The 143,581-nt window shown below is 41.0% G+C and overlaps 14 protein-coding genes across 15 annotated transcripts; 4 read left to right on the top strand and 10 right to left on the bottom strand.

Moving 5' to 3' along the window:
* Positions 1-15,769: 15,769 nt before the first annotated feature.
* Positions 15,770-75,600, bottom strand: tyw1 (tRNA-yW synthesizing protein 1 homolog (S. cerevisiae)). The gene is made up of 16 exons (XM_023416069.2): positions 75,444-75,600; positions 75,022-75,149; positions 74,731-74,862; positions 74,387-74,488; positions 72,871-73,065; positions 72,301-72,591; positions 70,104-70,226; positions 61,404-61,536; positions 57,362-57,414; positions 57,152-57,270; positions 55,220-55,329; positions 50,818-50,995; positions 48,602-48,737; positions 42,108-42,218; positions 25,525-25,692; positions 15,770-17,446 (listed from the first exon to the last, which is right to left on the bottom strand). The coding sequence occupies exons 1-16, from the start codon at positions 75,505-75,507 to the stop codon at positions 17,225-17,227; spliced, it is 2,265 nt and encodes a 754-aa protein (XP_023271837.1). The 5' UTR covers positions 75,508-75,600; the 3' UTR covers positions 15,770-17,224.
* Positions 75,601-75,807: 207 nt separating this feature from the next.
* sbds (SBDS ribosome maturation factor) lies at positions 75,808-78,504 on the top strand. Its single transcript, XM_023416005.2, has 5 exons — positions 75,808-76,022; positions 76,239-76,368; positions 76,496-76,696; positions 77,403-77,567; positions 77,910-78,504. Exons 1-5 carry the CDS (start codon positions 75,895-75,897, stop codon positions 78,033-78,035), a joined length of 750 nt encoding a protein of 249 aa, XP_023271773.1. The 5' UTR covers positions 75,808-75,894; the 3' UTR covers positions 78,036-78,504.
* A 705-nt stretch (positions 78,505-79,209) lies between these two features.
* Positions 79,210-80,856, bottom strand: LOC111662223 (claudin-3-like). Its single transcript, XM_023416018.2, has one exon. It carries the CDS (start codon positions 80,470-80,472, stop codon positions 79,798-79,800), a length of 675 nt encoding a protein of 224 aa, XP_023271786.1. The 5' UTR covers positions 80,473-80,856; the 3' UTR covers positions 79,210-79,797.
* Positions 80,857-80,992: 136 nt separating this feature from the next.
* Positions 80,993-83,177, bottom strand: cldnj (claudin j). The gene has a single exon (XM_087176529.1). It carries the CDS (start codon positions 83,134-83,136, stop codon positions 82,501-82,503), a length of 636 nt encoding a protein of 211 aa, XP_087032655.1. The 5' UTR covers positions 83,137-83,177; the 3' UTR covers positions 80,993-82,500.
* A 2,238-nt stretch (positions 83,178-85,415) lies between these two features.
* Positions 85,416-86,841, bottom strand: LOC111662227 (claudin-4-like). Its single transcript, XM_023416021.2, has one exon. The coding sequence runs from the start codon at positions 86,766-86,768 to the stop codon at positions 86,100-86,102; it is 669 nt and encodes a 222-aa protein (XP_023271789.1). The 5' UTR covers positions 86,769-86,841; the 3' UTR covers positions 85,416-86,099.
* Positions 86,842-90,371: 3,530 nt separating this feature from the next.
* On the bottom strand, positions 90,372-91,583 carry LOC111662230 (claudin-4-like). Its single transcript, XM_023416025.2, has one exon. The coding sequence runs from the start codon at positions 91,515-91,517 to the stop codon at positions 90,885-90,887; it is 633 nt and encodes a 210-aa protein (XP_023271793.1). The 5' UTR covers positions 91,518-91,583; the 3' UTR covers positions 90,372-90,884.
* A 921-nt stretch (positions 91,584-92,504) lies between these two features.
* Positions 92,505-93,769, bottom strand: LOC111662226 (claudin-4-like). The gene has a single exon (XM_023416020.2). It carries the CDS (start codon positions 93,698-93,700, stop codon positions 92,939-92,941), a length of 762 nt encoding a protein of 253 aa, XP_023271788.1. The 5' UTR covers positions 93,701-93,769; the 3' UTR covers positions 92,505-92,938.
* A 2,273-nt stretch (positions 93,770-96,042) lies between these two features.
* Positions 96,043-97,856, bottom strand: LOC111662229 (claudin-4-like). The gene has a single exon (XM_023416024.2). It carries the CDS (start codon positions 97,447-97,449, stop codon positions 96,814-96,816), a length of 636 nt encoding a protein of 211 aa, XP_023271792.1. The 5' UTR covers positions 97,450-97,856; the 3' UTR covers positions 96,043-96,813.
* Positions 97,857-99,908: 2,052 nt separating this feature from the next.
* Positions 99,909-101,012, bottom strand: LOC111662231 (claudin-4-like). The gene has a single exon (XM_023416026.2). It carries the CDS (start codon positions 100,903-100,905, stop codon positions 100,282-100,284), a length of 624 nt encoding a protein of 207 aa, XP_023271794.1. The 5' UTR covers positions 100,906-101,012; the 3' UTR covers positions 99,909-100,281.
* A 7,353-nt stretch (positions 101,013-108,365) lies between these two features.
* Positions 108,366-109,969, top strand: LOC111662276 (claudin-4). Its single transcript, XM_023416081.2, has one exon. The coding sequence runs from the start codon at positions 108,739-108,741 to the stop codon at positions 109,405-109,407; it is 669 nt and encodes a 222-aa protein (XP_023271849.1). The 5' UTR covers positions 108,366-108,738; the 3' UTR covers positions 109,408-109,969.
* Positions 109,970-113,178: 3,209 nt separating this feature from the next.
* On the top strand, positions 113,179-114,412 carry LOC111662217 (claudin-4-like). Its single transcript, XM_023416008.2, has one exon. The coding sequence runs from the start codon at positions 113,256-113,258 to the stop codon at positions 113,910-113,912; it is 657 nt and encodes a 218-aa protein (XP_023271776.1). The 5' UTR covers positions 113,179-113,255; the 3' UTR covers positions 113,913-114,412.
* A 1,405-nt stretch (positions 114,413-115,817) lies between these two features.
* LOC111662270 (claudin-3-like) lies at positions 115,818-117,224 on the top strand. Its single transcript, XM_023416073.2, has one exon. The coding sequence runs from the start codon at positions 115,989-115,991 to the stop codon at positions 116,634-116,636; it is 648 nt and encodes a 215-aa protein (XP_023271841.1). The 5' UTR covers positions 115,818-115,988; the 3' UTR covers positions 116,637-117,224.
* Positions 117,225-122,271: 5,047 nt separating this feature from the next.
* LOC111662269 (THAP domain-containing protein 5-like) lies at positions 122,272-129,385 on the bottom strand. Of its 2 annotated transcripts, XM_023416070.2 has the most exons (6): positions 129,220-129,385; positions 127,227-127,410; positions 125,969-126,786; positions 125,634-125,820; positions 125,335-125,450; positions 122,272-124,261 (listed from the first exon to the last, which is right to left on the bottom strand). In XM_023416070.2, exons 1-6 carry the CDS (start codon positions 129,291-129,293, stop codon positions 124,114-124,116), a joined length of 1,527 nt encoding a protein of 508 aa, XP_023271838.1. In that variant the 5' UTR covers positions 129,294-129,385; the 3' UTR covers positions 122,272-124,113. The 2 variants fall into 2 exon arrangements, with proteins under 2 accessions (XP_023271838.1, XP_087032657.1); XM_087176531.1 differs by lacking the exon at positions 122,272-124,261 and having other exon boundaries at positions 124,968-125,450; positions 129,220-129,383.
* Positions 129,386-129,573: 188 nt separating this feature from the next.
* On the bottom strand, positions 129,574-136,901 carry ppp5c (protein phosphatase 5, catalytic subunit). Its single transcript, XM_023416040.2, has 13 exons — positions 136,793-136,901; positions 134,310-134,551; positions 133,416-133,563; positions 133,172-133,293; positions 133,018-133,083; positions 132,741-132,839; positions 132,477-132,582; positions 132,075-132,217; positions 131,476-131,563; positions 131,328-131,368; positions 131,023-131,201; positions 130,845-130,926; positions 129,574-130,725 (listed from the first exon to the last, which is right to left on the bottom strand). Exons 1-13 carry the CDS (start codon positions 136,887-136,889, stop codon positions 130,663-130,665), a joined length of 1,476 nt encoding a protein of 491 aa, XP_023271808.2. The 5' UTR covers positions 136,890-136,901; the 3' UTR covers positions 129,574-130,662.
* Positions 136,902-143,581: the final 6,680 nt, after the last annotated feature.

Here is a 143,581-nt window from a genome sequence, read left to right on the forward strand (position 1 = left end):
GGTTTGGGTTTATTATGTGCCTCATGCAGGGAACACTGTGAGGTATTCTGATCTCCTCCTTCTATACAGACTACTACACACATACAAACACACACACATGCAGCACACACCATGTTTCACATATCCAATCTGTGCTCGGTTCCTACACCAGTTCAGCCTCGGAAAGCTCATCGTCATGAGGTGTGTGTATGTGCATGTGTGTGAGCGTGACTGCAATTCTGGGTGTCTCTCTCTCTCTCTCTTTCTCTCTCTCTATATATATATATATATATGTGTGTGTGTGTGTGTGTGTGTGTTCTTGATGGAATGAGTCACAGTGTCCCTGTTCCTGCTGTTGCTTCATCTAGATTTTTTCAAAGGGGAATCTAATGAGTCAATACGTCTGTGTGAGATTTGCTGCAGTGAAACTAAAGTCCAGACTGATATGACCCGACAGCTGCTGACGACCACGGAGATGCTGAGGGATCTGAACCAACACCACTGTGACACGTTCTCACACAGTGAACACTAAATGTTTATTGTCAAAAGTGTGATCCTGGACAACACCGAAATAAAACAAAGCCTTAAAGGCAAAGTCAAAAAGAAACACCAGTTAACCTGCCAATAAGAAACTGGTCTAATTATTTATTTGTCTCAGTTGAGAATATGATGTTATTCTTTGCCAAGGATTACAATAATAGCATGGCAGCTATACAGAAAAAATAAGAGAAATAATGACAACATCAACAACATTACTAAAACAACAAATACAAATGCTTCACCAGTCTGTATATTTACTACCAGTTTATTCCCATTCAAGGTCATGGAGGCTAAAGCCATTTCAATGTACTGTGCAAAAGTAAAAAAAACAAACAAACAAAAAACCGAGTGCACAGGCTGTTTGTGCAGCAGGTCGTTATGACCCATAGTCATCATTTTGTTGCTAAGTGACAACCAGCAGCTGTAGTAGATAGTGGCCTATATGGAGTCCGTGTTTTGAGGATGATGGCGTGGACGGTGAGTCAACAAAACACAGGTCTGTGACACAGGAGAGGGGTGTTTTATTCCCATGTGAATGTAGCATGTTGGTTCTATCATCCATGAGCATTGGACAAAGTTAACCACGTTGCTATTATTGTAACCATGACAACAAAGAACGTCTAATGTTGAGGAAGTACTTATTTTAACCAAAATCACAAACCAAGTAGAAAAGTGTTTGTTGTTGTAACCATGACAACCCAAGATGTGGTACGCCTGCACTATTCCAGGAGACACGTAGACATTATGGGTCGTACCAGAGGGTCGGACAAAACAACATATTTGTTCAGGTTGGGGTTGGAGGAGTTGTTGGAACACCCAGGACATTTCACCGTGTCCATCACACACACATTCACACCATCACACACACATCCACACCATCCAACACATTCACACCTATGAGCAGTTTGGTGTGTTCAAAGTCAGCTTCCTCCCACAGTCCAAAGACGGACTGCTTTGTGAATGAGGACCTCTCTGCTGCGAGGAGGCGATACAAATAAATATGTAAATATAAATCAATTAGAAAAGTAGCCTACTCATTTTTATGGACAGTTAGGGGGTGAATAGGTTTCATGAGGAAGTTAGTTAGTTCATATCCTGCTGCTGTTTACCTTGTTACTGACAGGAGGAGGTTCAACCAAAACAACACAGCCAGCCTCCTCCGCTGCACGGAGGCAGGCAGCTGCTGAAAACATCACGTCTGAGTTCAGGGAGCTGGGCAGCTAACTGAATGTCCCAATGTAAATTCATGGAGCAGGTGACTGACAAGGTGGCAGCTGCCCAGCTGGGATATAGACAGGTACATTTGAGTATTGTTAAGTAGTTTTATAATATTTAACTTGTATTACACACATATTTTAGGCATTCAAATGAAATCCTTACCCAGAATAACAATAGTGGGCTCATTTGCAGTGAACAAATAATGTGACAAAATATTCCTGTTGCCCGAGAATCATGAATCATGAATTAAAGAGAATCTCCATATGATTTGAAGTGCAGAAAATGAGACTGTGCCTCGAAAATATACACAAAACAGAGTTCTGGCAAAGCATTTATTGAGCTCACAAGCCAGTTTAAACCAGATTTTCAAAAGCAAACATTCATGTAAAACTTTGCATTTTTTCACAATTGTTTCTTATGTTTGGCTTTTTTTTTAAAACTAATTTATGGATTCTCTAAAAAAACAAGAACAACAAACAATGTCAGCAACAAACTTCCAGAAGATAGTCTAATGAAGATAGTCTAATGATATTTGACTGGTGATATATTGTCTGTCATGATGACCACCATGATTCAGAGTTCCTGCCTTGTTAATGCAACTGTCCATATTAAATGAAATGAGAGATGACATCCACTGTTTGAAATAAAAACTTGAAACGAGCAGCGAAGATGGAAGAAAACTGTCAGAAACTATCTTCTATCCTTCTGATGATGAGATTCATATAATTGTGTTTACTGGACTGCGGAGACACAGTCCTCACACATTGCTCTGTGGCTGCCTTGTCATTCAAAGTAAACCCAGAAGCCAGTGGATAAGATCTACTCACCACTGCTGCAGCAAAGAAAAGGCCTCCTGTGGCAGTCAAGGACCGGTCTGTGGGCTCCCGCTGGCTCGATGGCTCACAGCAGTGACGTGAAAAGAGCGTTCTTCTTAACTTTAGTCCAAGAAATTGCAATTTTATTTCTCATGCAATTTTATGTTGTTGTTTCACCTGTCACTCATCCACAGACAAAGAACAAAAATAGGTTCAGAAATGCAAAGGTAACCAAAAGCCTTTTCATACACCTTTACATCACTTATTTCCTTTATCATGACAATATTCTTTTTTTGGGGGGGGGGGGCTTTTTTGTGCATTTAATGGACAGGACAGTGGAGAGACAGGAAATGGGGAGGCAGAGAGAGGGGGAATGACACGCAGGAAAGGGCCATCCGAAGCGGGAGTTGAACCGGGGGCCAGCTGCAGCGAGCCTCTATATATGGGGCGCCTACGTAACCCACTGCGCTACGCGACAACCGGTGACAATATTCTTTAATGATCTGCCAAAAATTAAAGTGAGAGCAGGACAAACCCCGAGGCTCAGCTGTGCAGACAGAGAGGTGCAGGTGTTCTCTACAAGATGACACAAGGTCACAACGTTCTCCTGGTTTGCAGCATTTTAAGCATGTTGGAGGCAGACGTGTTACCTAGGAGATACTGTATTCTATTATACTTATATCTTTACTTATAGAGCACTTTTCAAAATTTACTTTACAAAGTGCTTGACAAAAGCAGCAATAAAATAGAATCATCAGTAGATTTCAAAGGGAAGAAAAGAAATTACAAGATAAACAATTAAAACAATTAGGTGTATAAAAACCAATATATACTGTAGTCATTTAAGGAGCTTGCAGATTCTGCCAACCTGATTTCCTCGGGCAGATTGGAAACTGGACTTTTACCTGTGTTGAGCTCTAATTTCTATTGTTTCTACTATTGCAGTTTTTCTGTTTTTTCATTTGGTGCAGTTTTCAGCTGCAGGAGAGCGACTGCAGACTGATTTATAGAATGAATAACTTTGAGTAGAAAAAGAGTCTATTGTGCATCTTCACAAAACAAAAACATCCCTATAGAGATCTCTTACTGAACAGTCAAAACAGCTGACAGAAATATGGTGCTTACTCATGCAATCATGTCAGTCACTCACGCACAAGGGCTGTGCATTTTATTCGGTATGATAACCATCATCCTATGTTTAGCTGCTCTGCCCACAGGAGCGGTATTTCTCTGGATTGGCTGCAGCTTTTCAACGTGTTGCAAAAGCTCAGAGCGAGTTTGGCGGAAAAGGTCAGCAACCTCATCCGTATGCTGAAACAATCATGACGCAGGGTGAGGTATTGCAGGAGATGTTGGGATTGTATCTTACAAAGCTTTGCCCACTGTCACCATCAGTAGCCTCTACTACGCTGACATTTCCTTTACATTCCTCACACCTGGTCAATGGCTCATAATCACACAGTCCTCCCGCTCCTATATTTGGCCCCTCGCATTTCTGCCAAGCTGGCTGCTCACAGACTCGGTGCATACAGTACGCACAGTTTCTCCAGACAACAACTGAACGTGAGGCGTCTGTGTTCTGTGACTGCTCATGTGTTTAACACTGTGTCCATGTGCAGAGACTAGAGCTTCACAGTGTTAGAGACACAATCTCTACACACTCACAAAAGCGCTCATGATCCCTCTGGCATTTTTTTTCTTCAACAGAATCACTCTCGCTATCCCACAGCTCCATAATAAATCACAGCATGTTATATGACGTGTTGTTGGCCCAGTGGAAGATAAACTACTAAACCTGCTGTAGCAGTGTCAGAGCCACTCATTTAGGAAACAAAACGATGACATTCATCTCCCTGATCCCAGAGGAAACTTCATCACAGCAGGGACAAAGACAAGGATGCAGGTGAATTAGCGGCGGCGCTCACTGAAGATTAAAGACGTGTCAGCTTCATTATATTAACACTCTGGTCCTGCTAGAGTGAAATAAATATCCTCATATTGGCTAATGTCTGTTTGCACATTAACAAATGTTGTCTGTTTACAGATGTGCATGGTAGTGGAAGAGTATTTACATATATTACAAATTACAAATAATACATATATAATATATTCATTACTGGCTGTCAAAGCAACGTATAAGTATATATATATATATATATATATATAAAATATAATTATGAATCAAATATAAAATGCACATACAGTATCTGACCTGGACCAGGCCTGATTCTGAACCAGAGGAAGGATCTTCTGGGTGCTGGTCCAAGTTTTTCCTCACAAATAAACCTGTTTAGGCCCCAAGTGATTTTTTCCAGGTTGAATAAAACCGTCTGGGCTGTAGGGAATCTATACAGCAAAGCAAATACAGAGCTCAGCATGTTTTAGATGAGTTCGGGAAAAGGTTAGCGAGAGCACAGGTAATCCCCACGTGTAGCCTTCTCTCATCAGCTTTCCATCCGTAGCATAATGTGCACAAACATACAGTATATGATGCAGTAACTGTTATATATTGCGTAACAGTTGTTCTTCTAATGCAATAAAGCATAACAGGACTTACCGCAACATTACACAGCCAACACAATGTTGACCTTTGAGGCTTCAACAGTTGTGTCAAATTTCAGTAAATTATAAAAAGTTGGCACTCTCTCAACTGTTGCCAAGTGACTTGTGACAGGGAATATGTCTTTATTGTGTTATTTGATGAATTGATCAGGGGAGTGTGATTCAGCTCTAAGACTTGACTTTCTGCTTGGCATCCTGCCTGAAATCCATATATTCAACCATGTAACGCAGGCTGAGCGCCAAACAACAGGCAGCAGGGACAATAAATGTCAGGGACGAATAAGATTGAGCCCAAATGTCCATGGCTTTTTACAGGTGGAGTTGGGGGTATTTGGGGTATGTTCAACCGGGAGGAGACCCCAGAGCAGACAAAGAACCCACTGCAGGGACTACATATCCCATCTGGCTTGGGTGGGACCCCCAAGCTGGAGGATGTGGACAAGGACATGACTAATCTGTTGCCACTGATAGCTGGACTGTATAAATAATACAAAATGGATGGACGTCTTTATGCATGCTCATGAAGAGGTTATACAGCGGCACTTTACTGTGCTCTAATTGACAACAGCAGCAGGAACAAGGATAATCTCACTACATCTGGGCCACTGCTGCTGCTGCTGCTGCTGCTGCTGCTGCTGATGGTGATGATGCTGCTGATGGTGATGATGCTGCTGCTGCTGCTGCTGCTGCTGCTGATGGTGATGATGCTGCTGCTGATGGTGATGATGCTGCTGCTGCTGCTGCTGCTGCTGCTGATGATGATGGTGATGGTGATGATGCTGCTGCTGCTGCTGCTGCTGCTGATGGTGATGATGCTGCTGCTGTTGCTGCTGATGGTGATGATGGTGATGGTGATGATGCTGCTGCTGCTGCTGCCGGATACAGTAAACGCTGCACTGCTGACACTGCTAATGCGAGTATTTCCCTCAAATCAACCTTTAATCAATTCTTGGCTCCTCAGGGGCAGAAAAACTTCACAAAACACTGATTTACACAAAGGCCTGACAAATACACACCTTGTTAGGGTGCGTGTTCACAATTCTCATTCATGTGAAGTTATATTTATGCCCATCAGATGGATGTTAAATTCTTTAGCTCTGGTTTGGCCTCCATCAACTCCGGAGAAAAATATCTGATTCCAGCTGCTAAATGCTCCACTATGGTCACCTGCTAGCCACTTGCTTTAGTCTGTCTGCAGTTTGATGCTTGTACACTGGGTTTATAAGAGGTTTTCAAGCTGAAAACAGATTTTTACTGCTGCTGGAAAGGGGTCTAGTGAAAACCGTGGGACTCAACCGTACAGTAAATTTGCAGTATAACAAGAACAAAGAGCTAAATGTGGCTACAAGTGATGGTGATCTGTAGGGTTCATCACCTCACGTGACCCCTATAAACTAATCAAATGAAACTTTTCCCGACTCTGGACACTGTGACACTGGAACCAGAACATGTTGGATCCTGAGAGGCTAAAATGTGAAGTTTCGGTGTGTGTCATTTTATTTCCCTGTGACTGATCAACGCCAGGAAGCTGCTTTGATCACTGGTGTGTGGCTAAAAATGTGCAGAACAAACAGTTCCTGTTGGAGCGATCCTCCATCAGTGGCAGTGTGGGTCACACATGCAGACTGACTCTGGAACAAGGTGTTACAGTTTTTTTTTATACAAGAGGTTGTGGCAAAAAAATAACACACCTGTGTATTACACAACCTGTGTTATACACAAGTGGCATCAGCAGCCTTCAGTTTCAGGGTCAATAAAAAGAAATCTCTCAGTTAGAGCTGATTCAAGTGTCACAGGTCTTTATTTCAGGCCTTGTGTGTGATGGATAATAATCAGCTCGGTGTGATTCAGCTCACAGACCGAGCTGGCTTCGCGCCTGAGATCCTGCCTGTGGTTCATTCATCAATCACACTCTCTGGGCTCCACAGCATACGCCAGACCACAGGACACAGAGGTTACAAGAAAATATGCTTCACCTGATACCCGCCAATGATCTCTGTCACACATGCGCACACGTGCCCTGTCTCTGTGGGACGGTAACATCCTCAGATGTACTGTGAGTAAGTGAGGGAGACAGAGAGGAGTTTCATTTATCATCTGTCTGGATTTCATTCACCTCTCGGGGGTTGGTTGGTGTCTTCACAAGGTTCATATTTATTTTATGTCCTCCTTCATCTCATGAGTGAATGCAATAGGCCCACTTCTCCTTTCAGTGCTTTCTACACTTAAATTTAGTAGCAATCATGATCTGAAAAAGAAACAAAATTATATCACTTACAGCTCCAGGGCTATTGTAAATCAAATTTTATGATGTAACCAGGGTTTGAATTACGGAGAGGATTGGGGGGGTATGACACCCCTGCTTAAGACTTGGAATCCCCCAATAGAAGTAAAAACAACAGTTCGGGGGGTTTAAACATTTGTATATTGTTCTTACCTGTAGTTGTAATTGTAAAATTAACTTATTCATAACCAACAACTAGTATTAAAGACTCATGCTTAAAACAGGAAGCAACAACCAGTAAATTTCATTTCCAATGCAAATATGGCTGGTTGAAAATGTGTGGACATGAATAATAGTTGACAATTGGTTTTTAATGCAGATTGATTATCAACGCAATGTGTCACTCCCCTTCATTATAATGAGGGGACAGGCAGATTATGGTTTAAATGGGTCCATCATTTATTTGCTTGTTTGTTTTGTTTTTGTTTTGGCCTTTGTAAATTCTATCTCTATGCAAATGAAGCAAAAGTGAAAACACATCTCCTCTTTCAGCACATATACACATAAATGTTAATTGCCACTTTCATGTTTGTTGCCAGCAGAAATCTTGTTAATACCATACCGCAAGATTTACTGTTAATTCACAGCAAATCCTCAACAACAAACTCACTGTAAGCAAAGTTTGAAAATAAAAACATTAAAAAAAATTAGGCAGCACATAGAGAAGGCTTTCACCTTTAAAGTGATCTTTTTTATTGCTTTCAATGGTGCAAAGCTTTTGTGTGGACTGTTCCCTTTATTCGATGAGCTGTGAAACAGACCATATGACAGCTGAGCCTGAGGAAAGAAAGAATGATCCAGGACCAGGACACACAGCAGGCAATTAGCACATATCTCTCCTCATCGCTCCGCACCCCACATGCATTTCAGCACTCGTTATTGAGACAGATTTTCTATGATTCATCGCACTGCTGTGATTTACCACCAGTCAGTTGTCAGGCGAGAATTCATTACGCCATTCGAATGCAAATGCTCGTTCAAAAATAAAGCATCAATATGCAAGGCGATGCCTTCATTAGACGGTCATTTGGTTAATTGATTCACTTTGTTTAAAGAGGGGATTAGCGTAAGAGCTAATGAAGGTCACTCCCCAAAACACCTGGCTCACACAGAGGAGGGAAAACGATGCCGCAGACTCACACTTCTGGGGGCAAAGGTCAGGTTTGAGCCAGTTGCATGTTTTGAATGATGCAGACAACAACACCGGATGATAAGTGACAGAAGTGAGCGAGCAAAACTCACTGAGTGAACTACCACAACACAGGAAGTCAGGTGTGTTTGTCTGTTGACAGAACATTTATGCTGCTGGCTTGTGATCACAGCTGAGCTCCACTGATGCTTCAAGTGAGGTGAAAAATGGATTTTGGTCCAGAAAGAGAAAAGAGGCATCAACACAGCTGGAGCAGAAAAAATCTGATCACTATCACATTCTCATACAAACTGTGCTTTCCTGCTGCAGCACTCAGATCTGATCTCATTACACTGCATCAATTATTTACCACATTATGGTATAGGAAACTATTATTAAGACTGAAGTAAATGGAATTCAACTGAAATAGAAAATGCTTCAGTATATATAATATAAGCTTGTTGAGGAGATGCAGTGTAAAGCGACAACAAGGTGCTTTTAGCAACTTCCATGTACCAAGGTTATAATATAGAATTGGACGGATGAACAATATCAACAAAAGACAACTATAAAAGATATGTGTTAGTCAGTGTGCTTGTGTCATTACCATAAAAATTCACCTGGACGCAGCAACAGCAGCTACAACAACAACATGTAGCTATGAGCACAAACGTGTAAACAGTCTACACAAGAGGCAGAATGTGTGTAACTCTGTGTCTGAGGTGAGATGCAGGTCGAGTCAATGCGAGAAAAAAATTTGAAGAAAATCAAAAACCCAACAAACTCTAGAGGTTTGATTTATTTAAATGAACCGACTGGCCAGCACGAGTCGTGCGTCCTGCAGCTCTGTGGCTCATCACTAATACATGTATTAATGTGCGGTGAATGTTTTGGACGCCTAAAGTGCACATGTACTGGTCAGCTGGTAAGATACTGCTCCATTTGCACAGACAAAAAAATGGAAGATAGATTTAATATTCACCCAAAGTACTCGGCTTATCTACGAAATAAATTGACAAAGATGAGAACTAAAGACTTTTCTTCTATAATTTCAGTAAGTTTTGTAAACAGTACAGTTTCAGTTAGTGATTGTTTTTCTATGAGTGCTCATTTTTTATTATTATTTCAGTTAATGACAATGTTTTTTCACATCTATATATCGTTATTTTGTTCGTTTAAGTTAACGTTAATAACCTTGCTTTGTACAATTTTGTAGCTTTTGAGTCAAATGAAACAATGACCAATAAATCTATGTCTCCTCACTGTGGCAGGAGACATGGGTGTAAATTGTGTTCTCATTTGTTTTGGGCTGTTGATGTCATTTTCAGTAACTTCCTCTTTGGCAGAAGGCAGCCTGGTATTTGGCCTCTGCTCCCCTCAAATCTGTTGGTTTGACAGAGTGCCGACAAACTCATCCCTGCACGTCTGAGTGAATTCATGTACAGACAGAGATGCAAATCCTTAGTTCGTCCAGTTTGTAGCTCATCCTGTGTGTAGACTACAGATACAAAGTCACACATGCACCTGAACACGAGCGAGCACTGATGCATCCACACAGACGCAGACTGAACTGCATGGACATAAACCACACGCATACATTGCAAGACCTCCAGAAAAACAACTCATGTGAAGTCCCATTCAGCAAAAATGATAATGATCTCATTCACAAATCATAATATTAGATTTTTCCTGTATCGAATCATATGATATTAAAGGTGTCCTATTGTATAAAGGTAGATTTCCACGTGTTTGATTATAGATCAGGTCTAGGTTCTATATTAATACTGTGAAAGTATCAGAGCGCTCAGTCCACAGAGAAATGCACACAGCCTGTATTCAGAACCTGAACCTTAAAACCAGCTGTCAGGACTTCTGTAACTTTGTGATGTCACAACAAAGCAGTCACCGCTCTCAGTCATGCCCCAACCCCCGCCCACCTGAACCCACCATCCAACCTTGCTGGATTTGGTTTCTCTGAGTGTTTACCTGAAATCTGGCTTTTCACTCAGAAAACAGTCAGCCACTCAGATGAGAGGCTCAGAGCCTCCTCTCGTCTGATTGGCTCACCAACCTGTTGCTACTAGAGCTCCAGAGAGGTTCATACTACCACAAATATATCTTCTTATGGATCAACACTTCAAATAAAACAAAATAATAAAACTGATGTAACTGATGTAAGGAAACTTCTTCTTCTTCCAAGTAAAACCAAAATTAAAACAATAATATTTTTGTTAGTTTTCAATTAAAATTTGTACTCAGAATCATAACTTGGACGACTGAATTTTGTAAAATGACAGCACAGATCATATCGTCCCAATATGATCCCAGAGACAGTCTGTGAACAATTAAGGGTGAATTAGCAACCGGACATTTGCTGACCGTGATGCTATCAGAGGCTTGGCTTACCACGTCCAGGAGGAGGTTATGGAAACAACCCACATCAGCCAGGAGGGATGCTGGGTAACAGACGGACACAGGCAGGGTGAGACGAGGAATGGTGGACTGGTTGAAGCCCAGATTCTCTGGACATCTGGGCCAAACAAGACACACACACACACACACACACACACACACACACAAACACACAAACACATACATACAGATGCAATTGAATAGACTGTTATAACAGCACACAGATATACCAACAGCAGCTGAGGAGAGGAAGGGACATTGAGTAATGGTTTGGGCCTTTTTTTCCCACCATCTCTATCTGATGTACACAAAATCACACAGATACCATCCTACAACATGCTCATAAATATACAGATTATCCTCAGGTCTGAGTGGAAGCTGACAGGCAGAGCGACACAGAGACTGTTTACAGCAGCACCATCGCAGGCTGCCTCTGAGCTTGTACTCACCACCAGCCGCTTAAAAATGGATGAGAAAAGCCTCCGGGACAAAAAGCAGAGAAAAACATCACCACCTACAGCTATTGTTCAACCATCTCTACAGGGGCAGTGAGGGTTTTTGAGTTCTGTGGGCACCCTGCTGAAATAATGACACCCGCCCGAGCTGACCTCTGCACACCAGACGTATCGACCTGTGAGAATATGACTGAATATGGCTTACTTTGTGGGAATATGTTCAACCTTTAATGGATATCCTGTCTTACGTTGTAGGCCTCCAGAGACACATCCTGGACTACACACTTCTAAACTAAATAAATAAATTGCATTTTCTAAATGCCCCAAAAAAATAGAGAAATAAAGAAATAGAGTCCTTGCTTTCAAATGACACCTGACAGAGCAGTGAACACAGCGAAGGACCTGCAGTACAAAGCATTTTGGATGAAATGAAGCCATTTAACTCTCCATCTGTCATCGCCTGGGCACAGCCAAGTGTGTCCGTGTTTTATTTAGCGTCACATATGTTTCAGCTAAATGCTTATTTAGAGGGTTTGGGGTTCTGGGATCCAGTTCTTGTGGTGTGGGATTGTAAAAATTTGGAGAAAGAAAAGAAAAAAAAAAGAATCTGTGTGTGATACATACTTGTTTGAGAGGAATCACTAAAATATGGAAGACACCAAAATCTGTCCTCCTGTCCCTCACTGAGTCGTCCTACAAAGCAAACTCACTCTCTCTGAAACCAACGACTGCAATCTTTTCTGTTTCTGTTCGGTCTCAATTATTAATTATGTGTCTCTGGTGTTCACAGAGGAATCACTGGAGGATGATAAAACCAAATTCAAAAATGATCGCTGCATGTATTCACTTTATGAAAAGAAAAATGACCTTACACTTCTGGGACCTGCGGTCTACACACCCAGAAAAATATTTGGATGATAGAGATATATTCAGTAACAGTGTAGCGTGCTTGTAAAAGTCAAGTCAAGTCAATGTTTATCTATATAGGCGCAAATCACAACAGAAGTTATCTCCAGGCACTTTTTCAACCGTTCTCTTCTTAATATTATTTACAGACACCCAACAATGGCCACCATGAGCAAGCAGAGAAAAGTTCCTTTCAAGAGGCAGAAACCTCGAGCAGAAGCAGACTGGCCATCTGCCTCGACCGGTAGGGTTGAGAGACACAGAGAGAGTGAAGGAGAGAGAGCGAGAGAGAGAGCAGAGGCAAAGACCACCATGCAATAATAATGATAATAATAATAATGATAACAGAAAGAGTAAAAAGTCAGTAAAACTTTATTTAACATTATTATTGCCTTGTACTATGAGGATAACTGGACCATAGAGCCTCTAACTGATATACACATTTAAACACAAGCACCCAAGAGCCGTTTTGGGTTTAGAAAATTGCTCTATAAATAAAGATTATTATCATTACTATTATTTAACCATTTATTGAATGAGGGGAGTTGGTCAATGAATGGATGGAGGAAGGGGTGAACGGATGATTTTTCTGTACCAGAAACAAAAATCAACGACTTTCTCTGCTAAATGAAAACAATTGTCCTCACTTACAGTGTTGAACTGATCTCAAAGGAAATATACTAAGTAGCTGTAAACACGACATATGATCTGCTTCCACACATTTCTGCCTCAAAGTATCAAATCACTTCAAACAATACTTCAGGATCTGTCAAATACACTATAAATCAGGATTCAGAGCATGTAAACAGGATTCAAAGGAAATAAACAATAAGTGATCACAAACAACTTACTGATGTGGCGGCATGGTCTTTGTAAAGAACACACCCAGTGCTTATATAACCTCCTCTTGGTCTCTAGACTTTCTTTGACAAAGTTAAAGAGACATATTTACTGAATGCTAATGGAAGCTGTTTTAATGATTTTATCAGACATTTATAATGGCTCAGTTGCAGCAAGAAAACCTGCTCCGCAGTAACAATATCAGATAAACATCTCACAGAGATACTTCCAACTTCTATTGGTGGATAAAGCTGCACTTTCATCATTTACAGTAAATGACCATTTGCAACATCATTCACCATTCTGCATTCAGTACAGATTAATGGACTGAAAATGGTCATTTACACAATGATTGGATTCTGTGGAGCTTTTGCAGAGCAGCAAACAACAGACACCATAGTCATGAGACAATGATCATTTTGAATCCTTCACTCATTTTCATCATCCGCTGTGGACAAAATAACGTATTTAAAATAAAGGTATGTTTTCAATTAGAAAAGTGTTAGACAACAACATTTGGTATGAAATAAATATAACAAAACTGTCCTTTCCTTCCTGTTCTATAGAAGTGTGTGGTGTCTCTCTGTAGCACTGCAGATGACGTATCTGACCAGCAGACCAGCAGGACTCTGGCCCTGTGTTGAAGGTGCTACACCCGTGAGGATGAGTAAGCTCCCTGAAAATCCAATATTCTTCAGAGCTCGAGAGGGAAGGGCAGATCAAAGGTGCGATGAGTCGAGATCAAACCAGCCACGATGGTAAAACCTAAAACTGGAATCGCCTAGAACGTAATAACAACATGTTGAATTCCAGTGTCGAAGTACGTGTTTAACATCACACACATCTGTATATCTTAAGCAGTTGTGGTTTTGATACACTTGAGCGTTACACAGTTTCACACCATGTACATGTATATACACACATTATACTGTGCCATTACCCATCATCCCCTGGGGCCCTGTCACAATCTCCCCGACAGCTTTTCTGTCCTGCTCCTGTCATTTATCTCACTACGCGAGCTGGCACGTGTCTGATGAAACACTGTTCCCGTGTGTAAACTACAGCAGCACCCATTCTTTTCTTTCTTTTTTTTTTTGAACCCTTATTTATCTGAGGAAGGTTTGTTTGCTTGTTGTTTTGTTTGTGTTGTTCATTTGCCCAGCAGCTGCAGGATGAGAGCGTTTTACTCATCAACGTTATCAGACATATTAACAGGCAGCTGCTACATATTTATGGTTACACGACTTCACACTCGGCAGCTTCAATCATGGACAGTTTGCCCTCTGGGGAGTGTGTTCTCTCGTGTGAATCTGAATGTCAGACAGCTCAGTGAGGGACAGTTTATATCTGTATCTATGCTGAACTTTGACGAATGGGAACTTCTGTTTGATGGCTGTTAATTCGATCAATCAATTTTCTAAAGATTTTATGATGAGGAGATTTATGATGGGAGTTGCATAGAGGACGATGGTGCTTTCTGATTTTTGTCTTTTTTTTTTCAAAAAGCAACAGGAAGAACAAGAGCCACTGAGGGGTCCTTACAATTAGGAACGAAATAAGCATTTGGTATTATGGAGTTACGTGAGGAACATTTCATTAGCTGTAAAATAAAAACTATTCCTTTTCTGTGCAGCAGTCATCCAGCTTGTTTTTGGTTTGTGTATGGAGGTGAAGATCAAGTCCCTCTTCAACAGTCTTTTAGTTCCCCCGCACGAAATAAATCCTCAAAACTAAATAAAACTACAATCCATGACAGAATTAGATAATCCGCCTGGAACACATGCTGCATACTTGGGTGTGTTTCAAAAAGCGCTGGACATTTTCCAATGAGGGCTTGACAGAATTCGGTTGTTGGTTTTGACAGGGTTAAGTCACATGAAGCAATTAATATAATTACCCAAAATTGTGTTTAAAACCGGAACAAACCTCACCGTCCTCACGGATGCCGTGTCGGTTTGTGTCTCCACTGCTGTGCACCCGGCTGTGTGTGCCGCCTGAATTTGTGATGCAAAAAAACCTGAGAACAAGTCAAACCTTTGTCAGATTTCCAGGGCGGGCAAGATGCTGAGCTGCTGCACAGACTGAAGAAAACACTGCAGAGAGAAAGACAAGATTTTTGGAAATAATAATAGAATTTTTAACAGTGTGTGTGCCTCCCACTGTTATGATGTTATTGGTAAATTGTATTATATAAGAGAGAAATGCATGCCTTCTCTACATTAAGTTAAATTCTATTCTACGGGATTTGTAATTCTGTATTGCAAAGAAACAAAAAAGAATGTGCCTCAATCACTAAGAGGAATAACTAGAACAGCAGCAACAAACATCTGAGAAAACTTAAAAAAGGAATAAGAGGAGCCGCTGTACTGTTGTTTCACTCCTGGACTTCACCTGTGCTCTATCCCTGTTCAATTAGAGCACCTCTGCTGGCCTCAGAGTGCAGCCCAGAAAGCTTTCACCACAGTTATTATGTCTTAAAATGTCAACTTCCCACTTTGTCGCCAGAAAAAAGTGAAAAAAAAAAAGAAAAAGTGACAATACCATGTCAGCCAGAAATACAGTATGACACATGTGCCTTAATGTGCCTGTGTGTATGCTGCATGTAAAAAACAACAATCGACAGAGCAGATTATTCCAAACACATTTATTACAGTGATCTATCCACACACCTGCTGTGTGCCAGCAGGGAGGCACTGCAACAATAAAGACCTGACAAAAACAAATCTAAATTAAACGTTCACATCTGGATTTACATTCAAATACAACAAATTGAAATGGACTTCATTTTATACATCTGGATTTACTAAAACATTAGTCGAGGCTTTTTCTCTGACACGCTGGACTTGGGGGAAGAATTGTGGCGAGTTCTCAGACCAATGTGAAGCTCCGGTACATCACCAATTACAGTGCTCATGTCTTAACCTGGATGATGTGTGAGTGTGGATCAGACAGGATAAATATTGACTTTTTAAATGGTTTGTAAGTGAACAGTGTGTGTATCTTTGTGCCTAGTGTCGTGTTTATTTAACTAAGAGCCGGGAGAAATATTGACGTGTGATATGAATTTTGACTGCAACACAAAACAGGCATGTCCTTACCTACTTTACTGTATTAGACCTACTGAGACTATGTCACCTGTCCCTAGTGAAGCTCAAATGGTCAAAAATGTAATATTTTCCTAATAAAAGTAATCAAAGAAGCTTTAATTTTTTTATTTATTTTGCCCACTTTGAACTAATCTACATCAGAATAGTGGAACTATCTGTCAAACCAGCAATATGTTCTACTCTCCAGGCAAAGCTGAGACTACTCTGGCGTAAAAGTGCAACATTTGTACTGGGAAAAAAAACCCCCAAAACACCAGGAGAGCAATAAGAAGCGTGTGCTGTGAAGAGACTCTCCCAGCCTTGATGCTCTTCTCTCACTGCCAAGTAAACACAGCCACCGTCCTAGTGAGTGGGTGGAAGAGCAAAAGGTGTCTGGGAAAGATGTGTAACTCCCACGGAGGACGTGAGGAGGAGGAAAGGAGCTGTTCCTCACATGCTAATCATGTCCTGTGCTGCCTCACTGGAACCTGCGTTATAAAGAAACGTTAGAAATGAGGCTTGTGATGAAACCGCTGCCAGGTTCAACTCCAACAGTGTAAAACCTTCCCGAGTGCTGCCAGATGATTATAAAGATCAAAGCCAAAGACGTTTATAATAATGACCCTTTCAAAGACAAAATAAAGAGGGAAATATAAAAGATCTATGAATATATACGAAGCAAAAAAAAAAAGCACTTAAAGTGGATGTGAAGGGGAATGTCTAGAAAAGAAGTGTGAAAGAATTGATTCTGTCAGTTTCTGGCTGATCTCGGGGGGGTCATGCCAGTAAAATTAAAGATCCAAATTGAAGAGGAATGAAAAGAGGGAGAAAGAGTTTCAGTTCACATGAGAACGAGGGCAGTAAAAAGCTGTCTAACTGTCCTCTCGAAGTGACTGGGAATAATAACATTGAACCCTATTTATTTTTTGCTACAGATATCAGTACTCGCTCTGTCCACACTACCTCTCTCTCTCTCTTTCTCTCTCTCTCTCTCTCTTTCAGCATCCTGAGATGTCTTTGGTTTTGTTGCGCCGTTGGAAGCGTGTGTCAGCAGGGTCAAAGCCTTGCTCGCAGGCTCCGAACAGAGCCCAGCTGGGGGTCCTGGCCATGTAGTCCAACGCCGAGAAGCTCCGCTGGCCCCCGCTCTCCTCGTGAGCCTGGACCAACTCCTGGAAACGCTCGTAGTCGATCCACGTCCACCACTCACCATCCACCTTGAACTGAAAGCACACGAGGAAGAGAGAGTAGTGAGAGAGGCTGTATATACATGTCTGCTGGCTTCTTCTGGGGCTGGCTGCACAAAACACTTTAAGTTAAGATTCTCCTTTAAGTCTGAGTTACGGTTCACTTAAGTATTTAAGGTTTTCTTCTTAACTTGTTCTTATACTTAAGGAATCCCTTAAGGTCAGTTAAGCCATTGCACAAAAGACCTTAGCGACCAAAGGGAGGAAAAAAAAAAAAAACTAAAGGTACCTCTGACTCCTTCTTAATTGAGTTCATGGGGATAAATGAAGGAAATGAAGAGTGTTCTGGCACCGGGAGACACCCTTAATGCTGAGGAATTGGTTTTACATTGGTTTTACTGACCAGCAGTCAGTTTATGTCCGACTGTCTAGAGGTGGATCCCTCTACTTTCTGCTCTACGGTTTTAAGCCCTATGATCTCTCCGGTCAGGTAAAGTCCAGGTATTTCATGTCTTCCTGTAAAATCTCTTTCACTGCTGCAAATAATTCAACTTTTTTTTTTCCTTATTTAAGGAAACCTTTAAAGAGATTCTGGGTAACACCTTGAAGTAACTCCCCCAGCTAAGGAGAAATAAAACTTCAAGTGTCATACTTCAGTAGAAAACTTTAGGTGTTTTTGTGCAATGGGTCCCTGTTTCATGACTAGAATAAAGAAACCAAGCAAAATCTTATCTCACATGACTTATTTTTGATTAATTGATGAATTGTGGTCTATAAAATGTCACAAATGATGAAACACCCACCTGTTACTGTGACCCATAATGGAACAGGAAATAAACCCAAACAATCCCAGCAAGGAAACAGAAAGTAACGCACATGTGATCAAACACACCCGCAGTGATTACAGAGCGTCTCGCTCCACATTTACCACTTGCTGTTTGCTTTGCCTTTTTTTTTTTTTTTTTTTTTTAAAAACAATTGTTGTAGGTTCTCCAGCTCCACCTCCTCCCTTCTCCTCACATCTCTTCTTTTATCAATCACTGCTTCTTAGTCCTTCACCCAATTCACCATCCGTTTTATTGAAGAGAAAAAAAGAGGGAGATAAATGGACAGAAGGAGAGAAAAAGTGTGTGTGTGTGTGATTATTCGTGCGAGGCACTACCAGAGAGAGAAAGAAGAGCTTATGCGTTCGACAGTGAGGGAAAGACATCTAACATCATTCTGCCTCTCTAATCCTGCTGATTTTTCCAAACCAGCGTTTGCAGCGGGGGTTGAAGAGCATGACCTCTGCTTTTCCCAGCTCACAACAGTGCTCTCCAGCTGATACAGTACCACGTTTCCCTCCTTGTCTGCAGGTGGGAAAGAACTGAGAGAAACAGAACATGCTAAACATAGGACACAACCTTTCCTCTGAAGATTAGTGCTGTTTATGGCAGCGTGTAGCAAAGTCTGATCTTTAAAACAGCCCTTGTTGACTTGAACTCACTCGTGGGTATTGTTTGGAGGCTGTAACTGGATAAGAAATGGCACAAAGTTGTCACTGGGGACGGCTGCTGTGCTTTTAGCTTTCAGCATTTAGCATTTTAAAGCTCTTTCAGGTTCATAGCTGCTGTCGCCAGACACCCCCCCCCCCCCCCCCCCTTGTGTGCATTGGGTCTTGCTTTTTTTCTTTTTAATTCTGAGCCTTATACCAAACTGCTTCTACAAGTGTAATTCACACAACGGGAGGGAAAAAGCTAGAGTTACATCACTGACGTTCTCAGAAAAAGACAGCAGCTCAATATGGCAAAATGTACTCATGAAGGACTAACATTTATTCGACCAGTTAAAGACTTTGCTGCTGGAGATGATGGCCTGCTGAGGGAGGAACGGCATTAAGCGTTTGAGTGTTAGCCTTTAGATGCCTTGCGCCTGCTTCAGCCATTAGAGACACGCTGCCCGCTGCATTGCTAATGAGGCCTGAGAAAGGAGGGGATTAAAGCAGCGTCTATTGTTAATGTTCCTGGTAATGAGAAGGGATGATATTTATTCAGCTGGCATCTCTGCAAACAATTTCAGTCTCTGAGCAACAAAGCGAAGCGGGTGCTGTACGGGGAGAGAACGAGGCGGCCTGTTGTTTTTACTAACAGCGACTTTGCTGAGGATCACTGGGGATGCTGAGGACAGCTTCTTCACTGAGCACCACAGGAGGTGCCTTCATGTATGACCACATGCCAATGAGCTGTGCGCTACTTTCACACTGATGTCTCATTCTGTCTTTAGGGAGAAACAGTCAGTGCTCAAAAGGAAGAAAATGTTATCTTTTCTTCCAGTGATGCACGTCCTGTCTGTGTGTAATAGTCAACAAATTGCCCATGTTGTCTGCATAAATTTATTTTATTTTTGTCAACAGCCAATCAAATAGTTCCAGACTTACAGCAGTTACAGTTAAATACCCACAGATATCTACACGACCAACCAACTGAGGAGGAGTCATACACTGTATCTGGTTTCATGTGCCAACAAACCACTGTAAATACTGTCTGTAACCTGATGGAAAAATAGCAAATTTAGATTTAAAGCTAAAAAATGCAAGTTCAAAATCAAGCTATTGCTACCATGAGACTTGACAGTCTCCGCCCAATCGACGGCCACGAGCTCCCACCCCTGACTTCGGCCTCATCTGATTGGTTAGAAGGGCGAGGCTCACTCAGAAATTTTCGAAGGAAATATCTCTGCAATGCTGCAAAGCTTTTGACAGCACCTCTCCATGTTAACATATGTTTCACGTCATGTTTGACTCCCAGCCGGAGGCTAAAGGAGACATTTTTGTTCCCTATACTAATAATATGAATATGAGTAAACTCACTAAAAAAGGCGATTGACTTTTGCACTGACACACACCACTGCAAGGAGCGCGCACACACACACACACACACACACACACACACACACACACACACAGGGGAGAAACAGTGAGCTGCTAGCAGCTGTGCAGAGTGGTAAAACCAATCCATCGTGTCTCATCTCGTTGGTGCGTTGCAGCCTCCGTGTGAGACGCTTCAACTGATGATTGTGTGTTCTTAAAACTAATTTCGGGGCTGTCCTCACCTTTTCACCCCCGAGCGCAGTGTAGCTGTGGTGTTTCTGCTGTAACAGCACCCTGCTGGTCAGGTGCTCTGAATAGCTCGGAAAAGGAGTGAAGATTTGTGGGTTCACCCGGGTGTTGTGTTTACATCACTGCTGATTGGAGTCGGAGCTGATATATACATGTGTCTGCTGCAGAATCATTTGGCCTGGGTGTGAATGATGATCGAACCCTTTTCCACCACAGATAAAAGCCCCATGTTAACTTGTCTTTTGACCAGTGGAAAAGGGGCTTAAGTCAATAGGATTTTCAGGAAGATCTGGGAGGTTTGTGTCTTAACTGTGTCATATCTGTTTTCTCTTTACACTGTCCTGTGAGAGAAAGGCCAATGAGATGGATGGAAGGGGGTGGAAAATGAGAGGAAAAAAAAGATGGGGGAAGGGAAGGAGAGAAAAAAGAGGAGAGATGAAAGAGGGAAACGGCTGAGAGTGTAGAACGAAAGAGAAATGCCTATCAATGGGAGGATCCCAGGGACTGAAAAGGAACTAATGATGATGATGTGTCAGTGCATGAAGGATCTATCGCCACACACACACGCACGCACAGCTCTGATGTCTTTTAAAGGACTACATCAAACAGTGATATCATCTAAGTGGAAGTCTAAGATCTGAGGACTGTGCAGTAAGCAAGCACGCACGACTGATGTGCTTCCCTGTGATGTGTTTCAAACTCTGCTGTTATGCAAGTTAACATTAAAACCTGGAGGACTTCATATTCTGGACTCTCTTCCTGCTGAGTCTGTGCCGCACAGACATTCAGTACGCTGAAGACACTCAACAGAATAACATCAGGCTTTCTGTTCACGGGAGGAACCTAAAAATGCCTCCAGTTCCCAAACTCTGCTGGATTATTGATGACCGAACAAAGACGGCGGTGTGCCGGCGCACACGCGTGTCAACATTTACATAGGGAGGCGCACATGCTGAAGGTTCTAGTTTTTGATTAAGCTTTCATTTTCATCCCATTCTCAATTTCCTGTGTCTGTGTCCTCATTGTGGTTACATTTTAATTGTGATGCACCGACTCCTAACTTTCTCTACAGATACATAAACTCATGTATCAGCTGATACAGGGCGCCGATTTTAAACCTGTACTCCAACACATTTAGAGGAATGATTGTAATCATTTGAGGAAATATTAGGTTGTAACAACATGTGACTTGGTGATCATATATTGAGACGTTCACACACTGTTCTTTGGGGGTTTTGCACATTTTAATTAGATTGTTCTTGTGGTTTATAAAGTTATGTTGTTCCAATTCATAAAAGGCAGTGACACAGAAATAGTATTTAATGTGGATCGATCACGTGCAGAAGCAATTCAATCCAAACAAGGTTTCACAGCTAGTTTTTTTTAGTGCAGCGTCTCAAGTTGTTCCATCTGCCCTCTTGACTTCGCATGTGAAGTGAATAGATTAAATAACAGACACTTCTTAGTAATTTTTGCTCAAACATCATCATTTTGCTTTAGGCATTCAGGGCCTTCTATCTCATTATGTGCATCATTTAACTCACTGTCCTCAACAACCAAATATTTTGACTCGGACATGAATTAGTTCCACACTCTGCTCGCACGCTGTTAACAGCCGTGATGATAACCGTTCATGACAGAGTGGTCAATTGTCATCTCGAGAAGACTGAATAATTCAGCACAAGTTGTCAAATTACAAAGTAAAGTCATCAGTGTTTATGTTAAGCCACAATAGTCATGATTAATAAAATCTCGAGATGAACCCAGGCTGAATTCGACTCACTTTTCATCCTGCAGTGATTTTTCATTCTGTGAACAGAATTAGTGTAATGTTTGAAAAAATGAATTGTTTAGGCTAAAGTTTTAAGTTTATCGCTCCCATGCTATAATGGATTTAAAAAAAATTGTTGATGTTTTTCATTTCTGCTCCAGTTTCATTTAATTATGATAAACTTAATACACTTTCTCCTCGTGCATTTCTCTGTCACACTCAGTGAAAACAGAAACACCGTGACAAAGTTGTTTAAGTGTACATGAATTTCCCTATGGATGAAGAGAAACAGGCGAACACACTCCGGGAAAATAAGCATAATTAGAGGTACAGTGAAGACATTTCTCTCTTCTGTTTCTTCTTGAAAAGGCCTTTACAGAGGCTTAAAAAGCCTCACAAGACGCAGTGAGTGCAAAAACGCTGTTCATTCTTCTCACGGTGGCTCAGCCTTAGCCATTAGTTAACACACAGACAGATCCCGCTTCACAGCATCGAGCACTAATACTGCTGTATCTGTAAGACTGATGCAGGAAGTGAGCGAGTATATTAAGAAATACTGTCAGTTGTAGGCGAGAAGGTGCAAATAAATTAAGGCGTCTGTAATGTATACTGCACAAATGGCTTTTTAACACCTTCTTTGTCTCAGTGTGTGTGTGTGTGTGTCTCATCACCAGGAGGGTAATGATAGTTATGATGATGATCTGAGGTTATACCTGGGTGTGCATGCCAGTTTATCTATGATAACCTGAACTGCTGAACGTGTGTGCATCATTTCTTTAACAAGATAAGAGTCTACAGCTCTGCTAAAGCTCATGTTTAAGACCTTTAATGTTTACCGTGGTCACCATCTTAGTTTAGCATATTAGCATGCTAATATTGCTAATTAGCACAAAACACAGCTGTGGCTGATGGGAATGTAATATTATCTTCTTTTTTTTAAGAATTTTTTGGGCTTTTTGGGCCTTTAATGGACAGGACAGTAGAGAGACAGGAAATGGGGAGGCAGAGAGAGGGGGAATGACACGCAGGAAAGGACTGTCTGAAGCGGGAGTTGAACTGGGGACCAGCTGCAGCGAGGACTGTGGTCTCTATATATGGGGCGCCTGCGTAACCCACTGTGCTACGCGGCGCCCCAATATTATCTTTAGTCCATCTGCAACGCATTTCCAGTTTCTACATTTTTTAAATTTGTTTTGGACAGGAGGGAAAAGGCAAAGTCAGTAAGTCAACTTCCCCATTGGAAACATATGGCTATTTAATAAACATTAAACACCAAATATTATTGTTGGTAGGTCACAATATATGATATATATTTTCCATCTTTAGTAATTACTTTGTCACATACAGCAGCACTAAGCAAAATGAAAATTCCTACCAGATTTATTCCCTCAACTTCCCTTTGTCTCCGCCATCATGATTCTGCAACTTCATAAGATTTGTGCTGCCAACTTCCTGCTTGAACTTACAGGAACAAAATGCTACTGAACTGTGATTCCCTGTGACTTTAAAACCAGTGATTTTTTAGCAAAGTAATTTGTGCAGCATTTTACATGTAGACCTGAAATAAACATTTCACTGTGCAGGAGAAAACTTGTCTAATAAATGATAAACATGATGTCTCTCTCCTGTTATCCCTGCAGGCACTGAGGAGCCCAGAGAGCGTGCAGAGAGCGTGCAGAGACCACAGAGGTAAATCAATCTGAGAGCAATCCCATGAAAACAAAGATCCAGTAAATAAAAACAAAGGAGGATTAGGACTTTCTGTGTTTGTGTGTGTGATGAGGTGGTGTGTGTGCCTAGCTGACTGGCTTGAATTTCTATTCTGTCAGAGAGAGCCAAGACAGCAATTAATCATCATTCATTAATTATTGACGGACAGTTGCCTTGGCAGAACCCCCCACTGACTGATGCTTTCTGGGCCGGTGAGCCTCTGCCAGAGTTAACCACTCTGATGGTTGCGTATTTCCAGAGGGGGGCAGACAGGAGAATAAATTATATAAATAATACAACAAGACAAAAATCAAAACATCAATTTACAAACTATGAACGTGCAGCGAAGTTTATGAGCTGTCTGGAAACCGACTTTGAGAGAAAATGGAGATAAAGGATGTGTGTGTTTGTGTCTGAGAAGAACCGCTACAGAATCACAACAGAAGCAAAGAAGATCACCAGGTACACATTATTCGTTAGTATGTGTGAAGGGATGCTAATGCAGTATCCACTGTGCAGGTCCACTGATAACGCTGAAAACTTAGAAATGCTAATATGCAAAAACAGCAGTAGCAGGTAAGCTGCACCTGATAAATATATAAAATATATAATATTTAAAATAAAAAATATTAGGGACTAGTTCGACACTAATACTACCATTATATTTATATATATATATTTATCAGGTGTAGCTTACCTGCTTCTTCTGTTTTTGCATATATATACATATATATATATATACATACATATATATATATATATATAAAAATATATATTATATCTTTGTTTGATTTAGCAAACTTACCTGATAGCAAGTTTTAAAAACAATATAAACACAGCCAAGCAAAGAAAGACACATAATCTAGAGCAAACCATACATATTACGGGACTTGACAATCACCAACAGAAATTAATTACATCAAAACATTAATTACATCAGATGCTTTGGCCTTTTATACCATATCTGCAACAAAAGAATAATTTCAGTATCGATAAATCTGCTGATGATTTTCCCACTAAATCATTCATCAGAGACAAAAGGGAAAATGCCATCAGTATTTCCAAGATGACTTCAAATTGCTTGTTTTGTCAGACCAACAGTCTAAAGCTTAAACACATTCAGTTTACAAGCAGAGAGGCTGGAACCAATGAATTCTTGTCACTTTTGGAAGAAAAAATAAGTTTGAGCAGAAAATTCATGCTGGGAACTGTTAGTAAAACCACCAGCAACCTCCTGTCTAAGCAAGCTAACATGATGTATTGATTCTTCATCAGTTCAGTTTTCTGCATTTTGTGTTCTCCATATAAAATGTGCTGGGCTAAAAGAGTCTTACAATTTCATAAGCAGATGCCCCATGTCAATAAATCCTGTATGAAGGATTAAACACCAAATAGAAGAGAGTTTAAGTTTATGTGTTTGAACTACTTCAGTTTCAGCAGGTGCAAGATCTACAAATCTCATTATATTTAATGCCATACGCTGCAGGTGTGGTACGTGATGTAGTTATGTGTGACCCCCTGAAGCTGAGCGCTTACCTTGGTGTGTGCGATGAGCAAACAGTTGGAGTGCTCGTGTTCGCAGGCGATCTCATACTGAGGCAACATGTCAGCCAGCTGCTGGACGAAGGCCACCACTTCCTGGTGCCAGGGGACGTTAGCCATGGTCAGGCTGCTGGCAGAGCTTTCCCCACAGTATGTCACACCCTGGACACACACGAGCACACGATCAGACCCAAAGCACAGAAAGGACAGAGCTTTACAATGAACTGACCCCAGGAGAACAACAGACATCTGGAACATCAAACCGACTGTAACTGGGAAGTAAATTCATTTAGATAATAACAACAACAAAAACAAAAACAATCTTTTTTCAAAATAAGAGTCAAACATTCAAACATAAAAATGCAGGCTGTTAAACATTCGTGAAGAGCATTTTCTTTTTATATCTGCCAACTTCTATACCAACACCAATATATCTGTGAAAATCCACAGCCAACAATATGAGCATTTAAAAGTTTTTAAGTCCTCAGATAAAGGGTTGAAACTACAATTCCCAGCTGGTATCACACATGATTTCTGAACACCATCTCATTCTGAGCTGTGATTTAAAGCAGATGTTTTCAACCAGAGGTCTGCAACCACCCCGGTGGTCCATGACCATGCACTCAATGATAGTCTGAATGGTCGTCCCTGACTCACTATCAGTTGAAAACCCCTGATTTAAAAGAATAAATTGGGCTGTTTTCACAGCATCAAAGTTGTTCTGAAAAAATCTTCTGTTGTTTTCACAGTTGGGCTTCATGATTTTAAGGGAAAACATAGTCTGGAGGTCTGACAAGTGGCTTCTGACAAACAGGTTGCTGATTGATGTCACACTAAAGCTACCCAGCTACCTGTGTTTCTTTCTTTCAGCTGCATCAGGAAAATGACTGACAACCGCTCAATGACATTTCCTTTACTGCGCCTTACAACACATTTGTCCTGACAGTGGATACTCAGTTTTCTCAAATTCAGGCATGAGATAACGGCACTAAAATATTAAGATGAGATTAAAGATGATAGCATCATGACTTGCATTGGTGCAGCTGTACTGCGTGTATTGTGTTTTAAATATTGGTGTTTGTAGCATTAAGTCTTGATTGCTTGATGGAGAAATTCATTCAAAACCTTAAAGTTTCTTGGATGACTGTTATTCTGCGTGGTGGGTGGTAAATCACTAACAGTGCTTAGGAAAAACATTTCACTTGAGGCTCTGTGCATATTACAAACTAACAAACAACTCGTGGAGGTTTAAATCACTTCACTTCTCTTGAAGCCTTTGTCCTCTGAAAGACAGAATGACAAACAAATCAGCTGGAGAAATGCAGAAATGTGTTAATCCTAATCATTGGATCAGAACAACTAAAGATATCATGAACACAAATAATGAAACTAATTAGATGAAAGAGCTGCCTTTACTTTTACAAAGTGTTGTTTTTATTCTGGGGCGTCTGGATGAAAAAAAGGCTTCATACACAGAAACAACTGCTGATTATCAGCAGTAATCTTGGCAGCTGACATATAATTTCCCATTCGACTGTCGAGAGAAATGGGGTAGCAAGTAAAAAACCATCTGGCCTTGGCCACAGAAATCAATCGAAATAGCAGACTGAACGCTGGTTGTGTTCTGATCAATAGTGGCAAATCTGGGCTGTGGTTACAAGTGATGAGGAGGGAGGGGCACTGACAGAACTACACCCCCCCTTGGCAGAGACAAACTATTGATGAGTTTGACTGAGAGCTGAGAGCAGAAAGGTGTGATGGAGGCACGGAGTGTGTATCTTTGATGTACATTTTGTAAGAACTGAGGGAATCTGCTGCAGGGTCCAATGCAAGATCTGCACCAGCAATCACATTTATCAGCAGTTTTTTGAAGCTGAGCTTTAATATAGATTCAAGAGTATTTGGACTTTCAGGTTTCAGTCCCTAACCAATCATACAGACCACACAGTGGTCATTGTTTACTGTACTTCATTGTGAAGCTGCCACCATGAACTAAGGCAGTTAACTGACCTTTGAGTTAATAAATCGCTGTCATTGTTGGAGCTCCTGAATTACACAACAAAAATATTGTAGAGGTGGCAGACATGACTGATCTAGGATCTGCAGAAGTGGTATGTATTTCATTTTTCAGCCTTTCTGTGAGCGTCAACATTGAATCAGCCGCTTAGTCTCCTAAACAAATGGAAGAGAAAGCTTGGGTGGGATGACATGCAGTCAGCACATACCTTTCCAAACACAACCAGAGCCATGGGACCAGGTAAAACCAAGAATGTGCAGTATAACAATTTTGTTCTGAGGGAATCTCTCCAGAGACCAAAGTGTTGGATGGTCATATCTATCTGCTACAGACAACTCTTCCATTTATGAAATATACAGCCAAAAACTAACAGTGGGAAAATAAGTTTTAAAGAATTACACGTGCCCTTGGGAGTTGGAACAGCCATCGGGGGCAATTTGGGATTCAGTATTTTGCCCAAAGACACTTCAGCTCGCGGACTGAAGGAGCTGGGGATTGAACCACTCTGATTAGCAGATGACCTGCTCTACCTCCTGAGCCACAGCCGCCCCATATAGAATGCTTACTGCTTTTTGCAATGTGTAGCATTTAGGTGGATGATAGTAAGTGTTCTGCACAAAGCTGCCCAACATTATAGTGCCATAGTGTGCGCTTGTAGTAAAGGCAGGATTGCTTGTTTGGGATTCCTAGTGAAAGTTTGCTACAACAACTAGTTGGTGCAAACATGGTGTATTTAATCAGTAAAAGTTGGTTCACTCACTTCAGTATTTCTTACCAAGTTTTAATCTCCAACACACACACACACACACACACACACACACACACACACACACACACACACACAGAGGCCACCTGTGTGGCAGCGTGGTGTTACAGAGCCAAGGCAGCAGCTGTGCCACCTTAATTCTGTTGGCCAGGAGCACTGTCTGATCCTCACCCAGGTATCTCATCGGGGAAGTACAGGAGTTAGAGAGCATGTTAAAAATGAAGTCAAGCATCTAGCCATTTTCCCCTCTGTTTCCCTGGTAACTGTAACGGTATCTCCAAAACAGCAGTGAACAAAAACTCATTGCTGTAAATGTAAACATACTTGCAGTAGGCCATTGATCCAAGCAGCCAGACATCCAGTCAACCCCTGCTGTCCGGCTTTATACATCACATACTGTATTATTGCTGTGATGGCCAGCTACTCTCAAAAACAAAAGGAATCTGAATGGTCATGACGTTAACAATTACAGATTGCACCTTAGGATATTAGGCCCATTACCCACAATTACTTGGGTAACCTGGCTTAAATGTTCTTTGTTGTGACATCACAAAGTTACAGATGTCCTGACAGCTGGTTTTAAGGCTCAGTTTCTGAATACAGGCTGTGTGCATTTCTCTGTGGACTGAGGCTTTGATACTTTCACAGTATTAATATAGAACCTAGACCTGCTTTATAATCAAACAACACATGGACATCTACCTTTAGACTATATGGGACCTTTAAAAATAAGATAATTCTGCTTCATTACTTGTCATTGCATATCTCACATTTGCCCCGTTTCGTTCTTTAGTTAGAGGTGATCAAGAAGCCCCTCAGGACAACTGCAGATTATCTCTATGACTCTCAACTCCGGTCAGTTAAAATGTTCTGACCCCTGAAAAAGCGACATGCCCAGGGAAGATGAAAAACCAGATGTTACATGATACCAAAGGAGCCATTTCCTAAATCCAATAAGCAGAACTTATACCCATGAAAAAAGTGTTTTTTCTTGGGAAAGAGAAAACCCCCTTCTTCCTTTTGGAGTATTTACTTGCTTTCCTCTGTGGCAGACTACACAAGACATTCTTCTAACTGATCGCTGTCTCTGACTGGCCTGGCTATTTCAAGGCTGCCCTTCACATCAATTCAGGCCTGTCCACTCAAGTGCCGTAGGGGATCTCTGACTTCAGTGAACTGCAGCCATTTCTGCAGTAATTTAACCACATACGTCTTGAAGGGCTACTTGAGAATTCAACTCACCAAAGAAATCCAACACAACTTTTTTTTTCTCTTTAGGGGTTGAGTTTGGAGAGAAAGAAAGAAGGTGTTTGGGGCTAAGTCAGGGCAGAGATGCTAGACAGAATTTATGAGGGGCCTTGGTGTTATCAGCCTTGCCTGGAGGCCCACTGAATAAAGATCAACTATCCAGGACTCAGCATAAATCACCAGGAATGGGCAAAGCAGGGGGAGGGAGCAAGAGGAGGAAATGGGAAAAGATCTTTGAGATACAAACAGGGAATGAATGTACTGTATCACTGAGGATGGTATGAGAGTGTGGGAGAGATGGGGGTAATGAGGAAGAACCCTTCACCTGCTCACAGATAATCTATGTCTTTTGCCTTTAATGGAAATCATAAGTGCAGATCCTGAAGGCCCCCCTCACCATGAGCAACATACAGCTGTGTGCGTCTGACCAAATTTATCTCTACATTTACATTCTGGCCCAATCCCTTCTCCCTCGCTCTCTCTCTCTTTCAGTAATCCATTTCCTTCCTGGGCGAGAGAGGGACCAGTGGCAGGTAAGTGGTATTGATGTTGCACTGAGATGATAAATAACACCTCGGACAACAATCAGACAAGCGTATGGTAAATAGCGCAGGCAGAATGTGTTGCGCCACATAAGATGACGGACTAAAGATGAATGGGTCAATAACAATTGTGTTGCTGCTGGCGACGGTGGACATGCGAACACCTGTGCGATGTACCATTTTTACACATCCACACTTCACATATACATTTACATATATACATATAGAAGGGTGAAAAACATGAACCTGAATAAATGAGGGGAAAACATAAATTACAGATGCTCTCAATAATAATTGAGAAAGCGTTTTGCTGGCGTGGTTCGACTCGACTCTTCCCCTTGGAGGGAAGGGTCCGTGCGAGTCAATGGAAGTTATTCTGAGTGATTACCTTTATACTCCCATGAAACATTTCAAATCTGTAAAAAAAGGTCTCTTCCATGATGAGCATGGCTCTCCAGAGGGCAGGAGGGTTCACTGAATAGTTTAATGAGTGTGAAAATAATGTGAATCGTGCTGTAGCCTTCACAGTCACTAAAGCTCAACCCAATTAAACACCTATGGGAGTGTTGGAAAGAGAAGAGCTCTCTATCATCGCCGCCATCAAAACAATAAATGTGGGAATATCTTTTGGAAGAATGGTGTTTCTACCTCCTGTAGAGTCCAGAGACTCAACCAAGGAGCACTGAATCTCTTCTTCTGGCTGCCCAACATCTTGCCAAGACACTTTGTCACACATCTTACTAATTACTTTAGAAAATCAATTTGTTCCACTTCTGCATAAATTATTGAGCTGTTATGTCCTTCATCTCCTACCTGTAATCTCTCCTTAGTCCCTAGAGTTGGACTAAAGACCAGAGATGAAACTGAATTTACAGCTCAAGACCCAAATATCTGGTGTCATCTGTAATCTTAAATTACTACCTTAAATCACCAAAATTAGCAGGTATAAGCAGTTTTTTTAAACGCTGGTAAACTTGCAAAAGGTGATTGAGCCCTTTTACACTACCAGCCGAGTTTGCCAGAGAGGACGCACACAACTTCAGGCAGAAGTGTCACATGCAGTTACACGCATGCATGCACGCACGCACGCACGCACGCACGCACGCACGCACGCACGCACACACACACACACACATAGGGGAGAAAGCTGCTAGCTGCTCCTTGCGGACATCACTGGCGATCGGAGCCTGAGCCGATGAATACCTGTGTCTACTGCAGAGTCATTTGAACCAGGTGTGAACGCTGATAGTAGTCTTTTCCATTGCTGACAAAAGCCAGATGTTAGCAGGTTTTTTGAACTGTGGAAAAGGGGCTTTATATAGTATACTGAATAAAATAACTACAGAGACCATCTGACAGTGGGATTACACTGACTCTGATGTCTTTCAACATGTTGAAGCTTCAGTTTTCATTTGTAGATTATTGCTACAATATTACATGAGTATGCAGTACGCTCATTGGTTGGACCACACCCATCTTCGAACTCTTCGTTGCCTTCATTTTAATCTCAAGTACTGTAAAATGTCATGATACCTTGTACGGTTGTGACACCATCACTGTAACTAAATCATCTGTCCACAGACAGACAGATATATAAACACCTGTCAAAGTCCTACAACCACCTCAGTGGTAGTTACCGCCACAGTAGGCGTCTCCAGGATCATATTTTGCCCTGATGAGACACACACACACACACACACACACACACACACACACACACACACACACACACACACACACACACAGAGACTCACAAGGTGAAGACAATACCCGCCACCCGGTAAAAGTAAAAAGTAAAGTTACTATGAAAGCCATTTCACAGACGTGCTAATGCCTTGGTCCCCCATCAGTCAGCAGTGAGGGCTAATTTGAGAGCTGGTGTAGTGAAGGAGCAACTCGCTCCGTCATACTGTCACCAGTCCATCCTGGGTCCATTACTGGGCTCATGATGCTGAAGTCGATAGCTTGCCCAAAGCTCAGCAGCCAGAGGGGTTCATCTGTTCAGTGAAGGACGATATACTGCTCATGGGCAGGAGGAAGGGAAGTGGGGGCCAAGAGATAAGAGAGAGACAGAGGAGATAATTTATAGTGTTGAGAAAGAGATGAGAAGGCAGGGGCGCCTTCACTCTGACGGTGACCCTTTACCTGCGCCAGAGTCACGTTAAATCATTTTTTACACTGTTTTTTACACTGTCCTGAAGATCAAACTTTGAGAAATTGAAATACTTAAAGAGAAGGAGATAAATCATCACCTACTGTAGAGCAGGATATTGGACAAATGCGGGGCCAAGGATGGGTATCAAATATGAAACGTTACAACAACCACTCATTGTGTGTATGTGTTAATGAGGGAGTAAGGCAGAAACTAATGTTGTCAATGTTATCAATTATTTCTCTAATTTCTCTTTAGATAAGTTGATGACATGGCAGAAACTTGTGAACAGGGGCGTCATGTGGCGTAGTGGTCTAAGCAGGTGCCCCATGTGTAGCGGCTACAGTCCTCGCTGCAGTCGGTTCGAGTCCCGCATCGGACGGCCCTTTACTGCATGTCATTCCCCCTCTCTCTGCCTCCCCATTTCCTGTCTCTCTACTGTGTGTGCTGTTGAATAAAAGCCCAAAAAATATTCTTAAAAAAAAAGAAAATTGTGAACAATGTCCATAAGAACTAATAAATGAATGAATGTAGAATCTGCATGTGATCCAACTTCACCCCCTTAAAAAAATATTAGACATTGTGTTTTAGTTTTGTTCTTTGCTTCTTTCCTTGTGTGATAAAAGCAACACAAAGCAGTTACGCATGAACAAAGTGGAAAATGTGAGTGTAGCTTAATCATATTAACATCTCCGTTCCTGTGTCATATTTGATGGGAGTCTCTGATTACCTGTCCAGTCCAGCGCTCCCTGCTGTCTTGTTAGTGTTGCACGCTCTCTAATATAATGAAATGCCACGTAGTGGTGGATCAATATGAAATGTTTAATAGAGAAGCTATAGTCAAGTCTCAGGGGACAACCTAGATTCAGAAGTGTGTGTTTTTCACCCATTAAAAGCTGGGCTTGCTTCAAGCAAGTTTTGGATTACTTTAGTAGCAATAAAACGCAACATGTAAGTAGGTGAAAATAGCTTAATGTAGAGGGAAAAGGGGAGATAGACACGGGGATCCTTTAACTGTCACACAGCTGGTGCAATTCATTTTTGCACAGATGGCAAAAAAATTACTTTGACATTTACATCACACAGTGAAAGATCATATTCGAACACAAAGAACAGAATCAAAAGAGAGACAGAGAGAAAACAAGTGGAGATGAATTGAGCATCGGTTCATCTTTACACAACAGTGTAAAGTCATAAGAGACAGGGAACATACATTAGAAAATAAAAGAGAAAGCAGTTGGTATGCAGATATATCAGACATAATTGTTAGATTTCTATGGTCTGTGTGCTTGTATCCAGACCAATCACTCAGTGAACTGCCCTCTAGCACGTCTTTTTCTTATGTTATGGTAATGATGTTTTTAGTTACCCTTTAACTCTCTCAACAAGCCCAACCTGTGTCAGACAGTCAGTTTACTAACCAGCCAGACAATAACTCCACCATCAGTTTTTTTCCCGCTGATCACAACCTCAGAATCACAAAGAAGGGAACAGATGTTCAGTCACCAGCGTGACCACCACCACCACCACAGCAGGATTTATGCTTCTCCAGGGTGCTTGTGGGTAAACCCACCTCTGTGTAGGTTTGCAAAGTCGTTTACATCTATCTCCCTAAGGCATATCTCCAGCTTAAACTGTCCACACTGCATCCCATCCGTCAGGTGAGCCATGAATGAGTGCAAAGATATTTCAGTGGATAGACAATGGAGGGAAAGTACAAGACAAACACAGCGCATCTCTGTACACAAAGGAAGCACAGGGGGGAGGATGATTAATAAGAATGTGAGCTTGTTAGTTTAGTTAGTTTTAAAATGGGAGCACACTGCCAAAAACACTTCATTAGGGGGAAAATGAAAAACACCTTCTCACACACCCAAACACAAACACACACACACTCCTGCTGCCTGTTGCCCCTTCAGAAAGTTTTGTTTGGTCCCCCCCCCCCAACATGCTTCCACCCTCGGACTGCAGAGATCCCTCATTACAGCACTGGCTCCCTCGTCTCATTATTTTGAACCGAAAACTTGTATGCTGCTGCAGTTTTCTGACGGGGAAAGTTTAATATTGTTTTTGTAGTAAAAGTTGAGCAAATCTTTAGTACGAATGTGGCAGTCAGTCTCTGTCTGCACTGCGATGAGCTGGATGATTTGTTTGCTTTGTGTGCCTGTGGGCCAAACCTTTGTTGTGTAATTAGCCAAATGAAGGATGCATTTTTATTTTCAGTACGAACCCAGGGTGCCCAATCCACAATCCTCCCATTTGTTGTTTTAATTACGGAAAATATTTCAAAAATTTGTCATCTGCATGTGGAGCTGTTAATACACAGTGACTGGCAACCAGAATAAATGTGTCGGATTTTATGATTCAAGTAAGTGCAGAGAAACGATCAATTAAAGCAATACCTACACTCTGGTGCTTTTATTAATATTTTGGCTGGACTACAACTGTGGGGCCAGCCCTGCAAATGCAAATGTCTGCTGCTGACTGATTGACTGACTGATGTTACACCATTCATCAGCTGTGTTGGAGTTCAACCACTGGCCTTCTTTCAAAATGAATTGGTGCAAACAGTTTCTATTACGCCATCAGTGGCTGTTTACAGGCAGTGTTGCATACTTAACGCCTTTGTTACGATAGATTTACCGACTTTTAAGACTCAGCAACTTTTTTTCAATGAATCACCGAGCAATGAATCTAGAGACTTTTTGGGGAAACATTAGCTACTTTCTGTAGAAGAGTCGCCGGTCCCGCCCCGCGAGCATGAGCTCAGGCTTTCCTTCCAAAGTCACTCTCTCTCCATGCCTCTCATTCCACTGACCACACGGCAGCTGACACAGACAAGAGTGAACTTCTAACTTTCTCTCTGAGTGATCATCTTACATGTAAATACTGTATAGCTGAAATCACAGCACAGTTTTTGTCTTTAATTTATGTGTTTGGTGAGTCTTGTGTTTCAGTCACTATTTCATTCTTGTTCCGTTGTCTGAAAACAGAAACAGAAAACATGTGAATGAGAACAGCTTTATTGTGGATTCTGCTGTATTACAATACTATATATGTGAGCACAGAGAGGAGGAGAGAAGCAAACAGATTAAGATATGAAGGCTGACACCAAGGTGAACGCAAATATGACACAATAACGTTCATAAGTGATATATGATCATATGATAATTAGCATATTGTATACATCTAATGGCATTAACTGACTTTTCCAGGAGGGTTAAGCTACTTTTAAGTGACGGCAGGTGTTTTCAGTTGTTTTTCAACTACATCCTCAATTTCGCACAGACCACACACTGTCCAGCCATACACTAGTTTTGACCTAGTCTTGCATCAGTGTGAACCGTGGGCAACACTAGCTTGAGGTGAGTGTGTTTTATCTTCACTGGTCTGGCTTTCTGTTGTCAGTGCTGCAGTGTTGGCTAACTGATAACCTGCAGATAGTTCCACAGTGCCTCGTGTGCAATAAGCTGCTCAGTGCTACAACATTTTTACTTCCACTCACTGCCAGTCTTGCATTCACCTGCACATTTTCAACAGGATAAGTTGGGTCATAACCAGTTCTAGTGTGGGTGGTGTGATCGTATTTCTGCAGCATCAGCACCGTGATGCAGCACCGGAGGAAAAGAACATAGAAAGGATGAAGACAAGTTGTTACCGAACGTTGCTTAACATCATCTTTTTCTCCTTCCTTAGAGACCATGGCACTTCACCCAATGTAGATGTCAACGATGCGCACTGAGACAGCAAAACAGACACGTTTTACTGTCTTTGCTACACTATCGACACTCCTGCCCCAGCTCTGCTTAAATATGTTATCTAGAGCTACAGGATATCTGTACAGAATGTACCTTTCTAGGAAGGAAGAGGGTTGAACGTGGCATAATCTGGGGCTATCCCATCTCTACAGCCTAACAGGAGCAGAATTCTTAAGGCTGGCGTCAATATTTGAAGGTTGAAAATATCTCATTTGTTTATGTGGTTTTTGTTTTAGTTTTTTTTTACATTAATACGAACAAATATTTTTGATTAGAATCCCTTATATTTGGTTATTTAAGATTTGTGACACAGATCTGTACTGAGAGAGGGCATTTAACAGTTAAACAAAAATAAACCTGTCAGTGGAGAAGCTATGCAATGACAACACTGTTTCTGAGTTATCACAGACATATTTCGCTACTGGGATTTCTTGTATGGGCCAAAATAAAATTTCATACTACTATATGGATGAGTGATCAGGAAAACCCTGAAAAAGCCAATGAGTGGAGAAATTTAACAAATGCAAACACTTGTATAAAGTTCCCAACGACCTTCACAATCACCAAGTTTCAACCCAACTTAACTCCTAGGAAAAGTTTGGACTGATGTATCAGACAGTGCTCTCCAACACAATCATCGCCACAATTATCAACAAAGGAAGAATGTCTTCCGTGGTTCACCTTGATATTTTTTCCTTAAATCTGTCACAGATCTGTGTTTGAGATAAGATAATGCTGGGTGATAGTATGAGCCTCACCTATGTAACATCTTCTGCTCTCCCTCATTACCCACTGTTACAGTGTCCTTGAGTGAGCCACTTGACCCCCAGATGCTCCCATCTGCTGCTGGCCGACAGACACGATTGTGCTGGGCAGCTCCCAGGTGTGACTCTGTGTAACTGTGAACAGGCTGCTGATGAAAAACACCACAGAGCTCAGTAAACATAGCCTGGGTAAATGAATGTTAAAGAAAGTAATAGCTGCTATAGCTGGGAGCAGTGGGATCCCAGTGGAGACTGGCCGGTGGTGGCACTCTGTTGCCAGGTGGCACAGGAGCGAGATGTGCTCTGGATTATGAATGAGAGAACGTAGGGAGCGATTCCCATGTGGCAAGAGGTGTGTCACGTATGCTTACTTTGTCTGTGGGAAGCTTTTCACTTATTCTTTACAGCAGGACGTTTAGGAGGAGGAGCACGTGTAATGAGACACACAAGGGGATGGGTGAAGTGTGAGTATTCATGTGCAAGAGGAGTTAGGGTTAGTGAGTAGATCACCTGTTCAAACCAATTAGTTTGCACCCCTGCAGTGGAATAAAAACAGAATACAACTGAATCTCATCTTTGGTTAACTTCCAAGGTCAAACCTCTCTCTTATCTCTTCTATCTCAGGTGGAGACTAGATTAATTGTGCTGGACTCATTTTTTACAGAGTAGGCACTGATTAAAATGAAGAGGAGAAACCGCACCACACAGCACATTCCACTACAGTTTACTCTAAGGAGGCAAAATATATAATCAAAACAAAGAACTCATGTTCTTGTTTACATCCCTATGAGCACAGCATTTTATGCTCAAAGGCAACATAAACTTACTAGAATTACCATTAGGGATGTAACGGTACACTACCTCTTTTTTTTTTTTTTTTACTGCAGGAGACATTGTTAGTACCAGTAGATCTGCCCTTTCTGGGTGGCTCACCTGGCAGAGCACGGTCCATAAAGGCTTAGTCCTAACCGAAGGAAAAAGAGACTGAGAATAAGAAAGGAAAGAGTAAATTCATAGTAGACTGGAAAGCATGTAGTTTATGGATGGAAGAAGCACAAAGGAGGGAAAGAAAAACACAGGCCGGGACAGATAAAACCTCATCTGTGTCTCAGTGTGTCCAAATACAGGACTCCGACCTCGACTGTGCTCCGCCAAGAAGACGCCAAAACCCATCACAACAACAGGATGAACCAGCAGCCTCCCCTTCTCATCCCAGGTCTGGTCTGGTGTACAAAAAGTCTCTAAATCCATTCAACCCTCCATCACCAGTGAGTACTGACACAGAGGAAAACATTCACCAAGTCCTGAATTTCCCCATGGTGGAGGTAGCAGGTGTCGATGGACATCCGATGTTAGTCCACAGACCATGGACTATTGAGGACATTAAAAAGGCAACGACTCACCTCCCACCACCATCAGATGGAGGTGTGTGAAATTTGCAGCTGAACTGACTGTAGAGAGTTCCGCCCAACAACTTCTGAACTGAGACGACTCCTGATGGTAAAAATGGGTAATAATTGGGCCAAAGGCTCAGCAGGATATCCAGAGAGTGATGTGAGACCTGCCAACCCCCACTGGGCTCACAATGACAACGCAGTCTACAGAGGACACATCACAGATCTCAGTGGGTGCAGCAAAACAGCATTCCCTGTGAGAAATGGACATGTGCAAAATCTCATGTAGACAGGACGATGAAAGTGTTCATAACTATCTCACTCGTCTGACAGAAGTCCACAACACACACAGTGGGCTGACACCTCCAGCTGGACCAAATGATAATGCTGTTAGAGCATGGGAAGCTCATCTGAAAAACAGCTTCCTGAATAGATTGAAACCAGAGATTTCCAGCATGGTGAAGCGTATGTGCATCACTTGGGACTCAGGCAAGTTAAGCCTCATTGAAGCACATGCTGTGCATGCTGGGAAAGTCCTCAGAGAGGGCCAGAAGCGAAAAGGAGAAAAAAAAGATAGAAAGATCTGCAAATGGCTGCGTTGACTATGTTCCAAGCAAATGCCTTAACTTTGACGCACGATGAGAGACAACCTACACATCAGACTGGTGATTGCACCTCACACTCACATACACACACACACACTGATTGATGACGCCATAGCTCAGTTAGAGAAGAATCAGGGGACAGTGAACACACAGCCATTAAGAACATACGCTAAATACTCAGCTGATGCTTGTACAGGCATGCCCACACACACACACTCCTTGTACATGTCGAACGTGTAACATTTCTTGTAGATGCAGGTGCAACACAATCTGTTATTAAAGCTGACACTTTTCCAACACCTCCAAAGATGAGTGGAAGATACCCGAAGTCTGTAGGGACGTTAGGTGAAACAGTTCTGCAAAAATACACAACTCCATTATCATGCACTGATGATGTCACAGGCAAATTTAAGCATTCATTTTTGCTGTCAAACTGTTGCCTAATTAATTTGATGGGAAGAGATGTAATGTGTTTATTGGGTATTTGTCTGGAGGGTTATTATTACTCGAACAAGTGAACTTGTGTTCCCCGACACTCACGTATTTGTGAAATACACAACGCTGACACGCTGATTCATGTGTATGAATGGAAGCTCTGCACATCAGCTGTGACCTCCGTAACTCCTGCTCTTGTTGAAAAAGCACACACACTCAACACAGACACAGACTACATGAAACCAGAAGACCTACACTGCACTGCACAAACGCATGAAGGTAGAGATGCAGACTTTGAGAAACGATGGTTCAAAGAAGGCCGTCTGACAGAAAAGCTCATGTTAAGTTGAATGTTTTGGAATAAACACAGATGTGCAGCTTCAGCAACTTTACCCAAACTAACAAAACCAAAGCCAAGAGATGAATTTTCACCATATTTCTCTTTCAGTGATTCGGATTCTTTGACATTCCTGGTTCATATCCACACGTGTCACTTGCCAAACACAGGAAAGACAGATGGCAAGATTTGGGTCCATGGGTGAAGCTATGTGTCAATGCAGTAATATGGGAAAAAACATGTGACCCTTATGTTCAATATAATCCTGTTCAACTGGTACCAGACACACAACACACATCTGCCTATTTGCATGAAACATGTGACATCATGAACAATTCTTGGAGGCATAAAGAGGGCGACTTAAAAAGTGCACTATATGATATAATAAAGATCATCATAGTGCACAATGCTTTTTTTATTCTTTTTTTAAGTCCATACATGAACAGACTCAGCAGCTATATAGGAAAAAATGCACTGCGGAGTCCCTTAATGCTCACTGCACATTTAGACAAGCTCACTGTAATTGAAAAACCATGTTAGACCTTTCACAAACAAATTAATAATCATACTACAGCATAATGAGAGCTGTGACATAGAATAGATTGAAACAACAAAACCATAATGCAGCAGTCACACCAGACAGAGAAGCAAACGTTGTCCATTATTTTCAATATGAAGCCACCACACAACACAGCTGCTTAATGAGATTTCTGTGTTTTTAGAAAATTTATTTCATGCAACACATGAACTGACAAATAAGCTGCAGAAGCTCATGTGTGAGGCAAAAATAAAAATGAATATAGACCGCAGTGTGGTCACAGGTCCAAAGCAGTAAGCCGGAGTAAAAGCTTAAAAGTTGACAGAGATTAGAGCACAGTAATTTCACCACTAATTAAACTTAAAAATAAAGAAATTAAATGACACAACAACCAATTAGTTATTATATATAGGTTATATAATGATTTTCCACTTGTGCCACTTAGGATTAGGACAATGTTACTGTCAGACACAATTACTTAAACAGTGTTGAAAATGACTGTAGATGACTAGCTGAGCCTTTTGTTATACAGCGGCTGCCATAGATGATTTCTGTTTTGCACTTGATTCCCTTTTGATTCCCTTTTTTAATGAGCCCTGTCAGCCACGCTGTTTTCTTGCACAACTATCCCCCAAAACCTTTTCACCACTTAAAGAGAAAATGGAGAGAAAATGGCAGGTTTTGAACCCTGTAGTTGAGGTATAACCAAGATGTTGTGCTCCAAAGACTTTGCAGAGATGCAGCCCCACCCCAAAAAGTGAAGCAGCAAAGCTGCAACACACTCACTCTGCCAAAATAATCAGAGACTATTAGAACAAAATAAGTAAAGGGAGGCTGGTTGAATTTGGTGTTCTGGCTCAATCACTTCTAGGCAGGAAAAACTGTTAGCAGCTGTTACTACTACAACTACGTCTGCTGCCGTTATTACTGGGATCATATCTTGATCTGATAGACTAAATAATGAACGGTCTCAGGCAAGTTTGTCACTATGACAACCACAACCAGGTGCTCCCTCCCCATACTATTAATACCTTCTCCGCCAAATGACCGGATAAGGTCAGTGTGGTGTACAGCCCACTGTTCCAGTGAATTATCCCACTTATCTAGTGACATTTATATGGACACAGGTTACATAAAACCCACAGAGTGTTAACATAACAGCAGTGTTGGTGTTTGGCACAGAACCACTATAGATGTCAGTAAGACACCCTTGTGTAGGTAGGTTATGGAAGTGTTTGCCTTGTCCCTTAGTTGGGGTACAAACAATTAAGTTAACAATTAACAAGCTCAAAGACTCACAAACGAACTCTATCACCAATAAAGGCCCCCAGACACTTAAAGGACCCAGACGTTCTTAAATCATAAAAGCTTTAAATGAAACGAAAAAAGTTGTTTGGCTTTTGGTGAGAGGAATCATGATATGCAATATGATTTGGTGTTGCTTTTATATTTTCAAATAAAACAAAAATTACATACTGTACCTTGAAGAAAATGAGGCTTTGAGTATAAATATCAGGTTGTTTGTTCAGCTTGTTCCCTTCATGTATAAACTGGTGGAGTGCCCCAAAGACAAGCAAGGAACATGCGGATGATTTACTTTCATTTAAAATATTTAAACATGTCTGGAGCTGCCCTTATATAATATCATGACTTCAGGAATTTCAGTTGATGTGTATATCATGTGCTGGGTGATATCTTGTGCTAAGATTTTCTTTTAAAAGAATTTCTGCGGTAACAAGCAGCCTGATAGCCAGTGTTACTGGCTCATTTGCTTTTAGGGAACTCATTAACAAGGAGCAAATGTGACAGGCTTTGATTTTTAGGAGGGTTTACTCCAGACGCACATCAAAGCTCAGAACAGATAAATAATGGGAAAACAGAGACACAGACAGGGAAATAAAAACTAAACCTGGCGCAAAGACGATGAGAATTATTATACTGTGACAACTACTGAAAAATAAGACATTAACTGAGAAGGGAAGAAGAAAACACAAGCTGATAAAATGCACAAGAACACCTACCTTAACCTCAATGAAGTCCGGCTGGCCCAAAGCAATGAGCTCCGAGTAGGCCTGCATCTCCTCCACGTTCCAGGCCTTCACCAGCGTCAGTCTGTACACCGTCCTCTGTCTCTGGATGGACAGATGGGGGGTGGGGATGAAAGAGGTCAAAGTCAATGTGAAGGCATGAAAATTATGTTGCTGTATTACTTTTTCTATATTCCTGTCCTTAAAAACAACTACATTCAATTAAGACTACTAATACTTGTTCACATAAGTGTGATCATATATAACCCAATGAAAGTAGTGTTCAACAGGCTGGTATTGCTAAAAAGATCCAACAACACTTTTCTGTGACATTTCTGTATAGATATTAAGAGGAAATGTAAACCTCTAGCTGAGTAAAAAACTTCATCTTTGTACGTGAATTCACACAGTTTCTTGGCCCTTGTTATCAACCAGAATTAGATTAGGTGTTATAACACTGAGTGCTGCCATAACTGGAATGATTTCTGTTTCGGACGGGGTGTTCCAATCATCATTTCACACAACTCACACACACCACATCTGATTAAAGCTCATACTGTAGTTTTGTTACAAAATAAAAAGGTCAGTTTGACCTCTTTGTTTTTCATTCAAGTCAGGGAAGACAAGTATGTTGCTTTCCTCTGACACACATTAAATAAAATCACCAGTTGTGATGTTCATTTATTTTGAGTCAAAACTCAAATTTCTGGCAGTTTGTTGTTACCAACATCTGTCCTCCACCAGCAACACAGCGGCCGCACAGTTGTCCTGCCAACAACCTACTTTCTTTGTAATAACAGAGCAGTTAGGGGAAGGTTTGTGTGTTTACTAATGATCTGAAAACTGCTGTGCTGCAGTACAACTGAATATTTAAGGATCTCTCAAGCCGCTCTAATAGCATCTACTACATAACACCTTTTCCAATTCCATTTCCAATACTTTGTTTACTCTAGGTAGACAAGCTGTCAATAATGCTCCTTTGTGCATCCACAGAATATTTGAACTCCAGGGAGGGAACTGAGGATTTCACAAAATAAACAAAGAGAACCCATCAGCCATCATTCCAGTATGAATGTTTAAGCAAACTATGCGAGCAGAACTTGATCGAATTTTTTTTTTTTTTTTTTTAAAGCTTCAGTTTGCAGGTGCAGCATTCCTCTAAAGTTCTGCTTTTATAGCTGAAAACCTCATTTGAACTTAAGGATTTTGTTTCCAATTATACCATCCTTGCTGCCACAACAGATCCACTCCGACAAACATCATAGGACCCTAGGCCTCGTTTTCCTCAGTGTAACTGTAATCAACTGTCAGTAGGTTTCACAACTTTTCGTGTGGACAGTGTATTGGAAAATACTTTATATACAGATTTGGATCGAGATCAAAGCCAAGTCTGGACAACCCCCTTATATGTGCTCAGCTAATTTTCCCTGGGTAAAGAAAAGGACTGAAAAAAGCCCTGCTCACAGTTCAGTGGTGCAGATTCAGGCTATTGTTGTTGCTGTATAGCAGGAGAAAGAGGATTATTGCGAATGTGATGGAGAGGAAGAGGGGCAAGAAAAGACAAGTGGAGGGGACGAAAGAAGGAGAATGGCGAGGACAGAAGACGAGAAATGAATAATAGAAAGAAACCAGTAAATGACAAGGGGAGGAGAGAGCGTACTCTTTCCCTCATTTGTTCTCTCTCTCCCGCTCCCTCTCTCTCTTTGGAAGGTTATCTATAACACTAGGTCTTTTCAGCCCAGTAGGGTAGGAGATAATTGGCCAGTGGAAGCAGGGAGGTGAGGTATTTCAAGCTGCCTCTATTCCAAATCCGATGGTGAAGCACAACTCTATCAGTCCCACAGTGCACTGGCACGGAGGCCCGGTGGAGGAGAGCTGTCAAAAGGAGAACAGAAAGGGATAAGCGCTTAGGAAGGATGGAGATAGAGCCCACCATGAAATGGAGACTTAGGAATATGGAGCTGTGAAACACAGGCGGGAGGTGATGGGAACAGAGAGTTTATTTTTGGAAACTGGGAAGTTGCACACAGACAAACCATATTGTCACAGTGAGGTGTACACACGCATACACACAAGTACATGTACAACCCTCAGGGACAAGTATAATCATATTAATGTTTAATGCTCAACAACTGTGTACTTGTGTGCACTAATGTCTGTGATTTTTGGTGTTGGGTTTTAAAATGACAAAACTTCTGGTCATAAAACTTTGTTTGTTCTGCAAATGTTGCTTTAAGATACAATATTCAAAGTATTTATAAAGTATGCACAAAACACAACCAGTGCTCTCCATTTCTTTTTATCTATGCTTGAATATGCTAAGGGCCAACTATGTTCTGCTATGGATATAAGCATATCTCTGAAATAATCATGAGACAGCAAAATACTAGAGGTCACATTGTGCTGGCTGCAACAGTGAGCAACTGTCCCACTGACAGATCAAAGGCAAAAACTGCTTTGCCAACACACAACACTTAAAGTTTCCCATATTTATAAAGGTAGATTTCCATGTCTTTTTTTATCATAGATCAGGTCTAGGTTCTTTATTAATACTGTGAAAGTATCAAAGTGCTCAGTCCACAGAGAAATGCACACAGCCTGTATTCAGAAACTGAGCCTTAAAACCGGCTGTCAGGACTTCTGTAACTTTGTGATGTCACAACAAGGCAGTTGCCTCCCTCAGCCATGCCCCAAGACCAGCCCACCTGGACCCTCCACCCAACCTTGCAGAGGTGTCTCGTTTCTTTGGAAGTGTTTACTTTTAAATATATGGACATGATACTTTCATGCCAGAAATCCATTCTAGAGAAAAGAAGCTGTATAACATGTCCATATAGTTTTGAAAATGATTGTTTCTGCTAATGTTTTCATAAAACAGAGTTTTTAAATTGGGTGTCATCCTCAATATGTCTCAAATGAGAATGTGTGAAATCTTGATATCATTGGACATTTTCTGACACTAAGTTGAAAAGTAATTCAAGAGATTGATGGCTCCTCTGACTCACTGTGAAGCAGAATTCAAATTAATGAGATTCTAGGTAGTAAGTGGTAAATGTGCCGGTGGGTAAAAGTGTCATTATGTGGTCCAGCAGGACTCTTCTGTCACTCATCTGTCCTAAAATGGACTGATCCTGCAGTCACAGTAGACAGTGAGAAACCAATGATACCGACATCGCCATCATTACCAGCATCCCACTGTACGTTAGATACTTTTAATGACCACAAGTTGTGTTTAGTTGTTGTTATGTTTTCCATAAATAGTCAGACAGAGATAGAGAACTTGACCGAGTTAAAAGAATGACAACATTATGGTCATAATGTTTTATCTCAGAGAATATCACATACAGTAATTATAGTCTAGATCAGAGGTCATTAATAGGCACAGACACTGGCCTATCTGGACCTGGATGTACAACCTATACATTTTATAAAATTTTGATGCTTTTCAAGCCTTTAAGGCACTGGTCACGTGACGCTACTCAGCCAATCACTGCGACACACACGGTGAGACTCGCTGTCTCAATAAGTGGAGAAAGTGGGACGAAGAGGTAAAGAAAGAGAAAAGGACGTGTTAAATCTATTCAGTTGTTACAATGTGTTGAGATCGTTTGTTATAAAAATGCTTGAGACTGTTGGTTAACTATTGAGAGTTAACCATAAAGAAGAAAAACAGAAAGTCAAACAATTTTCATTTCATTTAGTAAAATCAAACACTTCATTATCATTTTTCAAAAGCCCTGTTATGTAGTTATTTATTACAGCCGATATTATCCTTGAAATGATAAAACATGTTAATAATATTATATTAGAGAAGGTAGAAGATTGAGGAGGCTGTTGGAAGCGGAGAGTTCATGATTTAATGTGGTGAGTGGATCCTTTACTCTAATGACCTTAAAAATGTCAGACTTGACATAGTGCTGACAGAAATTGAACATCTTAACTTCACAGTGGTTGGTGTTTATTGTAGGCTTTTCTTTAATTTAGTTCTAAGATGTTCCTATTATTTTGCCCACCCTGCAGTTACCCCACATTGATATTTGCTTGTTGGCATGTGGTGAAAATGGTGATCTGGATGCAATTAGAGTGCAATGATCCGTCGCTGGTGATTTGCCTCGAGCTGTGCAGTCACCAACACCTCAAGCTGAGTGGTAATGAATTTGTTCATTGTTTGCTAAGGCATTAAACAAGAGGAAGCCGACCCATTACACAGAGGTGTAACAGAGGCTCCTCTGAGAGACTTCACAGCCCACATCTTTCTCAAGGTCGTCTGGCGGGTTACCTAAGCACCATTCTTCTCATCACTTTAGCTTATTAGGAAACACACGAAGAGAAAAGAATTGATTTACACAAGCGGAGTAGTGGCTAGATGGAGGTAGTGATAATGGACTTTCCCTCACTCACAGATGATGAGAAGGCCTGCAAGGTTATGGAATGCACTATTTTTAACTGCTGCAGGGGTATCTGTGGACACAGATCATGCACTTAATACACAAGTACACCTTTGGATGTTTTCACTCTTGTGGTCGTGGCAGTGGCATTATCAACTCTGATGAAGCCAAGATGTTAGAAGTTTCAAGAATCAATGAAAAGCCACTCTTCCACACTCGAGTAAAGTGGTAAAGGGCTGAAGTGGTCTCTCTCATTTATTGGTATCTTGCTGTTATTACATAGGAATTTGGTAAATACAGAGGACATCTCGATCTGTGATTTCTGAGAAGACTCAATCCGTCAGAGTTGGAGATAAGAGATTACATTTGAGGTGACACAGGAGAGAGTCAAAGTGGATAGGAATACAAGTTTCTTTTCTATTCAAAGGTTTAATATTACTTCCCCCCAGATCTAGAGATGCAGATAAAAATGAAACAATAATTACAGTTTTTTTAGTACTTATCAGGACTAAGAGTACTGAGACACTGTGGTGGTGAGCAGCATCCCTCGTCTGCTTATCAACAACCATACATCAAGCTAAGCCAGTGCCCAGCACAGGCCAGAGCTTTTCTCTTAGAGCTGAAAGAACAAGAAACTGTGACAAACGCAGGCCATTAAGTGCAGAAAATCCACAAAATATCGAGGTCATGTTTCCCTTTTATGGCTGATACATACAGGCTTAACACATCCCCTCATGATGTAGCAAGATAAACAACATGCACTTGCAGTGTATCCATTCAATGAAAAGGGTTTAATTTGACATTTCATTGACAGCAATCATGAAATCAATTTCATATCAATATATTATGACGCTTTCCTTTTACAGGTACGCCAATTCTGAAAATAATTCGGCACAAACAGTGACATGATGATAACAGGAAAATACCCAGTTAGAAAATGAATGCAAGTAATGAAGCACGCAAACATTTCCAAGGGAGAATTAGTTTTACTTTTAATTATGCACTCAGAAAATATTCCAAGTATCATCATTCAGTGCAATTTGTGCATTTGTGATGCAGAATTACGAAGGCGAGATAATTAAATTGACTTGATTAAGCTTGAGGTAATAACAAGCTATGGGAACACAATAGTTAGAGCTTTATTGGCACTGAAACAATCACAGAAGTCTTATTTTCATTGATGCTGAAGTTAGGTTAATTGCATAGACGGTAAACCTGGCATAACCTCCATTACTGTTATTGTTAACACAGAGCAAAACTGCCAATTATCATCACAAGTGTGTTTAACAGTGAGATGCCTGACAAAAGAGCTCAGATCGTTCAAACTTTCAGCTCTTCTTTTCCTGTAAAGATCAAGTCCTGCTTTTTGCACATTTGGCAAATTGTCACTGCCCAGCTAGAAAAGCATAGAATGAAACAAATACTGCATGTTTACATTTTTAAAGTAAAATGGGAAAACCCTGTGGGCTGGCTGGGGCCTGAAACACATAAACAGTGTACGAACAATGTATTTCAACCAAGCAACATCCTCCAGGGCTAAAAAGTGGAGCAAACGACCACTAGAGTCTGTATCCAAAAGTGAGTCTGTCTCCATAGACTCCATGTTAAACTGCCCAACTTTACAGCAGAAATAATCATGATTACAGCCTGGTATAAAAAACTGTTTTTGGTCTATAGCTAATTTCCTCTTTCATGGCAACTATACAGGGGGTGAATTTTTATATAATTCCCCCATTTAATTTCTATAGAGGCTTAAATATATGCATAATTGAGGGTGTGCCACTTTGAGTGACAGGTGGGTGAGCGTATGCTTGCCACAACACGGCATGTACCAAAGTCTTTGCCCAGTTTTGGATTAGCTGGGAGTTAGGTGGAGTCAGGCTCTGCTAAGATGGCGACGCCAGGGCAGCTCACTCTGAGCTTCAAAACCACTCTTGAGGAACCATCTTTATTTACAGTCTATGATTTCAAAAATGTAGTTTTAACCCAGTGTGCTACTTTTTTCAGTATCTTTTTGAGTAGCACCATAGCCTCTTTTTCACAAGCTCACTTTTCTAAACTCTTGACTGGAAACTAAACCTTGCTCAGGGGACAGTTTACCTTCTCTCCCAGGGCCTTGAGGCTATCCAGGAAGCGTGGCCAGAAGTCCTTGAAAAGTGGCCGGTCAATCTTCTTCAGACTGTCTTTGGTGCTCGCATCCACACTCACATACAACTGGGTAACTGGGACCAGGCTCCTGGAAATTATAGGAGTGAAGAAATGAGAAGAAATGAGGATAAGAATGATCCAGTTTGAGAAAGAAACAAGAAATGTGGTACAAACCCTAGAGGTATCACTCTCTTTTTCTTAAATCTTGGTCTCCCTCAATGTCATTAAACCTTAACATATTTATCAGAAAACATGAGTGCATTTCTGTAAGAAGCTGAAGTTCAGTATCAGAGAAGACAGAAAACACTTGCGCTGAATATAAATCAGCTCCTCTCAGATTATTCAATAGGAACAATAACCTGCAAAAACACGTCAAACATTCACAAAGCAACAGACTAATTGTACAGACAGAAGATAGGAAGACAACAGGAAGTTGTGGTAAACTAAAAAGTGCTTCTCCTTCATAATAATTACACATTAACTTATTTGCGTGTAGCTACACTCTAACACAAGCTGTAAAAGCAGGATGCAGCAGAGTAGGAAACACAACCAGAAAACTGTAAAAGATTCACACGACTGAAACGAGAGGAGCACTTTAGATGGTAGATAAAGTATCTGCTGTACAAGAGAGACAATTATGTAAAGATGCAAAAATAAACGATTAGCTAAATGAGCAATGAGACAGAAAGTCAGGAAATTGAGTTCAAGAAGTTGCAGAAGCAGTGCTGAAATAGAGACTCAATCAACTGAAACAGCTCATCGCCAACCAGGTGGCTCTGGCAGACAGGAAGAAAAATGACTGATGCCTGCTGTTCTTGCCTTCAACCTGTTCGATGAGTGTATAATAAGTCAGCCTGTGACAGGCTAGTTAGCTGACATATCAGATATGTCACAGTATGTCTTCATGACAAGGCCTCTAGACAGAGTGGCATCTCTAGATGTGAGGGGGAAAGGGCACGGAGAGTGACAGACACCAGGGTAAACATGTGGACATGAAAACTTAATGTTTATATCAAAAAGGTGAAGAGACATAGGTGGAAACTGGCAAAGCTCTCTTTACACTGTTTTGTTCTTTGGGACTATGAACCTTCGTCCAGAAGGAAGAAGCTATCCGCCGTAGCTGTCTGGTTAAGTTGTGACTCACCAATCAGCTCACTGGACCATTTAACAATTTGATTCAGAGAATTCCTGCTCTATAAGGACAGATTTCCAAACCATGACGCCAGAGAAAAAGATAAAAATCGATTCAACAAAAGTGGAACAAGGTTATCATGGTCTTGTCAATGTGGAAACTGAACAGTTTCCTCAGACACAACAAACAAATGTTAACGCCCCTTCTTGCACACAGCTTCACAATTTGCCTCACATTTCAGTTGGTGTCAATAATTGTTCCAAGGTATTTTTAAGATTGTTCACAATCATTTTATTGAACAACTGGTTAAATAAAATGAAAAAACCTAAAATGTCAGTCTAGTAACTGATGATCTGTTGGAAATAAACAAGTTACTAGGATTATTCTACATATAATTGACTAATTCATTCCTGAATAAAACCTAAGCGCAAAGTGTGTGAGCTAACGTCATTAATAATACAGTTGATGTCTGTTTTAACATCCTGTTGGTTTGTCATGTTTGGGGAGTTAGGTGATCCATGAGTTTTATTTGATTGGTAAAGTCCTTGGTCTGAGTTTGAGAAACACTGGTTTAAAGAAACAGTTCATCCAAATTACAGAGAAGGCATCTCATTAATTCTTAGTATCATCTCATGCAAACAATTTTGGTTTGATGTGCCAAGTTTTTGATACGTCCTCCTCTGAAACTTCTGACGTCACCCAAACACAGATGAAGTTAATGGAATTTTGTTTGTGTTGCTCAAAGCACACAAACCCAACACCACTGTTCTGTACCCTCCTTGTTAAAGGACATCAAGCACTTATTCTTTGAGAAACTGAACCTTTGATCCTTCCTGCTAGGCAACAATGTAACTGCTCAGACACACTCAAGCTCCCAACTTCTAATTCATCCCCCCAGACTTCAAAGAGAAAGGTTTGTGAAGACAGTGAACGAAAATACACTACAAAAAAAATAGCCAAAATAAACTGACTGGAATACATTTTTCAGAGTAAGATAGAAATAGTGACATCCACAGAAACAAAGGTATGTCCCTACCTGATTTCCTGTGGGAACTGTGCATTGGTGACCAGGAAACTGGAGATTTGTTGAGAGTGGAGGAGGCGGATGAAGGTGTTGATTTCAGGGTACATGATTGGCTCACCCACCAGGGACAGGGCACAGTGCTTGACTGCTAAGCCCTCCTCATACCGCTCTGGCTTCACTCCAGGAACGCCTGAGGGGAGAGAGGTCAGTGGCTGAATAGATAGTTTTGAATTCAATTCCACCTTTGACTTAATCTGTGTCTCCCAACAATAAAATAGGGGAGCTCACACACAGAGGCATAAATCAAAGAACAACCAATGCAAAGTTAAAAAACTGAGGTCAAACTGAGTAATTACACACAACCAAACAGAAAAGAAGAGAGACGGTTGCTGCTCATGAAAAATAAAGAGGGGAGAGGAAGGGAGGGAGGGAGAGAAGAGACAGTATATTAAGTATGAGCTTTGGGAGTTCGGCCCAGAGCCCAGTTCATCCCTCTTCCACTCGCTCTCTCCTACTTTCCACTGGGTGGTCTTGGCCTCTCCCACTGTTCAGTGGATCCACAAACTACAGGACGCTGTAAAATTTTACTTAACATTAGTTCAAATGGGAAGGTTAAGTAGAAGGACAAAGATATGAGGGATTAATGCTATGAAGTTTAATTGACTATTGCTTTTAAGATTACTAAATAAAAAAAGACAACAACTTATTATACATAACAGGTGAATAGATAGGGATTTAATGTGATATCGCTGGAGCTACAGCAGATGCCATTGAATTTAAGAGTACATGCAGTGAATCTTAATTAAATTAAACTTTGGACTGTTGCCTTTATATGCTTTATAAAACTGTCTATGAATTATTGATAAGTTTGCAACATTCTCTATAGTTGAACAACAGCAACTGTGACTTCGCTGCCTTTCAAGGACAAATTACATCCCACAACAGATGCAAAGGCATCAAAAAGCAAGCTGTCCCCCAGGAGAAATCCCACTTAGCTCTGTTCATAAAAGGCAGCTGAGGAGGATGAAGGATGAGGTGTGTGTGTGTGTGTGTGTGTGTGTGTGTGTGTGTGTGTGTGTGTGTGTGTGAGAAGACTGAAGTGTCTGAAATCTCATTAGATGTATGTATCTTACAGTTTGGTAATGTGAAATTCCATTAAATTCTAACATGGTTCACTCTCTTGGGGGGTGAAGTGGGATCAAGTCGATCACTCAGATAAAATTGAGTCTATCAGCAAGGAAATGGGACTTACAGAATGTATAATTTAGAGTTATCAGCCGATATTGGCCTATCACAGATATATCAGTATCGTCACATATATTCTCCGATATGCGCTGACATGAATACTTTTATTATGAAGCAATAATGCAGTGGAAATGCTTGGGTCAAGTCAAGTTATATAGGCAGCATTTTATGTATATTTGATCTTTTGTTTTCATTCAAGTTATATATGTATATATATATATATATATATATATATTATATACATGCAATATTTTTTCTTATGTTTTTATTAATAGTTATTTATTTTTATAGTTATTTTATTTAATTCCCAGTGAAATTTACCGTTTCAGTGCATTGATGTCATTTTGGACAATAAAGTTTATTGTTAAACTGTAAAATATCCTGCTTTCATTACACAGCTTTATTTTTATATACATATTTATATATATATATATATATATATATCGGCCAATATATCAATATCGGAATTTTTTTTACTCCCTAATATCAGTATCGGCATCGGTCACAAAAGTCCAGTATCGGTCGAGCTCTAGTATAATTATTGTTACTGAATTAGAAGCCACAGAATTGATTCAAGAGATGACAGCTATTATCAAAGACCTTTAATTTCCTCTGGACTTGACCTGCACTGTCTTTGTTGTGACACCAACACTCATGGAAAATGGTTAACAAATCATCAATCTCTGGTTTGCAGACTACTTCTCCCTGTTAAACTTCTTAGTCTGTGTGATTTAAGAAACAAACTTAACACTTCCCGGTGGAAGTGTTTGGTGTCTACAGTGGTGTCTATGAATTCACTCGGTCAAAATTAAACAAGTGCATAGGTGCTTGGACGAAAGGGTGCAGTGCAGGCTCACAGAATGCATGACAGGAGTGAGTCATTTTAAAAATTAAAAGTGCTATGTTGTTGTTGCTCAGAAAATGACATTACAAATTTTTTTTTTTTTTTTCAAGTTATAAATCAACAGACAAGAAAATCATGGACACAGCACTCCATTGAACAACCCAAGACGATCAGCTGGTCCAGGCTGGACAGTCAGGCCGTGGGATTCAGATATTTGTTCCTAGTTCCTAGATGACTTGTCCAGTCATCAAAAAAAAGAAAAAAGAAAACACACTCAACTTTTTACAGTTAGAACCTGACAAACAAAACTTATGTGACAGCTGGCAGGGTAATAAACTGCATATTCTTTTACATTTAAAGGGTGACTAATAACTTTTCATTATAAACGGTTGCATGACATTTAAAACTGCTATTTGAAGAGACCTTTTAGACAGTAGATTATCAGGTGGTCAGAGCAGAAACCAATCTGTTTAATCAAACAGAGAGTTTTCAGAGGCAATGTCTGGAGAGTTCATTGGACCAGACCTTGTAAAATGTATCAGTCGATGGTAAATGGAGTTGAGGGCTGCCTAATTTGATTTTATAGTGCAACTGGAAAGAAAATTATGGATGATAATAACCATATAGGACTGCGTTTTGCTAAACTATGTTTCTAATTAGAATTGCAAAGATTTTCTTTGTTACAGCATTTTAAAATGTACTTTTCTTTATTTTCAGCACATAACATTATAACTGTAATCTCTTTAGCAACAAATGTGTTTTTTCAATCACTAAGTGAACTAAAAAGCAGCTTACTGTCAACATAACCTTATGTGCACTATTGTTCCATTGTTATCATGTCAGGAAATTACATTTTCAATAATGACCTGCATTATAATACATCATGAGTTGCTGCTCTGAGAATGATGTTAGCTATAAAGTGGCGCTTTGAAGAGGATATGTCTCAGAAGTTTTTAGCATTTGACATTAACATCTGTATCGTTTCCTGAGTACAATAGCTGTACTGTTTTATAATGGGATCAGCAGTGGCTTTGAGGTTAGAGAGGCAGCCATGTGACTGTTAGGTCGCAGGATCAAACAATGTGAGAGCGTATTGCTTTTCTGTTTTATACCGCTGTAAATTGAATGCGTGTTTTGTCCGACCAACAGTCCAACAGCCGAAGACAATCTACTGAGGTTCTGAGAAACTGTGCTGTCGTTACTTTTTGACATGTTATAGCTTTAATGATTAATTGCTTATTTGAAAAAGTTACCAATAAATTCATCTATGAGATAACTGCTGTTTAAGTACTAATTCTAATGAGGTAAAGATCTTGTTTTAAACATTTAAATCCATGTGGAATATAAACAATTTTCCAATCAGTTCTTGTTTGCTTTAATAAATGTCTTGTTTTTTTGTTTTTTTTTTCTATATTTTTTTGGGCTTTTATGCCTTTAATGGACAGCACAGTGAAGAGAGACAGGAAACGGGGAGGCAGAGAGAGGGGGAATGACATGCAGTGAAAGGCCGTCCGATGCGGGATTTGAACCGGGGCCGACTGCAGCGAGGATTGTAGCCTCTACACATGGGGCGCCTGCTTAAACCACTACGCTACACGACGCCCCTAAATGTCTTGTTTTGACAATATTTCTCAAAGAAAATCTGCTTAGGGAATACTCACAGGATGATCACTAAATTCTGTTTTGACTGAGCTTTGGGCGTCTGACCAGTCGTCCTCAGCCAATGCTGCTAGCAGCCAGAGAAATAAGTCCCACATGCCAGCAGTATTAGTACAAGTAGTACAAGCTGAGCCCAAAAATGTGGGTAGAGACAGGGTTAATTCTCTATTACAAACCATTACATAGTGTAATTCCAGTTTATCTGGATATCTGACAGACCCTCAGTGAGGGTACAGCACAAATAAGTTTTGGGAAGATAAAGAGAGTGAAGTTGTGACAAACGTGAACGTGCCAGATGGGGAAATTAAATTGTGTGTGTGTGGAGTGTGTGTTGGGGGGTGGGGGGTTGAGAAGTGATTGATGAGATGGGCTACTATAGCAAGGGTGTGATGAACAAACAGACAAACCATCAGCATTTTGATCTTCACTCTGCTTCATTACACAAAGGGTTACAAGGTCGTTATCAGTAAGCTGGAGCCAACAAAAGTGCGCATGGCGAAGATGGTTGTTCCGTGTCCGTGTTTATCTCTCCAGCAATAATTCAGATGTATAATGTGCACTCAAGAGGGTAACTGATTGATAGATAAACAGAGCGCAAGAGATACAGACATATACACAGAAGTGGAGAGACAGGAGTGAACACTCATGTTTGCATGTGTCACCAACCTCTGAACTGTCGAATCATGTTCTGGTGCTTCTCTACGGCGTCCTGCAGGATCTTCTCTGCAGGGTCCATCTTCCAGCGCCACTCCGTGCCCACAGGGTTGGTGTGATGTCTGTTAGTGGGGCAGACGGATAAACAGATAAGGAAGAACAGCAGAAAAACTGTTACCAGTCGGTCAGGAACGCTACTATACAACTTCTTCACTGCCTGCAGGAGGACAACATCAACTGACCGCCAGTATGGATCTAAGGCATTACTCTGATTTAGACAGATTTAGGCCATTAGATCAAGTCATTAACACAAATAACACAGTTACATATTTCACTAGATCAAGAGGAAGGTGGATCATGTGTATTCTCACCATGAAAAACATATCAAGTGAAAGAATGCATCCTCCTGTAAAAACTGTACCTCCTGTGGGCGCTGATAACACCTTCTCACCGTCTAAGTGTGATGTCTAGGTGCAACAACAAATCCGGAGGCATCGCAGTCTGTTGCATCAGACAGTCTGTTGCATGCATATGCACACACTCACACCACACATAGTGGCCTTGCCCATCAAATCTAATTCCACCTGTTGCTGCACAGAGGTGGATGGTGAGGACGGCTTCAGAAATACAGCTGTGCCCTGAAACTGCTTACTTCCCGTCATCTCACATAGCGGCCTTAAGTAGAGACTGGCATATCTGCGCTGACAGGGAAGCACTTCACCGCAGCAGCACATTGTGACAGCGACCTTTCAGTGCTCAACACAGTCGCCTTTTCAAAAGGAACTTGAGGGGGAGCAGAAAGCCCAGTCTCTCGCCAATGTCATCATGAATCAGTGTCCACCTTTTAGGCCTCGCAGTTATGCTGGCCATTAGTCTTCTGCACATAAATCATTAACTTGTTTGCCATGGAAAGATCACTGCTCAATGTCAGGGAGTGGTCTTGACTAATGAGGTAAACAAGTTAGTTTTAGACAAGGCGACAAGTAAAGATGTGGGAAATAATCCCAACATGCTATGAAAATAGATTCCCTGTGTACCTGAGATAGATTCCAGTGTTTTCTAGAAAGATAATTAAAGGTCCTGTTAACAAGATTTTTAACAATAATATAGCAGCAAACATCTATTTTCTATGTAAAGCTGTAGAGGACTAATGGCGTCCTGAGCACAGAACGTCTGTGTGTGTTGTAATCTGAGTTTGTCTGTTCTTTGTTTCTGTAGACCGTTGGCCCTCCCCACGTTTATATGCGCACATGCAACATGACATATTGCATTACAGACTTCAGGTGAAAACGACCTGCCAGAATTTCTTCCACTGAAGAAACCGCTATAAATGTCTCTGACATAGAAAGAGATGAGACCAGAGAACAGGCGGACTGGCGATGGGGACTACCGGCTGAAATCCCCGTCCGCCGGTGGACCATCAAAACATCCATAAAGTTTTTAAAGTTTCTATCAGCTCTGTCAGTGTCGTACATGCTGCGCTCAGAATGGCTCCAGCTCTCTCTTCTCCTCCATGTGTAAGTAACTTGAAGACTACATAATGTTACATGTCTGTTTTCATTAGTGACCGGCCACAGAAGGCATGATAATGTTAGCTAACTTGCTGTTACCGGCAAATGTTGCTATCACTAGCTGGCTAACTGTCAGCACTGCCATGGAGCATATCACGGCAGTGCTAGTGTGGGCTGATGGTTGTGACTAGACTGTTTATTTATTTTTGCTGGCTCTGGTGTGCACGGTAACTTAATTCAGTTCTGCTTCTTGTTGTGTTTAGTGGCTGGGCTTCTAACACCTTGCTGACTGAGAACATGAAGGGAGGCCCACGAAGCATTTGTTATGGTCTGAGACGCTGGTGGTCTGGTGTGACATCTAGAGGCGGTGACGATCGTCCACAGACGTTTTAAGACCTGTGCTACACAGTGGCTTTATTTGTCAGGTACATACCTCCAGCAGAAGACACACTTGTTGGCACAGGCGAGGCTGGGGGTAGTTTCCATGCACCGGTGGGACTCAATACCATAGAAAGTGTGCTTGTAACAGCCTCCTCTCCCACGCAACATAGACTAACCAAAGGAAACAAACTTTTTAATGTGATTCATGCATTCACTTTGACAGAGAAACTAATGCTCTACTAAGAGGCGTAAATTCGATTACCTTGGTCCATCGACAAAGCTTCACTCCTGAATGACTTCCAATTAGTTTGTACCCTGCGCAGAAAGATAAAGAACAACATGTGAGAAGAATAACGCTCTCACTCAGTATACACTTCTTCCACCCACAACCACGTAGGCCACATTCAGCAGATACTTAATACAGAGGAAAGCGGCCATTTCATTTTCTTTGAGTGGTACATCAATGAAGCGACGCTCAGCATTCACAAAGTCATATAGTCACAGTCGTCTGCTAAAGGCTGCTGAACATCTCTTATAAAGCCACTAGTGACTGCTTAAGGACACGGCAACGGCAGCAAGGATGGGAAAGTATTTCCAATTCTTTTTGCTGCACAAAAGGAGGCTAAAGTGTTTCAAATTCACTTTTCTTTACAAGTCCGCCTCTCTATAACGGCCTCATACCACTGGATACAAACTGGATAAGTCCTTGCAGGCGTTACACATCCTTCTCTGTGATGTCTGTCAAAGAGAATGCTTTTATCTGTATCATTTCATCTGCTCATGAAATGCCAGAGGATGATATTTAGGTTGCTTCTAGGGGAGTCAAGGATGGCTCACTTTTAAAGCCGCAACGTTTAAAGATACTTTCTACTTCAGCCATAGAGCAGCTGAAGAGCCTGATGTTGAAGTCAGGTAGTGACTTTTTTATTTTTGAAACCCTTTATGTGTTGTAAGTGAAATATCTAATTAAAACACAGCAGGAAATTTGTATCAGGGTGGAAATGAGCTCTCACTGCTTCAACAGATCTCAGGTTTGATGCTAGATGAGTCAAATACAAATGTTATTCATCAAGCCTATTTATGCGTATATTTGTAGAAAAGGCTGAGTGGTAAAAATACTCATTTTTGATTTACCAACTGATGGAAACAGCTTGCCATTCATCAGGTATGTTCCTTTAATAAGTAGAAAAATCTCTCTACTTCCGAACACACAAACAATTCAATTTCTTTTTGTTTTTTTGGTTAAACACCAAATGTTTGCTGTGGTTTTCTCGCTGGGCAAAAACATGTTGACATCCACCCTGAAAATACCTTTAGAGCACATGTCCTCCTCTAACCTCGCTCCTGGCAACTGCATAACACATAAAACTATATAGTCCCAGGCCTACAAGACCTGGACCTGCTGACAGTTTATTTAACTATTAATAATTTTAACGTGAGCAAAGTTTCCCCTCTTGTGTTTGTTGGGGAAATGGATTTTCAATGCCTCCATGTCCTTAAATGTGTCAGTGGAGAAGACTGAGCCAAGGTGAGGAGGAGGAGAAATGTATCTGCCGAAAAAGTACAACATGTGCTATGAATACTCATACTTAGATGTTGGAGGCATCAGTAGTTGAGACGAAGGGAAAATGTCCCAAAGCTTCGCCAGGAGGCATTTTAACAATAAGTTCATGGCCACACGCACAGATATTAATCAAAATGCATGTGTGTGTTCCTGTGCAATGTCTTAGAGGAAAAAAAGAGCGTAAGGAGACAACATCAGTCTGGATCAAAATTAAAAAATTAAACTACATTCAAATTAGAAAATAAAAAAAATTAACAGATTGAAGCCCGTTACTCAAACATCTGTTTCTATGATTATATTAGTGACCACCTGCTTCTCAACCAGCTCTTTAAAGAGGACTTAAATTTGGCACCAGAGCTAATGAACTGAAAGCTTACAGAAACTCTGCTGCTGCGAAACAGAAACTTACCCATAAGGCTTTCAATCCGTATAGCACAAAATTCAGTGATGGTCTCCCTAGTGAGAAACTGAGGGCTTAAATAACTTGAAATACAAGCTTTTTGGGTAAAACATTATTGACAACTCTGCAAACAATTTATACTTTGATCTGTGATACTCAACCCGGAGGGAAATAAAATGAGGAGGGAGGGGACTTGTTTAATCAAAGAGTTGGAAAAAAATCCATCTAATTTGTTTGGAGGCATTTGCAGCTTCTTTTTCAGGATCTTGCAGGTACAAATTTTCCATGTACTAATCAAAACTAAAGTGTCTTTCAATATTTCAACAGCACTCGTCTGAATAGTCTAATGAGAAATAACATTTTTCCAATATTTAGTTGTCCCTTCACTTAAAACTCTACAACCATGTCACGGATATCTTAGATTGTGTGTAATCCTGCTACAACACAACTCCAGACCATTAACCTGGTATTGTTGTTCATCTGTTGTTGCAGACAAACACTGACAACTATTAAATGACACACAGCAGATGTGCAAGTTCTTCTATCGTGAGAAACAAATACAGTTCTTGCTAGTGATTAAAGTTGACAAGATATATGTACCCTAACCATAAATCTGATTCTTTCCGTACAGAATCAGATTTTAGATGCAGGTATACAATCCCGAGTCCATTTGAAAGGTCTACTCTCCTGGGCCGTGTTGATGGAACATGATTTGCTTAAATATGGAGCTCTGTGGTAAAACTTTATTGGACTTTATGCAAGAGTTTCAATAGTGTGTGTCTTTTGCATCCATGTCATGCCAGGAAGCGGCTATACAGGAAACGCAGCCATCCAAGACCCAATATCATTAAAACAAAGCCAAAACTTTCATCCTTCATCCTTTTATTCCAAATGAAACAAAGTGTCCACCAGGACCGACGGTTGCCAACATCAACACCACGAAATAGGTCAACATTTGGTCAAATGAAGTGAAGTCTTGCTCACACAGTCCTATTTATAGAGTGTTGTGTAAGTTGACAGTGGGGGGTCATTGCCTGAAAATGTCTGGCCTGTGGTATACTAGTGAATGAACTAAATAGTAGAAGGGTAGAATAGTAAAATGTTTCAGAGATAATGAGTCAACAGCTGAGACTCTGTGGCTTCATTTAACACCCGTTTACCCAAGCACAGGCTCCAATATCAGAATATGAATATTGAACTATAATCAACTGAAAGCATTGAGACAGAGCTCCGCTTCAGACAATGGTAACATAACACAAATCTTTCACACAGGCAGCACTATTCTTAGACGATATCCCCACTGGATATTTTCACACTGTCTTGATCCAATTCAAATCTGATATCCAATTTTAAAAACACTGTATTGAAAGTGATATTGCCCGTACATTGTGATTATCAGGTGTGAATGCGTAATCAGAGGCGTTTCACTGAGTTAATGTCTGATATGAGCAAAGTTTTTTCCAAATGAAATAAGCAGAAAACATAACATTTATTATACTTGTACCAATACAATAAGATAAGCACGTAAGTTGAACTACATGGTGTGGTCACAGATCTTTAAGAATACTGCACAGTGAGGACAGGAGGAGGCAGAGAGGATAATTGAACGGCGCTGTATCATTCAGTGACATTAGAAGACACACACTCTTCAGCTTCACGCCTCTCCTCATGCAGCACCTATGACCAGCTTTAACTAACCAATTTCTCCATCAGGATGTTTGAAAAAAGACCGGAACAGGATGCAATTTCAGCTGCTAATTAACGTTAACACAATCCAAACTGAGGTTCCAGCATATTACTTCTTTCTGCGTGGTACGCCAAAGTAATTATTATTTGAGGCCAGAGGACGCTTGATGATTTACAAAAGACATGATTGAGTCCCTCAGGTAACGTGAGTTTGAGAATAACGACAGCTCTGTCAGTGACTTATGGCCGGACACATTTAAGCAAAAAATAAAAAATAAAAAAACTAACTTGACTTCTCTTCTGGCAATTTGTGTGTGTTTGTTAGATTTACTGCTGAAATTTAAAAAATGACATGACTCATAATTTATGTTCTGAGGTGAATTACAACTTTGCTGCCCTTGTGGAATCAGCAAGGTTAAGGATACGCCGACAAGCAGCTGGTGTGCTAGTTCTGTAAAGTGATTTTTTTATTGCCGAGCAATGCGGCTAGATAATATGAATATATTATCCACAGTCACCAGTGACACGAGGCAGATGTTCTTTTGGAACTGGCTCTGCATTTTACTCATACAAGTCAAAGATTCATACATTTTTCTAATTCAGTTTTAGTTCGTGTCAGCTCTCAAATGTAAAACTTGTCCTATTCTTCCTCACCTTGCTTCGTCAGTGCTTCTCTAAGGGCCGGGGTGATCATCTCTCGTCGTTCCTCTTCATCCCCAATCTTCTTCACTCCATTCAACTTGGAGAGCTTCACTGTCTGGCCGTCTCCTCGACCCTCCTCTTTGCTCTGTGGCAGACACTCAGAGTCAGTTACTGTTTATAACCACCATCTGTTGCATCTTAAAATATTAAGCTGTGTTGTTGTGTTATGACTGACATTCGTCATAACTACAAATCAATAGAATACAATGTTAGAAATTTTATTATGAGGGAAAAAAGAATTCTTGTTGGAAAATTTAACACTAAAAACCAAAATCTTTAAGACGACCATAAATACAAAATCATAGATCAACCACATGACAAGAACTTGAAAAGACAAAAACACTGACATCACTTCATGAGGACACTTGGGGACAATACTAGAACAAGAACAGAACAAAAAGACAGAGAAAGTGAAAATGAGTAATATTTAAAGTCTACTTTGAATGTGTGAGTTACACCAATTCATTTACTTAAGTGACACACATTCATATTTACTATCTTGGTGTCAGAAATACATTTTAGAGTCAATTGTGCATCTATGTGCTCTCACAGCTGCCCCCAACAGTAATGTATAAGAGTTATTAAAGAGTAAAACACCGTCATCACCCGTCACCACACTGAGTGTGGTGACGGTTTCATGTGGGCAGTTTCATGTGGGCAGACCTGGTGATAGAGCACTTCACTGGTCCTCTGCTATCCTGGTCAAGAACCATGATTATGGGAATGAATCAATGAATGATTCAAGGGATTCCCACAGAGGAAGGCTAACAAATGGGGAGATGTGTTACGACATTGCTCTGCAATAATCACACCCACCACTGCAATAAATGTGTTTCCGATAGTGATTAGGGTTAGGGTTCTGAAATGTCAAAACTTTAACAGCAACAGAGACGGTCAATGGAACAAAGACTTTAACAGAAACTGCACTGTACAATGATGTTTTTGACCATTTAATACTGCACGGCATGATCATTTTTGAACAAATGGGCATCGTCCAGTCCAAACGGTGCAGTTTAAGTTGGTTTAAGGCCCTTCAGGGGCCCGGTGAAATGCAAAAAAAAGGTCTAAAGCTAATAAGAGAATTGTTGGACTTTATTTTACACATCGGCGTCTTTGATGCTTGAGCAGCTGCAGCCTATTTGTCTTAAAGATTAAAGACCTCCTTCAGGCTAGGATTACATTATTGCAGTGTACAGCATTTATATGTAAATCTTAATATTTTAGAGATATGGTGTTTACATATACAACTGAGGATTGATTAAGTCCTGCTAGAAAAGTTGCCCAGGGCATGGGAAAGGGTATTACTTTTGAGAAAGGCGTGATAGAAGAGGTGCCTTTGAAATTAACCATGTTAAGTGACAGCTCCACCCAATAACTGTACTGCTGCCACTGCTTCAGCTTGTCTATAGGGATCTATGTCGCCTTCTCAGCACAGCAGCACTCGTAAGAGGCTGATACGTGAAGAACCGAGGTTCCTGCTATGTAGCTCACTGTGGGGCACTAACACTTGTTCATCAATCGCACAGCTCTAAATGTTATAGAAATGTGCCACGGAGTCTTAATAATGGCTCTGAGTACAGTGGGCAAATAGGCTCTATGTACTTCAGCCGAGCCAGTCTGGTCACTATTGGATTTAAAGTAGTGAGAACATCATCCATGTTTACTTGACTGGGTTATCTTGTGTCATAATTCCCATCTTTTCCAAATAACTCCCCACTGATCTGTGTGTTTGGAGTCAGTCATCTCCAGAGCAAACTGAGCTCCTGTTACTTCTGCCACCTTTTACACCTTTTAATTTGATATGGTGACCTTGTTAACAGTTGCTTCCAACATTAGCGGTCCAATATTCACCTTCCTTTTCCTCTCTACTCTGACCGACTCCTGAGGGAAATGTTTGGTTCGGCTAGTTGCTAACTGTGTCTGTTTGCTGTTAGGTGCTGAGCAGGTCGGGTAGAGTGGGTATTTTGTTGAAAACAGCAGCTTGCTGCAGACAAAAATGAAGTTATGAAAGCAGTGAGAATGAACCAAAACAGTAAAGTTGCTGCCAGACAGCCAAACAACGAGCTGAAACTCAGCATAAAGTCCTGTAAAGCCGAGGGGAGCTGCAGATTCAGGTGTTAAATCTCTAGGTTCATCAAGACGAGCAACTCCTTTCACATTGTTTTCACTTTGTCATGCAAAACATTGTTACTTTAGTAATTAAAAACATACCTGTTATAGCAACTTTAAGTATTTTATAGTCATTAAATTGTTGTTTTACAGCCAAATTGAAAAGATCTTTTTCAGAAAGTTTGTAGTTTTGATAACATTATTACTCCTGTGTACTTTGTCCTTCATATTTTAAAAACATTACTGAGGAAAAAAAAGAACAAAAGCATTATCCGCATTAGATATTTTTTTGTTCAAGTAATTTTTCAAGTAAAAATGCCAACCAGTTACTAGCTTGAGCTTCACAAATGTGAGGATTCGCTTTTTCATTATTTTCTTGCAATTCATGGACAGTTCAACTAATTGATGGAGAAAAGAACAGTCAGATTAACTGATAATGAAAATAATCATTAGGCCCAGCCCTATCAATATCTGATGGGAAAAACTAAAAATACAACAAAGACACTAAATTGTAAACTAAAATGTAAAAGCTTTAGGAACCCCACAAACGTAAGTAAGTAAGTAATAACATCACCTAGAACAGACCAGGCTCTAACATGAGCTGTGTAATAAATACACAGCCCGTCCACTGTGAATCTGACCATGACCTCAGCTGTTTAGCACTCATGTTTTTGCTGACGAGACTGACAATGGTGTCTTTTCACCTTCCACCTGGAAAAATGTAAGCCCATGTATATATCTATCAGCTCTATCAGCTCTATGCAGCTGAGGCCATGTAGAGTAGAGATTCAACATCCTGACAGCAGCAGCAGCGGACCCTCAGAGGAGCAGGTCCTTTGTCGACAGGTGATATGTGAATCAGCAAGCCACTGTGATGTGTCAGAGTCCTCCGACATCTCATTGTCAGGTGGAAAAAAGATTAGGTATTGTGCTGGATGACATTCTGAAACTTAATTTACCTCCCTGCAAATTATGTGCTGCTTTCCTATGGGTGGTTTAAAGGATGCGATGAATGGTGCTCTATTCCACTTATCGGTGCAGGTGTAACCAGTCAGTTAGGGACAGCACCTGCCGACCTGTCAGCTTTAGGTTCACCACATATCTAAACCACAGATGGAAATTCTGTAACCTGCACTTTAAACCCCATAATGGGCGAAGACTAGTTTACCAGGCTCAGCCAGTACAAATGTCCACCTTCACATATGGCATCCTTGACATGCAAAATTCTGAAAGCACACGCAACATGTAGCCGACAGTGTTACAATCTGTCCCTGTGGTGTTTGCGTGCAGCCCTAGCGAGTCATCTGGCCCCGGTCTCTGGTCCCCACTGCTCGGCTTTCACCCTCGCTCGAGAGCTCACAGTCATGCCCGAGCCTGTCTGGACTAACAGAACTGGGACATCTCACAGCATCGTGTTGTGCTCTGGAACCATGACACAACATGGGGCTGATGCCGACGGACAGTGCAGTAATAACACGCAGGGCAAACAGGAAAACATGGAAGTAAATGAGCGTGCAGAGGCACGAAAAAAGAGGGATCGAGTAGAAAAAGAAAAAAAAGACTTGGGGAAAAATAAATAAATAAATAAAATATCAAAAAAAACAAGATAATAAACACAAGTTCTATATTTGCGAGACTTAACTGTAGGATCTAAATCTGTTTAATACTGTAGAAGGAAACTAATACATTATCAACAAATCAGAGTCTCAAAACTCACCACAAAATTCACTCAGCTAAAGTAGTGTCTCAATAGAAACAGTTTACATTTTAAATAAAGATCATATTTGTTGTTGTATTACATTGTTGTGTAGAAGATGTGATGGTCAGTATGTAAGCGGACTGACAAACTCCCTTAAATGACACATATTCAGCAAACAAAGGACTGGCTTAGCCACATCACATGATCCTGTCATTTTAAACTTGTGAGTTAATACAAAAGCCCTCGTAGGAACATCTTCTCTGCTTCTTTCATCTGGACACTAAGTTAAAAACATCAAAGCTCAGCCCAGAAAGCCACGCAGCCGCTCAGGTTAATGATCCGTACCACACTAACTCCTATCTGGCAACAGTCCCACAGCATGAAGTACACCACTCTGGCAGAAACAGAAGCCTCCTAGGACAAAGTTGAGAAGCCAATTCGAAAGGTGCAAAATCAATCAGAGCAACAATGGAAATCAAGCTTACTGGCACTTGGCAGAATACAAACAGAACTACAGCCAAAGACTGATATAGACTAAAATTGGGCGATATGAGCACTGCAATCTGGCAGCCAATCACAGCCTGCCTGCCTGCCAGTCTATTATCGAGTACATTTGAAGAAAAACAGTTGCGGGAAAGATGTACTCATCATCAAGTTCAGCAGTGATCCAGTCATTCTCAGTCCTGCCTGGCCACAAGCACCACTGACATCAACACAGACAAATCCATCTGTGCCACATTTAGCTCAGCAGCATTCTGCTGTGTATGGGCTGGTCTCCATCAACCGACAGGCATGGATGAGGTGACTTACTTATCCAAGTGAGAGATTATTCCTGAAGAAAACAGACGGTTTATTTAAGAAAAAATAGACATTTATGTGTGATGGGTGTGAGACCATGAAATCCACAACCAGTGAAACTCATTAGTGAGAGAAAGCAGCCCATATCTCTGACTGATCACAATTGTTTTTAAAATCCATCTTTTCTTCAGTGAAAGAATGAGTCCTTAGTTTAGGATATAAAAGCCCTAAAATCATTCCTCTTTTTAATAATTTAATGACATTTCAACAGTTAATGCCACATGACCTCAGACACCTTTTTGGTCAGAATTTTAAAGAGAATCGAGTTCAGTCAAGACTGACCCTTGTAATAAAAGAAGAATGCTTTGAGATATTTCACAAATTAGCCAGACTGATTTTTTTTCTTGAGGCCAATATCAATATTTGAGTGAGCAGGAAATCTTACATTTGAAAAATTAAACATACATAACATACATTGTCTCAAGGTACTTTACATGGTAAGGTTAAGACATTACAATGTTATAGAGAGGAACCCAACAGTTCCCACCAGGAGCAGCACTTGGTGACAGTGGAGAGGAAAAATTCTTTTTAACGGGAAGAAACCTCCAACAGAACCAGACTCAGGGTGGGCGACCGTCTCCACTACTCTATTATGGATAAATCATGGGATGGTGACACAGTTTCAAAAAATATCTTTTGCATTTCTGTATTTCAATTTCTTGTCATGTAATGGCTGAAATATGCACCGACACCATTATATCTGCAATGAGCCGCTAACAGCTGATATACTGGCCCGGCCAATTTATCAATCTGGCTGTAATACAAATATACAATTATTTCATAATACCACTGGTGGAATGCAAATGTGCTAAGGTTTACTGCGAGGTCATGTTCTGTGCATGCCTGGGGGCTTACATAGCTGTGTAATGAATATTAAAAAAATATAAACGATATGATCAATCACTGTGGTAACATGTAAAATACAGAATGTGAAAACGGACCCGTCTCCATTTTGTCTTGAAGGCAGCCACAGAAGAAAGCACACAGTACTCAGAGATACCAGTGGTGCAGTAAAAGCCAGTGATGTATGCTATGTGGACATAAGCACGACGAGTCTTCACTTCATTTTTTTGACCAATGTGAGCACATCCTGACAAAATCCTGATTAATTCACTTAAAAACAATTACCATGACTGACTCAAAGAACTTGAATACAGCCTAAGATAGTAAGTAAGTTTGAGAAAAGACTGGGAATGTAATGAAATCTGTTAAGGGTCTGTCTTCCTAATGTGCCAAGAGAATCCATGCAAAAAGCTCAGGAAGTGAAATAACAGTATGGTGTTAAATATCAGAAGCTGCAGCTCTGCCATGGACCAGCGGTTCACTCAGAGACTTGAGCTGCCTTCAACTGAGAGTCTCTGCCATCACCTAGTGGCCGAACAAGTGAGCTTCCAACAGCAGTTATAATGAGGGGCGTCGAGAGCAGATAAAAACCAGGTTAGTGACATGGTTGATCTCCAGCTCCTTTTTTTAAAACACAGCAACAGAGCAAATTTTATTCAGCCTTTATAACCTGAGACTTCAGTTTAAAAAGGTCCTACAACATATTCAGCTTATTAACAGGGAGTCATATAAAACAGATATTAAACTTCTGGATCTCAGCTGACTTTTCATTGTAAATTAGCTAACTAACATATTCCAAGAGGGGAGTCTCTTTGTTCACACTTAATTTGCAGCTCGGCTAAATACTAGCCGTCTCATGGCAATAGCAAATGTTTAATGTAAAGAAACTAATTACATCTCACAATGCCTGCTCTGTGTGACCAAATTATGCTAACAACACTAATTTGTTACCACAGACACACAGCAAGTGTGATGATACAAGTCACTGCAGCAAATAATTATAATTATACGTCAATAATACAAGACAAGTTAGACTGAATAATACTAAAATACATTTGCAGCAGGAGAAATAGAAGTATGGAGGTCAATGGGCCATCACAAATATGCATTGGAATATCCTGATTTTGAGAATGACAATAGGAACCCATGACTTCCTAATAAAAACTAGAGGAAAACACTATATGTAATTTTAAAACAAAGTCTGGCTCTTCCCACCGTGGCAGACATGACTGTTAAATTCTGAGCTTCCCAGGCAACTTAAATCATCAGCTGATGTCTCTTTAACAAGCCAGCCGTGATGTGTAAACACATCATGCAGGAGTCTGTCCAAGCCTCCCACAGCTTACACACAATACACTAATATTAATGTGACAAAAGAAGGGACAAGTCTGGGAGAATCTGTTGTTTTCATGTTCTGATTCTTATGTTCCACGTCTATGTGAGACACGGACACTTCATCTCCTCTCCAGCACTGTAACCACAACATTAACTTGAAAATAAAATTTAAGGAACCAGAACGGCTCGCCAGCTACAGTCAAACCGAATGTATTGTCTTCGGTGTTCCCTTGAGTTACTGAATAACAGATCAAAATAATTTCACACCTGTCAAATCGGAACAGAAGAGAAAATATTCACTCGCTTGTTTGTCAGAAAAGGGGGGGGGGGGCGCCGCCTCCTCAAACGTTTGATTTCGTTTGTCAGAAGCTGTTCATGTTCTTTTGTTGCAGCCACAATAAAACATCATTTTGTGAGCATCTTATTGTAAGGACCTAACATTTCCAACTGAGAGAAAAGTTTGCAGTTGGACAAAATGCAGACAGAGATTATTTAAAAGTAGCAAATGATGTAAAGTAATAGGACACTCATTATATCCATCAGAGACACACAGACGTGGATAGGTGAGGCTTGATGTTCACTGGGACTGTTTTTAATTGAACTCCTATTACACATTCAAGAACACCAAAGATTAAAAAAATGTTTTGGTATTAAAAAGAAAATTACCAACCAAGATTAGAATTATATTTTTTCCAACCTGTAGTATAAACCAGACTGTGGCAGAGGCTGTACTGTGTGACACTGCACAGGCACTTTACTGCTGTGGTCAATCCAACCTACATTTCTACTGTACTTGTACATGTAAACATATGCTATCACACACACACTATATACCATCTGTTTATAATCCCATTGTAAATACATTTCCATTTGATCTCTATTTATTTTATTACCATTGCAATATTATTATTATTCTATTTTATCTTGTTTTCTTGTTTCTATTGGTATCTGTTTATTTTGAATGCAAGGTGCTGGAACACTCCAATTTCCCTTTGGGATTAATAAAGTCATCTTATCTTAACCGCACCTGCGGATGTTTCCTTTGACTGTTTGAGTTCTACCTTCGTTAATGCAACATGAAACTAGTGATTGTAATTTCACTCTGATCTAAAACACAAGAGGATCTGCCACTCAAAACAACAGGTACATGACAGGGTTGGATATATACATTTCTATTCCTCTCAGTCCTCACTTCTTTGCCCAACTCCTTCTATGACAGCCTATAAAAAGAGGGGCTGATAATGCCTCTTCCTTCTCATTTTCTTCTGCTTTTTTTGAGTCACTCGTTCCTCACAAGTCTGTGAAGTGGGCGTCCTCGCTATTACGCAAGCCTCTGCTTCTCGCCTGCCGGGGTCTGGTGTCTATCAACCCATCTGCCATTTCTCCTCCAGTGACACCACTTTTTTCTCTTTACTCAACACACTTAGATTTGTCTGGGGTGGCGGAAGCTTAATGCTACAATGGGGTCCGTTTGTAGACCTTGAAGCGGAAACGCCGAAAATAAACCTGCTGGATGATGAGGCGAGAACTCCAGAACTGTAACACTGTGAAGCAGGCAGCTAAGTACTGTATGTCGACCTCATGTTTACAAGTAGAACGGTACCGTATTTCTATGAATGCTCAGTTGTATAAGAGTTCCTGTGACTCCTTCAGTAGTAGTGGTTTTCTGAGGCTAAGTTAAGGTGGTATGAATTCATTCTAGGTCCCTTTTGTACAAGATTATCAGCTAATTTACCTGTAAAGGAACATGATGACTTGGGTAATGTGTAATGAGAAATAAGCATATGCATGTGTGGATGGAGTCTGACCTTGGCTTTCTTTGCGCTGTTCATGATGTTGCCCAGATCCTCCATGTCCACCACTGAACCTGATTTCTTCTCATCTTGCAGGCCGGACTCATCCTCATCACTGCTGGATTCTATCAGAGCGTCCTGAAACAAAAACCACAAAAAATTATTCGAATAAAAAAAAAAAGGGGTCAAGGGTACGATGAGAGAGACGATTGAATGGAAAATGTAAATGATTCTCCAAAGAGATTCACATATGTTCCAGCCCATAACCAATTATAAACTTGTCCGTACTCAAGCGGGGGAGCCCATATGGAAAGAATTTAGTGCACATCATTATCCTCTGCCTGATTAAATAAGAAAACCATATGCATGTTTATGGTGTTTCAGAGGATTTATCACAATGTGTGCCCAGTGTTGAAGCTTCTGCCCACGTGTGCGGCTGCAGGATAGAAATGCATGAGCGTTACACTGGGTGGATAAATCACAGATGATGGTCCGCTCGCCACAGTCCTCAGCTGCTCTTGGTTCCGGTTGAATGTCACCTCTGCTGAGTGCACTGAGTGCTGCAGACAGAGGGGACGGAGTCTCAGCTAGAGTTGGCTCTGAGGTGCCCGCTACCATGACAACTGGTCATCTGTGTGTGCTGTGATGCGTACGAAAGCTGTTAGTGTGTGAGTGTGTGTGTATATTATATGTCTGTGTTTGTACGTGTCTTCTAGAGAAATCTCTAATTTCAGTAATTAGTTAAAAATGAAGGAGCTATTTTCATTTTTCGACGTGACTGACAGAGATGACAAATTGCATGTAAGCCATGAAGAACATTTTCTTGAAACGATGCAAAATGCACAACATCTGTGCCACTAAACACAGACTTGATGAACTGTGAGTAACACTCCTCTTCCTGAGGCATTTAGAGTCCTTATCTGATTTTAATCACATTGCTGGGAGTACAACATGAAGCCGTAAGCTCAGCCAGTCCATGTCCAGTGATAAGAGCTGCTTGGATATCTAAAGTGCCCCTCTGCTTTTAAGAGGCATCATCATAAGCCAGGGGACGTTTTTGTAATTAGATATCAGCTACACACTTTCTCACACTTTCTTCTTCTTCTTGTATTCACAAGGGGACGAGCCCAGAGTCTATATCTAACAGTGCGGTGGGAAGGAGTAAGGCCGTGTTGTATCATATCCTTCAAGAACAGAGCTATGGATTCTTGTGATAGTGTGTGGTGAATGAATTAAAGAATTAATTCTGTTCAAATCCTGATGAACATAGTTTTGTTTTGTGTTTTATTGCTGCTGAGAAGCTACTAAATCCTTTTTTATTAAAATAGAGCTTTTAATGCATTTTATACATATATATGTATTGGAAGACGGTATTTATTGAACAGCAAACACTATGTTATCAAAATTGTAAATGATTACAACTTTAGGCAGACGTCAGGGGAACATTTTAGAAAGGTTCTCTGTCCAAGACCAGAATGGACACACAACTCACCGATGTCCTAACATCTATAAAGTTGTTGTCTGTGTGAAATGTACAATCAGGAGAATGTCAAGGAAACTACATGAAAACAGAAAGAACAACATACCAAATCTAGGACCACTCATGGACAGTACTAACTATGCTGACCTCTGACCTTCTATCATCCATTTTTCTGAACACATGGACACACACAGTACACTAGAGTAATACACGTAGTTCTGGGGCCAGTCAGTGACAAAATGCAACTACTTTTCATCAGATCTGTGATGCAGCCGTCATGGATTTTACTGTTTAAATTTTGTTACTGAATTGTTGCGTCCATGTTAAGTTGATCAGAACACTAAGTCAAAAAACATTGTCATTAGTTAAACTAAACTATAGACTTAAACTAGATCAGCAATATTCATCAGCTGATGTATGATAAGCAACGTACAGTTGGCAAGAAATTATCATCATCATCATCATCATCATCATCATCATCATCATCATCATCATCATCATCATCAAAAGCCAGGACACTGATCAAAGAGCTTGAAAGCTTTCAACGTTTTGCTCAAGGACACTTCGGCAGGACAGATACTTGCCAACAAAGGGGGCTGAACGTTAGTTATTCAACTTGAAGGAGTCTTTTTAAACAATAAGTCAACCTACTGCGCCATTAAGATGTTTATAGTGCACAACGTAAAACAGAATAGAGATCTAAATTCAGTTTCAGTTTCTTTTTGTCATTACCTCAGGGCTGGGATTCTGTGGAGCTGCCTTTTCCTCCTCCTCCTCCTCCTCCATGTGTCCGTCTTTCCTCTTATTCTTACAAGAGCCTCCAGTTTTACAGTTCCCGCTGCAGCTCTTCTTCTCACCCTTGGCCAGGGCCTGCAGGCGGTTGAGGAACTTGACCTTCCAGGCCTGGAAATCTGCCTGGATGCTGCCGTTACGGCTCTTCACCACATTACAGTCACCCTCTCCCCTGGTCATGACTCGCATGCCACTCAGCATCCAAAGCCACTTGTCCACATTTTTACCCACCTGGAGAAGGAAAAAGAAAATATGGTTGAACAGGGTTTAAACAAATAAAGTTTGGTCATTCTTGGCTTTTGTACTAGTTACTGAATGCTGCGTGAGCTGCATGTGAAGTCAAGTTTAGATACAGATCATGTTTCCCACAGCCAGGCTACAGCTGTCAAACTTGTGGCTTTGGATACTCTTCAACTGATTCTAATAATACAACGTAGCAGTATTACATTATTATTATTATTATTATTATTATATTAACTGACAAAACTTAATATGGAAACCATTTCTCACCGTGTTATAGTGGCCAACATAGACAGAGTTTCCAAGACCGAACACTGCATATCTGAGGCCTTTCAGGTAGGTCTTGCCATATCTGAAGTCAGTGGATGCCTCTTCCAGCCACTTACAGAACCACTCAGCGTTCTCTGTGGGTTGTCCGTCAGTGTATGTTGCCACCAGAAACACACAGACTGACTTACTGGTGCACTGAATGAACAATGGAAGACAGTGGAAAAGTGAAGTAAGAGGATGTCAGAGAAGGATACACTTTACATGTAGTGTTTCTTGAACTCAGACCTTTTCCTGGATGTTTTGAACAATGTTAAACACCAATGGTAATCTGGACTTGAGAAACAAAATGATTAAATCATTTGGAAACTTCAGAAAAAATGTCCACGCCTACTTTAAGTCATAACCAAAGACAAATCTTGCAGTGCACTAGAGCACCATGAACAAGCTGCTCCAGGACAGGCGACTTACCATGTTTTCAGCAATTATTACTTATAGAAGCTAATAGATAAATAATTACACAACATTAATTTTGCTAACTGGTCCCCAAGACTAAAATTTAATGCACAAAGTCAGCAAAAAAATCCATTTAGATTAAATTTAAAATACGTACACACACACATTGTTTAGTTAGCCCTGTGGATATAAACAGCAAAGTTCAGGAGTGAGACAGCTGCCTTGTCTCATGTCTAACAGGGTGTAAGCTGCCAGACACATACTGCCTTCTTGACTGATGGCTAGCCAGTGAGAGTCAATGCACTGAGGAACAGCTGAATCTAGGGACCGACTGGTGCCTGTGGTCATTCCTCTTGTGGAGATTTTCCATCACTGTGAAAACTGTATCACTGTCCTGTTGAATAAATAGCTATTTTATCTCCTGTTGTGTGCCAGCCAACCAATCTCCTATTCATCTCTCAATGCACTACACAGCGCCTGTGCCCACAAAATAAAAAGGGAACACTGATGAAAATAATCCATCTTTCTACAGCTGAGCAGGATAAGTGTAACACATTTGTCTCCTGTGCCAGCCGTCTGAAGAATTGAATCAGTGAAAAATGAAAGAAAAGGCTGAGCTGCAACAGAAGTCCAGGATTACTGTACTGTTTGTTGTCAAGCTCTCAATAAATAACAGTTATGATTTATTATACTTTGATTAATTCTGTTGTAATTAAGCCTTGCCTTGCGCACAGTGCAAAATCTTATTGGCTTAAAGTTACATTTCAGGGATTTAATTAACAGTCCCGAGAAACATCTGAGGACAGTATATATAATACACTTCCTGCAACAATTAACTGATGCATAAATTAGTCGCTTAATTTATACAATGACAAAGTTATGGGTTCGTCACTGAGGAGCAGCTCTAACGTTTGCAGGTGTTTAGGCTCCTGTATGGGGACATGATTTTTGAAACTGACACTCTCAAGTTGAGAAACATATGTCTCCACACACTGCTTTATTTTTTCCCATCTTTCTGCCCTTAATTAGATGAAAAAGCATCTTTTGTTTGGACTTGGCTCACCTCATCAGCAAGTTGATCATCTGGATCGTAGTCTTTCATGTCAGTCACTTCAGCTGGTATTCCCAAGTTCTTCACCTCCTCTGACAGTTCTTTTGCAAAGGCCTGGACAAGTGAAGAGTCTCATTTGATGCTTATCAGACATCTCAGAATGGTACATTTACTATGTGTGAGCAGTCAGTCATTTCAATTTCATATAATGTGTGCAATTTTGAATTACAAATCTTTACATAACACTGTTAGTCTGTATCTCTGGATTTTACATCAAACTATAGCATCATCTTGTGTCCATATTAACACTATGGGCCAGTGAGGATGTTCAAGTATTCAGGAAACAACATCTGCACCTTTGCTGTTCCAGTTTGTGAGCCGTAGAAGATTTTAACTCCTGACACATGAACTGCAGTGTCTCTGTCAGAGCTGTCATTGTTCTTCACAGCTTTGTAGACCCAGGGGCCAATATCCTTGGAGAAGCTTTTCTAAAAGCATAAAGAGGAAGACATGTATTTTATATTTTGGAAACATGAACACTTCCTAAATTGAAAGACAGAAATCTGCACTTATAAGAAGAATAACAATACAATATGTCTAACAGACCACAAAGGAGTGAAGGGGGATATCAGCAAGAGACCACTCACCTTCTTCAGTGCCATCTTCAGGGAGAACCAGATCCCGAAGACAAGGGCAGCAGCTGAGTACAGGTACAGCCTGTTGTGCCATATCGACATGAAATAGCTCTCACTGGGTCTGTGTTCATTCTGAGAGACTGGAGAGAGGAGAGGCATCAAACCAAGTCCTCTTTACAGAGGAGTGATGAACTATAAAGGTTCGCTAACACCGCTACGTGTATTGCAACGCAGGAACAGTTGTACCAGACAGTGGCTAATCCCAAAGCACCAACAAGCGACAAGACAACAGGGTTAAACCCCAAACTTAGGTCACCTGCAGCAAACCAAAGGCGGGTGACTGGCTAGCAATACATGCTAGCTAGCAGTGTTACTAACGTTAGTTAAAATATAACGTAAACGTGAGGTTACGTTAAAACAACAAATAGGCTCACCTTTAGTATCCGAGGTAGATACGTGTCTTAAGAAAAGCAAAATAACTAAGAAGAAATTTAGCATTGCTGCAGATACTATGTACACAGTCCTATGCACTTGATGTTGTGTGCAACCATGTTTTTTGGCCACTGAGCATGCTGGGAAGTGTAGTCTTTTGTAATGTCGATGTAGTAGCAGTCAATGCGACATTCAAAGCAGACTTAGGACAAACAATATATATCGATACATTGCCAAAATTCACATACCCATCAGTTTTTTGATTCCCGCATTTTTTTTCTTAAAAAAATGAAATCGTTTTATAAATAATTTCTACTATTTCTAATCATCACAAGTTACTAACGGAACACTTGTTTATCTTTGCTGTTTCACAGGGGACACTCATTGGGAGCGCACTTGGATATTTCTTGGCAGCAGAAACCTGGGCAGAGTTTTCTATCGATAAACAGAAATATGTCTATATTTACGCCAACAAATCAAATACGGCTGACAAATGTGGCGGTGGTTAGGATGAAAAAAGGAGGGAAGCGGTTTGAAATCGCCTGCTACAAGAATAAAGTGATGAGCTGGAGATCAGGAGCGTGAGTAACGTTAAATGTCAACACCCGCACGGTTAACATGATTTTACTAACATGAGTTACTAGATTATCTTGTTTATTATTCGTCCGATTGAACTGACATTTACTGTTTTGCTTTATAAATAACCAATCAAATCCACTAGTCTGTCAATTTAGTGCCTCCCGAATACCAGCGAGAGCAAAGGTCTGAATGTCCAAACATTGTGTTTTTTCTTCCAGAGAGAAAGACCTGGATGAGGTTTTGCAGACACACTCTGTTTTTGTTAATGTGTCCAAAGGTCAGGTGGCAAAGAAGGACGATTTGACTAACGCTTTTGGGACAGATGATCTGACAGAAATCTGTAAACAGGTAAGAACCTGTTCCTAAATGTTTCCCTGGCAACACGGACCTGTACAATATTCATTGTCACTCCGTCACATTTTATCTGCTGTTTTTTTACTTCCTCTACTTATTTACTTATTTATTTATTGGACAGATCCTGACCAAAGGAGAGCTTCAAGTGTCCGACAAGGAGAGGCAGTCCCAGCTGGAGACCATGTTCAGGGACATTGCAACTACCGTGGCAGAAAAGTGTGTAAATCCTGAGACCAAGAGGCCCTACACAGTCAATCTCATTGAGCGGGCGATGAAGGACATCCACTACTCTGTCAAGGCCAATAAGAGCACTAAGCAGCAGGTGAAGAGACCTGAGATTTATTTTTATTATATTTTAATGTATTAATATATTTATTATATGTTGTTTTAAAAGTATGTCTGCACTCAAATATGCCAACTGCTTGAAATGTCCACTGAGAAGGTGCATTGAAGTTTGTAGCATGGTACAATGATTTTTTTTGTTAAATTAGCTTGGGAATATGACGATGGTGTCCAATGCTTTTGACCAGATACATTTTCAGTCCGTTGGAGACACTGCCAACAATAAATAGACACATTGAACTATGTCCATAAATGAATGAATACAATAAAATATATCATCTGTCTCACCTGGAGTGTGATTTTTCTAGTTAGTTAGCTGCGAAGATATTAGTTGTAGTTCACTCCAGATCAGTGGATCCCAATGACATTTGATTTATGAGTCTCAAAGCACAATAATATATCTACTTCAAAATCAAAATCTGATAATTAATTGAATGTGACAGAGTACTTCTTGTTGGTGTCTAAACCTGGAAAAATCAGATAGTAATGTGACTGCTCTTGTAATTACAGTCGGCAGTGATGCCTTTAATTCAACACTCTTGAGATGGCGTTTATTATTACTGACATAGGTTTTGATTCTGCAGCAGAAATCAGACTGTGAGAGTCTGTGATGTTTTTCCCTTCACTTTATTCAGGCCTTCATTACAGGGAATGATGATCTTACTGTACTCTTGTCCTGTTCCCAGGCTCTGGAAGTGATCCGGCAGCTGAAGGAGACCATGGAGATCCAGAGAGCCCACATGAGGCTGCGGCTGATGCTGCCAGCCAAAGAGGCCAAGAGGCTGAAGGAGAAGCTGAAGCCGCTACTGCAGGTCGTGGAGAGTGAAGACTTTGATGAGAATCTGGAAATGGTGAGGAGCAGGGAGGTTTTTTTAAAATGGCAGTGTGTTCGTGAGTGTGATTGAGTAATCTCTCCAGTCACTGAATAATACAAACAGACGTTTAAGACTGTGGATCTCTGCAGTGGGAGTTACAATCAGACATTAGCTAAATTCTGCTAAATTTAAAACTTGACTTTTTTTATCCAGCCATGACATTAAAGTTGTGTTTTTTCTAAAATCATGAAATCCAACGTGACCTTTGCATACCTTTTACTTTCTCTACCACCTGTTATGTAAAATCTTCCCTGATGCCTAAACTGAACTGACGCCTTGGTTCCTCTTCTGCGCCTCCTTCCTCCTCCTCCCCCTCAGGTGTGTCTGGTGGATCCCGGCTGCTTCAGGGAGATCGATGAGCTGATCCGCTGTGAGACTAAAGGCAGAGGCTCTCTGGAGGTGCTCAGTCTGAGGGATGTGGAGGAGGGAGATGAGAAATTATAGTAACCCAACAAGTCAGGACTCTGCACCTTAATCACACTATAAGCACACACACTGCAAACTCATTCAAGAGACTATATATACGATCAGATTCAGGCTAATTTCAGGCATTCCTATTTCCCAGCTTCTCTTTGTTTAAAGGATTTATTTGACTATATAGAGTTTTTTTTCTATTTGTAATCTGGGTGGAATGTATTTTGAAAATGCGTTTGAACATTTATACCTAAACTTTTAGGTCAGTAAACAGATCAGATGGCCTGCACTGACTTATTTATTATAGCTTTTATGCTAGTACCTCTGCACCATTAGCAGTACTTCTGGACAAGGTCGTTTCTGCTTTCTCATCAGACGTTGTGTGCCATGCAGCTATGCTCTATATCACAATTTTATGGCTAATTTCTTCAACCTAATAATACATATTTTGTCATAATGAATAGGTTTGCTCTGTAGCAAATAAATATATAACAAAATATTTTCTGTTTTCTATATGCACATGTGATTTTTCTTGATATGCACACAGCTGTTTTGAAAACAAATGAGATCACAGGCTACATCCACACTACTTGTCCAGCACCTAAAACAGAGACTTTTGGAAATGTTTTAGTTTGAAAACTCCAGGGTTGTGTTTTAGTCTGGATGGGCAGAAACTGAGACCTTTGGAATTGATGACGTAGGTTCCCACAGTCGCTCCCTGATTGGTTCTCATCAGCTTCGACAACCAGTGGTGAAAGCAACATGAATAATGAATTACAAGCGTTGACCTTGTTGTTTTAGCCTGCAGATGTTGTGGAGTTAAATTCTGCATTTTAATGCTACAACTGTACAGTACAGTTTCGCAGGACACCATGACCAAATATGTTCCAAAAATAGAAGGAAACAGGAAAAACAGATGTTTCCCTCTCAGGGTTTAACTTGGACTTCCACTGTAAATTCTCGCTGGACAAAGTGTGCTGCGTTCCTCAGCCTGTAAAGTGCATCGTTCTGACTATCTCATGAAATACCTGTTAGAAATTGGCGAAGATCTGTAAATAGAATTCTGTAAAGTCCAGTTCACGTCTGATATGTTTTTTTTCCAAGAAGAATACTCAGTAACAGTATCAGTCAAAATTACTGATCACCATATTTCCTCCCCAAGTGCTCTGTGGCGTAACGTCAAATAACTTCTAAACAAATAACCCTGTTTCATTTCAAAGCTTTATTCCACAGACTCATCAGTCTCATCTCAGTTGTAAACACATTTGCTGCTCAACAAACCAAACAAATAGGAAACTGCTGTACTATATATATGTATATATATATAATATACTATAATGTAGTGTAACATATTTACAGTATTTAGTTCTAGGAACAGTATGAACTCACTCAAACAGTAATGTCATGTGTCAGTAGACAGTAATATGGGAATCAGTTCAATATCAATTATTGCATCAAGTCAAACAAGCTCAGAAGTTTCATGTTGCAGTGGTATTGAATTGGGAAATGAGAATTGAATGCAAAGCAATGCTACGCAGCATAAATAGTGTGTTAGCTTCAACAGAAATGAAACAAACACTTCAAATCAAAGTCCTACACACACCTTTATCAATACAACTAGTTAAATAACACGTTACTGTGCTCTCTAATGTTAAATCCACACTTTATTAAAGCAGTGCATCATTACTCAATATTTTTCCTCTGCTGTTAAATCCATCCACAGCCATTTCACATATTGATGATATTCCAGTCTAATCAGTCACACTCAGTTCTATATTACAAAACAGCCCCCTCAGATGGGCTCTGATCTGCGTTCATACTGGCTGTGTGTGAACGTAGTCCTGTTGATCCTGTTCAGTGGGTGGTTAGCCTCCTCCTCTAGATTCGTGCACCTGCTCCCTTCATGCTGCTGTACCTGCCTCTCACTGGTGGGGCATCTGGTGGTGAGAAACACCCCTCCGACCAGCATCAAAGCAAAGGAGATCCAGCCGAGGTAGAGAGCAGGTCCCCAGTCTCTTCTCAGCAGCACAGCACCCTCCAGTGGCTGACTGCTATGATGGCACGTCCATGCTGTGGGAACCAGCAGCAGGATTCCAGACAAAACAAAAAGAGCACCAGAAAACACTTTGATCTGGCCACGCTTAGGGAACCACACTGCCCCCACCGCAGCAATCACCGCAGCGAAAGCCCCAGCTCCAATGGCGGCCATGATGAGGGCTCTCCACGTCCGAAAACTTCCAGAAAGAGACATGAGAGACTGGTAGAAAGAGCAGTGCAGGCTGCCATCGTGGGCCAAGTCCCAGTGATCCCATTCCAGCCACACCCCGTCCCAGTAGGCAGGCAGAGAGGCCGTGGTGTTGTCCAGGGTGCCGCTCACCTTCCACAGGGCCAGACAGCGTGTCAGAATGGCACAAAGCCACCCTGCGAAGGCCAGACCGAGGGCAGCGAGCTCCAGCTGCCGCTCCATGACTCCGGCCGGCCTCTCTGCTCCTCCTCTTCACTGCAGGCCCAACTGCCTAACCAGAAACAGCTGGCAGCACAACGCACTGGGGTGGGGTGTTATTTTAACGTGTGTGCATGAGTGAGGCACAGACAATTTGCGCGTGTGTGTGCGTGTGTGTGTGTGTGTGTGTGTGTGTGTGTGTGTGTTTGTGTGTGTGTCTGTGCCTGTCCATTTTGCATGTCTGTTCAGAAAGAACAAACCGGTTCTTTGGTATTCATGAAGAGAAGAAGGCAGGGTACGGCTGTAGCTGGGTGGAGGAGGGAAGTCCCTCTGTTTGCCATGGTTTCAAAACAATCCCTTTTCTCCCGGAGGAAAACAAAGGTTCCACTGTGCTGCGATTTTTCAGCCACTGGGTCGTCTTTCTGAGAGAAAATTTGATTTAAAGAGCCTCAAGTTCTTACTGATATAAAGTCATGTTCTCACATGTAGGAGTGTTGATGACTACTGGAGTTCTCAACGCAGAATAGTCATTAACTGGCACATATTTACACTGCAGCATTTATTTTGAAATCTAAGATGCAATTCATAAGCACACAAGATTTTAGAGCGGCAAATGTTGGCTGCTAATAATTTCACATAAAAGAACGGTGACTAAAACATGATTAATGTAGTTTAATACTGAATCGAAATGCATGCACATTGAGCTACAAAGCTATTCATTAGTTTTCTTTGTGAAAGGAATAAATGCATATTTCATGAGATGAGGAAAGTCCATCTGATGAGTCACTGGGACAGACTGTAGCTATTTCAGAAGCTGCCAGTTAATCATAGCTGTATCAGACTTACAGTGAAATATATTTCTGCAGTGGCCCTGACAGCTCAACGCCCTGCCGCTTCAGAAAACACATATAGACAGACAAAACACAAACAAATTCAGAGAACATTGTCATCAATTTGACAACACATGTTCTGCAAATACTCACAACACGACAGAGTCACATAAAAGTGTTGAGGGGGCGCCTCAGGGTCTCAGCTTGTAGATTGCGCACCTTGAAGGCATGAATGTATTATAATACATCCAGACACAATTGTTGTTCAATGCTTTTGACTTGACATCTAGTGCATCCCAGCCAAGTTCATCACTTTGTTGTGTCCCCTGGAAACACTTCTGTTGTATTGTGAGTATGTGCAGCACATGTGTTGTCAAATTGATGAAGATGTTTTCTGAATTTGTTTGTGTTTTGTCTGTTTGCTTGTGTTTTCTTACGTTGCAGTGTGTTGAGCTCTCAGGGCCACTGTAAATTTCCCTTATATGAATAATTCATCTGCACATCATAACAACACTTTAAAATTTTTTTACAAACATCTTCAAATGGCTGGTGTTGAAACAACTGTGGACAGAATTAAAGTAACTGTGTTCATATCCTTGTGTCCCATCCTGCAGGAAACTGAAAACATATTGGAATGTATTGTAAAGCATACCTTTGCAATCCTTTTCATTGTATACAAATGTTAAAGGTCCCACGTTTTACTTAATGTAGTTTAACGTCTCCTCTGTCAGGGTTCTCTCTGGAGCTCTAGTAACTACTGGTCAGTGAGCCAATCAGAAGAGAGGAAGCTCTGAGCCTTTCTTCTGATTGGCTGACTGGGTTTTCAGAAATCAAATAAAAATATAGCAGATTTCAGGTAAACACTCAGAGGAACCAATTACCGCAATGGTGGATGGTGGGTTCAGGTGGTCGAGGCTTGGGGCGTGGCTGAGTGTGGTGACTACTTTGTTGTGACATCACAAAGTTACAGTCCTGACGGCTGGTTTTAAGGCTTAGGTTCTGAATACAGGCTGTGTGCTTTTCTCTGTGGACTGAGGCTTTGATACTTTCACAGTATTAATATAGAACTTAGACCTGATCCATAATCAAACAACACATGGACATCTACCTTTATAAAATATGGGATCTTTAATATATTGCTTTATGTGTTTCAATATCTTTATGGCCAATTGCATTACATCACACAGTGTAAGATGTGTGTGTTCCACCCTCGATCCTCACTTCACACATAGTTCTTGATGGCATAGCTGTTGTGTGTGGGGATCCTGGCCCGTGTGTACCCACTAGAGGGGATCCTGGCCCTCTGTGGGGGGCAGCTCGTGCACAGAATGGCTCCCCCACAGAACAGCAGCCCAGAGGTCACAAAGCCAATATATATGGCTGCTCCAAGCTCTCTCTTCAATACCTCAGGAACACGCGGGTTGTGGAAGTCACTGATGATGGAGTTGGCCGTCCAGGAAACAGCGACTAGGGTGGTGAAGGACGCCAGGCAGAAGATGGCCCCAGAGCTCAGCACCACCCGAGCTTTTATACCCGGGTGGCTCAGGCAGTTGGTGCAGCGTGCGCCCAGGAGGAAGATGAGGAATCCCAAACATCCCAGAACCAGGCTGATGCAGATGAGGCCGCGGGCTGCCTGCAGGTCTGGTGACAGGTCCAGCAGGGCGTCGTAAAGCTTGCACTGCAGCTGACCTGTGTACTCACTGACACAGGTCATCCACAGACCCTCCCAGAACACCTGCATGACCACCAGATGGGTGCCGATGAATGCCGTCACCTTCCACATTGGCAGCGCGCAGATCAGGATGGTCCCAGCAACACCTATCATGGAGAGGCTGATGCCCAGCTCCTGCAGAGCCATGGACAGTGAGCAGACTCTCTCACACCCTGGAACAAAAACAGATCAAGGTTTTATTCAGAATCGACAGATGTGATCTGACCTTTTATCACATCCTGACGCTTTGCTGGTAGAAGTGAACAGTTAACAGGACACGGCATTTTGCTCTGTGATCTTTTTCATTCCTTAATAAAAAAGCTTAATAATAATAAAGCTTAAAATATCGCAGTTCTTGCATGTCCTGTGTGGTCACAGGACATGTCCAGACATGTCACCCATTGAGCATGTTTGGGATGCTCCAGCCCTGCGTGTACAAGAGCATGTTCCAGTTCCTGCCAATATCCAGCAACTTTGCACAACCATTGAAGAGGAGCAGTCTAAAATTCCCCAGGCAACTGATCAACTCTGTACAAAGGACATGTGCTGCACTCCATGAGGCAAATGGTGGTCACACCAGATACTGACTCACTTTGTGATCCGCAGCCCCACAAGTCACACAGTTCAGTACCTAATAAATGTCTTTTAATGCTGCAATATCTCAGTAACATTTTGAAGGAATTTCTTCAAATTTGGCACAAATTGTCCACATGACCTCAGAGATGAACTGATTAGGCTTTGGTCATCAAAGGTCAAAGGTCGAGGTTGCTGTGACCTCACGAAACACGGTTTTGGCCTCTTGAATATTGTATCTAAAACCACCTTGAGGGAATTGGTTCAAATTTGGCACAAACATTAACTTGGAATTAAAGATGAACTGATTTGATTGTTGTGGGAAACGGTCAGTGACAGTGATCTCACGTTCTTGTGAATGCAATATATCATATCATATCAACATCCAGAGGGAATTTGATTACATCTGGCACAAACATTCATCGGACTCAAGGGTGAACCGATGAGAATTTGTTGTTCAGAGGTCAAATATCACTGTGATCTCACAAAGCATGTTCATGAAATCATACACTAATTATGACACAATTCAAATCAAATGTCTATGAGGATAAAATCAAATGATGACATTTTATAGGCTTTGCAATTGGTCAAAGGTAAACTTCACTGTGACATCATATTGTTCTGCAAAAACGCTCAAGCTGTAAGTCAGGAACTTGATTGCGACCATATTTCCTGAAACTTGGTTGTTGTTGGAGGCAAAAACTGCAAGGCTGTAATTCTAGTTTCAAAATAAACCTGCTCATTTTAGAGTGGCCTTTTATTGCGACCAGCCCGAGGCACACCTGCGCAGTAATCATGCTGTGTAATCAGCATCTTGATTTGATTTACCTGTCAGGTGGACGGATTATCTTGATAAATTTCAACTCATGAAAAACGGGAGCCCAAACAAAACTGTTACGTTTATATTTTTGTTCACTGTATAAAACTGAAATTTGTTCTTCTGCATCATTTCAACACACAGGCATGTGTGGCTTTTCACTTCAATCTACAACAAGGGATTGTGGGAAAAAAAATTTGAAAAGTTGTTTCCTGTAACAGATGTTGTAAGATAAAAATCTATGGAAGCAAATGGCCACTAGGCAGCAGCATGTCACAAAAGATCAAAAACAATGACAAGGTTTAATCTGCTCACAGTAACAAAAGACTCGATGACTTGAGTTGAGATGAGGAATCTGGGAAGAGGAACTGAAGAGAACCTCTCATCTTCTGATACAGAATAACTGTTGAATATACCATTTAAGTTTAGACCGACGCTCACAAGTAGATCTGGTGTTTGTGAGTAGTCAGTGTTGAAATGGCGTCAACTTTTTTTTTAAAATCCCAATGTTTACACGGTGTTGCAGATTTAACATTTGTGTTGGAGGGATGTATCATCCTTTTAGCTTTTTACATGTGTCTTACATGTTACAAGGTAAAGTCTCACTACTCCACTAACAGAATGAAAAGGTGGGAGTCATGTCTGACCTCCACATCCAAGCCAGACAGAAGTTAAACACTGCAAATATTATTGTAACATTAATATTAACACCTTGGCAAACAACATGTTTAATTTCTCTTAAAGTCACTGGTTGGAAGAATCAGTGTAGGCCTTGGAGATACTCCATCTTTATCCCTCTGTTGCACTCACAGTACAGAAAGTCATTGTAGAGGAAACAAAACCAGTGAGACAGAAGCAGGAATGCTTAGTGGGGCAATTTGTTGTTTTGAACATTTCAAGCTCTTCAGACTCTTCCTGTGACATCTGAGTCATTTGACCCCCCCCCCACTCCCCACACACACACACACACACACACACACACACACTTGTCTCTGATCTGCAGCATAATAACATGAGAAAATACAACACTCCCATGTTGTTGTTGGTGTTGACATCTTTCAAAAACAAATCAAAGCCAACTCTTTAATTTGAGATTGTTATTAACATTCATGCCTTTTATGGAAAAACCAACCTTTTAATTAATCAATCTATTTCCTTCCTACAGAGGCAGAATATTTGTGCTGTACTGTTGGACGAAAAAAAAACAAAAACAAGAATGTCATGCATTACTAAACACGTTAGCCAGCAGCAGTCCAAGTCCCTGAGTCACCCTGTTTGTTTCCTGGATAGTGATCAGTGGTAAGTACCTGACAAACAGGTTCCCCCAGTGTTTGGATTAAATAACCACGAGAGCATTTTTTGAAATGTATATAAACAAGAAGCGTGAGAGAAGAAAAAAAAATTCATTTATTGTGCAAAAATAGAATCACAGATATCAAAAAAAAGAGACCTTTTCTTCAGCTGAAACAAATTAGTTCCCATATTCCCACATGTAAAACAGAGTTTCTATAGTTCAAACAGTCCTGATATAGATATACTTCATCACTGAGGCTGACATTCAGATTTAAAGCAATCTTCATACATCCAAAGTTTGATTCCTTTATGAGGACGATGTGCATATTTCCTTCATTGTGAGTTTTCTGTGCGTGTCCTTTTCTTACTTCATGAAGACAAAATCAGACAATCATCATCCAGATTTCCATTTGCCTCTTTAAGGAGCTCAAATATACGTCTTTGATGGTGTAGAAGCTCGCAATGAGGCGTCTTTGCTGTATCCTCCTGACTTGTTCAGCAGGTAGTTCACAGAGTGGTTCCTATCTTCCTTGGGGGGACAATTGGCACACAGAAGCGCCCCTCCCAAGACCAGCAGTCCCCCGGCCCCCCAGCCGATGTAAAGAGAGGCCCCGAGCTCTCTCTTCTGGGCGTCCACTAGCAGAGGGCTGTAAAAGTCCCTTATGATAACGCTGGCAGTCCAGGACACAGGGATGAGGCAGAGGAATCCACTGATGATCAGAATCACACCTGCTGCCACTGAGGCCCTCGCCTTGGCCCTCTCCTCTGGAATGAAGTTGGTGCATTTTCCGCCAGCGAAAGTTATGAGGAGCCCTACGATGCCTGTGATGATGGAGGCCACTGTCAGAGCACGGGCCGCCTGGAGGTCTGCACCCAGAGACAGCATGGAGTCGTACACCTTACACTGCATCTGGCCTGTGCTCTGGACCACGCAGTTCATCCAGATGCCCTCCCAGATGATCTGTGATGTCACAATGTTGCTGCCAATGAAGGCAGAGACCCGCCACATGGGTGAAGCGCAGACAATGATCGACCCAATCCAACCTAACAGGGCCAGAGCGCAGCCTGCCATCTGCATCCCCATGGAGGCCATCATCTCCTTTCTCTGAGCGTCTCAGAGACAATATCAAGAGCTGATCAGGTGTTAATGTGCATCTGAGGCAGAAGGAGAATGAAGAATAGGAGGCGTGAAAACCAAACTATTAAGGACATATTAAAGGCCCTGCCAAAGAAGACCAGCCATGCAGGATTCTTTGTGTGAAAGGACAATGGAGGTTGGGGTTTCAACTATTCTTCTGCACGGATATGAAGATTGTGTTTCACAAGGATTAGTTTGTACTCTCAACTAGGAAAAGGATGTATGTAACAGAAAAGACACCAACTTGCAAATGTAGGTAGTGTATATTCAGTGATTACACAAAAGACAAGGCCACAAGTCTGCAAACTGTGAGAATGAAATGAGTCAAGGCAAACAGTGATCTGTCTCTGTATGTACACACGTCTATGTGCACAATGTGATGAGAGTGAGTGGGAATAAATCACTCCTGGTTGTGAATCATACTGTAGATATTTGGAGAGGTATCATCTTAAACTCACTGAAATATTATACGCAAATATGAAGAATAAAAGGAAATGCACTTTGGAGGTTTACCGTATATGCACATGTATATCTACAGAAATCATCTCATATTGTGCTTTATAACTGTCTGGCTTTAAGAGAATCGTAACGTGTTGTTCTGTGCCGACTAGTCCAACCTCAGAAGCGATAGTGTAAATGTCTGTCTCTTCATGTAGGTCCACTGGTGGAAGAAGTATACAGAAATGTAATATATTACATACCTGTATATGTCCCTATATCAAGAGTGATGTTGCCATATATATCAATTACAACATATGACGATATAAGTTAATAACATGTATGAAATACGCAGTAAAATTCGTATATGTACATATATTAAAAACATCTGATGTTTTTTTATATGGTATAATATGTTGCAACCACATATGTTAAAGATATGTATTTAATTTATAAATGCAAGTTTATCAAAATAACATACATATAAAAATTCTATATGCTTATATATGTTTTTCTTATTGATTTCTCATTAATATTAAACATGTCTATCTTCACATTCTAGGAAAGTGGTCTCAGACTTTTGGACTCTACTGTTTGTAATATAAACATACAGTATATTGACATGATGGATATATATTTCTGTAAAACATGTTTAAAGTATCAACATACTTACATAAACATACATATTTGTATGTGCTAGAGATGTCAATACATGAAATAGATCAAATTTCTAATGGGTTTCACATATAATTTTTACATTTATGTTTTTATTTTATATGTAAATATATTTCATGTATGGAAATACATAGTATACATATATTACATTTGCAAATTTAACTGTTGAAACATTATATGACCAGGTATAACCTAGTTAGGAATGGCATTTCATGCCGAAAGTAGAAAAATACTTTGAAATGATTCATTTACCGAAACCAGTTTTTCCATCTCTGCTTGGTCACTGATGCACTAGAGTGTGATGACGTTGCTCCGCTGCCTCATCTCACAGCTGTGAGTATACTCTCTCTGTAATTGCAGCAGGCAGCTCAGGAATGTGATACCAGGTCAAAAGTAGAAACAGAACAGGGTGTGTTCAACACCGGTAAAACAACCTGCAATGCTGTGCTGACATCATGTTGTGACTCACAGCAGAGGGAAAATGCAGAGGTCATTTCCTAGATGTGAAACCATAAGTGTTTGTAAACAACTCATCCGAAGTAGAAGATAAAAAACATCAGGTGTAACTACCTTTTTTTCTGAAGTCTTCCGTTTCTAATCACTATTGTAAAATAAACTGAATTTATGATGTCACAATGCTCTGGTCAAGGTTTGGTTAGGTTAAGGGGACGTCATAATAATGACCATGTGGAATAACCAAGGTTTGTTTTCTTGGGACAGTGATACATTTTCTGTGTAACTCTTTTCACATTGGAAGTGACATGACATAACAATGATATATACATCTATATATATATGATATAATATCAGTGAGCCACACTGATATGGGTGACATATTTCTTCATTATTATGAATGGGAATACTGAAAATGATTTTGAGTTACACACTGACCTGCCACCTTAAATGCTCAAAGCGCTAAATATGTATTAATTCACCACTGAAAATAAATGCACAATTTATTCATGTTTGAGAAGATTTGTTAAAAACTACAGAGCCCAACTAGCTAAGCAAACCTTTAGTAAATGTAAGTAAAGTGTACATTTTTGAGATTCATGACATCAGTTGGGCCTGAGAGTCAGAGACAGAGAAGGGAAGTCATAGTGTTACGAGATGGTGTCGGTCTTGGTCTTTTCATGGAACAGAAAGAACAACACCATCCTTATCCTCATCATTATACATCAGTCATTGTTGAATTTCAGCACCAGTGTGCGTCAGTGCAGAGCCCAAACACACACACACACACACACGCACACGCACACACACAAACAAAATCAACATCCAAATACAAATATAACCCTGTCTACAACTAACGTGTAACAGCAAATACATATTGTAGGAAACATAATGTTTTCTATAACATGGGCATGTTGTTAATTTGAACATGTCACCTAAAACTTCTCACACGTCTTTGTTTTCTGCCAAAATATCAGATCCTGCAGAATAATATCCATTTGTAGTTACTACACTGTTATTGAACCTTTTCATGGTTCTGTTTAAAGGCTCTGAGCCTCTCTTCTGATTGGCTGACTGTTTCTGAGTGATCCAATAAAAATATAGCAGATTTCAGGTAACAACACTCAGAGAAACCAAATCCTGCAAGGTGAGATGGTGGGTCCAGGTGGGCGGGGCTTGGGGCGTGGCTGAGAGCAGTGACTGCTTTGTTGTGACATCACAAAGTTCCAGAAGTTACATTTGCTTCAAAACATATTTGCTTTTGGAGTCTAGTTATTTAGAAACATACTTTAACGAGACAGGATTTCTATGGGAGAAGCAAGTGTTGTACAGTAATAAAAGATGTTTATTACCAGATTTTTTTTTTAAATTCAGATTGTACTGTTGGTATGTGTGTAAAGCTCCTCTCAGTTTATTCAAACTAACACATAGTTACCAGTTGTAAGGAAAAGCATTGATGGGCACGCCGCACTGTATAACTGGTTGAACCAGTTAGATGGCTGCATGAAGGGATCAAATAAACTGTATGGTTTTAAATAGACTGTCACTACACTTTGTTAGTACAAGTGTTTCTCAAATAAATGCAACCAGTCAGAAACAGACAGCTTGGTTTCCGTTCTGACAGGCAGCATCAGCTTTTGACAAAACAAAGTAGAAACTTATAGTTTCAGTCTAACATGTACAAAAGAGACAGCCCTTACAAAGCTACTGCTCACAATCACCACTCATTATATGAGATCACAAATATTACATATACTATACTATTTATTTCTTTTATTTTAAAGTTGCCTATACCCTGAACTTACTAAAAACATAATCATTGTATTAAAGAAATATTTTCTCATATCTCTTATGAATCTCTATGTTATTACTTGTTGCTGACCTACTTTATTCTACTGCTGCATTTATTTTAAGTCGATCTTGTGAATATAAACAACAGAAAACAGACCAACTCCTTTTTGAACATCACTGGATGAATTAAAAGACACATGAATATCAGGTTGATAAAAGTTTTATTAAAAATCAGTGATTTCAATAAACAAAAGTAATCATTTGACATTGCAATGAAACAAACATATTTGTAATCTATTTTATACAAGAAATTCACAATATATTAGTGGTACTGTACAAGTTTTCCTAGCTTTTGCTCACCATTAACCTTCTAGCACAGCTGAGATTTGCCAAACATTCAGAGGAAAATGAGCTTTGTAACAAGCTTAATATAGAACAGCTTTCATTCAGTCCAGTCATCATGCTGCCGGGAGACTTTCTTGTTTGTACTGTAGTTTCTCACCACCTCTCTGTGAAGTGCTTCTCATTTTTCAAGAAACACTCTCTCTCCCGCTTCCACCAGAGAATTCTGAGTTACTCAGAAAACCAGTTCTCACTCTGCCTCACTTTTTAAAAAAGCGAGACATAAACTTTTGGCGCTTTCACAAACTCACATTGAAGGAGGGTTGCTCAAGAAAAGTAAAACAGTTTGCAGTCTTTCTCAGGAGAGTGGCGTTCTCAGACGTAGGCTCGGCTGGTGGCTGCGGACCTGGCGCCGGCGTATTTGACTGGATACTCTGGGCTTTCCTTTGGTGGGCAGGAGCTGCAGAGGAGGGCACCACCCAGGATGAGAATTGCAGCCGTGCCCCAGCCGATGTAGAGCGCAGCCCCCAGCTCTCTCCTCTGGGCGTTGATTATGACTGGGTTGTAGAAATCCCTGATGATGGTGTTGGCAGACCAGCAGACGGGGATGAGGACGAGGACTCCGGCACAAATGAAGACAATTCCAGCAGCGATGGCCACCTTGGCCTTGGCATTTTTGTCCTCCAAAAAGTTGGTGCACTTTCCCCCAGCGATGCCCAGGAGGATCCCAAAGGCTGCGACAATGATGGCGACGACCACGAGAGCTCTGGCGGCCTGGAGGTCCTGAGGCAGAGCCAGAAGAGAATCATAGATCTTGCACTGCATCTGGCCTGTGCTCTGCATTACACAGTTCATCCATAAGCCTTCCCAGATGACCTGCGCTGTCACAATGTTGGCGCCAATAAAGGCCGTGACCTTCCACATGGGCAGGGCACACACAATGATGGTCCCCAGGAAGCCGATGATGGCCAGGGCAAAGCCCAGCATCTGTCGTCCCATAGACACCATGATCAGGTCTTGTTTGAGTCACTTGGAGGTTTCAGGAGGTCAGCTTAGCTCAGGTTGTAAAGTTGAGTGAAGACCGTGGCACACTTTCCTCAGTTATAAGGACGTCGATCTTGAAGGTGGAGTCAGAATGCCGTACCCTCTGAGCTGAAACCCAGAGCGTTGAACGACTTACTCATCCAACCAGATTCTTCAACTTATCAAGAGTGTGACAGGGAGTAGTATCGATGAGATGAACATCAGTCTTGAAGGACTCTATGTAAATGAGGCTCTACATTCCTCATTCAAACAATGCTCTGCCAGTGGCCGTCCTTTGATTGGACAGGTTTACTGGAAGATCAGGTCCGGTCACTGGTTTCAGCTTCAAAAACAGCAGCAACATGGGAAGCGGAGTATCACCGGATGTCAGACGTTGACAGAAGGGGGCCATCACAGTTTTACACATGACTTCCGTGTAACCGTCACCACATATTTACGAAGCTATTCAAGGAAATGATTTGGTTTTTTTTCCTGTCAGAATGAAAGTACTCACACTGATCAATGTTGCAGTTGATTGGATCACAACAAAAACCGCATTTAGAGCTGTTTATGGTTCACAGCTGGGATCATGATTAAGATTCAATAAAAGGGCGGCTGCGGCTCAGGAGGTAGAGCGGGTCGTCCACTATTTAGAAGGTCAGTGGTTCGATCCAGGCCGCATGTCGAAGTGTCTTTGGGCAAGATACTGAACCCCACACTGCTCCTGATGGCTGTTCCATCAGTGTATGACTGTGCGTATGAGTGTGATGTATGAATGTGAGTGGATGTGAAGTATTGCAAAGCGCTATGAGTGGTCAGACTAGAAAGGCGCTGTATAAGTGCAAGTCCATTTACCATTCCCTGCTTCTCGATCACCAGATGGGCTCTGCCTTGCCTGAGCTCATCTTTATAGATAATATTTGACAATATATCATAAAACATGTTGCGATAATGACTCCACAGACAGACAAGTGAATATACTACAAACATTTTATTGAAAGTATTTGAATAATCTCAAAAATAAAGTGGCATTTACAGAAAACAGACACATCACATATCATCACTATTTACAAAATATGCTCTGTATAACAAGGAAATAAATATATTAAGAGAAACTTCCTCATGAAAAGCAATGCACAAAGCCATGATGGCACAATATTCCTCTTATGTCAATAAATCAACCAAAAGAAAAACATTTTATAAAAGATTAATTAAAATCAAAGATCACAACGATTGTTTGTGAGTGAATTACTTTTACATTCCAGCAATGTATTGGAATACATACCATTCTCTATTAATACAATGTGTATTTTGGTGCAATTTTTGATTTCTAGTGGCACAACAAGTTCCTGAAGCCATCGTGGCAGAAATTTCAGTCTTTTCTCCTCTGTGCGTCCTCTCAGTCTCTATAGGTACTGTGCAGGGGAATATGCGGCTGGTGCTGCATACGGTTTGTTGGGTACATATGTCCCTGTCCCTGTCCCTGTATATGGTCGGCTGGATGGGGGAGCGTAGACAGGACCGTATGTTGCTGGGTTTGCCACTTGGCCTGCATATGGGTACATTGGTGCTGGTGGGTAGCTTGGGTATCCATACATGGGTTTTTGAGGAGGGCATGACGTGGTTAAGATGATCCCACCGATAAGAAGAAGTACAGCAGAGGCCCAGCCAATGTAGATGGATGCTCCGAGTTCCCTCTTCTGCGTCTCGACCGTCAAGGGGCTCTCGAAGTCTGAGATGGTGATGGCTGCAGACCAGCAGACGGGGATCAGGACCAGGACGGCAGAAAGAATGATGAGACAGCCGCCTATGATCACCACCTTGGCCTTTGATGAATCTTTATTCAGGCAGCCGGTGCACTTGGCTCCAATGAAGGTGATCATGAAGCCGATGAAGCCGAAGACGAGGGAGATGATGACCAGAGCTCGGGCGGATTGCAGATCCGGGGACAACCTCAGCACAGACTCATTCAGGCTGCACTGCATCTGTCCCGTGCTCTGCATCACACAGTTCATCCACAGACCATCCCACACTATCTGGCCAGTCACGATGTTGGCTCCGATGAAAGTGGTCACTCTCCACATGGGGATCCCGCAGGTCACCGCCACTCCAATCAGGCCTATGAAGCTGATGACCTGACCTGCCACTTCCTTGCCAATCCTCCCCATGGCGAAGAGGCTTTGTCTGCGGCAGGAGAGAGAAGTGTTTCAGCGCAGAGGTCCGTTTTTTTTTCAGAGTGACACAGCTCTCTGACTTGTTGTTTGTCAGAGACCGTATAGGAGGTGGGCTGGCCCATCGTCGGGTGAGTTCTTCTGGCCAAACAAGATTCCTGCTGAGCGAGAGGAGTGGCATCCCTTTTCACACTAACTCTTCCTTTTGTTCTCGAAAAAACGAATGCACTATTTCTGCAGGGTGGATGTGGTAATTGGATGGAGATACAACAAATCAGTGACTTCAAAGGTCCTGAAACCACCTCAAAGCTGCAAATAATCAAATTGTGAATAGTTGTTGTTTTGTCAAACAGGCTCTTTGCTGTGCCAATTTGAAATGAGAGTAGTGGTGATTGTGGTGGTTTAAGATTACACTGAACATCCACACACAGCTGATGAAGTACCACAAAATGCTAATGAGATTATTTCACTATAAAGTTCATGCTATTATTTTAAAAGGAACAGGACAGGTAATTGTAAGCTTTTCTTTACTTCACTTTAGGTTAAAAGTGCTTCTGATTATTCTGTTGAACTACAGCTGTCAACCACAGTTTCTATAATACAATCAGAGCAGAGGCTTTTGAAACACTGGCTAAGTTAGATTTTTTTTAAAGTTCCCTTATGGTATAAAGGTAGATGTCCATGTGTTGTTTGATTATAAAGCAGGTCTAGGTTCTATATTAATACTGTGAAAGTATCAAAGCCTCAGTCCACAGAGAAATGCACACAGCGTGTATTCAGAAACTGAGCCTTAAAACCGGCCATCAGGACTTCTAGAACTTTGTGACGTCACAACAAAGCAGGTACCATCCTCATCCATATCCCTAGCCCCGCCCACCTGAACCAACCATCCAACCTTGCAGTATTTGGTTTTTCTGAGTGTTTACCTGAAATCTGCTGTATTTTTATTGGATCACTCAATAAAGAGTCAGGCTCACTGACCTGTTGTTGAGAGAGGAGATGTAAAAATAAACTGAGATGGTTTTTGGTTCTTAAAACCACAAATATATCTTCTTATGGATCAACACTTCTGAAATCCTTATGAACAAGTAAAGTTAGTACAAAGTGGAAGTAAATAAATAAAAAGCAAAAATTACAATAAAGTAGTAATAATAATAAACCTAGGACCACCTGTGGTCAAATCCTGATTACTGCAGCGTTGTCTCGGCTATATTTACTTGTAAAATAATTGCAACAGTTGTTGTCAATCAGGCGCTCCACATCAGAACATGATGAATCAGATAAAACATGGACCCAACCTCTAGTCCGTGTATCAGTGCATAAAAAACATGGATGAAAAACATGCTATGAAGCAAGGGTTGAACTGAAAAGTTGAAAGAGAAGAAAAAGAAGTCGCTCCAGGCAGGTGCAGCAAATTGTCAAAATGACTGACTTTTTGTTTGGTGCTGTTGCTAGGTCGACCAACACCACTGGAGACGGCGGTTAGTCTTTAAATTAAGCAACAATGTGCTAAGTTGATAACAATGCAGGCTGTAAAAACCCCCTTTATAGAGTCTGTTTGCACCAGAAACTTCCAGTGACGTGGCACTCAGCTGACTGTGGAAATATGATCAGTCACTCACTCAGTCAGGAACCTTCCAGATTATAGGACGGGCCCTACTGTTGTGGTCCTGCCAAAAGATTTACAAATGCAAATGTGCAAAAAGTAAAAAGTAATGTGTGAGGTAGAATCACACTGTGGACAAATGAAAACCTTAATGGAGTGATGAGACACATGAAGCCAGTCGCATAAAATGAAACTCAGACTGTGAATTTGCATTTCAAAAACACTTCCTACATCCCATGATAGATACCTTTGTTGTGTAAACAGACTGGTGACACTTTCACACGCCTTACTCAGTGAGTATCAGTAACCTGATACTGTGCCAACAATCATTTCCACATTCAGGTCCAGTAAGGAAAGTTATTTAAAGTTGTTTTGTGAAATCTGTTGATGACGGGGACAGAACCCATGATGGCTCCTTAAAGACCTTTAAAGAGCAGATTGTTAAAAGCTTAAATTAAATTTTTCATGGAGGAGAAATTATAAATATATAAGATACTGTTTCCATTCCTGCATTTAACTGGAGGATAATTCATACTGAGAAGCACAATTGTGTTAAATGTTTCCTCTTTCAAAAACAAGAAGCCCATTAGCAGTGAACACTGACATAAGAAAGATGGATATTTAATGTACATGTGCATGCATCCTGTTTCCTTTGGAAACTATTGTATTGATGGCTTATCTAACCTGCTCCTTGCATGGTGTTGAATAGAATAATATGAGGCAAACAATAACCTTCCATTACAAATGTGCTTTATTTACAGTGATAGAAAATTACAACTTTCACAAGCAAACACAGATACAGTATATTAAGCATTCAGAGGTTCATAGACCTAAATATGGAATTTGCAAACGAACAATAAATAAAAATGCTAAGCACAGTGTTTTACAAAGAGAGCAATTACTTACACCCTCTTTTGTTATTCAGGCAGATGTAATCACTCATCTTGCTTAAGTAGCTTAAGTTCTACATGAAGGAAGCGATATTTATTCTGTCATTATTTGTTAATATATTAAATGACGATCAAGATAGTTACACTGTGGAACAATCTGAATAAATATTTACACAAATTAATTATCATCACAATACAAATCCTAGTAATTCATCAAGGAGTACAGTGAATGCAAAATTTCAAAAGGCTATTTCAGTTTTAGATTTTAGATATTTAAATAAAACATAATCATAAGCCAAGTTCCTGTTTTGGTTTTGAATTAGAAAAGCAGGAAAAGCACAGTGGTAACATCAGTTATAAAACATCAGCTGTTCCATTTAGATGTGGCAAGCAGCATGCACAGTCCCAGGGCGCTGACACAGCTAAACAGAATGCAGCCGTTAGTTACTGCTGCTTTGAAAGACAAAACGTGAGAAACACTAACCGCAATAGAACCTCATGGGTCAGCTTGTCGGACTCATGCCATATTTACTTCACATGTGAATATATGTTTGTGAAGTTTCCCTCTTGCTATTCCTGTGAACTTGAGAGTCCATGTAGAGGGGCAAACCATCTTATACGTATTCTCTTGATGTGGAGGCTGACTTCACAGGTGTGAATGTGGGTACATAGTGGGGGTGTTCATGTTTTGGCGGGCAGTTCCAACACAGCAGTCCCCCTCCCATCAGCAGCAGTGCAGCGGCCGCCCAGCCGATATACAGCGCCGCTCCTAGCTCGTACCTCTGAGCTTCGATCAGCAGCGGGTTGTAGAAGTTGGTGATGATGGTGTTGGCGGACCAGGAGACCGGAATGAGACAGAGCAACCCAGAGACGATGAACAAAATTCCAGCCAGGATGCAAGCCTTTGACTTGGACCGCTCCTCCTCGATGCAGTTGGTGCATTTCCCACCAGCGATTGACAAGACCACTCCAAAGATTCCAGTCAGGATGGAGATGATGATCATGGCGCGGGCGGCCTGCAGGTCCTGAGGCAGAGCCAGCATGGAGTCGTACACCTTGCACTGCATCTGGCCCGTGCTCTGCACCACACAGTTCATCCACATGCCCTGCCAGATGGTCTGAGCCGTGATGATGTTGGCGCCAACGAAAGCGGTGACCTTCCACATGGGCAAGGCGCACACCGCGATGACCATGAACCAGCCAATCAAAGCCATCGAAATGCCGATGATCTGAATCCCCTGAGAAACCATCTCGGCGGTTTTGCTCCTCACAAGTTAGAATCCAGAGAGAAAGACGAGTGGAGTGGTGTGAGCTCATATTTATAGGCTGATGTGTGAGAACAAGGTACAGAGACATGAGGGTATGTGATACCACAGTCCTCAGCTCCTATTGGCTGGAAGGAGTTTACACACAAACAGAGACCCAGTGACCTTTAGTTGTGCTGACCTGCTAGAAATCCAAAGCTTCAAGGTCAGATACAAAAAAAAATACTGGTTCCTTATCCAGGAACTGAATTTATTCAGGCATGTGATGGATGAATAACTAACCCACTTTCACCAGAAAAAAGAAACATTTAATAACTTTGTCCATCAACACGGATAGCCAATTATGGATTCAAGTTTGATTATGGTTTAATTGTAGTTTAATTCTAATTATAAAACAATTAAACTTGATTTAAAAAAATACTGTTACCTACATGAGCATGTGATAAAGAAAAGGCTTCTAAATATTCTGAAAACTGCAGCATTGAGCCCAAGTGCAACAGCTCAGTCAGAACCCTACCCTACTCCCCCACTCTCCAAGACATCAAACAAACAAACAAACAAACTGTTAGAGCCATTTGTATTTGTGTGTGTTAGAGTAATGCACTGGTTGCCACAGTAGGTGGCGTATTGAATGGCAACACATGAAATGTATAAGTAGAAGAGGAGGCAATTACTCCTCAGGTGTGTTGCTTACCGGGGAGAAGCACACAGTTTTTGACCGTCGCCGTTTAGAGCCCAATGTTTAAGCCTTTTGTTTATTTTCATGTTAGTTATTGGTACAACATATGTGAGTGAAGACCAAAGGCTGTTTTGTTACACGGTAAATAAATACATCATAATCGGAAGCACAAGTCGGATGTTTTGATTTATCATATGGAGCCACCTCATGACGACGCATCAACTACGCATCCCGATAGCAGCCCCTCACTGTGGCTTAGGTTAATTTAGTTGAACCCAAGTCATTACACAAACAATCAAACTCACCTAAACAGCCAAAGACACACTACAAACCAATTCAATACAAACAAACAATACAGGCCACCTCACCTGGACTAACCGCATGGTCTCAAAGAGGCTCAAACAGGCCACACCCCCACTTAAAAACACTTCCTCTTCCTGGATTTCTTCCTTGCTTCTCCTAAGAGTCTGTCTATCCTAAGTGCTCCCCCTGCTGGGCCCCCAGCTACCATTACTTCTTCTACCAAATCCACTGACTGGATCTTGCTGCCTCATCTGACATGTCCTTTACAATTTTCCTCACACTCTGTCCACTTGCTTCTAACTCCCTCACCAAAGAGACAACAGACCTTGCTGCAAATCCTCTACATCCTACTTCCACTGGACAAATCCTAACTTTCCATCCTCGCTGCTCTGCTTCTGCCCCTAACTCTGCATACCTGAGCTTTTTCCTTTCATATGCTTCTTCAACGTATGTATATATATATATATATATATATATATATATATATATGTGTGTGTGTGTGTGAGAGAGAGAGACAGAGGAAGAGAGAGAGAGAGAGAGACTATATTCATTACATGTTTTTCATACAGACTGTTTTCCGACCAACATTTAAGATTGATTGATTTAAAAAATACTGTTACCTACATGAGCATGTGATAAAGAACAGGCTTCTAAATATTCTGAAAACTGCAGCATTGAGCCCAAGTGCAAAAGCTCAGTCAGACGTGAAGACAAACCACAAGATCTGCCAGAAAAGGGGAACCAGGACAACTTCCACATTCTCATAATTGTAAATGAAAATACAGATATTGGTTCATAGTACAATGAAATGAAAAGGAAGCAGCAGGATTTGTGTGTGTATGTCTGTGTGTGTGTGTGTGTGTGTGTGTGTGTGTTTCTTTTTAACAGCAGGGGGCAGTGTTGAACAGGACATCGCTTAGACAGGAAGCGCTTCACTAAATTGCTAAGAGAACTTTAGTTCCCATTTCAGAGCTAACATGTATATGTATATGTATACATGTATATATATATATATGTGTGTGTGTGAGAGAGAGAGACAGAGGGAGAGAGAGAGAGAGAGAGAGAGAGAGAGACTATATTCATTACATGTTTTTCATACAGACTGTTTTCCCACCAACATTGTAATATTGTTGTATTGAGTCTATTTTTATTGCTTTTTCAATGATTATGTTTTATCATAAAATAACTTTTAATAAAAAGTCAAATTTTTCTAACATCAAAAAGGAAATTATTCAGAGCTGATGAGTAAAGGAGTATAGTAATGATAATGGCAATCATAATAAGGATTTATTTTGGGACCAGTTGATGTGTAGAACTTTGTATCACTACTAATTGGATATTAATCAGCTAAATTATATTTGTTGTGTATATCAGAGCCAAACCTCGTCTTCTTTCTGAAGGCTCAATTTTAGTTTAAGATATATGTATGTAATAATTTCAAAGGACACACGAAACATGATGATTCACTATTGATAAAAAAAATCTTTATTTACAGTTTTAGACAATCAAGTATAAAACACATTTTAAAATGAAATGATATGTAAAAGGAAAAGAAAATCCATCAAAGTAATCATGATGTTAAATGTTGATCTTTTCTGTCTCAGGATCAGTTGTCTGGGTGTGGTTCACATCTCTTCTTCTTGGCACGGACGAAACAAATCCAGAAGTGCAGTAACTCAACATGACAGCATCAAACCAAACTGTGAGCTCCATGACATCAGTGTGAAATTCAAATCATACTAAATGTGGCGATATGGATCAGTATCATTGATCACAAAGCCTTTGATTCAAGTCCGTTTTACAGTCTCTGGGTTCCTCGTTTGGCTTCTCTCTCCTCAGACGTAGTCCTTGGGTGCAGATGAGCGGGCAGCCGAGTACTTGGCAGAGTAGTTATCCTTGGGAGGACAGTTGGCACAGAGGATCGCACCTCCCATGATGAGGAGGGCTGAGGCCCCCCAGCCGATGAAGAGTGAAACTCCCAGCTCCCTCTTCTGAGCCTGGGGCACTAGTGGGTTGTAGAAGTCCCTTATGGTGGTGTTTGCTGTCCAGGACACTGGGATCAGGCACAAAACACCAGCAACAATGAAGACCACTCCAGATGCTATGCCAATCTTGATTTTGGAGCTCTCGTCCTCCACGCAGTTGGTGCACTTGCCCCCTGCCATGGACAGGAGGATGCCGACGATGCCAATCAGGACAGAGATGATGACGAGGGCACGAGCAGCCTGGAGGTCCCGGGAAAGGGCCAACATGGAGTCATAAACCTTGCACTGCATCTGGCCTGTGCTCTGGATCACACAGTTCATCCAGATGCCTTCCCAAGTGGTTTGAGCGGTGACGATGCTCTGGCCGATGAAGGCTGTTACTTTCCACTGGGGCAGAGCGCAGGTAACGATAACCCCAATCCAGCCAATAATGCACAGGGCAGTGCCCAACATCTGACAGCTGGCTGACACCATGTTTCCTCAAAAAGCTTCTTGCTCAGATGTAAAAAAAAAAAGGTCCAAAAGTTGTGTCTCTGGAAGTCAGTAAAATCTTGCTTGGTTGATGCCCAAGAGTTAATGTTTGGGCAAGGTTGGAGCAGGTCTTTTATACACTTAAGCCAGGAGGGGCTTGAGACACACACACTGTCACATAGAGCTGTGACGTAATGACCTCCCTCACCACCCCCACTCCCTGCCTGGACATGTGTCATCATGTCAGTTTTTGTCTCAGCCAGGTAATCGTTACAGGTGGATCAGCCACACTGTGACTAACAGGTATTGAGATTTTACAAAATACCATCAGCCACACCCTCAAAATGATGATGTAGGCCATTATATCTTATTTGGTCCTGTTTTCCAAAATGTTTTTTGTAATTTAAGGTGACATGACATTGCTTGAATATCAGCTGAAAATCATGCGTGCATTAAATGTTAGCTTTTCCGGAACAATGAGGAACCCTTTGATTGATTACTTTGCTTTTGTTTAGTTCCTTTAAAAAGTTTCCTAAAAATGCAAATTGCTCTTCCAACTGAAACTTGAAACAAACAGTCGATGCTTATTTCAAGTTACCTGTCGTTTCCATAGTTTCCATATTTGTGATCTGAAAAAAAGCTGCTCATAAAACAATCTGAAGTTTAGTTTTTTTGTCGACCAAAAGAAGTTCTTGTTGGGATTTTGCTTCTAATGTCTGTCGACATTTGACCTTTGGTCTCAGCTCAGGGAGTTTCTGGTGTGCGAGTGAAAATATGTATCCATCTGAATGTGTAGAATAAGCGTATAACAACACCATTCTCTTCCTTACTGCACTGTTTCTTGGTTTTAGAATTAAATACACAGAATTTTAGTCAGGCTCAATGTTATGAAAAACTACTACTACTACTACTTCTACTGCAAACATTTTTTAAAAAAATGACTTATATATGTCGAATAACTGTCTCCCACAACCAGCACATTGTTAAAGTTCTCATATTGTTCGTCATAAATAAGTGACTTTATTAAACTATAAAATAGAAAAGTGCAGCTGGTTGGATCCCTGCTCAGACCATTCTGGTATTAATGAATCCCAGTATCCTCAGGTATTTATTGCACAACTAATGAAGTACATCCTGTTCGGACTGCACTGGTTTAAACAGGCCTATCATACAGTAGTGAAACAGAACCGCATCAACGGCACAGCCGAAGGACATGCCCATGAAAATATTTTTATAAATAGAAAACAGACCGCAAGATATTTAATAATGATGCTATTAAAAAGGAAAACAACAATAAAATGAGTTGTTGTTTCCATATAAACCCAGTTTATATATCGATACCAATCACAGAATTATACTTAAAAAGATGTAGTGTAGGAGAAAATAAAGAGAAAACAAAACTGACCTTTCAGCGATGTCAGTCCTTAAAGTCTGAATGTTTTGCTCCCTTCTCTGACAGGTTGTCTTTGGAGAAGATTGTGCACTCTGCAGCCCAGGTCCCACTTGAATTATTGAAAGTTTTCCACGGCAGTGAGAAGACATCAGGAGGGAGATTTTGGAGAAAAGGCAAACACCATGCCAAGTGATTCCATTCGACAAACAGTTGCAAAAAGAGGGAATGGTGAGAGGGGGCAAAGAGAGGTAGAGAGAGAATCAGATTGTTTCAGAAATGAATAGAGGCAGTGTTTAAGAGCCAAAACGGCCGTTAGGACTATAATGCCTCTATTTTATCCAAGGTAAGATCATTAAAGCTACTGTGGCCTGGCTATGGAGATTGGGTTCCACACACAAGGAAGCAGGGAGGAATTTCCACAATTAAGACTCTGAGGAAAGATGGTCTCAGGGTGAGATTAGTCCTGATGGGAAGGTCCTGATCGGCCTCAGACGGGAACATGCCTCATGTTTTAAAAAGAAAATGCATATACAGTAAACATGTTGCTCATATACATGCAACAACTTCTGTGGCCTTGCATATCAGATACTGAATAATCTTTTTTCTTACTCAGACCAATGAAGTACAAAAAAGAAAAAGTCTTAAAGGCTGAATGTAGGTGAGTGTGTGAGAGTGTTTGCATTTTTGAAAGTCAATGATAGTGTCACGTTGAGCTGATGCTGCATTCATTCCTCACTGAGGCAACGTTGCAAAAGGGAGCAGGACAAACTTCACAGAAGCAGGAAAAAGACTTGACTCCAGCAGCCATGAGAAAGTGCCAGAGGGAGGAGAGGTGACAAGTGTCAACAGGTAGTCTGAGGCAAGCCCAGACTGCTCAGTAACGGCTGGCTTTGACTTTTGCTCAGATGTCCAACCCTTCAGTTAAACTGGCTGGGTCAGTACATATATCAATACAAAGTTATAATTTTGGCCGTTTAGCTTTGTCCACATAAGCCACGTTTATTGAGTTTCCCGTGGTTAAATATATATATAACGTTAATCAACAGATATGAATGAAATATGTGTGTATATACAGTACTGCACATACATACAGAAACACACCAGTTATTTTGAATGTTCAGGGCAGGAAACTTAAGTTTACAAAATGTAATGTTTTGTTCATTAATTGATTAATTAAAAGAAGGAAAGTTATAAGAACATCCTGTTTTGAAACATAACTGTGCCTCCAGTTCTCTATGGAAATAATATTATTTAGTGATGTAATGAAAATCTTCCTCCTACATTGTTCGTTTTTTTTTTAAGAAATATGAAAAAAAAAGCTGTAGTTTCATGTAGCAGATTGGGAAGTATGTGTGTGTGTGTGATGTCATCACTGTGAGCCCTGAGGCCAGTGTTCAGGCACAGTCACAGTTTCAGTGGGTGGTTTAGGCACAGTAAGTATCTCTGTGGGATCCTCAGTGAGTCATGACACATGGTCAAATGACAAAAACAGGAACCAGAATCTGAGTCTGCAGAAGTGATTAGAGAGAGTTTTAGAGATATTTTAGAGAAGTAGCATCAAGACTGTAAAACATCTCCACATATCAAACAACATAGTGTCACTTTCTGATCTGTTTTGTTCTTTTTTCTCTGAAAACACGTTGGCTCAGATCATTCTCTTAATGCTCTTGTTTTTATTGTTATTTTTCTGATGGAGGACTCCTCATCTGCAAATCTCATTTGGATGTTTTTCTTAATGAGAGTGCCATATAATATGTGAAAGTCGAGTGGTCTACTTGTAATACGCGCTGACATAAGCCACCCACAAGTCAGGATATAAGCCGTTCTGGTTGTTAAATAGGGAGTGACTGAGGGTTTGTTTTTTGGCCTGTGGAAACTTTGAGCTTCATCTGTGTCCACTGCGATCAGCAGGGACCGGAGCTTTGCTGTCTTTAAACAAAACACAGAAGCAAGTTTCGCTTACTTATTAATTAATTATTGTCTTACTTCCTAATACATGTCGTTATTGACATTCGTAATTGGACTTCCCTCTGTGGGCTTTAATAACTTGTCCTGTACTCTTCGAGATCAGTGGTGAAACAACCACAAATGCCAAACGACTATATTACAAAATCTAAAGAAAGAAAGGTGTGAATTAAATGAAGACACAACAGGTCAGAAAGAAAATGTTAGTAGTAGTCAGGACTGTGAAGAAACAACAACCTACAGTAGACAGCAGTACTTAATGGAAACTGGTCAGACCTGTTCGCACTCCCACACAGTGGGAAAAAAAGTGAATATTTAGCAAGGTGCTCTGCAAGTAGCTACATGTATATCTGCAAGTAATAGTCCCAGGTGCACCTGCTGTAGGTGTGGGGAAGTCCCTCAGTAATGGTCATGTTTGGTGTGGATCAGAACATCAGACAATGGCCTGTTGTTCAGGGACAAAGAGCTTCACTGTATAAATCTGTTGTATCCAGCAAACAGCACGTGCACGAGATGACTCACACTGAATATAGTATGACAATCAGTGAACATTAACTGTGGTCTACTTAAAATGTAAATACATTTGTGCATAAATTTGTTTTGATTTTGTTTATGCAAAATTACATTAAGGGAAGTTAATGTAACAATGCAACAGGCTGTTCCTGAAACTTTATACGAACAAAAACAAAAGCAGCCTCCTTGAACATATTAATGTGGGTAAATCTAGTGTCTTTTTTTTTTTTATACTTCATACACAATAAGTTGTATGAAGGTGCAAATCAAAACCCTGACAGCAGAATAAAAATTACCAATTAAAAGTCAAATCTTACAGCCACACAAGATGTAACACAAATCCAGTTGCACTATTTTACATGTGTTAGAAGTGTTATAGTGAAGTGTGTGTGGACAGATTTATTTTGAAACTCAAACATTCATCACTCTCAGTAAAAAGGCAGTGTTAGTGGGAGGTTATCAGTGTGTTTTTGAAACTATCAGTTGTCCTTAGCAACATCCAAATGTCTGGCCTCAGGCAGAATGTGTGTTGCACAAGTGCTTTTCTGCCTTCCTATTACAGAGTAACTACACACTCCACTTGTTATGCACACAGTATGTTTGTATCATATGTTTCATAATGATGAGTGGTCTATGGTAAGGATACAGTGAGAGAGGTTTACTCCCACTCCTCCCACTTTTAGCCTCCTTGCTCTGGCTCCCAGTATGTTTCAGAATTGATTTTAAGATCCTACTGTTGACTTTTAAAGCTCTTGACGGCCTCTCTCCGTGCTACATCTGACCTTTAAACAGCTTATGAACCAGCTCGTAGCCTGAGATCCTCGGGCAGAGGTCTTTTAGATGTTCCTGAGCCAAAGCTAAAAACCAGAGGTGACAGGTTCACAGTCAGAGCCCTGAAACTCTGGAACAAGCTGCCTGAAGAAATCAGGTCAGCAGAGTCAGCGGCCTCTTTTTAATCTCTACATACTTTTATCGTAGAGCTTTTCCCGGTATTACTTAATTTTACTTTTGCTTTTATTGACAACTTTTTATTTTTTTATTTGGTTTTAATGATTTTCGCCGATCGCCCTCTTGCTGGTGACACTGCCTTTGGTCTATTTGCACAGAGACACTTGAGTTTTGGTTGTATTTCTGATTGCTTGTTTTAATTATGACCTGCATGTTTGATTTTACTGCCCTCTGTAAATCACTTTGTAACGTGGGTTTAGAAAAGTGCTCTATAATAAAGATCATTATTATTATTATTATCATTACTTGCCAGCCTCATTTAAAATGCATCTCTGATTTAAAGGTCAATTATGATATTTTGTTTATTGTTTTACATGTCTTACCACTGATAGCAGGTCATTTGCATACTTGTTTTTGCATTCCTATGTATTTAGATACATTGTGGGGAACATGTTATCAGGGTGTGAGAAACTGCTCCTGCATAAAAGGTTAAAAAAGCAGAGCACACCTCTGGAGACACCAAATCTTAGTGGTTTTCAGATGCATTAGCCAATCACACAAGCTGTATCTGTTTATTTCTGACTTTATCTGGTAATCCACAGAGCTGCATCACGTTCCACCGGTCAGCATTCAAATACTTTTCCTTGGAAGCAGGAACTCCCTAATACTGCTCCTTGCACTCCTTGCACAAGGACTGCTGCCAGGTGCAAACTAAAGTCAAAGAGAGAAAACAACATTTGATTCATTTCACAAATAACTGAGGAAATAAATCGACTTTGAAAATCACTTTTCAAACCCCAAGTTACAAAGTGCTTCACACAAGGCAACACATTAAACACATTTTAAAATTATCAGATTCAACTGACAAACAAACAATTCCAGTGATTTAAAAATGTTTTAAAAGATGTTACTGTCTCAGTCGACCTGATTTCTGTGAGGAAACAGTAAAACTTTCAGATATCAGAATTGCACACATGCTAATCAACACGAACCAAGCAGATACAACCAAAATCCTAATGCAGGGCGTCTCCTGCAAATCCAGACAAACATGGTCAACAACACAAAGGTATAATGCAATAGTGGCTCCCCCTGCCTGTAAAAGCATACACCTACATTATGATGCACATAAACAATCTTATCAAATGATTGTGTTGAAGTGAAGTCTAGCCTGCGGCGTGTCTGAGCAGATGTGTTAACCTTCGTCGTCTTCTTCCTCTTCGGCTCAGCAAAGCTCTTTAAAATAAACAGATGTCATAGCGATGTCATCTCTGTCGTCTGATGCACTGAGGTCTTTTCTCAACAGGTTAATAACACCTGCAGGAAGTGTTTTTACCAGAACTCTTGCTGAAGCTTTAAAAAGCCTAATTTTCTAAACTGAGGGAAAATATTCAAGCTGATGGAAGAACGTTTTTGACAGCCTATTATTCTTCTTACTGATGTACAATATTGCAATATTATGTCATTTGCAATCAAAATGATCTAGATACCAAAGATCCCGTCCGGTGTGTTTGTCTAAGTTTGAGTGGGAGGATGGGAGGGTGTGTGTGTGTGTGTGTGTGTGTGTGTGTGTGTGTGTGTGTGTACATGTGTGTCTGTGGAGGAGGTTGACCGCAAGATAGCAGGGATGCTCATTCTGACCGCTGACCCCCGGTGACCCCTGTTAATTAGAGAAAAGCCTGTAATGACAGAGGGCTCACCTCAGTAGTCCCGTTGTCTAACAATGAAGCTATTCTTGATATTTTAGAAGATATTCCCACCTGCTGAGGTATGAAGTGGTCAACATGATAAAAGGCTGATATGGATTCAGATATGGACAGAGCAGCTGTGATACACTATTATGTGAATGCTTAAGAGAGACAATGCTCACGTATATATCAGATAGAGCTGCTTTCTGGGCCTTTTGCACCTTCAAATTTTTAGTCAAGTTTTTTTAATTGACTCGCTCAGACAGAACTGTTTTAGCCTAAAAACTAAATGTGCTCTCTGTCCTTTAGGTTTCCCAATAAGTGATCACACACAAAGGGGATATTTACTGAGGGGATTAGTTCCACACATGACGCACCATTAAGTCACAGGTATGTATTTATGGTTTAACGTTTGCCACGGTGAGTCCCATGGAGATTCAAAAGAGTATTATCTGCTTATGCCAGATCATAGACTACAAGGCTGATATTCTCAGCGTGTTTCGTTTTTTGAATATGTATATATATATATATATAAACATAAACCCTCAGTTTTCAGAAAAACGCCTCAAGCATGCAGACTGATAATGAGCCCTGTTCACTTACACCCTGTGTTTTTTCTCTCCCAGGTAGGATTATGTAGCTGACCAACAAAAACAAGGCCTGTCATTGTTGCTTTTTTTTTTTTCCTGCATGGAGATCTCATTCAGATGGTGATTCAGCATTTTTGTTCAAGGTTGTCACATGACAGAGAAACACAGATACTTACTCTTTCTCAAATTCAAAAGGCTTGAAAGGAATGCTGGTAAACTAGCATCTTAGTACAACCAGAACTGAGTACATGGATGATTCTTGTAAGTGTCATCTTTGTAAATGTGGTTTGGATTAAAGAGAACACTTTCCTCCAGAAACCATGTTTCTTTAATATTTATTAATATTTTTTACTGTTATCTGAGACTCAACAGGAGCCTGACAAGATGTTTTCAGCAAGAAAACTGATTTTCAGGATTTTTACATCTGATTCAATTTCATTTTCACGCAATTTCATAAAAAGAAAAAAATAATTAAAGTATCCCCAATGCGGGTTTAGTTTGAAGGTAAACATGATGCCACCTTAAGCTGACTCCACCTTCAGTCGTCAAAGCTCTATAAAGAAGGTGAAATCTGTTTCTCCCTCTCTTTTCTCTCTCACTAAACGTCTTACGCAGGACTTTGAGTCAACGAGATCCGATATCGCCTTCATCTCAGGAGGGTTGAGCCTGCGGACACAGAAGGCCTTCTATCCACCGAGCCCAGGAAGAGAGTCTTGTTCAGCTCCTTCTTCATCCTCCAACTATGTACTCTGCAGGCGTGGAGATCCTCGGGATGATCCTGGCCGTGGCCGGTTGGCTGGGGGTGATGGCGGCCTGTGGCCTGCCCATGTGGCGGGTGGCCGCCTACATCGGTCAGAACATCGTCATCTCCCAGGTGATCTGGGAAGGCTTGTGGATGAACTGTTCGGTGCAGAGCACGGGCCAGATGCACTGCAAGGTGCACGACTCCATGCTGGGGCTACCGGTAGACCTGCAGGCGGCTCGTGCCTTGGTCATCGTCTCCATGGTGATGTGCATCGTGGGCATCGGTCTGTCAGTGGCTGGTGCGAAATGCACCAACTGTAGCCGGGATGTGAGCAGCAAGCCACGGCTGGTGGTGGCTGCTGGAGCGACCTTTGTGGTGGCTGGACTGCTGCTGCTGGTGGCTGTGTCCTGGACGGCCCACGCCATCGTCCTGGGCTTCTACGACCCACTGCTGGAGGAGACAGGGAAGAGAGAGTTTGGTAACGCTCTGTACTTTGGCTGGACTGCCTCCTGCCTGCTGATTCTAGGGGGGGTCCTGCTCTGCTGCTCCTGCCCCCCCAAATCGGCCACAGCACCGAGCGGTGGCGGCTCTGTGCCTCCCCGGGTGGACTACTCAGCTGTCAAAACCATGTCAGTCAATGGATACACCAGAAGAGACTATGTATAAACATGTGACATGTGAGTGCGGATGAAGATACACCAGATAGACAAGCGTTGATTAATCTGTGGTCAGTGGCTGGAAGCCTGATGACATGGATTTTAATGCAGCATATTGGACTTGAACATTAAGTATGCATGCTTCATGACGTGTCCTTATTATGTTGTCTTTATTATGTTTTTTTGTAGCGGTGGGCATCTTATGTTGCTCTTAATATTTCATTTCTACTATTACTACATTTGATTTGTAGATTTTGGATTTTTATTTTATTAAGATGTGTTTGGTGTTCAGAAATTCACACAGTTTCTAAGCAGGTAATTCCAGACTAAAGTGAGTTTTTACAAAATTATAAATAAAAAAACAAACTTTCAAACCTTCTTCATAGTGGAAATGCAGTTTGTAACTCGGCACTTTAATGCCACAGAGTCAGAAATTGATGCTTTAATTAAGTGTAACATAACCACCATTTCTGCACAAGTTCTTCAGTATGCAGAAAGAGGGGCGTAAGCCAGCTGTAGGGCTCAGCGCAGTCTGAGCGATAAGAGCTGTACTGGTGCACACCGAAATTAGGTATTTTATTTCAATGCAAATGGAACACAGGAACAATGGTGGGCTTGTTTTAGAAGAGCACCTTATGCTTCCCTTCCATTGTGGCCTGTCCTCCATTTGCGAGAGTGAAACTGGGTCAGAGATAAAGGACTATCTGCAAGGGGATGTATCCCGGACTGTAATTGAGCCCAAACGGAGCCACAAAGACCCGGTTAATCAGCTGGTTTGCAACTGTTTACTTTGCTTCCAAAATGGGATTCACTTAAATAAACATGTATCTAATTGCTCAAAGAGTTACTGGAAAATCTAAACAAAATCAGGTACTGTGGGGAAAATGTGTGATGTGATTGAAACCAACTATGTTAAAGGTTTTTTTTTTTTTGGGCACCTGTCCTATCCTGATTTAATGTCAACATTTTGTCAATATGCTGGAATATTGACATTCCTAATATTCCTTTTAAGACTTCTTAAAATCCCTGTTCAGCGACAGTTTTCAACAAATTCTACCTACAACTTATAGAAAATATGACTTGGTAATTCAGCACTCCTGGTTTGCAAGCAATATTAAAAAAAAAATGAAAATTTAAGAAACAAAGACACAATTTGAAAACATTTCTTTCTTTCTTAACTTGCTTTGGCTTAAGCTATGTGGCTAATGATCTAAAGAACAGGCTTTTAATATACTGAAAACTGCAGCACTGTATTCCTGAGTCCAAGAGACAGCTCAGTCAGAAGAGAAGACAAACCACAAGATCTACCAGAAAAGGGCACCAGCTGGTCCGTGTAAGAAAGCCTGAATCATCTGAGATAGTTCATCTTGTGCATTAGATAATGTGTCTTTTGATACTCCTTGGACAACACAGATACAGATATTAGTCAGTTCATAGCACAATGATATGAAAAGGAGCCAGTCCTCAGGATTTTACACATTTCATTTCATGTCGTTTAAGTGAGTTCAACTTTTAGCTGTGTGTATGTGTTAGTGTTGGCCTCATAGACTTTGTCTGCCCAACCAAACAGTGTCTGAATAATTTTCCTGCCCAGCTAGCCCTGTTAGCTAGTTAATACTAGCTGTGCTACTTAGCTGTGTTTCCATTAACCTGCTAAATCCACAATTTGAAACTGCAAACTAAAAAAAACAAGTAATGGAAACACGTGAATTTTGAAAAAACTCTGAAATGTCACAAAAAGCGACATTTCGCAAAAGTGAAATGGAAACACTTTTTCCACATTTAAGTGACATGACATGAGTAGTCACATGACATCCAAAAACATTGCAGACTATCATCTCCCATAAATCCCTGATACATATACAATATAAGGGTTTTGCTTCTCCGTCGTTACGTGCACCACATGCCCACGTCACCTTCAATTAAATACTACAAAAGCTTCTTGTGGTTTATGCAATCATAATCCCCAACAATTAGCAGATGCTGGAAATTCACCGTGTTTAATTGGAATGATTTTGCAAAAGGAGAAAACCCAGCTTTATTCACCGAACATAACTCAATGGAAACACAGACCATTCGCAATTGTGTTTTGTCAACTTTTCTGAACTGCAATGGAAACACGGCAACATTATTAAATGAAAATGTTACAGTCCTTGGGGTTAGTAGTGTTCTGATACTTAAAGGTCCATGTTTCCTTCAGGACTTTGAGTAGCTATCAGAAACCTTTTGACAGATGTTCAGTTTGTTGCATAGTCATCAAATCCAGGTCGTTTTTAAAGGTAAAGTACAGCTTTTGAACACCATTACCACATGATGTTGGTAAAGCAGCCTCTCGTTATGATTTAATTCAATTCCGATCCGATTCAAAATTCAAAGCCGTGAAAGTAACATGAGAGATCGAGATAAAGCTACTGGAGTTGAGAGTGTATGTTTAGGAGGAGCTTTCCTTGTGGCACGTGCAGTAGTTAAACTGAGGTTGAAACCCCTGATGCACTATGTGACCTTCAGGACAAGGACACTGATAAGACCACTGACCCACCGACCCACCCGTCCATGTGCACACGCACACAGACAATTGTTTCAGCTTCCAACACACTGGCCCACCCTCGCTTTGTGTGACTGGAATCACCATGAGAAGCATGTCTTTTTCCTGAAAGAAATACGTTATCAGTCCTGAATACCTTCTACGTGCAGATACTGCATATTTAGAGGGGGTTTGTGTAGTTTGCATTGCTGTTACCGCATGTGGTCTCAGTTATTAACCTCCCACGGTAACCAGTGAGACAGATCAGTCAACTGAACATACTGTCAAGGCAACAGAGAAAAGCTATTTATCATCACAGATCAGCACACCCCAACGTTATTACGTAATATTTCATCATCGGTGTTGTTCTGAGATCTGCAGATTTGTTTTGAGTGGAGAGAAAAAAGTTTAGTTTATCATCATCAACATCCTCTCGTATGGGAAGGTACTTAGGTCAAGAGTAGTTACTGGAAACGTTTTCGATGGTTCTCAAAGATGTCTAAAAGAACTTTTCTACACCCCCTCACCCACTCACTGCAATAGTTGGAGTCTGTAGATAACACCTGAACACTTCCTACGAATCTGCAGTTAAAAACAACCCAAACATTTTAGTTCTTATCTTAAGACGTTAAGCAATGCTGGTAAGCTACAGTAAGTGGAAACGTGAAGGCTAAGTTTTATCAAATTCACTGGAAAGATCCAGAGGCTGACACAGGACAGATAGGAATATACTCTTTGAATAATCACAGCACTCCCACCAGTTTCCAAAGAATTATCCCCTTTTCACCGCTGCCATCACGCCCCTCCTTTCCTCTTCCTCAGCTTCAGTTAATATAGTTCATATAAATAAGGTATAATTAAAGCAAAATATGATTCACAACCTTTGTGTACAACTCTTAATGTTAAACATCTGCATCTGTCTCGCAAGTACAATGAGAAACCTGCAGCTCTTAATATTGTGCCTTCCACTTTCAATCATTCATCCAGAGATCTTTACCATGTCTGTTACACTTTAACTACTCCAGACCTTAGATACAGACCCTCTGTTTACTCTCCCCTCACCCAAACAGGTGGGAGTGCTACCGGGGGGCCGAGCAAGTTGAATGATTAAGCTGAGGCCGTTCACATGCCAAGGCTGGCTTTTTTTGCCATTCAAACAAGGTGGGACAGATGATGATTAGAGCCTGTTCCTGGCCAATAACCAAGTAACTCCACCTTCTGCTGTAGAGACATGCGCTGTTTATATCAGCAATCAGCTCCACAGAGCCCACTCACTCAATCAGCTTCCATCTAGAGAGAGCATTTGTGCACTTTGACTCACACATAATTCAGACATGCCTTCGGTGGGACTGGAGATACTTGGAGTGGCTCTGGCTGTCCTGGGATGGATCTCAGCCATCGTGTCCTGCGCCTTGCCCATGTGGAGAGTGTCTGCGTTCATTGGGGTGAACATAGTCACAGCACAGACCACCTGGGAGGGCATCTGGATGAACTGCGTGGTCCAGAGCACGGGTCAGATGCAGTGTAAAATCCACGACTCTATGTTGGCTCTAAGCGCCGACCTTCAGGCAGCCCGTGCCCTCACCGTCATCTCCATCGTGTTGGGCATTGTGGGAATCCTGGTGGCGATTATGGGGGCAAAGTGCACCAACTGCGTGGACGAAGAGACAGCAAAGGCCCGTGTGATGATAGCTGCCGGGGGGGCCTTCATCTTGGCCTCTCTGACCCAGCTGATCCCTGTTTCGTGGTCAGCACACACCATCATCTCGGAGTTCTACAATCCCGTCATCCCTGAGGCACAGAAGAGGGAGATCGGCGGAGCTCTGTACCTGGGCTGGGCTGCAGCTGCATTTCTGCTCATTGGAGGGGGCATCCTCTGCTCCAGTTGCCCCGCACAACCTGAGAAAAGGTACGGGCCTCCGTCGAAGATGGTGTACTCGCAAACCAGGTCAATCGCCCAGAGCGACTACAACAGGAGAAACTATGTCTGAACTTACACCTGCTCTTTTCTCACACCCTCTGCCGTCATGGACAAGACTGATCAAAGAGAACTGGAGAGTCATTTTTTATAAATTATACACGTGTTGTCTTCATGTTGAGATGGAGAAAAGCTGATATTCATGTCACCATATGTCCCTTTGAACAAACTTGTTTCCCTTTGTTAATTTTATTGTGTGCAACTTTGTCACTGTTGGGAGCCGCGAGGAGAACAACTGTATGTTAGTGATGTGTTGTCACCTTTATTTTATACTTACTTTATACTTACTAAAATGAATTGTATACATTGTTACACAAACTTAGAGAAAGGTTGGTTCTAGTTTTTTGTATTGACTGTGTATGTGTTTCATGAAGAATTTCAGATTTGTTTGGAGGTATGTGAAGCCACATAATGTAGTTTTGTTATCTATACATTTTTTAAAATCAGTTCATATGAAATGTTTTAATGTTTGACGTGTTTTTTTCATTAAAGGCCTTGATTTTTTTGACTTAAGTTGTCTGTTTGACACATTCTGTATTTCAAAGTTTGAAGAAATTATATGAAATATCAGACCAAAGACCAAAAAAACTAAACATTATGCCCTGAATCCTACTGGGACCTTATAGGTGGCCTGAGCCCTCAAACTGAGAACCAGTGCTCTATTACACAGTCTATACTGTTTGCGCCCATAGTGAATAATTCAAAAAGCAGGTCATGGTAGATTGAAGTCATACGTTGTCACACATTCATCTATAATCTTTTCATAACAGAACTGACAAACATGAGGAAATTGGAACTGCACAATCCAAAATACATCTAGGACGATGTGCTCTGTATAGAAACAGGTGCAAAGAAAAATGTCTGACTCCGTGCACCCTGCATACCCCGCCATTAGTCTGACAACTGGAGCACCTATTCACCTGGCTGTCTCCCATATGTCTGTTGGGTCTGTGATAACAAGAACCACAGCTTTGTCAGCTGCCACCACACTCGACTATCTGCACTGCGCTCCCAAACAATGGACCCATTTCATGTCAGAGGGGGAGACTGGGTGAGTGGGGGGGTGGGGGGGGTTGTCAACACTGGGGCCACAGAATGCTAAAGGAGGTCGGGGCATTTCAAGGGAGACAGTCCCAGCCTCAAAGAATTTCAAGGGCATTCTGCAGACAGACAGACAGAGTCGTTAGGGCCTATCAAACATAACAGGTCAGGACCTCGTAACTCCAAGTTATCATACTTTCCTTTAAAGTTTAAGAAAGTTCTTTTATCCGTGGTCTCAGGAAACATTTAAAAAACCTCATTGCATATATGTCAGTCAATGTGAACGCCAGATGTATTTCGGAGATTCAAAGTTTGCACCATGCAGCTCTGATAAGACGGTGAGGAGGCTGTTACTGAGAAATAGAGGTTAAGCATTCTTAAATTATTAGTCATTAAAAAAAAAGAAAACATCACGAGAGCTGCAGACAGAGACCTGAGCTCACGATGAGGAAGCGATCTATGAGGTACTTTAGTTTTTCAGTGATTAACACGTTCTGGTTCAAATGAGGAGAATCCATTCACAACCTGTTTCATGAGCACGATAAAGAAAACTGTTGATTTATAAGATAAATCAGCCGATCTTTTTGCACTGAGGTGTGTACAAATATGAACACAACATTACTAAATAAAATGAAATACCCACGTCTTCAATCATACAATAAGAGAACTGTTTTGATATAACAACACGTGCAAAGCTCGGTGCCCTTTCAGCTGTACAGGGCCTCTTTGTGGCCAGGCCCTTTGTGAAGCTGGCCATGTAAGCTGATAGCAGAGACTTCTGAGAGTGTCTAGGTCCTTCCTCCCCCTTTTGGTGATGTCAGCTCCCTCAGAGACTCCGCCCCCACACCTGATCTGCCTTATAAAGGATACTGGTGAAGTCGAGGCAACAGATCATCACACACTCACAGATGCGAAGCCTGAAATTAACTTAATTACTAGTTGGGATTACTGGTCTCTGGTCGACTCTTCCACTCAGCAGATTTTTTTTCCTGTGACCTCCTCACAGGTGTGACACACATTCAGCAGCAGGACAGGAAGACGTTTCAGTATGTCTATAGGGCTGGAGTTGATAGGTATCTCTCTCTGCATTTTGGGATGGATTATTGCCATTGTGGCATGCGCCCTCCCCATGTGGAGGGTGACGGCCTTCATCGGCAGCAACATCGTGACGGCTCAGATCATCTGGGAGGGTCTGTGGATGACCTGCGTGGTCCAGAGCACAGGCCAGATGCAGTGTAAGGTCTACGACTCCATGCTCGCCCTCTCCCAAGACCTCCAGGCTGCCCGCGCCCTCACCGTCATCTCCATCCTGCTCGCCATTCTGGCCGTGCTCATCGCCATCGCCGGGGCCAAGTGCACCAACTGCATTGATGACGAGGCATCCAAGGCCAAGGTGGTGATCATCTCTGGGGTGTTCTTCATTGTATCCGGGGTCATGCAGCTCATTCCTGTCTCCTGGTCGGCCAACACCATCATCAGGGACTTCTACAACCCTTTACTTCCTGATGCTCAGCGGAGGGAGCTCGGGGCCGCGCTGTACATCGGCTGGGCAGCTGCTGCCCTCCTGTTGCTTGGCGGCGGACTCCTCTGCTGCTCCTGTCCGCCACGTGAGACCAGATACAACCCTTCAAGAATGGCTTACTCTGCCCCGCGGTCTGCAGGCGGCCCCGGGTTAGAAAGGAAAGACTACGTATGAACGAAGGTGAAGAGGGAAAAGACATTACTGAATCTCACACCTGCTCCCCCACACCAAGCTGAGGGCGTACTGAGGAAAAAAGGAGACTCCGCAATTAAGAATTTTTTGAATTTGCCTTTAATGTTAAGTATCTCTGAATTACGCACCTTGTTTTTCAGAGACTGAAAAGGATTTGAGTGGAATTTTGTTTGTTTCAAAACAAAACCAAAAGATTTTGTTTTTTAAGGTTTACGAGCGTTTACGACTGAATAGTTTTTATAAAGATCGCCATCACTGCTTCATGTGTTACCTTCATAATAAGGCACTTCTGTGTACAAAATGGAAGAACTGGATGTGTTAAACTGAACAGCAGCATTACCAACAGGATCATGTGTTGTAAATACTGTAATCTGAATATCATTGATCACCTGTAACAGTCACGACAGACAGTAACTGTGTTAAGGGGGGGTGGGGAGGTGGCAGTGTGCACTGAGGCAGCACAAAAGCACCACAACAATGATTATCTTTGTGTCTTATATACCATTGCCGTACATGTATCTCACAAGTGTTTTTTTTGTTGTTTTTTTTAAATAAACATGATTTTTTTTTTTTTAAGATACTGCTTGTCTTGTCTTTATACACTTCAAGTGTAAATTACCCTTTAATTTGCTTATGCTTTAAGATAATGCTCCGTTTAAGGTTTTGTTTTTGCGTATTCACCTCAGCATGAGTCAGTAAACCGGTAACGAATATGACGGAGTGCGTTCTATCCTTTGTAAGAGAACCCTGACATTCAATCCTGAGGGCCACGTTACCTCCAACTGGCAATTTAACCACATGCGCGCTAAACAATTAGCCACAGGATCAGTTAACTGGCAGGGGTGAGAAGTGTGAGCACAGAGGAGTGGAAGTCATGCTGGGCAGGTTACATGATTTATTTGTCTTCTCGCCCTTTTGACTTTAGTTATCATTGGATGCTTGGCTGAGCTGGCATGTTTCTTTCTAACACCCTGCCACATATTTATACAATTACACACATTCATTTGTGGGAGCTGCCCTGTATCACCACACACTTCTGCTGATGACTGAACAGGATGTACTGGTAAAATCAGAGGTGCCTTGCAAAAGCACAGGGTATTTTTAGGTGAAAGACCTTGTCTTCCAGGGAACCAGCCTAAACTCTTCCAGCTTGGAGCCTCCTGGCAGATTCCTGGATGTAACTTCCTTCCACTTTTTCACTGTCCTGTTTTACAAGCTGTTTCTAATGAGGAGATGCAGAAAAGCAGCACACAGTTCTTTAGACTCCAGAATATTCAAAAGACCCTATGAGCCAGAGTTTCCATGATAGACGTGAGTCGAGTCTTTCAGTCTTGTTCCAGAAACACATGCAGTCACACCTGATGACGGCAGCAACTTAAAAAATTCATGAACATCTCATAGTAAATATGGGAGAGGTCCCTTGCTGTATCACATTACTTTCCAACTGTTGTCTCTTACTCCAATATCAGTATCAGCTCTCACCAAGGACAAGGAACTGCTTGACATCTGGTCATCACTACAGTAACTACAGAGCATTTTAAATTGTAATGAGTATTGTTAGTTAGTTGACAGAACAAATGAGTTGGATGGAATATCTGACTTTTGTAACAGTCGTTTAGACGCATCAAGACAAAAAGATTTCCCGTTGCTGAGATTTTCAGAATTCAGAAACATTTTAATTCACACTTTTCCTGTGTTTTATTTGAAGTGTTGATCAATAAGAAGATATATTTGTGGTTTAAAGCATCAGAAACCATCTCAATGTAGTTTTACATCTCCTCTCTCAGGATTCTTGCTGGGAGCTCTAGTTACAACAGGTCGGTGAGCCAATCAGAAGAGAGGCTCTGGCCGTGCTGGGGGCGTGGCTCAGGGCAGTGAAGGTATAGTTGTGACATCACAAAGTTCCAGAAGTCCTGACGGCTGGTTTTAAGGCTCAGTCTCTGAATACAGGCTGTGTGTATTTCTCTGTGGACTGAGGCTTTGATACTTTCACAGTATTAAAATAGAACCTAGACCTGCTTTATAATCAAACTACACATGGAATACAATATGGGATCTTTAAGACCGTATCACAAATGAGGAAATATATTTCAGATTGGAGAATTGACAAAACAAGTTAATTTTTGATTTGTGTTCAGATGAAGTCAGAAAAAGCTGTAATGTATGTCATGGTAAATGCATAGCATGCTAACATGGCCGGTTGTGTGACCTTACTAAAACATAAAATGCATAAAATTGCAGCAATCTTTGAATGTATTACTAGTTATTAGAAATTCATCTGCTGAAAAAAATCTTCCTCTCACTTAAAATTAAACAAATGCTCCACATTTTCAAATCTTTACTGTTTGCTGTCTAATAAACTGTATGACGGTTTTCTTTTGTATTTTGTTTTGAGTTCTTTGAGTGAGAAAGGTCAAGATTTTCATGTTTTGACAAGAAACTCAAAAATCGTCAATCATGTACCAACAAAACTATAAAGCAAACAGTGACCACGTAAAAATCCCTGAGGCTACGATGAAACTGAATCTCATCAAATACCTAAACCTGGGTGACTGAGGAAAAGGGCTTTCTGTGAGTGTCTGTGGTCATGCTCCGCTGGCTCAGGCCAAACTCTGGTCACATGACCGATACTGGGGAATGTGAAGGGCAGAGAGGTTGCCTGGCACCTGAAGTCAGAAAGGAAAACCCCCCCACCCCACCTCCCTGAAAATAACACAGGCTCACTGTGTCCATTCAGTGGGAACTGAGGTTTCTTACCTGCAATCACAAGAAACCCGAATCCAAATCTAAACAGAGCCACAAAGGAACTGATCCAACAAATTCAACAAGAAGGTTTCACAACCATGATATTTACTGTTATGCGCGCACACACACACACACACACACACACACACACACACACAGACACACCTGTATCACTCAAATTTTCCTATACTTGAATCTCTCCGTCATGTTTGTTCCTCTCTGAGACAGAGCGCTGTCTAAAAGTTCAAAACATTAAAACATTAACTGTAAAGTTTGTTTGTTCATAACAGCCACAAAACCGAAAGTCTGTCTAAGCTTGAAATCTGATCTGTGACTCTGCCAAAGGAAATACTGTAGGCACAATAACAGCAACAACACAACAGCTACACAACAAAGAAGGTATTGTTATTAAATTGAATTATATCATGCTATTTTATCCATTCACTGTAATTTGTCCATTCATTCTGACACATTAAAATCACCTTAATATTGTCATTGCTCCTAATGTCTTTAGCTGGCAAATGCAAATCTTAAATGCTGTGAGAATAACTCTCACTCAAATCTCTTCTTGAATAAGAATAAGTTTTGTATTGCATTCCAGTTATTTAATGGAATACATTTAAGTAATTATGTATTCTACATTCAATTTAAAGAGTACAATTAAAGGTGTGACAGACAGGATAACCAGATTATCAAACTGGTGTTTTTCTTTCAAGCAATTTAAGACAAAGAAGATATAACACTGAAAATTAAGATTTGTTTTTCTATAACTCCAAAATGTACAACATAATCCGTTCAATAGGAAGAAGCTGATCGGGAGGTGAAAACCCCATTAAATCTCTGAGGCAACCATCATTAGTCTTTACCAAAATACTGTGAGGAAGTTAAGGGAGGATGGCTGTGCAGAAAGGTATGTGCCACAGTATTACTTAGGTCAAGTTGTACTGGCAAAATCCGTATGTGTGTGCACGCATGTGTGTGTGTGCGTGTCAGCCTATTAGGTCATTGGTGAGGAAAAAAGTGAGCAAATGTACCTGCTAATAAATCCAGCTCCCTCCCTTACATTCCAGCACAGTGTTTGTCCAGCTGTGCAGAGATAAGAAACACTCACTCTCACCACCGCTCAGGTTTGTGGTAGAAATAGTAACGTTAAAGCTTGTTTTGGTGAGACAGGAATCTATGGAGAGAAGAGAAAAGGTGGGTTATAAGGTTGCCGGTTCAAAAAGTAACACCACCACATTAATGAGTATCCTTCTCCACTCACTGAACTGCTGCAGGCCGAGAGGAGTTCAGTGGGGCACCTTAAAAATGAAATGAATGTTAGGATATCACATCAAAAGATAAACACAGTGCATATATCAGACACTTTGACAGATTGAGGTCAATCAAAAAAATTCCTCCTCAGTCAGATTTGAAGGTCTCAATGTTACAATTCAAAGGAATTGTTTTATTTCTTTTATCGTATTCTTCTTAATTTTAAAATGACTGCATCAAAAGAGGAGAGTGTAATAAAACCTGCCTGTCACAATAAGGCACACGCAGGGGGATTTGTCCAAAGAAACAATCAGGGGAGAATATTCTGCTGCCCTCAGGTGGTTGGATTCAAAATCTGCAAGAAATCTTCAGTTGCAGCAGTTTAATGTAAAGCATACTACACTGGTTATTATAGGTTGTTGTCATATGTTGTGCAATAAGTGACACAACTAAAATGATTAATTTAGACTGAAAGCACAAACTGTTCCTCTTCCGCTTTAAAATCTAAATCTCTTTTTCTGTGTCATTCGTTTTGTTTTGCAAAAATAAGAATTATGATTTATTTTGAAAGGGGATGATGAGATGGAGGAAGCGGCATAAGTGTGTTTAATGCATCCTGATGGAAACCTGAGATTTTTGTGATTCTGACATCTGATTATCTGATGATATAAAGTTTCTCCAGGTGTTTCAATTACTTTTTGACTAACTCAAATTTTTCATTCAAAAATCTAAAAACTTTTTATTATAGCACAATTGAAATACAACAGACAACTACTGGATCTGCTTTACTTGGTAATTACTTAATTTCAGATTACAATTTCCTGTTACTTTGATTTTACTCAGTATTTGGCTACTTTGAAGTTTCTTTCTTAATGTGTAATTATTGGTCTGTAAATTAAAGGGTTAAATTAGACATGGTACATTTCTTTGTATTTGGATAATAAAGAAAAATATTGCACTTGCAGATAACAACTTGATGCAACACCAATGTGTTAATACAGATGTAACATTGAACTGTAGTTTATCATTGCAGACGCAGAGCTGCTGCAGGTCCTCACGACGCAGGTGTCCAACAATGTGTCTGTATCATCCATTGACACATATCATCTCTGTCTCTCGCGCACACGCACACGCACGTACGTCTGTAAAAGTCATGGCAACAGAACGGTGACGCTTGACCGAGGTGACGTAAGAGCTGCAGACCTGTCCGCTCTCTCATTTGCACTTGGACTTGACCTGAGTTAACCCCTTTGCAAGACTTGTGTGTTGAAAAGTTGAACTCTTGAACAGCGGATCCCCTGGAAGACCTCTGCAAACCTCCTCAGGAAAACAACCTTGGAAAACTACACAGAAGAGACACCTACAGAAAACTCCTGCAAATTTCATCTGCTGAAAATGGCTTTGGATGGGACCCCCCATGGAGGAGCACCTGCTGACCCGCATCATCACCTCCTTTGCAGATAAGACATCTTCTAATTTTATGCCAAATGCATTAATTAATCTCCCGGATCTAAAAGAAGGTGTTTTCAGTACAAAATTAGCAGTAAATGATTGTAACTTGTTGAATATAGAGATAAAACATTAATAGAATGTTAGTGGGTCTGTTAGGAAAACACAGTTTTTTTGGTGTAAAACCTTTATTACACAGTAAGAACGTGCTCAGTTTCCCGGGTCAGGTGTGGAGTGTGTTAATAATTGTGTGTTGACTTGAAAATATTGTTATTTTCGTTTGATTGCGCCAAGTTTCCAAATTTGGCTTCGAAATTTTAAGGGGAAAAGATGGCGACCGGGCCTTTTTTTAAAAAATGCCCCCCAAAAAATGTATTGTTGTGACCATGGAGACGATGGAACAAACATCGGGACGTCAGAACGTGCAGGCCGAACCAGTGCACGGTCCGCTCCTCTGTGTGGAGAGTCCAGTTTGCTTGTTGGGATTGTTGAAATTTAGCTTCAAATGTTTCCAGAGACATTTAAATTAACAGTTTATCACATTTTTGAACTAATTCTAACAAAAACGCAGCAATAGATCAGTGTTGTAAGTGAATAAAAGTGTTATTGAACTGAGGCTATAACAACAGTCCAGTGATCAACTCTTACAGCTTGTACTAGATTAGAGAGGCATGTCATTTTAATAATTTATTGCTGTGCTATGCATAGCTGTATTGAAATATGATTTGGTATTTTCAGCACAGCAGCATCAAGAGACTAGTTGGTTCACACAAAAGTACAGATGTTTTTATGGACGTTGTTAATACATGATTTAATTAAAATGCCAGTCGTTCAGCGTGCGTAATTACGCATGGACTTCTGGTACAAGATCACTCAACTGTCCACATCACATGCCTTTATGTAAAAAAATAAATAAAAAGTGGCATTAAGTGTAATTATCAGTCTGATATCTCAGTAATTTACTCATTATAAACCTAGAATACACAATAACATAAATACAATCATGTATGATAATGTGTATACAGAACGAGCTACATGCATGTTTATTCATATAATATCACATATTTAGCAGTTCAAAGATTACTGGTCTGTCTCACTGATCATTGCTCTTTGCTCTGTCTCTCACTCTGACCCCTGAGCTGCTGTTCACTGACGACAGAGAAGGTGAGCATGAGCTCCTGACTTGGAAAGAAAGTGACTTAATCTATAGAATAGTTTATGATATGAAGACATAGTCATTGGTGTTAGTGCTAGTTTGTAGTATGGTCTACGATATGAAGACGTAGATAGAAATTTGTGTTATTGTTTATTGTGTGGACCTCTTTACTAAACCCAAGGTCTTTTCTTGTCTGTGTCACTAACTATTATTTATTGTTCTTCCTTTTTACCACCTGAGCTGCTGCTGTAAACTGTGATAAAGGACAATAAAGGGCCGTCCTCTCCTTTTACTCTCTTGTGGAAACATTATTAGAGAATAAAAGTATTTATTGGGAGCTTAACAGTGTGTGGACATACTCTTTTGTATACTGTTCAGCTGAAGGAAATGATTTGCCATCCAGCCTTAAATGTCCTGTATTCCTAGATTTGAGTGTGAGGTACAGCTGTGAATCATCAGCAAAGACGTGACAGGAGATGTTGACTCCTTAAAGCTTAGATATCTTGTTACCATTTTCTTCTTATTACTTTGCTCGTGTTGAATCTACCCATGTATTTCAAAGGGAGGAATGTACACTACACTTTACAGGCAGTGGAAAGGTGACAGGTGACATTTCCAGTAGCTGCCACATCTGTCGTTCACATTTGGTTTTCATCTGTATCAACAACCCCTGAGAGGCAAATTAAATTCTTTTTCTCTGAGAAGATGCAAGAAAAAAAATTAGAAAAATTTCACAAGTGTAAATGGTAATGTTTGTTCAATACACCAGGAGTGTGGGTGTGGGTGCAGCAAGTCTCGTCACCTCAGATCTCCTTTCCTTTCTCTGCTTGGTTTCTCAATTCAACAGAAGCTTCTTCAGACTTTTCCTCTCGTTAGTCCGACTCCTGCCTCAGATTTGGTTTTGATGAATGCTGATCTATCCCCCTTATGATGTGGGGAATATCTTCTTCCTGTAATCCAGATGAGATTTACAGCATGATAGAGCTGCTGCTCCTGCTGCCACCTAGTGGAGAAACAGAAAGTAAATCATTAGAGGAAAAACACCTGTTGCATGCATGTTTTCTGAGTAATTTGGATCATTTTGCTGAGTCCAGAACTACCTCAGATCCTGAGGATGAACCCAACTACAATGATCTATAACCCAGTAAAACTATTAGATTTGATGAGTATCAAGTTCATTCCTGTAGCTGTTTCCTTATGAGTTTTAGGTTCATTAGATTTCCTGGAATAAAAAATACTATGTAGGAAAAAGATTTATCTTCACAACTACTCTTAAATGGCAAAAACTGGAGCCAATTGTACCAATATGGAGATTGCATCAATACTGAACTACCTGACAAATCCTCACACACACAGTAAACCTGTTTTAGAAACTATGAGCTGAGCTGAGCTGACAGCTGTGCTCAAATCAGCTCCACCCTGTCACTGTTGAATCGAAGCATTATGTAGAAACATGCTCAGTGTTACCTGGAAACAGAACCGAAATTCCACAAACCAGACGTGCAACTGGTAAAATATTTACCTTCGTAAAACAGGTTGTTAATTCATTTCCTTTAGTCCATCCTGCTGTGTGAGGAGAATATGTCAAAACTGTCAGTGATAATTAAATCACTCCTTCTCATATGCCTGTACTTGGCTGTATAATCTTTGGTTCTTTTAATAACTATTACGAATTTATAGCAAATACAGAAACGAAGCACAAACCTAAATGAAAGTTATTTTTTTTAATTTGATATGTACAAACAAAAAATACTTTAATAAGTCAAACACAAACTGGTAGAAGGAAGGGCGGGGCAGAGGCAAAACCCTTATAAAAACACATTCAACATTGTCCCATATTACTCATCCATTATTTGTGCAAAGCTCACAACAGATCCAACAGGCACTGCCACATTTCATACACAGAGCTCATTTTGTTAAGAGGAAACAAAACACAACTAAAAAAAAAAAAAAAAACACACACACAACTAGGTAGCATTTTGTTTTCAACAGCGTTAGCCATGTCGCTTAATTTTTTAGCACGACGGGCAGCAGACAGACACACAGACGGGATGTGCACAGTCAGTTGGGCCTCACAGCTTTTCCCCTGCATCAATCAGTGGAGTGTAAAAGTACGCAGCATCGTCCTCCTCATAGATGATGGCCACAGTCTCACCAGCCTCTGTCACTGCTGCACTGGTCTGTATGTAAGCCTGAGGGGAGGGGGAGACAACAAAGACTCAAGGCAACGTTTGACATTTTCACACACCAAAAATATACAAGGACACTTTTATTCTGTACAACACAGATGAACGGAGAATTCGGCGCCAGCTAGAGGAAACCTGAGAATAACAATCAGAAGTTTTATTTTGAAATAACTTTATTCGTGTCAGTACCCTCTCGAGCAGCTGCAGTCGCTCTTCGTTCAGCAGGTTGCTTTGCCTCAGCTGGCTGACCGTGTTCTCCAGACCCAGAAGTTTCTCCAGGTGTCGTCGGTGTCGCTGCTGCAGCACTTTCACCTTTTTCTGCAGCTCGGCCACAATCGCCTCCAGCTGCTCTTTACTCAGGCTGTTCTTATGGTAGCTGTTCATGTAGGAAAGAAACGCAAAGAGACTGTAAAAACTGTAACAGTGAGAAAATACAGGAGAGTAAAGCATGAATACTTGAACTGCTCTTCAGCAGTAATTTCAATGGTTTTATGTTGAGATTCACTTTTTGTGTCAGTGCTCACCAGTGCTCCTGCAGCTGGTGATCCTGCCTCTCTAGGCTATCGTCCTCTGACTTGTCATCATCTCCTTCTCCGCCGTCTGTGTCCAGTCTTTCCACAGTGAGAACCAGGGACGCGGGGGAAGGCGGTACATGTTTGGACACTATAGGTAGTGTGGATGTGATGGGCTTGGAGCTCAGAGCGGACGACAGCACTGTGTCCGGGGAGAAGGTGAACTTGCTGGAGGTTTCACCGGGGAAAACGTTTGGTATCGTCTCAAAGTAGGCGATGACTTGAGTTTCATGGCCTTCTTGGACATCTAAGAACTCCTCCGTGGTACAAGTCACATCTTCAACACTGAGAGAGGCCGCAGCTTCATCCGCGCCGCCAAGTGTGGAGTCACTCGAGACCAGCCCGTGGCCCTGAGTTAAAATGGCAGCAGCGATTCCACTCACAAGCTCATCTTGCCCCTCGCCAACGGCGCATTCAGACATCACTACCACCTCTGTGTTCTCTCCACTATTACTCAGATCATCTACTGTCTGGAATAAGGTTAAAGGGAAATTTGCCCCCGTTTCGAATCCATCGAATGATGCCAGCGTGTTCAGATCTGTCCTGAGAGAAGAATCGGATTCTCCAACATCGCTCGGCTCCACCAGGCTGGCTTTGCCCTGCTGCGATGGGTCGACGGTGATCTCGTACAAGTGCACCGTGTGCAACGTACTTTCCACCTCCACGGCGTCGACAGCCCCCGTCCTGTCACCTGACACTATTATGCTTTGATTACCGTCAGCGCGAAGGCGTTTTGGCGTCTTCTCGCTTTGATCCGTGGCTTTCCGTTTCTAAAGAGAAGCAGCAACTTAAGAGTTTATTATTGTAAGAGCAACACTTTCCTACTGACTCAGGAACGTCATCAGAATTGGCCAAAGTGTGGTAAGTCTTTGTAAATTGCAAATGATCAATTCAATATATACATGTAAACATCATTTTAAGTGCAGAGAAATAAAAAAGAGGTGGTGAATTTACTGTCATTTTTTTTTTTAACTCACTCTGTTTAGAATAATAAAAAACATTCAAAAACCCTTTTCTGCCTCCTCTGGTTTAAGAGCTGCACATTTAACTGAGCAGAGAAAGAAGCTTCCATGCTGCATAAAGCTGCAAATGCTTCAGCCATTTCTTCATGACTTTGCTATTCAGCACAATAACACAGATATAATTACTTGCCAATCTTGTGCAGCCCTAAAATCTCAGTATAAGACTGTGGTAGGTCTCTTTGTTTTACCTCGGCCTCCTGGAAGACCGTGGGCACAGCGTCGCTCTCCAGGTAACGGATCCCCCATCGCACCTTGAAGCACGAAGGTGGAAAGTGTTCGTGGCAAATGTACTGATGTCGAGAGGGAGTCCAGTTCTCACGTCCCATGTTCCTCAGCCACTGCTGCAGTCGGACCGGGTCCTGTAGAGGGAACCTAAAAGACGATACAGATGTGAGACGCTGGTCCCACTTGAGCTCCTTCAAGTGAAATACTGCCGAGATGTTTGGAAATCGGAGCTTCAAAGCCGATGCTGCCATCGGGTAAGTGACTGACTCTGTGGACTCATCGCATTTCGGCTTGTGACACGGTACAGAGTGTAATTCAATCCAGCTCAGGCACTTTTGGGGGCAGTGGTTAGTAGTGATGCTGTATTCAAGTCAAGTCAGTTTCTATTTATGTAGCACCAAACCGCAACAAACGTTATCTACAGGTCTAACCATACGCTTTATAACATTGATTACAGAGACCCACCCATTCCCAATAATCCCCTGTATGATTAGATACACAGTACCAGTCAAAAGTTAAACCTTTCTAGTGTTTTGTGAGAGGTCGACAGAATATCAGAAAGACATTTTGAGATGATACTGACAAATACAACAAAGCCACAGCGCTCATCGTTCCTGCAGAGCTTGGCTACTGCATTCATTTTTATTTTATTGAATCCATTAAGCCTAGATGTTCACTATAGTCCATGTTGTTCTGCCATCAACATTACTGTAAACTCTAACTACTAAATGAGTGTCCAGGCTCTTTCTCTCGCTCTCTTCACTTCCAGATGTTACGGACCTGGATCTTCGTCCTCCGGGACTCCCAGCCTCCTCCTAGTTTCTCTTTCTCCAGCTGTGTGTTTGTTTCCTTCTCCTGGACATGTGAATGATGTGCTTGGTTTTGCCTCCTGTGTGTTTGTGTAGGCCGTCCTCTTTCCAGGTCTTCATGGTGGAGAGGAGAGTGTGTGACTCAGGTCCTATCTGTTGGCACCACCTGGGACTTGCTTGACGTCCAGCCTGACCATATTCTTCATTAATGTTTACAATCTTTAATGTTGTTATCCTAATTGTCCATTGTGTAAATCTACTTTGTTGTTCTATTTTGTACACATGACATCTATTGCATGTCTGTCTGTCATGGAGGAGGTAGAGACAGACTGTTGCTCCTCCTTAGGTTTCTTTTTATATTTTATTTTATATTCAAGTCAGGTTATTGAGGTTTAATTATTTCTTTGTTGTTTTCTAGATTGTTAAGCTTCAGGCAAATTTATGATTTTAAGTAATAGATCAAATTTGACCTGCCTTTACTTGACTGATCCAGCTAGAGGCTTAAGATGATGACATCACTACAATTTGTCGTGTTGATCGATAAACCATGGCTCAAATCCACAAAATAAAACTGACATTTCCAGTTGGCAGTTTATTAAGCTGCTTCACAGAGGTTTTGGTCAAACTGTTTGAGGTCACATGATAAAGACTGTGGTGCTGGTGAACTCTATTACATTACACAGAGGTGTTTCTGATATTTGGCCTATACTCACTGACAAAAACCATAGAAACTCCGGCTCCACTAACTGACCATGAAGTTGGAACAACACCTTAATTCAAAAGCAATTTCAATAAAAACTGCTTATAAAGGTGGCGATTATAGCTTTACCGAATAAACTGCAAGCTGAGTATGTCTTGAATTTGCCCGTCAATCAAACTGAGGCTCCATATCGTGATTGAATCAGGACTGTCAAAGATCAGAAGACACAAACGATAACGATAGCGACAACCAAGCGATCACACGGCGCGAGTAAATGCTCATTTCCTACGGTTGCCATGTTTCACTTCATATTAATGGGCCAAACTATTGTAAAACTCGACGTGGTGAGACAGCGTTTCTTAAAGTTAGATGATGCGTCTAGCAGCGGCACCTGATCAGCGAAGTGATCTAGCTAAAAGACTTTTTCTTTAAACTCAAACATCTTACTTGTAGAAGCTCTTCCTGTCGCTGCCGTTCCCGGAGTCATTCTTACAGTTTGGGACCGAGCAGTATTTCGGCATCTCGGGTCGGCGTCGTTGCGGCCGCTTCCTCCGCGTCCAACTGGGTTCACAACAAGGTGAAACTCGTGCTGTGTGTTGTCAACTCGTGGCGCACGGTTGACGACTGCCGATCAGCTGTTCAGACGCGTGACGTCAAATAAATGCGACTAGGAGAAACGCAACTCTGGCAATGACAATTATGTGTAATAAAATAACATAAGGTAGTTTTTTTTTTTTTAAACGAGCATCTTCATAGGTAGAAGGTGAAAACATAAAGAAAAATACCAGCTTATTTCTAAAATCACAGGACTTGTTTTTTTTTTTAATTCAATAATTTTCTCCAAACATTACACGGAATCTTTAAATGATACAGTATATATACATATACATCAGTGTATTTTATCTAAAAAGTTGAGGGCCATTGGACAATGCAGCTGTGCGTTTCAAGACAGGATTGCATTTTGGACGTTTGTGTACTGAAGACATCCATATGGGGGGGTAATAAGTCACCAGTAATCGAGTGCCATCAGTGTTTGCCTTACACCAAAGCTAGTTTGGAGAGTAGACTGTGCGGGAGCTGCCGGGTGAGTGGCACAATGACGGTCAAGGATGAAAACATGGAGAGCAGCAGTATCTTCCTTGACAGGAAGCAGTGCAGCAGTGCAAAATAAATGTTACCAGCTACATGAATGAACCAGCTAAATACACCACTAATGGCAAACAGCACCTTTCAGAGTGTACCCAGAGACAATCCATCTCTTTTTTTTGGACTGGGATCAGAACATGTAATTATATTTTGTATTCCTGCAAAATAAAAAATAAAAAGACTGACATACTGTAGGATGGTTTGAGAAACACTGATAGACATGCTGCTCTTAACCCAGTTTACAATGCTCTAAGCTGTGTACACAGGCCAACAGTACAATGCTAGGTTTCAGAGTCACAAGATGCATCTTGTAAAAACTGAACAATCATTTTCATCACAGATCTTTGGTACATACCATCTGCTGAGTATAACAAATATTTAAAAACCAAGCAGCTCCAAGGAAACTCATCTCAAATTCTCAGGGTTGGTTTCTTTACCCAGTGATGGAACACATGAGCGAGTAAAAGGACAATAGAAATGCGGGGGTTTTCCAGTTTTAACTAATAACATGGAAGGACGTGTCCAGTTTTGGACTGGGCTGAGCTGGTCTGGTCTAAGTGATCTCTTCCCATTTGAACTACACCACACATTTTCTGCATACAATTAGTGGAAGTTGGTCGGGGAGAGGGATCCCTTAGGCTAAGCATGAATGAGAGCATGTCCAAGCACTGGAGGAGTGAGGTGGCTGGGATGGTTCAGGTCAGATGGGAGGTCATCAGTGTCACAGACAGATTAGCGTGGCCTCTACATCATCCCCAACTGCATTAGCGTGTTGGCATATGCCATGGGCTTGACATTCGGATGAGGCTGTAAAGGAGAATGAGGGGAAGAGAAACATTAAATCTGACAGAAAATTATGAAAACAAGACTAATCTTAGTACAAAAACATCTTTTAAATTAGACTCTTTACAGTACAGCATACTGACCACAGCAGTGAACTGGTGAAATTCTGGCTTGAGGTCTGATGCCCTGAGGTGAATATACGCTCCTTTGTTTCCCATCTGATCACTGCGGGAAGGCAGAATACAACACACAATAGTCAAAGTGAATGGCTACAGTAACAGTTGACTCAACACTTTTAAGATAGCCGGCGTGATCACGTACCAGTAGTTGGGTGCTGAGAACACGGTGATGCACTTCCCTGAGTGAGTGACCTCGTAGCCCTCAGCTTTGACCTCATGACTACGCACAATGAAGTCCAGCTTGTTCTGTTCCAGGAAGCGCTCCGTCACATCTGGCCCGAACTGACAACTCACGCCTCGCTTGCTGATCGACCGGCCATTCTGCATGAGGGAGAGAAAGAGAAATTGTTAATCCAAGTGGACTCAGTGCTGCTCTTACATAAACTACTGGATACTCTCAATCAAATCAAATACACCACATGAGGTGCTGGGTGGGTGGGAACTGACCTGAGGCTGTGGATCTGACCAGAGGAGGTCACACATGGGACCTGTGAAAAAGCAGAGGAAGGTGTTGAAATGTAGCCGTGCTCCTTTCTAGAGATGATTTCTTGAAAACCAGTTTTATACCGATGGTACATTTGCAGTCTGACCCTACCTGAGTCTGGAGGCTGTCTGTTCCTGTCAATCTTCCTGAGGTCCTCCAATGTGACACCATCTTCACTGAACAGCCCCCCATGCATAACCTGAGATGGAGAATTTCATTAGTACTGTGTGTGTAACAGTACAAAACATCAAACCACTGCAGATTGCAAAAATCATATAACAACAGCTAGTGTCAGTAAGATTCAGGTAAATTATGGCTGTTTGTCAGTCTTCAGTAACAGTTGTGATATTTAAAGAAGACACAGTGATTGTAAATGAAGTCAACTTGCAAGTCTACTATTTGTCTGCCTTATAATGCATCTCTCCTGGATAACAAGGCATGCAAAGATAAGACTTGTTAGTGTAGTATCTTTACCACACCAAACTACTTTGAGGTAGAAAGAACATCTACCCTATTCCGAAACCTTTTCTGAAAAATAACAAAACTAAAATCTCTTAAAAAGCAACTTTAACTGTATGAATGTTTTCAGTGAAGTGACATCTACAGTTAATCATTTTTATAAGTTTTAGTCCGGAAATTATGAATTCCTATTTTAATGTTAAGTTAAATGTTTTGGCTCCATCAGACTTTTAATATGGAGAATTGCTTACCAGTACTTTGTTATTGATACACTGTGCAAGAGGCAGCCACTGGAAGACCTCGCTGAACAGCTGGAACATCTGGGCTGTGTACTTGGCCTTGACCTCCCCTTCAAATCCATACATCTGGTTCATGTTGTCCGTCTCATGGTTACCTGCAGGTACAACCCTGGTTATTATCGTATAATTCTGTTTAAACGACTTTGTACATAAATACAAAGTCTGTAATTCAACAGCAGAAACCAAGTGACATGTGCATGCAAAATGCCTAACAAATGAGTTATTGTGCATTGAACTTAATGCCCACACACATGTACTAAGTGTGACACACTATTATGACATACTCAGCAACATCTGCAGATAATACACATGCATTCATTCACTCATACACATGCAGGCAGTGAGTGCTCTCACCCCTAAGCAAGTGGAAGTTGTCAGGGTAGAGCAGCTTGAAGCCAAAGAGGGTAAGAATGACCTCAACAGAGAAAGAGCCGCGATCCACAAAGTCACCATTGAAGAGCTGAATTCTGTGGTTAAGAACTATGACGCACAAGTTCTCCATTTGGCTTTTGGCTGTTGTTGTCATATTAGACACAGAATAGTACAAACACGTAGGAAAACCACATTCAACACAGATTTAAAGCCTGATGTGTGACCGTCTGCAAAGAGAAAGGATACATAAGGGTTGGTCTCTGAGGGTAAGCCGTTCAACTTGAAGATGTTGAGGAGATCGTAGTATTGCCCATGGGTGTCACCACAAATTGTTATTTTTTCTGTCTGTGGCAAAGAAAAACAGAAGACTTTAAATCAAGTCCAAATAAAAGATGATAACTGAAAAATAATATTTTGTATTTATTTACTGTTGTGCTGTAAGTCTATAGTATTCTAATGTTGCACTCAATGTTCATGACCCAATATAAACTTTTATTCACTTCACTAAAGACCAAGTCCTCACCTCTTTTAATGTGATTTCAACCAAACTTGGTAGTTTCGATAGTACATCTTTAACTTGCACCAAAATCTGAAAGAGTACAAAAATGTTTAATTACAGATACAAGCAGGTTTCCCTTAGTGAGTGTGCTGTATTTCATATGAACAAACCTGTTTACCTGATAAGCACACTTTCTGTGCAGCTTCTTCTGGTCTTGGAACCAATCCATCATCTCATTCATGAACTTCATTGAGACCTTCCCATCTTCCAGTTTGGGGCCAACGTAGTCGTCCTCGATCGCTGCAATACAAGGTCGGCTTAATATCAGATGAAAATATAATAAATCTCATCACTGCATTTTGTTATCCTTAGCTCCTGTTTCAGATTGTTAGGATTACAGATGATATATTTTTATGACTTACTCATGTTTTCAATGTCCAGTGAGTCAACAACAGATTTTTTTATCTCATCGCTGGCGATGGCTCTCTCAAAAGCCTTCTGTTTCACAATCTTGTTACATTCCTGATACTTCATCCTTGCATCCTTGTCATTTGGTCGAACTCTTACTACCTATCATCAGAACAGAGAAAAGACATATATTAAAACACACTGGTTCATCATGAATGGGCATTAAGGCAGACATAAGGGAATTCACTCAGTGTAGAGAATCAAATGTAAATGGTAATAAAAGTATATCAAGGATCTAATTTCTTTATTATGCAAACACTTTCTTCTGGATGAAAAATAATTGTCTGGTACTGTAAATGTACAACATTTCAACTATTCAGTTATTCACTGTACCTTTATATTTTAGAATGTATGGGCAATCTATATGGCATTTAGTTTCAGTTACAGTCTATAAATACATATAAATCCAGTTCCAACCTCTCACAGCTTCATGAGGATTAACTCTCTGTTGTCATGGTGCTCTGTCTAGTTCGTACAATAAATTGCTATGACTATGGCTGAGCTTTAGAGGTCTTTGTTGTCACAGCCCTGGTATATTTACACTGCTTGTTATGAGACGGCACGAACAACAATAGACACCAAATTAGCAGCGTCTTTACACTGGATCTAATTGGCATCATGACTGGATTAAAGGATAATCCCTATTTTGGGCTGTTAAGGCAACATGAAGAGCCTAACTCAAGGTGACAGATCAACAGATGGAACTGGAGAGCTCCTTCTTTTGAGAAAACAGGGAAAAACATTTACTTATACTGTGAACATGCTCGTGTCCTGTATGTTCTCAGTTCAGAGTGCATGACAGCTAAAAGTCTGCACCTACTAATAGCCAAAGATCTTATATTTCTTACCGTCTCGTAGTCCTTAAGTGCAGCCTTAAACTTGCCCAGTGCCATGTTGGAGGTGGCACGGCGATAATACCCCTTAATGTAGTTCTTGTCTATCTCCAGGGCCTTCGTAGCATCCGCCAGGGCATAGCCATAGCACTCTGTGCGTAGGTATGCCAGGCTTCGGTTGCTGTAGTAGATGGCATTGGATGGATTGAGCTCCAAGGCCTCCGAGTAGTACTTGATAGCATTTTCATAGTCTTTCTCTGAAAAACAAATGTCACATCTTCACTGGACAAACATGAACTTTGTAGTTCTATAAAGTCCTTGTAAAAATGTCAAACATGCTGCAGAAAGTACAAATCACTGCCTGCAGTTTCACTGTTTACTGTCAATCATGTTTCAAGTGAAAGTACCAAACATTTCTTGGTATCTGCTTTAGTTTTTCTAATTTCACAACTAGAATTTGGGTTTGGGTTTCTGACATTGAGACAAAACGACACTTTGTGACTCGTGTTCAGCAGGATGTGTTTGATATTTTATGTACATGATATTTATCTTATTAATTCAAAGAATTGTATACATTGAAAGACAATGAAAATATGCCTTAATTGCAGCTGTAAGTGAAATAAACAATATCAATAATATGCTTCATTTAAAACCTCAAGATGGATAATTTAACAATAATCTGTATGATCTGTATGCTTTTATTAAATATTTAACCTACAGTATGGATGGGTGATATGGGCTGTGAAGAGTAGTAATGTAGAGATTGTTCATTTCAATCTGCTAGTACAGTCACAAAAACTGTATCAGTAAATCCAGGAGCAACATTTTAGCTATATCACAGTGTTAGACTAATCAAAATCATAGATGACATTTGAGGTCGAGTTACCATATCAATAGTTTTGTCAATAGATGCACAATATTTCAGCTCCAAGCCAAACACACTTACATCAGTTCCTGGACAAAAGGGAAGTTATGATACACAGTGAAAATCATCCTTTAATCCCATTAGTGAGCATACTGTAAGGAGGTAGCCACACCACTGCTAACCAAGTGCACTTGTGCTTAACAGCCATATAGTCTGTTCAGTGTGACCTGCTGTATGTGATGGAAAAACTGCAATAGCTTAGAAGCCAATATCACCACTGTGATGCATGTTATTCTTATTCCCACTCAGCATGGGGGACCACTCCATGTCCAATTTAATTGCTAAATATAACAATTGCTATTGTGTACAAAACCCAGAATGTTATTTTAGACATTTCCTGGATCAAGAGTCCATTTGTAAATTCAGCACACAGCTAATATGATAATGCACTTTGGAATGAATGTGCAATACTTGTTTCTACCCACTTGGGCGTACTCGATCATACTTGTTGATCTAATTTTGTTACAATAACTTTATGAACAGGTCATATACCTGCCTTTACCAACAGACCACAAACTAAATCAGATTTTCCAATAATAATATGTATTAATATTTGACAATAAGCCAGCAATGCATGACTGGCACAGTTTTCAAGTTTGACATGATGAAAAATGTAAAATACAAAAAATAAGTTTTATATTGGGATAGGTGATGGCACATTCAAACTGCAACGACTCTGGATGATTATTAATAAATAGCTAACCTTGTCCTGTTTATTATTTTACTGTAGTAGACGGAGGGTAAGAATCCTGCCCATCCTACTACAGACAGCCTTTCCATTACATCTGCTCTGACTCATCACGGCGTCAGCCCTGGTAATGCCCAGGCCTCTAAAACCCCCAAACTTCACCCTACAGGAAGCATGTCATGAAGGCACACTCTATAACATGCCACTGGCAAAAAACTCCAGTGTTTTGCTTTTGGGAGGACATATGGTTGAAATATACTTAGTTTAAGTTACAGGGCACCAACGGCAGAGAAGTTGACTATGCTATCGATGCTCCTCAGTCAAACTAAGTCTTGGACCAAAATGGGAGTTCAACGTGACTATTAGCATTTAGTTACCCCTTTCCCAATGAACTGACGTCTAGTAAGAACGGATACATCTAAGTCGAAATTTTATGCATTGAAACGCACAAGCAATACAACGCTGAACGTTACGAGCCTCGCTGCTGCTCACATGCGTCGCTGGCGGCAGAAATTTCTAGTTGTTGTATCTGAACCTCCCATAAAACTACACAATAACCCAACAGCACGACCGAATAAAAATAAAGGGGTCACTGCTGAAGCCACCAGAGAAGATACCAAATCTGAGCAAGTGCACAAATACAAGCCACGCGTGACCCCGTGGGTTAACAACGATGCTTTAGCGTTAGCTGAACTAGCTAATCCAATGAATGAGGTTTACAGCTAGCATGCTTTCTGAGCGATGTTAGCTTAGCTTAACGTTAGCTACCGGCTCCCGTTGGAGCGTGTTGCAACACAATCATGTCCTCCTGTAATTAGCGGTGACATCTTTATCTGTTACAAACTGCAAACAACAGCCACTGACTTGACAGGTCTGCCAAATTACCTTTGAAGTACTTATTCGCCTTCTCCTTGAGTAGCTCTGCATCATTACCTCCCTCCGCCATCTTCTTCTCACTGCCGTTTACTGATTCGTGCGCCATTGGCTCGACGGTCGCAAAGGTCGCAAAGTCTAAGTTAACTTTAAAGGATGAAAAAATGTCACTGCAAGAGGAAGATTACGTCTAAATATATGGAAGACACAAAAAGTATTTTCCATCCATAAGAAAATTATAATTACATGTAATTTTTTGAGCGTAACGTTTGTTAAAACGTTTATTACTTGAAAAATATAACTTTTATTGTTATCAACACAAAGAAACTTCAATACAAAGACAAAAAACAAAAGACAAAGTTGAGTCTTTCTTAATTAATAAGCCTAATGCAAAACTACGGCAATAATACACCAGGTTACATTAAACTGCACCCTTCTGTTGTTATCTTGTGTTGAGGTTTCTATGCCTTAGATGAAAACTGTATGTTTTCATATTGACTGTGGCTATATTCCCGTGTTTCCCTGTCTAGCAGTTATTTTCTTTGGTGTCCCATTAGTTCAATTAAAAGTATGTATGTGAGGGACACTGACAATGTCATCTAAAAACGAAAGGTAGAAAAACATCAAGTAGGAATATTTCCATTTGAGTTCTTTTGATTTATTACCCAGCAGGGGTCAGTATAGACCTTCACTGATATGCCCATGAAATGCTCATGAAACTGGGCAGCATAACCAGTTGAATTTGTGGGCAACAATGAGGCTGCTGATAGAGGGAACTACATTCATGTTTGGTTAACCAGAAAAATCTGCAAATGGTGAGTAATGAGTCATTGAATCATTAGTTAACGATTAGATTAGTGATCCATGAAGCCAAAGTTCCCTGGCTTATCTTGAATTATGGTTTTAATTTTCAGAAATAGCCTGTTCTCGAGTCTCGATCTCTCACTGAGCAGCAATAAATTTCCAATTAATTAAAATGTAGGCTTGTGTAACAGAAACCTTCAGCCCCACTTACAATTCTTCTTGGTCCTCTCCCAGATGCCTCCAGACAAGTTTCCTTCCATCTGAACACAGCAATGTTGGCCTCCGGAAAACCACAGCTACACCAGTGAGGGGACAAATATGGCACAGGTGCACATCCCCACAACTTTACTCACTCACACATGGCATCTGACGCACCCCAGCATCACATAACTGGTTTGCAAAAACATCACGCAACCTTAAGCGAAAACATCCAAGCTGAAACACCTTTCATTCACCAGAGACTCCACACTGTCTGTGGTCAAAAAGTTCTGTGGGATGGTGAAGTCAGGAGAGGGACATTTGTGTTGTGTACCAGAAAGGAAAAGTCAACCCTTTGAGGAATTGGTTTGTGGTTTGGTATGTTTGGGTTTTAGATGGTTAGGGTTAGAAGTTCAACAGAATAAGAGACGTTCGAGAGAACCATATGACACGGAGGATACAGCCCAGTCCAGTCTGCTGCCCTGACTCACATGCGACATCCCGCAGTGAAGAGTAAGAGGCCAAACAGTCGGGTGACTCACTGTGACCCTTGTCGAGCACTTACTAACCCCGGAGTGTGAGTTCACTTTCTCTTAGCAAGATTACCTATGACTCGTCTCTTTGTCTGAGCGTCTACGTCTACTTCTCTGATGGTTTTAGTAGTGCTTGAGGGAGGGGGGGAAAAAAAAACACGGTGAGATTGAATGAGAACGAGCTGACGTTACAGCCTCAGCCCCACATGAGAGTAAACGCAGACAGTGAGTGGGAGAGACAGTGTAGGAGGGAGAGAGGCAGAGAAAATCTGGCTTGCGAGGCGAGGAGGACGGAGGAGGGAAATTGCTGTCCTCTTGGGTGTACGATGCATGAGCGTGGGCTTTGGAGGGGTCCTGAGAAAGTTAAAACAAACACAAATGGAGGAGTGCAGAGATATACGAGCAACCAGAGAAAGAGACAGATGAAGGTCAGGGAGAATGTGAGTGACATTCCAGGGCCGCGGGCCAATGAATGATGAGGCCTCAGCGTGAGTGGAGTATATGTTACATAGGCCTGATCCAGACCTTCTTACTATTTATTATCCTGTAGCATGTAAGACCATTGCATAGTGTTTTGAACATCCCCTTTTAGTCTTCTCCACCCCTTTAACTGTCATGCCAGTGTTTTGTAGAAGCTGAAATTGCAACAGAGTCATGTTTCCCCTCCTCTGCTCCACTCTGTCCAAATAATTCACTAATGAGAGCTTGACTTCAGGGGGTCTGTGGGGGGTCGCACTTATTTGAACCACATGTTTTTCTAGTGGGCAGAGCAAAGGACTTCAAGCTAAATCAAAGATAAATTGAGAAAAAAAACTCATCCTCTTGAGCCCCACCCTTCCTCCTTTTTCTTATTTCCCTCTATCTCGCTTGTGCTTGCTTCAGATATTTGGTTCAAGTGTAAGCTGGCATTTTTTTTTTTTTTTTTTTTGGCTGATGGTCTCTGAGTCATCTACGAATCGCGGGGATTGCTCACATTATACGGCAGCATTACAAAGCCTCCCGTTCATGACCTAGTGGAACCTCCTGTTGATCAGTATAACCATCTGCCAGTGTGTAAATCAACGTCCTGAAATGACACATCACATGTTCACTGAAAGTTGTTTGCGCTACGGGGGAGTGAGGGGTTGGAAATTTCATGCAAGTGGAAAAAGAAACGTGATGCATACCTGCCTAAAAAGTCTGCTGCTGGCTTTACCTTTCCACATTAAACCCCCCCCCCCCCTTCTGTTTCCCCCTGTGTTTCTTGGACTTGTAACCAGGGTGGTTAGGGGTGGGGACAGGAGGAGGGTATAGAAAGCAATTGTGTTTATATTTTGTTGAGCGTCTGTTTACATTTCTCGCAGGGCTGCTTTAAGTTTAAAGTAAAGTTGTTACCTTCACTGCTCGCAATGAAAACAGTCGCAGTGAAAGTGCTGGTGAGCAGATATGATTTTATAAGAATCCAGATAAACATTTTTTTGCTTTATTTACTTCTTAAAATTCTTTTCTACCGTTTCTATTCAAACACACGACATAGTTAGACTAACAAATATGAAGTTATTCAATACAGTCTTAGTTAAGCGGTAGTGACTGATGCTCTATGGTGAACTTAAAGTTAACTAAGTGTAACAAACGACAATCCTCAATAACTTAACCCCACATTTAAGAAGAAGAGTGTTTATCTGTGAATGCTGGTATTCTGTTCCTTCTGTTTAGATAACAACATTGCATTGCATAACATTGCTGGAGTATTTGGAGATGTGCACGCTGCTACAGTCTAGTGTCTACTAAATCCTAAATAACCGCTCAGTTATTTTCTATACTTCATTATAATGACAAAAAATATAAGTTTTGCTGATATTTATCCACAGCTTGAGAAAACAGTGACTGTTTCTGTTGATATGCCGTTTCTCCAATAAAAAGAGGATTCATAAAACCTTTCTGGCAATTAGCAATAGAATAAATCACCACTTTTTAATTACCTGTCTCAAATGACTCTGCCATCCCTCATCATATATATTATTTTGTAATTTCAGCACTGTAACTTCGATACCCAAAAGCAGTGTTTCTGCCATATTTGCTGGTAGAACAGACTGTGAGTATGCACTGGCATGTGGTTTTATTTTTAGAGGATTTTCCAATCAAACAGGCAGTTTTGACTCATGAACTAATACAATAAGAATAGTTGCATTGGCCACTGAAACCACGACTCCATACCTGAGTATGAGCCCACACACAGCCTAAGTGGAGTCAATTCTTGATGGTGGAAATGTGAGGCAGACTATGGGAGGTTGTTCTTTTCTTTTTTATGGCACATACCGAGCAGCCCCCTCCTGATCGACTGGCACCACAGCCTTGTTAAAGGAAATTTAGAAAATGACCGACTAAACAGATAATTAGATTAAATAAAAACGAATTGCTATGGGAAGTGCGAACAGCAAAGATTACTTAAAAATTAGATTAGGAGGAAAAACGATTTTGCAGTATGAACTCAGTGTTTGGCATGAGTCTGGCCTTATTTGGCCATATCTGTGGACATTATTATAATTAACCACTTTGTATTTCCTACTTCTTTTTCCTTTGGTTTTCACTGTGTCATCAGTCAGGATTTTCCCTTCCACTGTCCTCACATGTTCAGCCTGATTGTCTCCACACACCCCCCTCTGGCATTCACATCTACTTTTGCCATCATTCCCTCATTTATATGCTTTCTGTGCATCCTCCTGGCTGTCTCGATTTCTCATTTTGAGCAGCGTGAGTGTTTGATGTGTGCTGGGCACGAGAACAAGGGATCGGATACACACCCCAAACAGGAAATGAGAAATTCAAGCAAATAGACCCATGTCTGTGTGCCTCGGAGAGAAAGAGAGAAACTCGCAGGGAGGAATGTAGATAGATAGAGCCGAGCAGACGGTGGAGGATGTGAAATAGACACACTGAACCACGAGGCTGTACATTTTCAAGGTGAAAAGGTTGTTTCATGCTGTATGTGAGCATGAGGAAAGAGAGAGGAGGAACACCCCGGGTATGATATTTATAGACAGTGACCACCCCAAACACTGCCCTACATCGCCCTATGACATCAACCATCCTACTGAACCACCAATAGTGACAAAGACTTCCATTTAACTGTAAATGTGATCTCGTCCAGTCATAGTACGCCTTTTTTTTTTTTTTTCTTCAGCTACACCTTTTCAGTGCTCATTCTAAGGCTCTGGATGACACCCGGAGTCACACATTGCAGAATCTGTTTGCTCATTTAACCTGGAGGTAACACCAGCTTTGTGACAGACAGGCTCTGCATCACAGCCAACGTGCACGCCAGCAGCAAAGAAGGAGAAGCCCCGGGATTATCTATCAAAGCGACAGTGGTGCTCAAGCAGAGCAGTTGTGTGACCCGCTGCCGCCCTCTCATCTGGCAGTGTGGTTGTTGTTTTCACGCCAGTTAACGGTAGCGACGACATGTTGTGGCAGCCGGTTTATTTTACATCACAGGCTGCGCTCCTACTGTTTATGAGCAATGAGCGATCGAGCACAGCACACATGGTCAAGATTTCCCACAGAAAGGAACCCGCATCATAAGTGACTCAGGATGTCTGGGTGCACACACTCTGACCATTAGATGACTATGGGACTTAAAAGGGGAAGGCAGACTTAAATAGGACTCTGCAAACAAGGTGGAAAGAGAAACGGGTTGTTGAGAGAACCGGCCCAGCCTCTCATAACGAGACTGAATTGTCTCAAGTGGCTTGGATAGCTGAGATCTGATGTGGCAAGACAACAATAACAAACAAGCAAAGCAGCAGACGGACAACTGTGTCAGAAGTGTTCACGATGAACTGTAAATATCTGTCAGTGTTACAACATTACTTTCCCAACCACTGCATAATGGTGGATACACACAAGCTGGAACACAGATGCTTTTAAAAGTTACTAATGAGACACTAAAACGTTTGCCATGTCACTACCAGCTGTGGAGCACAAATACAGACTCTAGATACCCTGCGCAGCGTCTGAAAATATCCAGTCACACATAGGCAGGCCATCCAGGATGTTGTGGGGGAGAGTTTCCTCTTCCTGTTGCTCTTACTGTTGGACTTTCCTGTCAGTTAGCATTAACTACTGACAGACCTTTGGGTGCCTTCCAGACTCATCCCGGAGTCTTTTTTTTTATCTCTAGGGAGTAAAAATTCTTTACTGTAAAGTATTAGTTCACATCCTGTACACTTGGGTGGCCAGGCAGGAGAGGCAGCGTCAGATCTAAGGTACTCTGTGGAGCCTCTTTGCACCTCTTTGCAGTGCAGAGACCAGCGGGTGTATCTTAAGAGAAAATGAGGACCACACTCTGCACATGTGTTCATCAGGTGGTGTGAACCAGAAATCAACCGCAGATACACCAACCTCCAAACTCTCACTGGACCTCAGTGGAAGGCGGTAGACGTTTTGATCTCCCTCCTTATCATCGCTGTGGTCACAAAAACGAATTAGAGATTGCTCAGATCCCACTAGGGAAAGCAGCTGTGTGTGGAGCTCTCAGCCGTTCCAGTGTAATGAACTTTAGGCTTTGTGATTCAGCAGTGTCAGTGGGCCAGACTGTGATACCGATGCTAAGATTGACCGGCTTGAATAACAGCCCAGTTTTGAAGTCTGAGTTCTATTATACCTGCCTTTGTGTTAGTGTGTTGAGCATATGCTACTATTTATAAGTGTGTGTATGTGTGAGCGTGTATGCCAAGTCTGATTTGTTTATTCGGTGCCTTAAAATGCAGGAGGCATGGTGTTTAAAAGCAGTGGTGGAAAAAGTATTTAGATGCTTTAGTTTAAGTGAAAGTAGCAATACCACAATGTCAGAATACTCTAATTACAACGACCTCTCAGTCTTGCATTTATAATTTTAGTGTTATAAATATAATACTAAAGTATTATCAGCAGAAACGAACTTCAAAACTTCACTATCAAAGGTAAAAGTAACATTCGGCATTATACTGTGTTATATCTGGTTTTGGATTATTTTTATTCACAAAGAAACAGATTGGGATAATTTACCTACTTTGTATACTGTAGTTTAATATATAGGCAAAATCTGCAAAGTTTACTCATATATTACGCAAATAGTTGAAAAAAAAGGACGATCTGATATCTAACTAATGAGGCGTATTTGTGAATATAATACTCAAGTAAAGTGCAGGTACGTCAAAATTGTACCATACTTTAAAATATCAAAGAACATATCAGATGAAGTGAAAAAGTACTGAGTAATAGTAAAGTTCAAAAATACACTGAAAGT

Source organism: Seriola lalandi, unplaced genomic scaffold (genome assembly GCF_002814215.2).
Source record: "Seriola lalandi dorsalis isolate HSWRI2012SDOR001 ecotype SW California unplaced genomic scaffold, Sedor1 jcf7180002054560, whole genome shotgun sequence".
Taxonomy (NCBI): domain Eukaryota; kingdom Metazoa; phylum Chordata; class Actinopteri; order Carangiformes; family Carangidae; genus Seriola; species Seriola lalandi.

Excerpts from the sequence above, each read along its gene's own strand:
- tyw1 (XM_023416069.2), bottom strand. The coding sequence starts at position 75,507 with ATGCTAAATTTCTTCTTAGTTATTTTGCTTTTCTTAAGACACGTATCT. Across the intron at positions 70,227-72,300 it reads CACAGAATCCCAGCCCTGAG|GACGCTCTGATAGAATCCAG; the intron begins GTAATGACAAAA and ends TTTTTGTTTCAG. Across the intron at positions 61,537-70,103 it reads ACAGCGCAAAGAAAGCCAAG|AGCAAAGAGGAGGGTCGAGG; the intron begins GTCAGACTCCAT and ends TGTCTGCCACAG.
- sbds (XM_023416005.2), top strand. The coding sequence starts at position 75,895 with ATGTCTATATTTACGCCAACAAATCAAATACGGCTGACAAATGTGGCG. Across the intron at positions 76,697-77,402 it reads ATAAGAGCACTAAGCAGCAG|GCTCTGGAAGTGATCCGGCA; the intron begins GTGAAGAGACCT and ends TCCTGTTCCCAG. Across the intron at positions 77,568-77,909 it reads TTGATGAGAATCTGGAAATG|GTGTGTCTGGTGGATCCCGG; the intron begins GTGAGGAGCAGG and ends CCTCCCCCTCAG.
- LOC111662223 (XM_023416018.2), bottom strand. The coding sequence starts at position 80,472 with ATGGAGCGGCAGCTGGAGCTCGCTGCCCTCGGTCTGGCCTTCGCAGGG.
- cldnj (XM_087176529.1), bottom strand. The coding sequence starts at position 83,136 with ATGGCTCTGCAGGAGCTGGGCATCAGCCTCTCCATGATAGGTGTTGCT.
- LOC111662227 (XM_023416021.2), bottom strand. The coding sequence starts at position 86,768 with ATGATGGCCTCCATGGGGATGCAGATGGCAGGCTGCGCTCTGGCCCTG.
- LOC111662230 (XM_023416025.2), bottom strand. The coding sequence starts at position 91,517 with ATGGTGTCTATGGGACGACAGATGCTGGGCTTTGCCCTGGCCATCATC.
- LOC111662226 (XM_023416020.2), bottom strand. The coding sequence starts at position 93,700 with ATGGGGAGGATTGGCAAGGAAGTGGCAGGTCAGGTCATCAGCTTCATA.
- LOC111662229 (XM_023416024.2), bottom strand. The coding sequence starts at position 97,449 with ATGGTTTCTCAGGGGATTCAGATCATCGGCATTTCGATGGCTTTGATT.
- LOC111662231 (XM_023416026.2), bottom strand. The coding sequence starts at position 100,905 with ATGGTGTCAGCCAGCTGTCAGATGTTGGGCACTGCCCTGTGCATTATT.
- LOC111662276 (XM_023416081.2), top strand. The coding sequence starts at position 108,739 with ATGTACTCTGCAGGCGTGGAGATCCTCGGGATGATCCTGGCCGTGGCC.
- LOC111662217 (XM_023416008.2), top strand. The coding sequence starts at position 113,256 with ATGCCTTCGGTGGGACTGGAGATACTTGGAGTGGCTCTGGCTGTCCTG.
- LOC111662270 (XM_023416073.2), top strand. The coding sequence starts at position 115,989 with ATGTCTATAGGGCTGGAGTTGATAGGTATCTCTCTCTGCATTTTGGGA.
- LOC111662269 (XM_023416070.2), bottom strand. The coding sequence starts at position 129,293 with ATGCCGAAATACTGCTCGGTCCCAAACTGTAAGAATGACTCCGGGAAC. Across the intron at positions 126,787-127,226 it reads CGGTCTTCCAGGAGGCCGAG|AAACGGAAAGCCACGGATCA; the intron begins GTAAAACAAAGA and ends GCTTCTCTTTAG. Across the intron at positions 125,451-125,633 it reads GACTGCAGCTGCTCGAGAGG|GCTTACATACAGACCAGTGC; the intron begins GTACTGACACGA and ends CCCTCCCCTCAG.
- ppp5c (XM_023416040.2), bottom strand. The coding sequence starts at position 136,889 with ATGGCGCACGAATCAGTAAACGGCAGTGAGAAGAAGATGGCGGAGGGA. Across the intron at positions 134,552-136,792 it reads GGCGAATAAGTACTTCAAAG|AGAAAGACTATGAAAATGCT; the intron begins GTAATTTGGCAG and ends TTTGTTTTTCAG. Across the intron at positions 130,726-130,844 it reads TTCACCAGTTCACTGCTGTG|CCTCATCCGAATGTCAAGCC; the intron begins GTCAGTATGCTG and ends TCTCCTTTACAG.